This window comes from Schistocerca nitens, chromosome 4 (assembly GCF_023898315.1).
Source record: "Schistocerca nitens isolate TAMUIC-IGC-003100 chromosome 4, iqSchNite1.1, whole genome shotgun sequence".
In the NCBI taxonomy this organism is placed as follows: Eukaryota; Metazoa; Arthropoda; class Insecta; order Orthoptera; family Acrididae; genus Schistocerca; species Schistocerca nitens.
The window spans coordinates 322136740-322280918 of record NC_064617.1 but is presented as its reverse complement, the minus strand read 5'-3'; the positions used below and the strand labels follow the sequence as shown (position 1 = coordinate 322280918).

The following is a 144179-nucleotide window of genomic DNA, read 5'->3' as shown; positions in this document are numbered from 1 at the left end:
CATATAAGAGGCTACACAGGTAGCTGACAGTTGTGGGGTAAACGTAGTGGTTTTTTTAGATTGGGCAGTTCTCCATCCAATCCATATAATGACAGCTGTAGGAAACACATTTGTATCAGTGTAACATGAAAAGAAATGTCTCCCACAGGTGAGAGTATTAAAATACTAGTAGTTAACTGCCAAAGCATTTGCAACAAATTTCCAGAGTTTGAAGAGCTTCTGAAATTTATAGCAGTGAGATTTTTGGGGAAAATTTAATTGTATATGAAATGGATATACTAATGGGAAATGGAGGCGGTGTTTTTGTCACAGTAGACAAGAAACTCAACTCGACAGAGACAGAAATTAAAACTACGTGTGAGATTGTTTGGGCAGGACTCAGTTTCATGGTGAGCATAAAATGGTAACTGGATCCTTCTATCACCCACCAGATGGATATCCTGACATAACCAAAAACTGTAGAGAGAACTGCATTTCCCCTATCATACTGTAATCATCAGTGGAGGCTTTAAACATCCAACAATCACTTGGGAAAATTACAGTCTTGTTAGTGGTGGGCATAAGACATCCTGTGAAACATTATTAAACATCTTCTTTGAAAACTACCTAGAACAGATAGTTCTAATGTCAAAAAGTAGACCTGGCCTCCTTGAGGATGTCCACTTTGAAACTGGTATCAGTGATCATGATGGGTTGTGGCAACAATGATTACCAAAGAACAAAGGAAACCTTAAACAAGCAGAAAGAGGTGTATGTTCAGCAACCTAGATTTAAAAAAAATCAGTAGCCTTTCTAAGGTGTTTTTTCTTTTCTTTACAAAAATAAAAAAATGTATACAAGTGTGAGTTAGAAATTCCTAACCACCGCATCTTACATATTTCAGTATCAGAAATTCTTCTACGTAACAGAAGAAGTTGTCAAGGAGGAACTGTCTCAGTTTGTTATCAAATTTAACTTTGCTGTCTCTCAGTTATTTTATATCACTGGGCAAGTTATCAAAACTTTTTGATGCAGCATTGTGCACCCCCCTTTTGTGCTAAAGAAAATCTTAATGTGTAGTTGGGTATTGTAATTATGTAACTCATTGGTCGCTTTGTACCGTAGAGGATTATTTACAATGAACTTCATGAGGGATTAAATATACTGTGAAGCAGCAGTCAGAATGTCCAATTCCTTAAACAGATGTCTACAAGATGATTGACAGTGAGCATCACATATTTTTCTTGTGGTACATTTTCGCCCAGTGAAGACTTTTTTCCTTAATAATGATTTACCCCAGAACATCATTCCATACGACGTTACAGAATGAAAATATGTCAACTTATTCATTTCTCTCCCCACAAGTTTTGCAATGATTCTAAGTGCAAATGTGGCTGAACTGAGTTGTTTTAGGATTTCCAGAACATGTTTTCTCCCATTTAAATTCTCATCAGTATGGACCCTTAATAATTTTCAAGTTTCCACCCTGTTTATTATTTCCACAACATTTTTTATCATTGGTGTAGTACCTCTAGATGTGCAGAACCAAATATATCATGTGTCTTTAAAATTGAGGGTGAAACAATCCACAGGGAACCAGTCACTAATACTTTAAAGAACTCTGTCTACCATTTCTTCTGTTTCTGTATGTATGCTTGGATTGATTATAATAATAGTGTCACCTGCAAAAAGAACTAATTCTGCATTTTGTATACTACATGGAAGATCATCTACATATACGAGTAATGGTAGTGAACTCAAGACTGAACCTTGGGGAACTCCATATGTGATTCCTCCCCAGTCAGAATTATGTCCATTGGCTATATTGTTTGAATTACTGAGTACAACTTTTGCATTCTTTTGATTAGATAAGACATTACCCATTGGTTGGCTATACTGTCATCCCATAAAACATCAATTTATCTAGGAAAATATTGTGATCCAAGCAGTCATGTTCCTCAGAGAGGTCACAGTAAATTATTGACATTGGGTTTAACAAGAGCATATTTCAGTCTCTCTGGAAAAATGTCTTGAGTTAGTGAAACCCGCACATTTCAGATAAAACTGGGCTCATTACATGGTAACAAATTTCTAGTACTCTATTCAAAACACTGTCAAAACCACATGAGCTTTCATTTTTGAGACAATGTATAATTTTCTTACTTTCAGAAGGAGTGGTTGGTGAGACATAGATATGATTGAATTTTATGATAGTTACGTTTTCAACATATTCTGTGATTTTTGCCCTGAACTGTCTGTCCCTATGTTTTCTAACTATATTTAAGAAATGATTATTAAATGGATTTGCTACTTGTGACTCATCATTTATAGCCCTTCAGTTCAGATCAATAATGATATTGACTTGTTCCGTGGGTGGTTGTTCTGTCTCTCATTTCACGACATTCCATATAGCCTCAAGTCTGCTGTCTGACTTACTGATTTCTGACATCATATGCATGTTCCTTGATTTTTTAATAACCTTTATTAGTAATTTTGAGTAGTTTATAAAATGTGCAACCACTGCAGGATCCATACTTGTTCTTGCCTCTTCCTTTCAAAACATAATCTAATCGCTCTATTGGTCCATGGTTTTTTACGTGGTTTAGTGTCCTTTCTGATTAGCTTATGCAGAGAGCTATTTTCAAATAACAATATGAATTTATCATTGAATAAATTAAAATTTATGTTAGCATTTCATAAAGGAAGCAGTTCATAATCAGAGGGACCCTCTATGATACAGTCACTGTAAAGAAACTTCAAAAGAAATATAGATTACTGCATAATAAGTGTAAAACAAAGCATAGGACTGTAGATGGAGAGATGATGAATGATACACTTTGGCCGTCAAGAGAGCACTGTGTGAAGCCGTCAGTGACAACCATACCAGAATATTGTCAAATGGTATTTCACAAAACAGAAAGAAATTCTGTTCCTATGTGTAGACTGTTAGTGGCACTAAAGTCAGTGTCCAGACCCTAGCAAATGAGACAGCACCTGAAACTGAAGTTGCAAAGCAAAAGCTGAAATGCTTAAATCTGTTTTAAAGTGTTCCTTTACAAAGGAAAACCTGGGAGAGCTGCCCGAATTTATCCTTTTATGATTTAAATAAGTATTAGTGATAGTGATATTGAAAAACAGCTGAAATTGTTAAAACTGAACAAAGCTCCATGGCCTGATGGAATCCCTATCTGTGGCTGAGTTAGCCCCTCTGCCAGCTATAATCTAATGTTGATCCCTTGATCAACAAATCGTGCCCAGTAGTTAGAAGAAAGCACAGGTAACACCCGTCTACAAGAATGGTAATAGAAGTGATGCACAAAACTTAGGTTCAATATCTTTGACATAGATTTGTTGTAGAATCTTAGAACATATTCTGAGCTCAAACATAATGAGGTGTCCTGAACAGAATGACCTTCTCAATGCCAAACAGCATGGATTCCGAAAACATCAACCATGTGAAACTCAACTTGTGCTTTTCTTACATGACATACTAAAAGCTGCGGATCGAGGCAGTCAGGCAAATACAGTATTTCTTGATTTCCAAAAAGCATTTCAATCAGTACTACACATACATTTATTGTCAAAATTTCAATTATATGGGCCATCAAGTGAAATTTATGACTGGAATGAGGACTTTTTGGTAGGGAGGACACAGCATGTTTCCTTGGATGGAGAGTCATTGTCAGATGTAGAAGTCTTCAAAATTCAGTCAGATCTTGATAAGATTTCACAGTGGTGCAGAGATTGGCAACTTGCTTTAAATGTTAAAAATTGTAAAATTGTGCGCTTCAAAAAATGAAAAAACTTAGTATCCTATGACTATAAAATGAATGAGTCATATTTGGAACTGGCCATCTCATACCATACCTGGGTGTAACACTTTGTAGGAATATGAAATGGGATGATTACATAGCTCAGTTGTGGGTAAAGCAGGTGGTAGGCTTCATTTTATTGATAGAATAATGGGGAAGTGTAATCCATCTACAAAGGAGATTGCTTGCAAATCACTGGTGTGACTCATTCTAGACTATTGTTCAAGTGTGTGGGACCCATACCAAATAGGACTAATGGGGGATATTGAATTTATATAGAGAAGTGCTACACAAATGGTCACAAATTTGTTTGATCCATGGGAGAGTGTTACAGAGATGCTGAAGATATTGAATTGGCAGATTCTTGGAGATAGATACAAATTAGATCAAGAAAGCCTACTAACAAAGTTTCAAGAATCGATTTTAAATGATGACTCTTTGAAGATACATCAACACTTCATGTACTGCTCACATAGGGATCATGAGGACAAGAATAGAATAATTACAGAACACACAAAGGCATTCAGTGAATCATTCTTATTATGCTCCATACATGAATGGAGCAGGAAGAAACCCTAATAACTGAGTACAGTGGGACATATTATCTGCCATGCACTTTGAGGTGGTTCGCAGAGTATGGGTGCAGATCTAGATGTAGTAGGGGGACAGGTATCAGAGTAGTAGGGGGTGATGAAAGATACTAATGCTGCCTCTGGGACTCTGCAGGGATGTGGAGAGGACAGAACAGGTTTGCTAGGTACAGCATTGGAGACTGTGCTGGAGGAGGGGAGAATCAGAGAAGGTAAATGACTGTGCAAGTGCAGTGGAGGGATGAAGGCATGGGTAGAGTTGTAGAGGAAGCTGCTCTGGCACTGTCATGACTGATAATGTACCAGTAGTTACAGATATCAGAGCAGCACCTTTATGTAGGGCAGAAAGAAAGTAAGTTTAAGAGAGATTAGAATTAAAATATTTTCACTCTATCTGCCGCTCTCTTTGAATATTCTTGAAACCATTTGATCCTCTTTCATTCTAAACAGATGGCCTACTTATTGAGGTCTTCTGGGTTCTTTTATCTTATTATTGTTGCTTCTTGTGATATCATGTGGATCCCTGTGTTGTGTCTTCTCTTCCAGCTTTGTGAATCATTATTATAGTATGTACCAAAGATTTTCTTGTAAACTTTGTTTTCAAATATATGTAATTGGTGTCTCCCCTTTTAGTTATACTCCTTGTTTCTGCTCCACAGGTTAGGACTAGTCTGGTGACTGCATCATAGATCTTCATTTCAGTTTTTCTGGACAGTAATTTTAGAGCCTACGAGTTTTTATATGGAGTATTAGCCTCTATTAGTTTTTCGCAGTCTCACATTCATTTCTACTTATCTCTGATTTTGTTCATCTATCTTTTTTGCCCAGAAATTTGAACTGTTCAACATGTCTGAATTTATGAGTGGTGATTATTAGATGCAACTGGTTGTCTTCTTCCTCTCTACATCTTTGAACTATAGTGTGTTGTTTTTCTGACTGTCTACTTTTAGGGCAAGCTTGGATCTTTCTTTTACTAGCTCCACAAATAATTATCTAATCTCTGTTTCACTTTTTTCAATAAATGCTACATCATCTGCATACACTAAAACGTTATCTTTCTTTCCTTCGAGGATCCCAGCAGGTATTAGTCTCTTCACCATTGTCTCTGAGGCTACATTAAAGAGAAGAGGAAACAGAGCAACTCTCTAGTCTTGGTTCAGTTTTATGTATACGAGGGTTACCCAGAAAGTAAAGCACCGCATTTTTTTTTCTCAGATGAAAACAATGCTACTATTGTGAAACATTATGTATGTAGTATTTGAAGTCTCCTGAGTGAGTGTGCCAAGTTTCTGTCACTTCCAACAGATAGATTTGCTGCAGCACAATTTCATAATGGCATCTGTAGGTGATATATGTTACAAGCAATGTGCTGTCTTTGAATTTCTCACAGCAGAAAAAGAAACTGGGGGGAATATTCACTAAGTCCATTGTCACAGTCCACAGGTTTTGCTTGTGAATGGGTTCATAAGCTTTCATAAAATCAATGAACTTTTTTTTACATACCTTTCCATTTATTGTTTTGATTACAATTATATTGTTGGTAGTGGATCTATTTCTATGAAAGCCATTCTGATACTCGCCATTACATTTTTGCATATGATTTCAAGTGATTTAGCAATCAACAGTGTAGACTAATGATATTCGCCTATAGTTTCTGTAGTCTTCCCTTTCTCCTTTTTTATGTGTTGGGACTATTAATGATTCTTTCCATTGTGTTGCTAGGGTCTAAGTTTACCAGATTACCTGAATCAGGTGAAACAAACATCTATGCAGTGCTTCCCATCCATATTTTAGTATCTCAGCTGGAATTCCATCAGTCCTATTTGCCTTGCCATTTTCAGTTGTTTAATATTTCCTAGCACTCTTCATATGTTGGTTCTAAAGTTTGCTCATTATTAAGGCTGCTGCTGGAATTTGTAATTGGTGATTCTGGATCAGATCAGATCAGTTCACTAGACCATCAAAATATTTCTTGCTTGATGATAAAATTTTGCATTTGTTCAATAATCATATTGCCATTTTTATCCTTCATCACCTGCAATTTGTAATTAAAACCTCTTTTAATTTTGTCAACTAAACTATAAATTTTCAGAACATTGTAATTTTGATGATATTTGTGAACAGACTCAGTCTGTTGTTTTAGGTATTGTTTCTTTTTCATAGTTTACTTTATCAGACTGATTTTGTGACCACTAATAAGTAAGTTCTATTTCAGGCTTCTTTTTTGCTTGTACCATTTCATGCATAATTTCATAATCTTGTCTTCAGCTTCTTCACATTATTCACCAAACTACTTCTTTCTGCCTTTTTTCACTCTCTGTAGTTTATTACTTGTAGCTGCGAGGATGACTTCTTTTATTCTATTCGAGCAATAATTACTAGTCATTTCATTGTTTTCTCTCATGCAACTTAGATCTTCAAACTGCTTTGAAACTTCAACATTGTTTTTTTGTATTTATTCTCTTCCTATTACATTTACCAGATCAAATTTGGTCATGTTTCCAGGGTCACATTTAATCTGGAACTACTTATTTGCACTGATAAATTGTCATACTCAGTTGACATAATCTTGTTCTCTGAATATCATGTGGCCGTTTGTACAGATTTAGTGTTACAAGATTTAAGTTAGCATCTCACTTTTGTAGAACAGAAATAGGGGAGTTACCACAATCATCACACATTGTCATGTTTATGAACAAAGGTATTAACCTTTCTTAAAGCAGCATCTAAAACCATCTGGTACAAAGGACAAATTTCAGAGCAAATCCCTTTTGTAACCATATGCTAAGCATCTAAAGGAAATTTTAATCTGTTCATAAACCAATGAAGCTCTATTGGCTGATTTGTCAGGAAAAAAAATATTGGTTGCTGGTGATTTTAATACAGAGTCACTTAATGATTCTGCTAGTAAGAATTTATTACAATCTGTAATATTATCATTAACTTACTTCCCACTGGAAAGTTTCGTACAGGAGTACAGTAGTTAGCAGTTCCCAAACTGCCATTGATTGTATCCTTATAGGGAAGTCTAATATATAAAAAAAATTCATATTACAAAATCAATAGTATCCAAGATCAGACCTGCAGTTAGTAATGTTAAATGTTGATAGTGATCTGGATACTCAATCTGAATTCTGATTGTCAACCAATCTGTCACAAACTGATTATTTTAGAAAACTGCTTGGACACAAAAAGGAGTGATGTATACAGTGTTTTGACATCAATGAAAATTACAACACATATGTTAATAAAGTCCTCACCATATTTGGAAATATTTCCTCCAGAAAAATAGCTCAGATTGGACCATAGGCTACAAAAGTGCCATTGATTACTGAGGAAATAAAGGTACTGTGTAGGAGAATAAAGAAACTGTATCTCTGTCAGAAACTTCTGATTTTAGTACAAGTTTTCAGATTTGCGCCTAAGTTTTCATTTTCTCTTTATCAATAATTTTAATAGCTTCCCTAGTCATCTTTGTCAGGTGTTAAGTGCATATTCCATTGCTTGATATGAGAGTAGTCTGAAAAGTTTCCAACCTAACAAAGAAACAAGACATTATTTATTCAAATTTATTTTCATTTCTCAACATAATTTCCTTGTAAGTCTATAATCATCTCCCAGACATGCTCCCACTTCTTTAACCCATCTTGTAGTCAGTGTCTTTCTCTGGAAAATAGTTGTTTACAAAGGTGATGGCCTCTTCATTCAATGAAAATTACTGTCCTCTGAGCTCAACTTTTAGCTGACAGAACATAAAAAGTAATTTGAGGGGAAGATCTGATACGGAGCATGATCAAGCAGCTGAAACTGCAGACTGTGGATTTTCTCCAAGGCAACTGCTAAGGTCTAAGACAGCACACAGTGGACAATTGTGGCACCCAGTGTGTGGTCAGCTTTCTCAACCCTAGATTTACAATCAGTATGTGACAAAAATGTTCTTTAGATATGCTTATAGCCTTTGCTATCTCTCTCACTTTAATTCAACAGATCTCTAACACCATTCAGTGAACTTAAGCAATGTTTCTGCATCATTGGTTGCAGTTTTCAGCCGACCTGAACATTTATTGTCACCCTAGTCAGTACGGTCCCCTTTAAATTCAGCTGCCCAAAATTTCGCAGCAGTAAGTGATGGTGCAGATTCCCCATAAACAGCATGCAATTCATGTTCAATGCTCAGTAGTCGATTTTGCCCATTTTCACACAAACATATGCGTTTACTCGCTAAAATTACTGTCAAAGAACTACTGTATGTCCAACATGGCTGAAATTTTGATGCGTGCCTTACTGGGCATGCCCTAACAAATACCCCAACTTTTATTGACAATTGCTGTCATCTCTACGCTGAGGTCAGAAACTTTTCAAGACTGCTTCGTAGTTGGACCCCAACTTTGAAAGGTACTTGCTGTGTCTCACCCTAGTGATGGTTTCTTAGTGCCATTAAACATAATGCTTACAACAATCATGGGATTCAGGTCTCAGTTCATTTAAATCACATCAGCAAAGGTAAATTCATTCTCTCTCTCTCTCTCTCTCTCTCTCTCTCTCTCTCTCTCTCTCTCTCTCTCTCAAGTACCCCAACTGGAGTACAAGTGTGTAAGCATTACCAACAGACACATCCAGTTGTGCAGGGAAGCATTTTATTGTGATCCATCGATCACCTTGAACGAAAGTGTGTGCATGTTCCATCATTGTAGAAGTCACAGCTGCATGCAGCACCCTGGAAAACGGGAGATCGGACAGGTTTGGGTAACTTTGTTTTGATGATGAAAGACATCTTGCCCAACAACTCAACATGCTTTCGTTCCCTGTCGAGTCTTCATAGCTACTCTGTGAGGCTATGTACAGTGCCGTGACCTATTGGAACTTCATGAAATTACAGGGGTTAAAGTGGGAATATCCCACAATGTCCCACTACCAAGTCCCCATTTTTCAACTGAAATTGGCCGAGAAAAAAAAGTGTCGCATTATTTATTGAATGCACCTTGTACATTTGATTTCTAGTCTCATCGATTTATTATTTGTATATGTATTATAATGAAGAACTCCTTCAATATTGAGGCCTATATGGTCGCTGGTGGCAACAGCAGATATCTCTTTTATTTTGCAAATATTTTTTAGTTTTGTTCTGAATCAGCAGATCATATCTATGTGTCTTATATGTTGTGGGAATTTATTATATAATTTGATGGCATCATAAAATAAACTCTGCTGGGTTATCATTTTATTTTGTCTGTCCAGATGCAAATTACAGCTGTTTCTAGTTTCATAATTAGTTTGGATTTTTCCTTTTCACTCTCCAAAAAATTATGCCATAACTAATGATAGAACAAATATAAGCAAAATATACTGACTTGAAATATTACATACTGAAATATTACATACTGAAATAATAATTTGGAGAGCATAGCATGCTGTAGATATTCTGATACTAATTGTAAGTGTTTTCACATGCTCTTACAACTTTGACAGTCAACATACATTCCAAGAAATTTTGTGCCTAACACCTTTTACGCATCAGAATAATTTCTAATGATGGAAGGTGTGACTTACTAATTCACATCTTTATATTATAACAACAACTACTTTTCAATGGTCCACATGTAGCCATATTTACATAAGAATGTGGAATGTGAATGCAGTCTCACAAATCATCCATGGAACCAACTAACTAACTAAGAGATATCTGCCCAGTATATGTATAAACTATGACGACAAGCAGATAAGAGTTTGACATTGTTGCATTCTTGAGATGACAGTATGACAATAAAATCAGATTGGAGGAACATAGCGCAGAACCAGTGAAACATGGACTACATCTCCATTTACACTGCAAATGTTCTCAGTTATCATTTTCATCCCCCAGTGTCATATAGGGTCTATTTTTGGGTAACTCATCAATCCATAATGAAGTTTACTGTGTCAATATGTGAGTAATAAAAATTATTTGGGATTTAAATTCAAAACATACCACAGAGGTCTGTTCAAGGAACTGGGAACACTAGCTACTGCTTCCCAGTAAATTTATATTTTACCAAAATTTGTCAAAAGTACAAAGGGCAACCAAAACAAGCAGAAAAATTTACATGTTCAGTAGACTTGTAGGAACATGAAGCTTGGGGCATAGGCATATATAAGAATTGTTCCTCCAGTTTAAAAGTATAGATGACCAAGCACTGGATGCATATACACCTAGCAGAACAGTTTATGATGGGAGGGACCTTAATGGCCTACTGATAGAGAAATGCCAAATGAAACGTGTTGGGTTTTCAAAAGGGAAATGTATGACCCCTCCAATATCACCATGGGAGAATCCTACTGAAAGACATCTCACAAAACCCAAAGGTGTTCTGGTCATATGTAAAAGCTATTAGTGGCACCAAAGTTAGTAATCAGATGCTCATAACAACATGTGACATAGCAAAGATGGACTCTCTCTCCATCTGTTATACTTCTGTACCTCTTAAATTACTAAATTTTGTTGTTATTATTATTATGCACTTTTCAAAACAATCATCTATGTATTATATATGTACCATATACATAAATATTTCAAGTCAGTAGTTAGGGGAATTTATTTTCCACATTATTATTTTGAATGTGTTGATTACATCATCAAACACAGTTTTCATGAAAACTCTGTCAGTTAAAAAATACAGCTAATTGAAGTTAATACTATTGTTCATCATGTGCAATATCTAGTGGACTAGTCAATGTACGGGGCATGTTTTTTAAGTAAGTGAGGTTTTGAAATTAAAAAAAGACGTGCTAAGATATCTCAATAATTTTATTTTTAAATGAAATCCTGTACCTCAATCTACGCACTGATACCATTACAGACTGATTCTTCCTTGTGTACTGAGTGTTTAAGATGCCTCCGATAATTGAGAGTCCCGCAGACTGTGAAGTATGGGCTGTTACATGATTTCTTAGTGCTAAAGGCCTAAAAGCGATCGATATTCATCGTGAGATCTCTGCAGTTTACAGAGAAAACATTATGAGTAATAGAATGGTTGAAAGCAGGTGAGAGCATTTAAAGATGGCCACACAAATGTGCATGATGAACAACGGAGTGGGCGTCCTTCGGTTGTTAAGGCCGGTATTACACTATCAAATTTCTTTGTCCAATATCATTGTCAAAGATATTTGATAGTGTAATAGGGACTTTGTCAAATGTCGTCCAATATTTGATCAAATCTAGGGCCTCGCTGTATATTTGATCAAAGAAACCGCTTGTCTTCTGTTCACTGCAATGGGACATGTTACCACATGGAGCGCTAGCATCGCTGCAGCGTTCTGTCGTCTGTAGTGTTTTTTATAACCATTACCGGTAAATACAATTGGTGTGTGCCGACAACTACAAAATTAATATAGATGTCTGAAGCTGATGAGGTGCTTTACAACGTGAGGCACCCTGAATACAAAAATAGATTAAGAAGATTGGAGACCTAACCTAACACAACCCTCTCCTGTAGCAAGGAATCGGAGTGTTACATTGAGCCTGTCTTCTGAAGATGCAGCAGTTCTTAAGTGAATATTGTGCTTTGTGATATGAGGATACACTTCATTGAGCACATACAGAAATGTATGCTCATCCATTCTTAAGTAATTGATGTACGACTTGACGTCTTCCACTGTAAGCTCACGTAACAAGTTTTGTTCAATGTTTTTATCGTGTCGTCGTAAAACCCACGGCTTCACCCATATAAGATTAGTTTTTCGTTCCATACATCCGTGCTGAGGAGATCCTCGGGGATGTGGAACATGTCGATTTTTTAAGCTGAAATAACAATACTAATAGAATGAATAAATACAATACATCATTTGTTTCTATTAAAAATTTCGCCAATGGAGTAGGAGTTGGCCAGTAGTAAGTGTTTCAGGCTCCTTTTAAACTGATCTTTATTTCTAACTAAATTTTTTATGTTTCCTGGCAAATTATTGAAGATGAGTGTTCCTGAGTAGTGGACCCCTTTTTTAACTATAGTAAGTGCTTTTAAGTCCTTGTGCAGATCATTTTTGTTCCTGGTATTGTATGTATGAACTGAGTTGTTTGTTGGAAAAAGAGATATATTATTTACGACAAATTTCATTAAGAAGTAAATATACTGAGAGGCAGTAGTTAGTATACCCAGTTCTTTGAAGAGGTTTCTGCAGGACGTCCGTGAATTTACTCCACAAATAATACGTATTACACGCTTTTGGACTCTGAAAACTTTTGTTTGACTTCAAGATTTACCCCAAAATATTATCCCATATGACATATGGAATGAAAGGAGGCAAAGTATGCAAGCTTTTCCATTTTTATGTTGCCTATGTCTGCTAAAAGTTGTAATCCCAGGACTTTTAAGACTGTCACCCTCGTATGTATGGTTCCATTTTTTCCCCCACTTCTTTTCCGCATGTGCACACAATGCAATTGGAGTACGTACAACTGTTGCGGTTAATAACAAGTTGGCAGCCATCTTGAACTTTGACGAAAAATTTGATGACAGTGTAATACCCAACGCACATCTTTGATCAAATCTTTGACAAAGAAATTTGATAGTGTAATACCGGCCTAATGAAAGTTTGATGCAGGAAGTGGACAATAAGGTGAGAGAAAACAGACGCTTTTCGATTTCCTCCTTGCGGGATGACTTTCCTAATGTTTCTCGTAGTGTTTTGTATGGCATTGTGACTGAGCACTTGAATTACCGAAAATTGTGTGCACGCTGGGTACCGAAAATGTTGACGGATGTGGACAAAACCAAACGTTTAGATCAGGGCCGCACAAGGTACATGCACCGGTGCATCGCACAGTGCAGAGTGCAGAAGACGACTGCACTATGTTGACGACGGTGCAGACCCCCCACTCCACGGCTTTGCGCAACAGCGCTGCCTCTCACTTCCTTAGCTTGTGTCGCTCGCGCCGCCTGTCTCGACCTGTTTCAAAGCTTTTACCCTGTTGTCTTCGTCATTGCCAAATACTAATGTACACTAGGTGGAGAGCTTAGTTTGGTGTACCAGTACAAAAAAGATTTATATAATAACTGTAATGGTATCCATTTTAAATTTGGTTTCAACACAAATGTATCTTCCTATGTGCTCTTTATTTTATTTGCAATTATGCTTCTAACATCTGGAACAAGAGATTGGCTGACAGCAATTCTGAGAGAATTTTTTAAATTACAATTAGAAATACTCCCACGCAATCTAGTTTTTGTACAAGACAAAACAGAAAAAAATCCTTTCACATACACAAGTGGAACCAAACATAGAAATAATCTTCGCTGCTTCTCTGTGTAACTTGGGAAATTCTTCCTTCAGCAAATTCTGGTAGAATTGGAGCAAACCTTTTGTATTGTAAAACACATCCTTTCGGTGAACATCGCTTTGCAAATGAATTAGTTCGAAATGTAAATCTGAAGGCGCACTTTCAATATCCATCGAAAAAGGTTTCACAAAAACATAGAGAATTGGCCGCAGGTAGGTAATTTCCTGGAACAATAACAAAGCCAATGTTAATAAATGAAAGTAATGTAAGCCGTTGTTTCGAAGTACTAAAATGCGATAGATTTTAATAAACATGTAATGTGTACTATTGGTTTTAATGTAATGTTACACTTGCATATGTAACACAATCTCCTTTATTTAGCTGTATATCATATACTGGCACATTACCTGGAATCGGATTGTTGCACCTCGACGTATTTTTCAAAGCGCGCTCCTTCCTGCACAGATGCTGCCAAACAAAAACGTAGTACCGTTGTGATTAGAGCGGTTATAAAAATCAGGCGGTTTTAATAAAGGTACAATTTATATCTCGCTTACCTAGTTCAGGAAAGTGTTGCGTATTTTTCTCTGAAAGGTTGTTTTTGAGGAGCTTCTGTTTATACCGGAAAGCGTTTATTTTGCTGATCATATCGTTGATGAGGTTGTTTTCTTTTTGGACTTTTAGACTTAAATCATTTCGGAGAGCAATAATGTCTGCTAAAAATCCTCAATCAGCTACCCATTCAGGGTCATGAAAAAGTGGCTCCGGACGTCCTTTGCTCTCCAAAACCTGAGCCACAGTGTGGTGTAGTCGAAAAATTCGGGAAATCACTTTCCCTTTGCTCAGTCAGCGCACCTCAGCGTGGTAGGGAATATCTGGATACTCCTCTTCAAAGGAAATCAAAAATTCTTTGAATTGACGATGAGTGAGTCCATGAGAACGAATGTAGTTCACGATACGCACCACTACCTTCACCACATCTTGAAGACCGATAACTTTGGCACAAAGAGCATCTTGGTGTGCAAAACAATGAACAGAAGGTAAATTCGGCATGTTACGTTTTTTCCGCAGTAGGCCAATAGACCCTTTTGCTTTACCGCACATTGCTGGTGCCCCGTCTGTGGTTACGGAAAACAGCTTTTCCAAAGGGAGTCCTATTCCTTCAGCTGCCATTTCAACAGCTGCTAAAATATCCGCCCTTGTAACAATGTCCTTCAACGAAATCATATCCAGGAGCTCTTCCATTACATGTAGGTCGCCGTCCACGCCACGCAAAAATATTGCTAACTGAGCCGTGTCGTTTATATCCTTGGATTCATCAAGTGCGATGGAGTACACTAGGAAGTTTTCAATTTTGGCTGCCAGTTGTTCATGGAAATTCTCAGTAATGTCGTCGATTCTCCGATGTATTGTCATTCTGGAAAGTGGTATTCTGCTGTACACAGGAGCTAATGTGGGATTCATTGTCTCTACTTCGTCCAACATAATGTTTTTTATTAATGGCCCGTCCATAAATGGCCTCCCAGCTCTTGCTAAACGTATAGCAACTATGTAACTAGCTCTGAGAGTCCTTTCGCAACACCCCTCATCTTCTTCACACTAAGATAGAGAAAAAAAGATATGTTAGAAATAATTTATGCGAAAACGAAAACTAAGGAATCCAAACAAATGTTATTTCGTTTCGCATGACCTTTAACCAAAACATACATGCTAAAGTACTTGCAACAAACCTCGTTTGTAGATACAGAATTCTCTTCTGCAAGAGTTTGCAACTTCCGTAATTCTTCCTCTCTGGCATCCCCTGTTATATCACTATACTTTTCTGAATGCAGTTTGCTGTAGTGCCTTTCAGTAGACGATTTTCTGACACACGTAATTAGTGTACCGCAGATTAGACATTTGGCTTTATCGTCACAACGCACAAAAAAGTAGGAAAGTTCCCATTCCGGTTTAAATTGACTTTCGGCAATTTTCCCTTTTTTTGGAGCAGATAATTCCATTATTCCGGTAATTGTCTTGCGTTTACGTATTCCAATGTTGACTAAGCCGTCTGGCAGCGTATTCGGCAGCGCACAGCGTCGGCCTCACCTAGCAAGCCGAGTTGAGGCGAAGTATGCCGAGTTGAACCAATGCACTGTGCAGGCTCTCGCTGCACCTCGCTTTGCACGCGTGCGATTTTCCGTGTTTGTGCGGCCCTGGTTTAGATAGTGCATTGACTTTCCTTGATCGGTACCACAACGACGGTGATGATTTCTTAAGCCAAATTGTTACAGGCGATGAAACATGGGTGGCCTACGTCACACCAGAATCAAAGCAACAGTCCATGGAAGTTGAGCAAGGACATAGTTTTGCTGCAAGACAATGCCCGTCTGCATGTGGCAAATCAGACCAAAGATCTCATCACATCTTTTCGATGGTTAACTCTAGATAAGGACTCCCCAACGTGGTCCGCGGGCCCCTTAGGGGTCCGCCGGCTCTTTCTAGGGGGTCCGCGGCCACCTTACACCAAATCGTGTAAAGTAATGAGTAAAATTATTGAATAAAAATGTGAAAATCAAATTCATCATTTTTGTGTGTGTGTGTGAAAAACGTGTACTTTTACGTCAGCTCGTATTCCCAAGCAGCCTTTGCGGTTCCTAAGTGAGAACGCATACACATTTTAGTGCCAGAGAATGCGGCTTCTCTGATCAACTCTTTCGCAACAATAAGGGGGTCGTTTGTGCGCCAGCTCACGGCGCCAGATGCACTGAAACCTTTTACGCATGCGCGGAGCGAGCTTTGTCGACCAATCACAGCGCTCGCTAGCACGTGTGCAGCCCCAGGCATCATTAAATGTTAAAACTTGCTTTGTCAGTGCGCTACCTATTTCATAAGTCGATTTTTGACCAGTTTGTTATTTCTAACATGGATCGGTGGGTGAAGTTTCTCCATCGCCTTCACAACAAGGGAAGTTTCCAGTTGAAATGAATGAGGAGGGAGGACCACCAAAGGAAGATCAATCACAAGAAGCTCCACAGCCGGATTTATTATGTGAAAAGGCTGCAAGTACTCCATTGATTGCAATATCCTGTGGAAGTGGAGTAACCAAGAAGCCTAAGTACAACGAAAGCTATTTAGAAATGGGCTTTATGGAGACAAAGGAGGGTAAAGCTCAGAGTGTAATTTCTGTGCGAGTCCTTCCGAACAGTTCAATGGTTCCAGTTAAATTGCGCTGTCACTTTCAAGGTACTCACCCGGATTTCCAGACTAAAGACATCGATTTTTTCAAAAGAAAGACTGCTGAACTAGCTGCTTCTCATCATTGCATGAAAACTCATGCAAATACAATTAACGAAAATTCCTTCTTCCTTGGTTAGTTATTGAGTCGCAAAAACAGGCCAAGTCCATACCATTGCAGAAAATTTCATAAAGCCGTGTGTTAATGACATTGCTTCTTGCATGCTAGACAAAAAGGCAGTAAAGTTTGTATCTTCGGTGCCATTATCAAACAATACTGTCAAGAGATGCATTGTTGACATGACAAATGTGAAAGACACTCTTGTTTCTTGCATCCAACACAATTCATTTTCTCTGCAGATAGATGAATCCACTGATGTTGCAGGCTTACCCATTTTATTGGCTTTTGTCCATTATGAATATTCTGGATGTTTTGAGGAGGACCTCTTATTGTGCAGACCACACAACAGGTGCTGAAATATTCCGTCTGTTGGATGATTTTTTAAGGACTAACGAAGTTTCATGGTCTAATTGCATAGATGTGTGCACAGATGGTGCAAAAGCTATGATGAGTCCTACAGTCGGAGCAATAACGAAAATAAAAGAAAACGCCAAGAATTGCAGCAGTAGTCATTGTGCTCTCCACAGATACGCTTTAGCTATGAAACAAATGCCTGTTTCATTCAAGAAAGCTGTAGACAAATCCATTCAAATCATTAACTACATAAAATCAAGGCCGTTGAAGTCAAGACTTTTCACAATACTGCGTGAAGATATGGGAAGTCTTCATAGTTCCCTGCTTCTCCACACACAAGTGAGGGGGCTCTCACGTGGGGATGCACTCTCTCGGTTGAACAAATTAAGATTGGAAGTCTTAGCTTTCTTTTGGAGCATTAGCCAAATTAGCAGACCTTATTAATGACGAAAATTTGCAGTGTATACTTACCTATTTGTCAGATATTTTCTCCAAAATGAACGAAATGAATATTTCACTCCAAGGGCAAAGTGAAACAAAGGTCACTGCTATTGGCAGAGTTCGAGCATTCAAGAGGAAAATCAATTTTTGGGCAGAGAGTGTCGAGGAGGGGGAGGTCGAGTTTTTTTCCTCTTCTCAAGGAGTTTTTGAAAAACAAAACATTGGCTCTTGGGAAGAATTTGTTTCATAAAATCCTGGAACATCTCCGAAGCTTGATGTCATTGTTGGAGCATTATTTCCCAATAGCTGAAGATGAGAAGCTGCAGAAATACGAATGGGTGGTCAACCCATACACTGTATCCAAAAAGCCGAACATTCTGTCATCAAATGAATATGAGTTGTTGATAGAAATTGCCACAGACCTTACCTTGAAATCAAGTTTTGACATTGACGGTTACTCACACTTTTGGATCCGTTTACATAACAAGAAATACTACCCCCTTGTTGAAAAGGCAAAACGTGTACTTCTTCCGTTTGCCACAACATACATGTGTGAATCTGGATTCTCGATCTATGCTGCCCACAAAACTATGTACTGAAGCTGTCTAGATGTGGAACCAGACATCAGTCTCCAGTTGTCAAGAATTGAACCCAACTTCTCAAAATTGTGTCAGCAGAAGCACTCTCAACCATCACATTAGGATTCCATAAGTATTCCTACAGACTCATCTATAGTAAAGAAGAAAGCATTTTTCTTCGTAGATGCTCAGTGAACGTACCTGAACTATAACTCTGTAGTAATTTTGTTTCTGTCTTCCATCATTTACAAAATAATTATTAACTGAATTCTGTTGGCATTGATATTTTTGTTACGAAAATTAAAATGATCTCTGAAGCTAATTTCATTTCTTTATAATATATTCCGTCCTCTCAGTTAAAAATATGGCCTGCCTATACATCAATTACAATTACTTGCTATTACTCTGACACTATAGTGTGGCAACTGGCTGCGAGCATAAACAAATGAGGGCTTTTCACGTTCCACCTTGTAAAAGGTAAACCTCCTCTGCCAGAATTGTTTCCTTTGATAAAGAAAGTCTTACGTTCTGTGCAATGATTTGTCTTCTTATATTGAAATAAGAGAGTCTGTTTGTTTTCCTAATTTGTTTACAGTGGAGGCTGACTGCCACGATGTAGTGTCCAAGTAGTAGTTGAAGTTGTCAGCTGTGGCAGTTGTTGCCACGCTTCCTGCCAGTTTCCAGCTACCAACTGACAGTACACTGTTGCAACACCGCCTGCTAGCTGCCGGCTATGGACTGACAGCTGCCATTCAGCAGATACGCAAAGACGTAAAAGTAACTAGACTTTCCGAGCTGTTTACATGGGCACGAAAATCGACTGTGGAACTGGAAAAAGGCTTTATAAAAGCAGATTTCCAGAATCGATTTTGAAGTGTTTACCTGACCAATCAAAAGCGGAACTGGGGCATCGGCTTACGAAATCAGGTTCTGGAAACACATGTAAAATGGGTGAATGTATTCCCACACATTGCACAACAGATGTCACAATAGTCCTTTAAAGGCAATTTCTTGGCCTCTTTTCTTTCTTGATGTGTTTGTACCCCAAATCATGGGTCTGCCTCTTTTCTTCACAGCCACGAGGAATGACTGCGCAGTCTAAGGTGCCATGTCGTCGTGGATTGAGTGGCCGCTCCCGCCAGAGGTTCGAGAACTCCCTCGGGCATGTGGCTGTGTTGTCCTTAGTGGAAGTTAAACTTAGGTTAATAGTGTGTAAGACTAGGGACCGATGACCTCAGCAGTGAAGTCCCATAGACCTTACATACATTTGAACATTTTTCTTCGGATTTCACGAAAAACCACACACACACACACACACACGACTGTTCCGAAATATGCATGCTACTTACACAACAGAAGCCAAACAGTGGAAGTGAACAGACCACAAGCGGCAGCTTGTCAACAGTGAACAGTTTGGACGTGACATTGATTGCTCTTGGAGGAAGGCAGCCCCAACGTGTGAAATGTCAATTACCAAGTAATTTTAATCAGGCTATAGTGTGTTGAACAAAGGGAGTAAATCCACTAGTAAGTGTCTGGATACAGTGGGAATTCAAATTGGATCACTAATTTCATGTTGTCTTCATTTATCTCTAAACCAAAGACTATTGATACTTCGGGGGGGGGGGGTCATTGGGAACATGGCACTTTCGTTAAGAAGCTTTCAGTTCCCATGGGTTTCGCTCTGAAATTTAAAGTTACTGTGTTATTGACTGACTAGGGGTCCGCCATGGAATTTCGACTGAAGAAGGGGTCCGCCAGCTGAAAAGGTTGAGAAGCCCTGCTCTAGATCATCCTCTGTACAGCCTCAATCTTGCGCCCAGTGACTACCATCTGTTCCTGCACTTGAAGAAATACCTGGGTGGTCAGCGCCTTCAAGATGATGACGAAGTCAAAACAGTGGTGATGCAGTGGTTAACAAGTCAGGCAGCAGACTTTTATGAGGAGGGTATTCAAAAACTGGTGCAACATTATGACGAGTGCCTCAATATTGACGGAAATTATGTAGAAAAGTAGCTTAAGGTGATTAAGGTACAGGCTTTCATGTAAAAATAAAATTATTGAGATAAATTAGCATGTCTTTTTTTAATTTCAAAACGATACTTACTTAAAAAACACACTTCGTATTTGGATGAAGTAACATGGAGTGGTAGTGTTCAGTCCAAAGACTGATTTGATGCAAGTCCCCACGCTGATCTTGTCCTGTGCAAACCACCTCATCTCCAAATAATTAGTACAGCTTTCAACCTTCTGAATCTGCTTAATGTATTCATCTCTTGGTCTCACTCCACAATTTTTCCCCCCACACTTCCCTCCAGTATTAAATTGGTGATTGCTTGAAACCTAATCTAATCTAATCTCAGAATATGTCCTACAAATCTATCCTTTCTTCTAGTCAGGTTGTGACACAATTCTTTTTCTCCCCAGTTCTATTCAGTACCTGCTCATTAGTTAGGTGGCCTACCCATCTCATCTTCAGCATTCTTCTGTAGCACCATATAAAAGTTTCTATTCTCTTCTTGTCTGAACTATTTATTGTCCATGTTTCACTTCCATATAGGCTACACACCACACAAATACTTTGAGGAAAAACTTCTTAACACTTAAATCTATATTCTACATTAATAAATTTCTCTTCTTCAGAAGTGCTTTTCTTGACATTGCCAGTCCATAATATATATCCTCTCCACTTTTGCCATCATCAGTTATCTTACTACCCAAATAACAAAACTCACTCGCAACCTAACTCTACAAATGCTATTAACGTATGTTCGCTTTTCCTTAACTTACCTTGTAAGATATGTCATAGGGTCAGCATCACCTAACGTGTTCCTAGGTTTTGATCAGCTTCTACCATTTTTCCATTGTTCTATAAATGATTCATGTCAATACTCTGGAAAAGTGACTTATTAAACTGATAGTTCGGTAACATTCGCACCTGTCAGCACCTGCTTTCTTTGGAACGGAATTATTAAATTTTTGTCATGGTCTGAGGTTATTTCGCATGTCTCACACATCTTGCACACCAGATGGAGGAATTTTGTCATGGCTGGCTCCCCCATGGCTATCAGTAGTTCTAACAGAATGTCATCTACTCCAGGGGCCTTTTTCGACTATGTCTTTCAGTGCTTGCAACATCCCATTATAAAGGATAACTGTCCAACTCTTCAATAAATTAACAGAAACTAATTAACCCATGAAATAATGAATACTAAAACTCCATTCTATAATTTTTATGGCATATTTTGTTTATGTGTATGTTAGATCTGACTTTTGCAAGTGTACTTTATTTGCCATATTTTTATGAACAAAATGACACACCTCATTAGTTGATTAAGCCACTAATCAAGATTCTGCATAATTTATGGTAATGTTGAATAAATTTAAAGATAGCTGCCATACTTGTAGTTAGCATATTCCAAACATGGATGCAAAAAATAGTTCTATAAACTTTCTCAAATTTCATACCCAGGGCATATTCCATAGCACACATTACTGTCTTAGTCCAATCAGGATTAGTACTGATCAGTTCTGTCGCAGGTTAGTTAATTAGTTGTACGTTAACAGTGGCACTCAATAGGGCAATCTTATTTACGTAAAAAAGAGTTGACAGCAACACACCTATCGTGTGAGCTCACTCTATGCAATGCAAGAATGGTTCAACACTATGCTGAGGTGCTACCACAGCAATGCAACAATATAAAGGTGTATGTTTTTCATCTGATGGTTGTTGCATATATCTACTGGCCATTAAAATTGCTACACCAAGAAGAAATGCAGATGATAAACGGGTATTCATTGGACAAATATATTATATTAGAACTGACATGTGAATACATTTTCACGCAATTTGGATGCATAGATCCTGAGAAATCAGTACCCAGAACCACCAATTCTGGCCATAATAACAGCCTTGATATGCCTGGGCATTCAGTCAAACAGAACTTGGATGGCGTGTACAGGTACAGCTGCCCATGCAGCTTCAACATGATACCACAGTTCATCAAGAGTAGTGAGTGGCGTATTGTGATGAGCCAGTTGCTCGGCCACCATTGACCAGACGTTTTCAATTGGTGAGAGATCTGGAGAATGTGCTGGCCAGGGCAGCAGTCAAACATTTTCTGTATCCAGAAGGGCCCGTATAGGACCTGCAACATTCGGCCATGCATTATCCTGCTGAAATGTAGGGTTTTGCAGGGATCAAATGAAGGATACAGCCATGGGTTGTAACACATCTGAAACGTAACATCCATTGTTCAAAGTGCCGTCAATGTGAACAAGAGGTGACCAAGACGTGTAACCAATGACACCCCATACCATCACGATGGGTGATATGCCAGTATGGCGATGACGAATACACGGTTCCAATGTGCGTTCACCGCGATGTCGCCAAACACGGATGCTACCATCATGATGCTGTAAACAGAACCTGGATTCATCCGAAAATATTACGTTTTTCCATTCATGCACCCAGGTTCATCGTTGAGTACACCATCGCAGGCGCTCCTGTCTGTGGTGCAGCGTCAAGGATAACTGCAGCCATGGTCTCCGAGCTGATAGTCCATGCTGCTCCAAACGTCGTCGAACTGTTCATGCAGATGATTGTTGTCTTGAAAACATCCCCATCTGTTGACTCAGGGATCCAGACGTGGCTGCACGATCCGTAACAGCCATGCGGATAAGATGCCTGTCATCTCGACTGCTAGTGATACAAGGCCGTTGGGATCCAGCACGGCGTTCCGTATTACCCTCCTGAACCCACCGATTCTATATTCTGCTAACAGCCATTGGATCTCCACCAACGCGAGCAGCAACGTCGCGATATGATAAACCGCAATCGCGATAGGCTACAATCCGACCATTATCAAAGTTGGAAACATGATTTTCTCCTCCTTACACGAGGAATCACAACAACGTTTCACAAGGCAATGCTGGTAAACTGTTGTTTGTGTATGAGAAATCGGTTGGAAACTTTCCTCATGTCAGCACGTTGTAGGTGTCACCACCAGTGCCAACATTGTGTTTGTTGTTGTTGTGGTCTTCAGTCCTGAGACTGGTTTGTTGCAGCTCTCCATGCTACTCTATCATGTGCAAGCTTCTTCATCTCCCAGTACCTACTACAACCTACATCCTTCTGAATCTGCTTAGTGTATTCATCTCTTGGTCTCCCTCTACGATTTTTACCCTCCACGCTGCCCTCCAGTGCTAAATTTGTGATCCCTTGATGCCTCAAAACATGTCCTACCAACCGATCCCCTCTTCTAGTCAAGTTGTGCCACAAACTTCTCTTCTCCCCAATCCTATTCAATACCTCATCATTAGTTATGTGATCTACCCACCTTATCTTCAGCATTCTTCTGTAGCACCAGATTCTTCTATTCTCTTCTTGTACAAACTAGTTATCGTCCATGTTTCACTTCCATACATGGCTACACTCCATACAAATACTATCAGAAACGAATTCCTGACACTTAAATCTATACTCGATGTTAACAAATTTCTCTTCTTCAGAAACGATTTCCTTGCCATTGCCAGTCTACATTTTGTATCCTCTCTACTTCGACCATCATCAGTTATTTTACTCCCTAAATAGCAAAACTCCTTTACTACTTTAAGTGTCTCATTTCCTAATCTAATTCCCTCAGCATCACCCGATTTAATTTGACTACATTCCATTATCCTCGTTTTGCTTTTGTTGATGTTCATCTTATATCCTTCTTTCAAGACACTGTCCATTCCGTTCAACTGCTCTTCCAAGTCCTTTGCTGTCTCTGACAGAATTACAATGTCATCGGCGAACCTCAATGTTTTTACTTCTTCTCCATGAATTTTAATACCTACTCCGAATTTTTCTTTTGTTTCCTTTACTGCTTGCTCAATATACAGACTGAATAACATCGGGGAGAGGCTACAACCCTGTCTCACTCCCTTCACAACCGCTGCTTCCCTTTCATGTCCCTCGGCTCTTATAACTGCCATCTGGTTTCTGTACAAATTGTAAATAGCCTTTCGCACCCTGTATTTTACCCCTGCCACCTTCGGAATTTGAAAGAGAGTATTCCAGTTAACATTGTCAAAAGCTTTCTCTAAGTCTACAAATGCTAGAAACGTAGGTTTGCCTTTTCTTAATCTTTCTTCTAAGATAAGTCGTAAGGTTAGTATTGCCTCACGTGTTCCAACATTTCTACGGAATCCAAACTGATCTTCCCCGAGGTCCGCTTCTACCAGTTTTTCCATTCGTCTGTAAAGAATTCGCGTTAGTATTTTGCAGCTGTGACTTATTAAACTGATGGTTCGGTAATTTTCACATCTGTCAACACCTGCTTTCATTGGGATTGGAATTATTATATTCTTCTTGAAGTCTGAGGGTATTTCGCCTGTCTCATACATCTTGCTCACCAGATGGTAGAGTTTTGTCATGACTGGCTCTCCCAAGGCCATCAGTAGTTCTAATGGAATGTTGTCTACCCCCGGGTCCTTATTTCGACTCAGGTCTTTCAGTGCTCTGTCAAACTCTTCACGCAGTATCTTATCTCCCATTTCGTCTTCATCTACATCCTCTTCCATTTCCATAATATTGTCCTCAAGTACATCGCCCTTGTATAAACCCTCTATATACTCCTTCCACCTTTCTGCCTTCCCTTCTTTGCTTAGAACTGGGTTGCCATCTGAGCTCTTGATATTCATACAAGTGGTTCTCTTCTCTCCAAAGGTCTCTTTAATTTTCCTTTAGGTAGTATCTATCTTACCCCTAGTGAGACAGGCCTCTACATCCTTACATTTGTCCTCTAGCCATCCCTGCTTAGCCATTTTGCACTTCCTGTCGATCTCATTTTTGAGACGTTTGTATTCCTTTTTGCCTGCTTCATTTACTGCATTTTTATATTTTCTCCTTTCATCAGTTAAATTCAATATTTCTTCTGTTACCCAAGGATTTCTATTAGCCCTCGTCTTTTTACCTACTTGATCCTCTGCTGCCTTCACTACTTCATCCCTCAGAGCTACCCATTCTTCTTCTACTGTATTTCTTTCCCCCATTCCTGTCAATTGTTCCTTTATGCTCTCCCTGAAACTCTCTACAACCTCTGGTTCTTTCAGTTTATCCAGGTCCCATCTCCTGAAATTCCCACCTTTTTGCAGTTTCTTCAGTTTCAATCTGCAGTTCATAACCAATAGATTGTGGTCAGATTCCACATCTGCCCCTGGAAATGTCTTACAATTTCAAACCTGGTTCCTAAATCTCTGTCTTACCATAATCTATCTGATACCTTTTAGTATCTCCAGGACTCTTCCAGGTATACAACCTTCTTTTATGATTCTTGAACCAAGTGTTAGCTATGATTAAGTTATGCTCTGTGCAAAATTCTACAAGGTGGCTTCCTCTTTCATTTCTTCCCCCCAATCCATATTCACCTACTATGTTTCCTTCTCTCCCTTTTCCTACTGACGAATTCCAGTCACCCATGACTATTAAATTTTCGTCTCCCTTCACTACCTGAATAATTTCTTTTATCTCGTCATACATTTCATCAATTTCATCATCATCTGCAGAGCTAGTTGGCATATAAACTTGTACTACTGTAGTAGGCATGGGCTTTGTGTCTATCTTGGCCACAATAATGCGTTCACTATGCTGTTTGTAGTAGCTAACCCACACTCCTATTTTTTTATTCAGTATTAAACCTACTCCTGCATTACCCCTATTTGATTTTGTATTTATAATCCTGTAATCACCTGACCAAAAGTCTTGTTCCTCCTGCCACCGAACTTCACTAATTCCCACTATATCTAACTTTAACCTATCCATTTCCCTTTTTAAATTTTCTAACCCACCTGCCCGATTAAGGGATCTGACATTCCACGCTCCGATCCGTAGAATGCCAGTTTTCTTTCTCCTGATAATGACGTCCTCTTGAGTAGTCCCCGCCCGGAGATCCGAATGGGGAACTATTTTACCTCCGGAATATTTTACCCAAGAGGACGCCATCATCATTTAATCATACAGTAAAGCTGCATGTCCTCGGGAAAAATTATGGCTGTAGTTTCCCCTTGCTTTCAGCCGTTCAACATTGTGTGAATGCTCTGAAAAGCTAATCATTTGCATATCACAGCATCTTCTTCCTGTCGGTTAAATTTCGCGTCTGTAGCACGTCATCTTCGTGGTGTAGCAATTTTAATGGCCAGTAGTGTATTTTGTGTTGCATATTTTGGTGATTGCGAGTTGTTGTCCTTGTCTTTAGTCTGGACACTGGTTTGATGCAGCTCTCCATACTATTCTATCCTGTGCAGGCCTCTTCATGTCTGCATAACTAACACAACTTACATCCATTTGGCCCTATTTACTATATCTATATCTACATATATACTCCGCTAGTCACCAAGCAGTATGTGGCAGAGGGCACAATTTCCACCAAAGTCATATATCCCCCCTCCCCTTCTGTTCCACTCGCAGATCGCGTGAGGGAAAAAGGACTGTCTGAACGCCTCAGTGTGAGCTCTAATTTCTCTTATCTTTGAATGGTGATCATTGCGCAATTTAAAAGTTGGTGGTAATAATGTATGCTCTACATCAGCAGTGAAGATCGGATTTCCGAATTTAGTGAGCAGCCCCTTCCATTTAAAGCGCCGTCTATCTGCAAGTGTGTCCCACTTCAAACTTTCTATGAGCTTTTTAATGCTCTTGCGATGGCCAAATGTACCAGTCACGAATCTTGCCGCTTTTCTTTGGACCTTCTCAATCTCTTGAATCAGAACCAAGTGGTAAGGGTCCCACACAGACGAACAATACTCTAAGACTGGATGAACTAACCTATTGTAAGCTATTTCCCTTGTTGAAGGACTGCATCGCTTCAGGATTCTACCAATAAACCGCAATCTAGAGTCTGCCTTACCTGTTACTTGTGTAATTTGATCATTCCGTTTGAGATCATTTCGAATAGTCACACCCAAATACTCGAAGGATGATGCTTTTGTCTCCTCCCGCAGTTCTTACTGCCACACTTCCCTCTGTTACCAAACTGACTATTGCATGATGCCTGATGATGTGTCTTCTCAAATGATCTCCTCTGTTTAGTCACATTGTCTAAAATTTCTCTTTCCCCAGTTCCATTCAGTGCTCATCACTGGTTATTCAATCAACTCATCTAAACTTCAGCATTTTTCTGTAGCACCATATTTCAATTGCTTAAATTCTTTTCTTATCTGTGCTGTTTATTGCCCAAATTTTGCTCCCGTGCTTGGCAACATGCCAGAAAAAATAACTTCAGATAAGACTTCCTCACATTAAATTATATTTAATGTTCAGAAATTTCCCTTAATCCAATGTATTTTACTTACTATTGCCAGTCTGTATTTTATATAGTCGGTACTTCAACCATTCTGTTGTTTTGTTACCCAAATACCTAAACTCTTCTACTACCTTTAGGGTCCCATTTCCTAATACAATTCCCTCAGTGACATCTGACTGTTATTGATGTCCATCATATAACCTCCTTTCAAGACAGTATCCATTCCTTCCATCTCTTTGCCATCTTGGAGACAATCATATCATCAGCAAATTGTGAAGTTTTTATTTTTTCCTTAACTTGAATTCCCTTTTCAGATGTCTCCTTGGTTTCTTTTCTGCTTACTCAATGTAAAGATTAAATAATAACTAGCCTCTAATCCTTTCTCCTTCCCTTCTCAACTACCATTTCTCTTTCATGACCTTCAACTCTGTGCAAGTTGTGTATCTTATCCCTGCTATGCTCGTAATATCAAAGGGTAATATCAACACCATAAAAACTTTTTCTTAATCTACCTAGATGCTATGAATGTAGGTTTGCCTTTATTTATCCTGTCTTCTCATGTAAGTCATATTTATCCGTGGCTTTGTTTTCTTCCTCAATCCAAAGGAAAAAGAAGGAATGTCAAATGTGTCTTTTGTAATGTTTTTATTTTCTTTTCATGAACACTATATGATTTGTCTTTATCCAGGTACTGTCAAAACAAAATTAGGTTTTGCTACCTGATAATTAGCATCTTTTGTGGAAGAACACTCAGATAAAATAACCAAGTCTTCAAAGTATCTTTGCAATGTGCCATGAGCAGAAGACAAACAATAAAATAAAGATTAAGGAGTGACAAAGGAACAAAATCCACCGTAACAGTATCAACCTGTGTGACAAGCATAGATGTTGGATGCTTAACTTCCAATGTTAACAGAAGACGCCAATGACAGCACTAAGCATCAAAATATTCTTTCTTAGGATCCTTGATGGCAACTTCCCGTTTCGTGCTGCTCCGGTGAAGGCCCAAGCAAAAGTACCATACGAAATACACTCAGGACTGTTTTCACATTTCGTTCCATGACGTCCAGTTTGAATCGAGCCCATACATTAACATTATAGCTTTTAACGTACTTCTTTAAATGTACTTTTGTACATGAAGTAGAAAGATGTTCTTTCATTGGTCAACAGGCAGCCAAGGTCTAAAGCCGGGTACACATACGCAAAGGAAGTGTCGTTTCAGCTAGTGGCATACTGAAGTTTCATCAGTGAACTCCCAGTTTTTAGTTTTAAGAGTCACAAGTTTTGCCATGTCACAAAAATTTCAACTTAATACTTTAGGTCTGTTTGAGTAGTTGCCAGCAGGCTCTTGCGCATGCGCAGAGCTGAATTCGCGTATGAGCAGTGACTTCTCCTGCTTCTGGATACTTGAAGCGTGGCTGTTTGCCATATGAGCAGTAGCAGCAAGTAGCCAGAAGCTACCCGGAAAAAATTTTCTGGCGTGCCCAAGCTGCCAGATTCACGCATGTGCAGAGCAAGATGAGTTAATGATATCTGTGGCTGCGGGCCATCAAGTCAATTAATATATATTCTCATAATCATGAAAGACTAAAATAAGTTAGCAGTTTCAGTTTTCTGATTTTATATTATTTCCACGTTATTAGCAATCAACCATTAATGTCTTAATAAAGCTATTTCCGTCAGTTTTGTAGAGAAATTTAGTTCTATTAATTTTTTCGGCTGTGGAAGTTAGTTTATTTGAAACGAAGTTTTTCATTCTGTACTATTGGTTACTTTCAACTTCGTTCAATTTCAAGTGCAAATTTGTATTTTCTAGGACGAATAACATTGTACCATAATAAAGAACCAATCATGAGAATACAGTACTGGACCTCCAACAAAATTGTTATTCCGAAAACCACATACAAAAGCTGAATATAAGGTACGTCAGAGTGCATCTGGACATAGAAATATGCAATTAGAGCGGAATGATGCGTCTTAGTATGATTTATGAAATTCGATGCTACTGGGAGTAGTCTCTGATGTCGTGTTTCTCTTATGACACTGTAACATCTCTTAATGCAATATAAGTACGAACATACGAAAACACTGACTTGAAGCTGACTAAGCAGGCAAATTTGGTCAGTAGTTTTGAACTAAATATTTTGTTTCAAATATACTGACAGCTGTAGTAGAATTTTACAAACCTGCCTTCCGACAAACACAGTGTTTTTCGATCACAAGTCTAGGCCTGAAGCTATTTCTCAATTTGTGTTTACATCTTAAATTTATAGAATGCCATTTTATGCTAAATTGTAGACAGGTGGCATACCATGTTTTATCGTTTTTAACTCCCCGTATCGCTTTATATTTATTCCTAGAGTAGAATGTAAACTGTTAGTTGTACAATTTCTTTGCCTCACAGACAACCTTGTTAATTTTAACACATTTTGAAAATAGTCATGAAATTTATTGTCACTTATTCTAGTGTAAGCTGCACAAGGATCTTCTCTTTTTTTCTTAAATTTGTATTCCTTCTTACTAGTTTTTTTCAGAGCTGTGTAGATGTAAACGTGATTGCAAATGTTACATAACAATATTGCAGAGTACGAATTGCAAAGAAATCTGTCAAAAATAAAATCAATATCTGTAACTAAAATAGCGACTTGTATGTTTTGTAAGACCAGGCATTGTGTACATTGTGGACTATACACAGGAAACAGCTACCCAGTGTGATGTGGTAGCTGTTAAACTAAAAATTGGTTATTCGAAACGCCTATATTAATGTACACAATAAGATTTTAAAATCTTGGAAGAATGGCTTGTCTGCTGGTGATATTTACATGCCAGCTATTTGTTAGTTTGCCATTGCAGACAGCATTTTTGACTCCGAGTGTGATTTCTTTTACAGATTTTTTTTTCCTGATTTATCCCTGAGTGAGCTCTATTTTCGGATATAACTTTTGACTTTCATCTTCCTTGTATTTAAATCTTGTCACAGCTCTAAGACCATAAACTGCACTATAACATTCATACCTGCCCCATACCGAAAGCTGCACAACTACGTAAAATTTGTGGCGTCTTGTGTGAACCGTAGCTTACGATGCCATGACCATAAGCCATAAGCTGTGTCGCCACATTAGCTGCGCATGTGAACCCGGTTTAACATTATGCCTTTTTTAATGTCGAGCTGGCAATAATTACCGTTCTCTATGTCTCTTCTTCTTATTCAGTGTAGAGTATGACAATGAAGGGAACAGCATTCCTTTAAGCAAGTAGTACATCACATAATCAAAAGAAAAACGTTAAGGAATAACAACTATGACAAAGTTTGCCACAATGCAAACCTAAAGGGGGTTTCACACACATCAAAAATGATGCCACAGCTTGTGTCATACTGCAGTTGCTTCTGTGAACTCCCAGCTTTTAGTGGCGCAACCTAAGAGACGTAACTTTTGACATACCACAAACTTGGTTGTACTTTGTTGCGCCACTTCCCTTCTACCACTGCTCCCTTATGGCAGTATTTCGAAACACGAGCATTGTTTTGCAGTTATTGTGAAGTAAGAGTACATCCACACAATGCCTCTTTCATTGTGTGCAGTTGCATGGGAATAAAAGGGCATGCACAAAAATTCCGAGAAAGAGCGCATGTACACATGGGCATTCTTGAGTTCACACGTTGCTTCATTGTGCAAGCAGTCTGCTCTTAATACCCTTCTCTGCTTAGGAGCTTGTGTTACATATATTGTGGCGAAAAGGCGACAAAAAAATAAAACGCAAAAGTGACTGTAGGTAAGGAAGTATATAAACAACAGAAGTATGAGAAATACAAAGTGATGGCAATGTTTTGTCACAATGAAGTTTTAGATTTTCTGCTTGGGAAACTGTAGCGATAAGGCTGGCTAGTGTGAGATAGTAACTACATACTCATTTCACTTATTTTATCCTCATTTCACAGCAAAGTATTTCAATTCCATCAAATCTGTTACTTGTAACGCGGAATAATTGTAATTTGCTGTTTGTTTCTTCTATACCTCTTTTCACTGTAGGAAATGCCTAAGTTTGTGATTATTAGAATATTTTGTTCCTATACAATACTACAGTTTCAATTTATTAATATCTATAAGTACTGATCTCATGTATAATGTCTCAGTCCCTGTGTGGTTCTCTTTTATATCGAACCAACAGAACAGGAGTAATTAAAAGTAAAAGTGATAATTCCTGAAACTGAGAAATGATTAAGGTAAGTTCTTTATCGTTATGTGAAGGTTAATGTACTTTCAATGTGTCATATGTATTTAATCATAAAAGATGTAGATTAACATCCCTAGCCTCGATAAATTTGGGAATTTCATAGATGCTGAAATCCGCTAGAATGGAAGTTGTGTTTTTCGGTTTCGTATTTTTTTGCATCGTCGGTGTGGTTCATTTCTATTTTTAGTAGTTTGTTAAGGAGCTACACATACCCCATCACTTCTTTTGTTCAGATGTCAGGCTCAACAGTTGTTGTGGTTTTAGGCCATCATAGCATGAATATTCGTCCACAGTTTTCATATATGTAACTTTTCATGAATTTTTGGCTTCTTCTTAGTTTTCCTACTTCGAAACTTACGATATCTTATTCTTTGCAGAAGTGTGATCGGAGACTTTCTATATAATAGATGACACCCAGAGCAACACATCTCGGATTTTTATTCGAATAATCTTCAGAAGCAGCACTCCACACGACTTTTTTCTTTGTCTTTGTCATCTATAAACTTAAGTCTGCTTCCTTTGGAGTCAACAGACATTATTGCACATAAATTGGTTTACAACATAACCTCAACATAGTTCAAATCACATCCAGCTGCCTGCAATCCATAGTACAGCGCCTGTAGTGGTATCGAGATGAATTAAAAAAGGGTAAACATTGCAGGTTGCATTCCTTCTAGCTTCTGTACATTGTAGTTTTTTGTAGTTTGTTTTTCTTTTAATTTTTTTATCTCAGTTTCCTGAATGTGCTATGTAATTATTTTGGCTATAATCATAATAAAATAATTTAAACACAGCTATAGCACATTGCAATACAGCAGTGACAAACCTGTTAATGAGGAATATTTGTAGTCCAATTTAGGTGCAACAATTGTATTTAGCCTCAGTTATTTAAACTACAATCACTACTCCTATGATGTTTTCTTGAGCAGCAACTGTCAGGCGCAAATGTCAAAGATAGACTTGCAAACTGACACACTCATATTGATTTCTATCAGCATATACATGCTCCAGGACGTTTTGTGGATCATAATAATTAGACGCAACACTCAAAACACGCTTTTAGTCTAAATAACTGTCACAAGCTAAATAAAAATTGTAGCAGCTAAATTGGATTACAGATATTCCTGAATAATGCCGTTCTCTGACGTCTTACAAGGTGTGGTGTCAATGGAGAAAAAAATCTGTTATCAAGAGAATAATTGACAGTTAAAGAGGTTCAATTAAGAAATTTTTATCACAGTGTTAATTAATGAAGAACTCTAAAATTCATTACAACTATGTTTCAGGACTGTAATTTCTGAATAATTGCCCACAAAACTTGGACTACTGACCACTAATTTCTTAAAAAAATGTTCCTACATCTTACAATTGGAAATAATACAACACAAAAGAGCTGACATTAATATTAAGTACCAAAAATAGGAAACCTGGATAAAAACAGTAAAATGAAAACAAAACTTACTTTTTATTTCTCAAGCACACAATAAAATTTTCACTATTAACAACAGTTTCACCTGATTCGCTACTGATATTAGCAATCCCACAAGGAACTCAGGCCACATGTTTTGGAAACACACCCCTGTTTAGCCTGTGCCTTGTTTTATTCATAAAATCTTCTTCGCAAAAATGGTCTTCACATACTAAATAAGTAGCACAGTTCACATTAGGTGATAGTCTACAAACACGTTTCCACTTCAGAAGCTACTCTTGAGGTTGGTTTCCAAAACTGTAGAAATGCTCAAATTGTTCAAATGTGTGTATATTCCTAAGTGACCAAACTGCTGAGGTCATCAATCCGTAGACTTACACACTACTTAAAGTAACTTAAACTAACTTATGGCAAGAACAACACATACACCCATGCCCGAGGTAGGACTCGAACCTCCTGCGGGAGGGGCCGCGCAGTCTGTGACATGGCGCCCCAAACTGCACCGCTACTCCATGTGGCGTAGAAATGCTTTTTCCTAACTTTCTCCACTGAACCCATGTGATATCCAGATGAACAGCCAGGGAATTTACATGAGTATTTCAATGTCAGCTTGTTGTGTTGAATATTCTGAAAAAAAAACATAAAATTCCTCATTAAAAAATACTACTGTTGACATATCAAAGTAATTGGAATAAACAAATGAAAACCACGTAGCTTAATTCATGATAGAAGAGAATACATTTCATTTATAGGCTACAAGATTATTTACTAAGAATTAAATGTCTTACCTTAGGATTAATTGCGGACATTTTTTCAGCAGGAAAGCTCTTCAATTCCACAGTGATCTTTATGAAATTTAAAGTAAAAAACCTGTTTATAATAAGGTCAGTAATATGTAAATATGAAATAAATACAAATTCGACTGTAACTGCAGACTTCAGTAGAGAACAAGACGATAGAATATCAACAAGCGCCATTGGACAGCTCTCATTGGTCAATTCCAGCTTCGTTTGATACCTAGTGCCTTTAGTGGTCTGGAGGAACTACATGGCTTGTTGCCTCTTCTCCCATATAGCTTTCACCCCATGAACTGTCATCTCCTAAAAAGCTGAAGCTACGGTAACAATGCACTTTACATACCACCTCCATTTCCAGGAAATAACACGTGCTCAGATCCACATGTGTAGTCGTGCATTTGGAAATTAATCGCCATACGCAAAATTGAACATAAAAACGGCATCATATGGACATACCTTAATTGCTACTATACGCCATTCGATTTCAGTGTGCGTTCATTTTACTACTGAAAATAGTGATCGACAGGTACACTTTCACAGCTTCTGGAACTACAAGAACAGCGACTGTGTACGTGTGGAGAGGAGGAACAGCAATATTTGCAAACACATTCCACAATCATAAAAGATTTTTGCCTGAATAAATAAAGGAACTCAATGCATGTAACCAAAAAAAGCAAGTCATATAAACTTTGTGCTTTGTGAGACCAAGCATTGTATGAATTGTCGATTATATGCACGAAATAGCTCCAACTGTGTCGTGACAGCTGTTAAACTAAAAATTAGTTACTCGAAATGCCTATATCAATTAATGCAATAAGATTCTAAAATCTTGAAAGAGTGGCGTGTCTGCAGATGATATTTACATGCCAGTAATTGGTTAGTTTGCCATTGCAGACAGCATTTGTGTCTCTGAGTGTAAATTCCTTGTGGTCCCTGATTGATCCCTGTACGAAATCGATTTACAGATCCAACGTTTGGGTTTCGTCTTCCTTGTATGTAACTCTTGCAAATCCTCTAGTGCCATAATCTGCACTGTTGCCGATATGATTCCAACTGACACCATATTGAAAGCTGTGCAACTAAGTAGAATCTGTGGCAGCCTGTGTGGACGCTAGCTCATGATGCCACTACAGAAAGCCACAAACTGTGACGCTACGTCAATTGCATGTGTGGACCAGGCTGAAACATAACTGCCAACATTTGGGACTTGTGATTATAATTTTAGCCTGTAACTGTTATGTAAATGTTGCATTCTCATTTTCACCAGATGTGTTCACTGAATAAAATCGGAATGAGTTGCAGACTTGCACTACAGGCTTAATATAAGCACAGAAAATTTAACCCGAAGTTACAGCACTCACCAAAGGTTGTATACAGGGAAAAACGATTTCTTTATAGTACACTTCACCGAATCTTAGTTAGAACTTTTATTTAGACACCAAATGCGAATTAAAGTTGTTTGTTTGAATTACAACTTTATTTTCTCATTTCGGGAAATTTTGAATGTTTTAGAGCTACTGAAGTTCCCATTACATCTTTACAATGAGAAACAATTGCGTCAAAGAGAGTCACAAGTAATTTCTATCACCTAAATTGTTGATAAAAAGTAGAGAGTATTACCCTTCATTTGCAATCGCATGTAATGATTTCTTGGTTACTATGACACATAATTCAGCTTCTTCTGTCAGTATTACATAGTCTACAGAGCTGGAATATTTACTTCTGTCCTCTGCATTCGAAAATGCGAGTGACGAAGGCATTTTCCTCATACCATCAATCAGTATTAGTAGACATAGTTCGAAATGCAGTATGGTATTTCCGATTAAAAACCGTAGGCCTACTCAGGATCATCCATAATCTTTGTAAGTACAGTAGTTCAGGCTAGGTGATGCCATCGTCAAAATATATTTCGTAACAATTTAAGCAGTTTGGAAGGAAAAATATCGTGCAATTGCCCAGATAGTTTGAACCTCGCTCTTGTTCCCACACTTCCAAATTTCCATTTCTGTGTTGCACAGAATATAGTGAAAATATGAGCCAATGCTTCTCCAATAAATAAGCTTTTCTTAAATCAACAGTCTGCCGGCTGGTTTGATGTGGCCTGCCATGGATTCCTCTCCTGTGTCAAACTTTTCATCTCAGATTAGCCCTTGCAAACTAAAACCTCAGTTACTTGCCGCACCTTTTCCGAATTCTGACTTACCCTACAGTTTTTACCATATTCAGTTCCCTCTAGTACCATGGAAGTTATTCCTTGATGTTTTAACAGGTGTCGTACCGTCCTGTCCCTTTTTCTTGCCAGTGTTTTTCAAATACTCCTTTCCTCACAGATTCGGCAGAGAACCTCATCATTCCTTACCTTGCCCACCCAACTAATTTTCGACATCAGTCAGTATGCTATTTGGCTTTCGTCTGTTCTTTATTGGTTCTATTTTCTGCATTTTGATGTCACAATGCTATACACTAAAGGCTTTTATTGTTCAGAAACTTAACTCAGTTTGCATGTTAGATACTCATTTTGGGTTAAAAACAGTTCTGAGCTTGCAAATGTGATCATGGATATACCTGTACCAAATAATGTGACATCACAATCCTTGGATGTAAAAAACCTCTACAGTAATGTTACAAAAAAGAAACTATTGAAATTATTAGATGTAACCTGCTATCCCACAACAAGTTCAGTACTGTAGAGTGTACAGAACTACCTGAATTTCTAGTTTTTGTTTTAGCTTACTTTTTTTTTACTTTCAGTGACAAAATATCAAAGAGATAGGCTTGGGGTGGATAATAACTAGCTGGGACTAATTTCCACAACTAAAAGAAAAAACGATTTATTATAAAGGGTATGTTGACGAAATTTTATTACTGATAGAGGGTGACACCAGTGAGGTTAACACATCTTCCTGAGCAATAGGCAGCAAGCAGTCAAAAATAACTTTTACTGCAGAAGTTGAAAAAGAGAACTCCATTAACTACCTTGCCCTTAGTATTAAGCCATGCAGGGTAGCCACACGATCTGAGGCGCATTGTCATGACCCATGCGGCTCCCGCCATCGAAGGTTTGAGTCCTCCCTCTGCCATGGGTGTGTATGTTGTCGGTATCATAAATTAGTTTAAGTTATATTAAGTACTGTGTAGGCTTAGGGACCGATGACCTCAACAATTTGGTCTCATAAGACCTTAACACAAATTTCTAAAAATTTCCTTACTGTTAAGGAAGTTGTCACAAACGTACATTTTTCGTTTTAAGAAAACCTACATGTACAGATAGTTTCATCAATGCCCATTCCTGCTGTCCTCCACGATATAAAGAAGCATTTTCCCCCTCAATAATTCACTGGCTCCTTCATCTATCTTTGACCCAAATAAAATACGTAAAGAACTCATCATTTTTAAGCAAACTGCAATAGCTAATGCCTTTTCTGTAAATGATGTCACGCACCCTTACAGAGGCTAAAGAAACGTGTAATAAACAGTAGGCAGACGCACACTCACCCAGAAAATAGAACCAATAAAGAACAGACGAAAGCCAAATAGAAAAATGTTTCAGAAATCTAATATTAGCTCTGGCCTTCAAGTTAATAACACCCAAAAACTGTGAGTAAAACATAAACTGAAAAGGGTGTATGACAAATTTGAATGCTCTAGAGCATACAGGATTGATTGAAATAACGGTGATAACTGTGATGAATGTTATATTGGCCAAACTGACCTCTTTTTTAACGTAAGGACCTCTCTTTTAACGTAAGGTTTATGGAGCATTCACAGCCACGCAACGAAACTGCTTTGGGACTGTGTTTGTCAGATACTGGCCATTCCATAGGAAGCATGGAGAATAAGAGGAGTATCCTCCACAGGGTGCATAAAGGTCATGCTGTCAACTTGTTAGAAGAGCTTGAAATTTATAAAGCGAAAACAAAACCAACAAAAGTGATCAATGGGCAGAGCGATTTTGTACCCAGTGCCTGCTTTGCTTAGTTTGACAATGTTCTACTTTAATCACTGAATGCCTATCTTCTACATATCTTGCCTATGTCTTTCCTAGGATAGAGTGATTTATACATTTACTTTGTTTTCTTAAACCCTCGTATTTTCGTGTATCTTCTCTGTTTATGTAACACATTTCGTTAACCAGATAACCTTTTTAATGGACTGGTATTTTGTTTTATCATTCTTTTCATGGAACAGCGTGTCACAGGGATGAGGGTCCTTATGAAAGTCGTGTTCCTCAAAGCACTTCTCGCCTATGCAGCGAGATGGCGGTAACATAACCAGAGGGCGCTGATTGTTTACTACAGTCTGTTTTCATTCATTTGGCTTCTTTCGCTATTTGTTTTATCATTTTTATCGTATACTTTGTAGTCTGTAAGCTTGTTCTTTATTACGACATTATATTTTCATCTAAAATTCGACACAAGAGCATATCAGAATTGTAGCCACTTAAGTATTTCCTTTTTAACAAACTACCTTTTGTCATGTTTTAATTTATTTTTTATAACTAAGGACTATATTGATTGCCTTTTTATTTTATATTGTACAATTATATCATTGAAGAATATGCTTTCGTCTCCGTTAGTGACATCTGGCGATCCTGCAACACAAATATTTTATGGCTATTGTATTGCAGTTTGTTTTGATCAGTAGTGCTCTTAAGAAGATGACTCTAGCATATAGCATATTTTATATATGTTTGATGATGGCCGGCCGAAGTGGCCATGCGGTTAAAGGCGCTGCAGTCTGGAACCGCAAGACCGCTACGGTCGCAGGTTCGAATCCTGCCTCGGGCATGGATGTTTGTGATGTCCTTAGGTTAGTTAGGTTTAACTAGTTCTAAGTTCTAGGGGACTAATGACCTCAGCAGTTCAGTCCCATAGTGCTCAGAGCCATTTGAACCATTTGAACCATTTGATGATGGTGGTGCTGATTTTGTCTTTATCATTTGATGATGGCACTAGGGCTCCATTATTTTAAACATGTTTTAAAATAGGTATACCTCATCAGATTTCAAGCATATAATTTTCACATTCATGTCAGTAATACTTCTCATCACTGCCTTTTTATTGTTTTAATCTGTAGACAATCCACTAGTTGTATTTGTGTTTTTATCGTGTTTTGCTGCATATCTGAAGATGGACACTGCTGACGAAAACAGGTGTCTGACGACCTACAAGTTTGTGATCATAGTCATGAAATAAAGAAACTTATTCTATCTCCAGATTTATCACTTAATAATTGTTCCCGAAACATGTAATTATACTTTTGTGGGATTATCTGTGTCTAGCTTTGAGGATCTGCCAATACGGATTTTTAAATTTTACAACTCAAACAAACCTGTGTCCATTCTTGTCATCCTTCTTTGTATACATTCCAAGTCCCATATAATTGAACAATATCTAAGATGGGGCGCCCAAGTGATTTGTAAGCAATCTGCTTTGAGACTGACTCAGTTTTCCCAGTATTATACCAAAGAAATGAAGTCTGCAAGCTGCCTAACCTACATCTGAACCTATATGATCATTCTTTTACATATAACTATACATTGTTACACCCACACATTCATGTGAGTTGACAGATTCTAATTGTGTCTTGTTAGTGCTGGACTCATAAGATACTACGTAAGATACTACGTTTCTTCATTTTGTGAAGTATGCAATTTTGCATTTCTCAATATTTAAAAGAAGTTGCCAATTTCTGCACCATTGTGAAATCTTATTACTATGTGAAGCGTTTTTTGGCAAATACATTAGAGGTAATAATACAATTTGTGAAAAAATCTGAGGATTACTATTAATATTGTCTGTGACAGGTGATTAATTACCAATATGAACAACACAGGTGTTAACGCTCTTCCTTGGGGTACAATTGAAGTTACTTCTAATTCTGTCGATGACTCTACACCCAAGAACACGTGCTCTGTGTTCTCTATTGTGGAATCCTAATCCCACTAATAAATTTTGTTTGATACTCCATGTAATTGTTCTTTCGGTAATAAACATTGTGTTGTATCAAGTTAAATGCTTTTTGAAGATAATTCTATATTTATCTGGTTTCCTTGATCCACAATGGTAGGATGCCATGAGAGGACAGTGTAAGGGGCAAGTTGAGTTTCAAATGGTTGATGTTTTATGTATCCATGTTGGTTGGCATGGTAAAGGTCTTTCTGTTTGAGATACCTCATTGTGTTTGAGATCAGAATATGTTCTGGGATTCAAAAATGGATGAATTTGCTTCATTGTTCATCTCGCATGTTGTACTACTATTTCTGCTCATTTAATGCTTCTTTAAGCATATCCTTCTGTAAATAACATTTTACATGTTGTATGATGATTTAAACGATACCCATTTTGCATTTAAATCATGCAATGTTGTTCTGCAAACACAGCTTGCGATTAACTTAAAAATGACGTCTCTTCTGTTTGGCATCAATCTGAATAACCTAACTACACGAACACGGTCCTCAGTTTGTGAGATGCTAATAATACAAAAATGATAACAGAGTTCATTGTTGTAAGTATATTAGTTTGTCAGATAACTGCATATCAAATATTACCATCTGCTATGTAAATGAAATGACGCTAGCTACAGACATTCTATATGTTACTACTTGTTGAGTAATCACTTCACTGTATTCTTACTTCCACGTTTCCGAAATAAACTGACCATTAGTTATTTGAATAAATTAGTACAGCACTCCAATTCACGTGTATTTCAAATAGTTTGGTGCCATCATGCAAGTGTGACTAAGGAAAATCCATTTCAATTCACAGCAGGACTCCTTTGGTTGTCATCTGCAGCATCCTCACAGCACAGTGCTACATCAACGATATTCTATGCAACGTTTTGTTGCCCTTAATGGCAAGCCATCCTTGGCTTACATTTTAGCTAGATAAGGCCCACCCACACACAGCGAGAGTTCTGTTGCTTGCCTTCATGCTCACCAAACCCTATCCTGGCAAGCAAGGTAGCTGGATCTCTCCCCTATTGAGAGCGTTTGGAGCATTGTGGGCAGGGCTCTCCAATCGTCTCGGGATTTTGGTGCACTAACGCTTCAAGTTGAACAATTTGGCACGATATCACTCAAGAGGACATCCAACTACTCTACCAATCAATACCAAGACGAATAGTTGCTTGCATAAGGGCCAGAGGTAGATCAATGCGTTATTGACTTCCTCAATGTGTGAAGCGCTTGCTCTTGAGTAAATCATCCAATTTTTCTGAAATCGTAATCATTTGTTAGTCTGTCCATGTACGCCATATCTATCGATTTCTGTTCCATTCGGACAATTTCTTAGTAGGGCGTCGGCTTTTTTTTGTCTTAGTGTATTTTATCAGTACTAACGTCCTCAAAGGTTGATTGCATGATAGTGAAAAGATGTGAATTCATATGAACAATGAAGCAAATACAGCTACACGATATAACACATTTATCCTCAATTCAGGCATGTCTTCGCATCATGGGCAGAGGAGGAGGTAACTGTCGATCAAGTTTCCATATATCTGTCAGTGTCAAAACCAGGTGAAGGACCTCAGTCATTTCTGGAGTGATGGAAATCAAGAACTTTTACCGTCGCAAGTGGCATAAGAAGTTTTCTGTACATTTACTTCTAGTGCCTCTAGCGAGAGGGTATTTAGTAGAACTGGACATGTCATTACCTACAAACATAATGGAAAATGTGAATTATCTGGTTCCTGTGCATCAGAATACCATTGCAAGTTTCAGATGCATTTCCATAACATACTATTTTCATTATCATAAATCTTTAACTTTTTAATTGTGTGTTATAAGAATAAATGTCATTATAGAGAAGAAGACTATTTCATTATTTACTTAAAACAAAAAAGTTGTGTTCCTTCGTTAATTTAGATTCTAATTTTAACCAATGTATTAGCAGTCAACAGATAATTTAGTGGATCTGTCATACAACTTTGATGTCATGCAGATATTCTTGCACATACCTAAGAGTAGTGGTACCTAAACTTTTTCGACCTGTGATGCACTTCCACCAAAACCTGATATGTGCAAATCCCCACCCCATAAAAAACGTACTTACTCTAACATACAAGTAACTGAATTACAAACAAATGATTTAATAGCCCTAATATTTTTATGAGGTTTGTGTTTAAGTTGTATCACATCAAAAGGGGTGATGAAGGCCTTTGCACAATGGGTAGCTCTAGTATCCAATATTAAAGTGTATTATACGTTTCCATTAATCTACAAGTTTTCATTATGGAATTAACTGCCTAAATCGTCTCTTGGGATTCGGTGAGAAGGATCCGCTTATTTTAGATTATGCACAACTTTAGTCAGGAGCCACAGAAGTTAAATTCAGACTAAGATTGCTTTAAGCAAGAAATTGTTTCGGTATTTATTTTTTATATAAAAGTAAGACGAAAAGCCTTTTTACACAAATATGTTCATGAGACAGGAAATAAAACTGATACTGCTTTATTTAATAGCATTGTGAATTACGCACTTAAGCTTAACAAGATACTTACCCACGACAAAGGTTTAAAATGATTCTGAAACTTAAAGTCCCTAGAACTTTGCAGAAACTGCTCATTTTAATTTACAATCGATATGGATTCGAAAATTAAGCTCACTTCCAAGAGATTACGAATCAAAATTATTACACAGAGCTGGGAAATAGTCTCTGAGGGTTTCTCAAAGCCCTTCAACCATTCTTTAATTATGTTCTTAACATTTTCATCTGAAAGAAGGTGAATTTCTACTCAGATATTGTGAAGGGTATTGAAGGTCTCAATTTGATTGGAGTATAAACAGATTTACTAAAGTTTAAGATTTTTAATGAACAACTTGATATGGTCCTACACAGTGAAAGGGCTTGTGTTTGGTCCCTGAAGCAAAGAATTTAAACTGTTGACCTTTAAGAAAATGTGTGACAAATAAGCAATAGTCTGAAGCCAGACTTTGCCTTGCAGATGGTGTAGCTGATGAGAAAAGATAAATTTCATAGAATATGAGAACAATTCTCCCATGAGGTAACCCTCTAACTTCTGTGTACAGTAATAAAAACTTAAAAATATTTGCCATTTTGTTATACTGTACTGCAAAATTAGATAATTAGTAGGATAACCTTTAATAAAATTAACTATTTTCACTATATTACACTGCATTATCAGTTACAAGCAATTGAGGGTCTTGAAGGAATCATCTTGCTCCCAATGTTAGAGCCTTTAGTTAACCTAGTTACTGGAGGTGAAATACTGTATCATTAAGTAATGTAGTACATAACAAACTGCTTGCAAATGGACCACTGAGATTTCGTTTTGTGTGACGATCGAGTTAATTCCTGGATGGCACAGAAATATTTTGCTAAACTCACTCGATATTTTTTTCGAATTTCCCTTGAATAATATGAGCCATTTTCATTTTAACTGTGACACCGAGTTATCTATTTATGGGTCTGGGTCCAGGTTGATCGTTCCACATGTAAATACAGCTAATCTCTTCATTTACATTGTGGTTTATCTGTGTTAGTCACCACTGGGGCAATATGGGGCAGATGAATGCTGCTAGCTCTGAGGTAATGCTATTGCACTGTTAAGTAAATGCTGCATTTGGTCTCAGGTCCAATATAATGGAGGAGAGTTTTTTCTGTGACAGAGCTTCCAGTTGCCAGATCGAAAATCAATAAGGGAATGTTAAGAAAACTTTTCCATTGTTCACTACTTTCGGTCCTCTACATTGTAAGGACAGGAAACCTAAGATACTGCACATTTGACAATGCTGTTCCCTGCTTCTGCTAACATAATTTTTTACTTTTGTGAATACATAATTTTGTTTATGAAATTGTGGCAATGAATGATTTCTCAACTTGGTTCCTTTTTGCATCTATGCAAACTGCCATATTACTATACCACTTGAGTATGGAACTGGTTATCAAGTGAATACACTCTCTTTCGAAGTCCAAAGTGCGTCATATTTTACTAGGTTTATTTTCCATTTTAGATATTCTCATGTTACAGGTATTTATCCATGATTAACACAGACTTCTGTCATAAGGTTATCATGGTAAGTTGTAATTCACTTGTGTTAGTACAGTGCATACTTTAATTGCGATTTTCCATTAATTCATCTAACATGACAAATGAGAGAGGAATTAATCATCAACAATGTATTGTCTAACATTATCTAGAACAGTTTGACAATGCTCAGGTAGTTCATCGATTCCAAGCCTGCAGAAATCTTTTTGTTCAGCATTAAGGATTTCATCCTGTCAGGTTTAATGTGCGTTTCCGCCTGGAAAGGTATTTTCTTGGAGTTGTTCGATAAGAAACAGGAAAGGTAAATATTTGGAGGAACAAGTTCAGCTGAATAATTGCATGAGGGATCACTCCCCAGTCAAACTTCTGGATAGTTTTGTTTGTGAAATATGTAGAGTGCATTTTCGTGTAGTAGCGACAACTGATGCAGTTTTGTTGATCATTTTTCATATACTGTGACTCAAAGGTGTCTCTGCTGTTGGTAATATGCCAACTGTGTTGGAAACACCCCTGCAGAGGGGAGCGGGGTTTGTAGTGCACAACACCCATTTTGTGCCACTAGCAAAATAATCTTTGATTACCCAACCTGTGCATCTAGACTAGTGGACGAAAATGTTGCAATGTATCACATATGTCAGTTATCTAGATTTCATGAGTGTGGAAAATCATTCATGACAGAACGATCTTGCTTGAAACAAGAAAATCATTTACTGATGTGACTAGTCTGATAATATGCACCCCAACACATGACACAAATGTTTCTACCTGCTATCACTGACTGCACCCCTTCATTAAATTTTATGCTAACAATGCGAGAGCATAAACTGACTGCACCCCTTCATTAAATTTTATGCTAACAATGCGAGAGCATAAACAAGCCAAAGTGCCATTATCACCTACGCAGACAGCATGTGACGTTAATCCTCTGAGCCTCAGTGATTTCTGCCTGAAACCACCATTTTTTTAAGTGCCATTGCCTTTCGCATGACACCACCCATGTTGTTGCAAGACAGAGACTTTTGGTGGTACACTGAGATACTTCTATGAATATAATGTGTTGTAGAAGTCAAAGCGTTTAAAACAATAGTCAGTGCAGAGATTGAGCTATGTGACTGGAGAAGATTCTGACATGTTTTTTTTTTATTTTTTTATTGTAGCCATATTGATGAGATCATTGACTGTGAAAGTACATCTAAGTTATTGTAATGTAAATTTAAGTTTGTATTACAGATTTTATGTTATCAAAATGAAACCATTGGGACAGTACGTTGTCGTGGTAAAAATTCATTAAATTTTAGGTCCATTTTTGCTTGTTATTTAAGACTGTAATTTGTCTTAGACTTTATGAGTTCATAGAAGTTTTGAGATGTGGGATTTTGTGTAGGAAAAGGGTGAATTTGCATTCAAATAGATATCACAAGAAAGGATGGTCAGTTGAAAACTGTATGTCCCAGTGGTTCCAAAGTGAAACCATCTCCTTAATACAACTGACTGTTTGTCAGTTTCATGCGAAAAATTTTAAATTTATATTCTAATGTGCACTCAACTCCATACAACAATTAATTGTTTTCTTTTGCAAATTTCTTCTTGTATTTATTTCTTACTATGGTCATAAAGGTTGGGACTCAAAAGGTTAAGTGGCTGGGTGGCAAGAGGTTGGTGGAAATTTATTAAAAATTGGTGAAAATTCTGGAGTATAAACTGTTTTGATCTTGATTATGACACGAGCTGTTTTGTGGAAAGTTTTATTATTAGTGGTGGTTAAAAAGCGAAGCAAGTTATCTTTCAGGTTTCATCAATCTGATACACTAAGCAGACAGCTGAAAAGAATGAATGGACTCAAATTCACTACACTGTATCTTCATTGCACAAAGTTTACCACTAGACCACTAACAGATACAGCACTACTCAGCTCAGGCGGAAGGCAACACTTCCTGCAGACGCCTCCATACAGCATTGGATAGTCCAAGTGGGTGGACTTAGAAATCTGACGGGCCTCCAGTTTTATTGGCAACTTAAGTGGACAACACCGACTTAGTCTCTCAGGTGGCCAGCCAGCGGCCTTGTTTTATGTCTAAGACTGTACATATCTATCCAGTGTATTCTTTTAAACTCGAACCACAGATATCCTAGATATTCCCGCCCAGTGGGAAATGTTTTGAATTCTTCTTTGAGGACTGACATGAATTTCCCTTTATATACCTTACCAAATACATAAATCCTTCTACTTATTTTAGCTAATCTTTGTACTTTTGCAATTATTGTTGCTTCAGCTGCCTCATGGTCACTGATAACACTTCCAATACCATCACCCTCAAACACATCAGGTCTGCTTCTCTCCACTAGGTCTAACATATTTTCGTTGAGACATTGCTGAACAGTCTCAACTAGATGGTTTGTAGAGGAGGGATTTAGTAATGTTTAGCAGGCTGTCTTGTCGCGCCCACCAGTCAAAAACTGTAATTATCTGCGTCAATCGCTGGATGATTAAAACCCTCCTGCAATGATGACAGTATGATTGGGGAACATGTGAACTAACAAGCTGAGGTTTTCTCCAAAAGTTTTGGTTACATGTCGTGGTTAGTCTGGTGGTTGGCTAAATGATCCAATTGTAAGTTCTTGTCCACTCTTGATATTAAGTCTTGTCCGAACAGTCTCGCATGCAGCTTCAGTTTCTCTCATGGTGGATTTGCATTTCTTGTCTACTATGACAAATACACCACCTTCATTTCCCACATGCCTATCCTTTCAGTATTCACTCAACGTCGGCTCTGTCTCTGCAACTGTTTGTGCACATCACATCTGCAAAGACAAATTTGATTCCGGTTTCTACTATCGAAAGTAAGTGTTCTGGGCAGGATCGGCTATGAGGATGTCAAGCTGCATCATGCTCGAAGACCCAGAGCATAGTAATCTTCTGGTGATACTTTGGTGAGGGCGGAGATGATGGTTGGATATATGTTCTACTCTCAGGGTGGCGATAAAGTGTGGGCTGCCCCTGCCACTCAGATGCTTAAGCAGCAGACAGTAGTTCGTGTACCGTTAGAGGCAGAGACGTCTGCGTCGTCGGCATAGCTTGGAACATCTCAGGCTCGACGTTACGTAACTGCCCAATTGTTTGACGATGAAGAGCTGTTTCTTGCATTCTTAAATACTGCTGCTTCCAGGTGATTTCATGATAATGGTGGTGTTAGTGTGTCACTTCGAATAGTCTACAATGGGGCGACGACCTAGTTGTCGTATTCAGGCTGTGATACTCCATGCAGGTTGGCCTGCATTGGCAGATGTGGCTGTCATCACAGATGCATAGCGGAGCTGCTGACCACACCATCCACTGCTGACTACAGCCGCATTTGGCAATGGCCGGATTTCGTCTTGGTGTCTTCCTTCATCCGTTTGTTTGTTCGTCCTCCAACGCTGCAATCCATCATTCCAATTTTCCTCCTATCGCTTCATCTCCTTCCTTCCACTTTTGTATCTATAATGCAGATGTCAGTTCCTCCTGCTTCCCCTATTTCCTTCGTTACTTCTTCATTCTTAAGTCTCCCAATCAACTTCACCTTAAGCATTCTTCTCGATAGCCTATTTCAAAACTTCCTAAATATCTTCCTTCTTTCTGATTAGCTCTCCATGATTCACTACTATGTAACACTATACTCTAGACATAACAATTAACGGGTGTTTTCCTCAGCTCCATAGGAATTCTGTAAGATATTAGTAACTGCTTCAACTTTACAAATGCTCTTTTTCTCATAGATCTCCTCCTTCTTATTTCTTCTGTACAGCTTCCATTCCATGTTACTGAATTTTGCTTATTTCTATCTTATTTCTATGTAAGAATATGTTAATTGGAGTTCCCTTCTTACTTATTCTAGTCAATTTTCTCTTTATTATATTTATCTTCATTCTGTACTCCGTGCGTCCTCTTGCAATACTTTGCAATATCTTCCATATCTCCTGTTCTGATTCCGCCAGCACTGCTTGTTCATCTGTACATTTTATGGTCTTTAGCCTTCCTCCCCCAGTTACAATGTCTTGTACACCAAGTGAGATGGGGCAGTGGTTAGCACACTGGACTCACATTTGGTAGGTTAATGGTTGAAACCCGCATTTGGACATCCACATTTAAGTTTTCCATGATTTTCCCAAAATGTTCCAGGCAAATGATGGGATGGTTCCTTTGAAAGGGCAAGGACGATTTCCTTCCCCACCCTTGACACAATCCGAATTCGTGCTCCGTCATTAATGACCTTGGTGTCGATAGGACGTCAGACCCAATCTTCCTTCCTTCAATGTCTCTTGGAGCCTCTATGTTCTTTCTTACCTATCAGTTCTTCTCCATATACACTGAAGCGCCAAAGAAACTGGTATAGGTATGGGTTTTCAAAGACAGAGATAAGTAAACAGCCAAAATACGGCCCTGCAGTCAGCAGCGTCTATACAATACAACAAGCCTCTGGCACAGTTGTCAGATTGGTTACTGCTGGTACAATGGCAGGTTATCAAGATTTAAGAGTCTGAACGTGGTGTTATAGTCAGAGTACGAGCGATGGAACACAGCATCTCCGAGGTAGCGATGATGTAGGGATTTTCCCATATCACCATTTCATGAGTGTACCGTGAATATCAGAAATCCAGTAAAACATCAAATCTCCGTCATCGCTGCGGCCGGAAAAATATCCTGCAAGAACAGGATCAAGAACGACTGAAGAGAATCGTTCAACGCGACAAAGTGCAACCCTTCCGCAAATTGCTGCAGATTTCAATGTTGAGCCATCAACAAGTGGCAGCGTGCGAACCATTCAACAAAAAATCAGCAATATGGGCTTTTGGAGCCGAAGGTCCACTCATGTACCCTTGAAGACTGCACAACACAAAGCTTTATGCCTTGCTTGGGTCTGTCAACATCGACATTAGACTGTTGATGACTGGAAACACGTTGCCTGGTCAGGCGAGTCTGGTTTGAAATTGTATTCAGTGGATGGACATGCATAGGCATGGAGACAGCCTCATGAATCAATGGAACCTGCATGTCAGCAGTGGACTGTTCAAGCTGGTGCACACTCTGTAATGGTTGTGAGGCGTGTTCAGTTGGAGTGATATGGGACGCCTGATACGTCTAGACAGGTGTCATGTATGTAAGCACCCTGCATGAACACCTGCATCCATTGAAGTCCATTGTGCATTCTGACGAACTTGGGCAATTCCAGCAGGACAATGCGGCACCCCGCAAGTCCAGAATTGCTACGGAGTGGCTTCAGGAACATTCTTCTGAATTTAAACACTTCAGCTTGAGAGGTGACATGAGCCCCCTCTCATATTTCTATATTACGATTTTCCTCTCTAATTGCATGCGGTGAAAAGATGCTATTCCTTCACATGCGGACTTCCCACGCAGCGTCTCTCGTCACCCGGGTGGTCTGGTGACAGGCGGGGTCTGCTGATCTTGAAAGGGTAAGCTGACGGGTGTGAGGGATTCGAGTGAATGCTTTCCAGACGCCGACATTGTAGAAAAGTCGCGGAGACACGCTCGCAGCGGCCTGAAGTAGCGGCTGGGCTAGAAGTTCCGTAACTTCGCAAAAACTTAGCGAAAACACTTTATGGCGGGCTATCAGCGAGGCGTGGGAATGACTTGTGTACCCAGGCAGTTGTGGCGGGCAAATTCCCGCGCTTTTTGCAAAATCGTAACTGTGATTGGCTTGCTCAGGGCATAGCTCCGTGACGTAGCAAAATCAGCGCAGAAATTGGCGCCAAGAATCTCCATTGGTGGAATGGTAGTGCTCCGGCAATAGAGTGAAATTTTCCGCCGGTTTTCGAGTTGCTGATTGGAACGGTTAACCACAGCCACTGTCGTGGGGGAGGGAATGTTCTGTGTTCGGTTTGTATGGGTGCTGTTGTGGGGTAGTTGGCTCTCGCCTTTCGGTCAGAGTAGGTTACAAGACTGAGCTCTCGCTGGTCTCGACAGCCTGACTTCCGTTGGCTGTCTAATATACTTTTATTTAATTGTAACTGTTTGACGAAGTTGCTGAAGTTTCGGCTTCAACGTAACTTTCGGAGTACAGTTGGCAATTGAGAGTTCTGCGTACAAGCGGCCTATGTTGTCTGTCTTGAGCAGTTTTGGCTAAAGTTGACTGTATCGGAGCTACAGTGTGACTTCGCTTGTTAAAATCAATCACTGTACTGTCAGTGATTGTGTGGCGAGCCTTCTTCGTCTCCCTCAGAGGCCCATTTGTATTGCTAGGAAGTCTTTAGTCTGGAACAACCAAACCAGGATAATTTGTTTTGGGCTATACTCGCGACATTATCATCACCACGACGGGACGTCGAAGCAACCAGCCATCGCCTCCGGTACGCCAGATCGTCTTCTGGCAGTTAAAAGGACAGTTTGGTAATGTATGTCCGCAGCACCGGCAGATAGGGATTTTCCTAGGTGATAAACAGAGCTCAGCAGAGCGCGCCTGTTCGTCTTTTTCTAACTTTGTTCTGTCTTGGGTAGCAGCAATTAATGTTGGGTTGGCTGTGTGTTTTCTCTTAAGATTTGAGTTGCAAGGAATTGGCTCCACATACCACTTCGTCATAAATGTCACAATCCAGTTTAGGGACAACTTCACCTTCACAGCATTTATTTGAGTATCCAATTTGAGCCAATTTGATGTATTGTAAATGTTTCATGTATTTTGTTTATTATTTTGAGTTTAGTCATAATAAATCATATTGTTATTTTGGACAGAACTTTCATTCTGTTAATCGGCAGAGCAACCCTTTCATTTCTCACTACGTTACTGAAACTTTCCTTTATTTAATTAATGTCTATCAAACTAAATTATTGCAGGTGCCAAACTCTTTTCTACTCCACTTGCAGGGTCGATTACAGTCGGTTCGCGTTCCTTTTTAATCCATGTGCAACAGCAAAAGTCGGAGTTAGAATAGGAGGGGCTTAGAGCATCATTTATATATGAAGATTCTCGAAGAATTTAGTGTTAAATACACTGCTAGCCCCGGCACCTCGCAAGCTGACCACCAAGCTCCTGAGATATGAACATTATTGGTAGGATCTTATTTTCATCCACCCACAGTCAAATGACAAAGTTATCATAATTTTGTAGAAAATATTCTACATTATCTGCTAGCAGCTGCACCTTTGTTGTGTGACAAAACACATACTTCATGCACGATGGAGCACCTTCTCATTTTAGTGTTAATTTCTGTCGGCTTCCAAATAACAAATTCGGTGACAGATGGATAGGTAGAGATGGACTAGTTGACTGGCCTTCACACCCTCCTGACCTAAACCCACTCGACTTTTATTTGTCCGGGCATTTGAAAGCTCTTGTGTATGGAACCCCAGTAAAAGATGTTCAGAGTCGCTGTGCCTGTAGAATGGAATACCGTAAAACCATGGACAATACTCAAGGGATACATCAGTGCATCGAAGATTCACTATGAAAGCGAGTACATGCATGTCTCAACGTCCATGGAGGGCATATTGAACATCTCCTGTGAGAAAGAGTAGCATGTAGTATGCTGGTGCATTCTGATCTTTTGTGTTACCAATGATCAATGAGTAGGAGAAAATGGAAACAACGCATTTCCAGATCCATGTTCATATAACGTAATATCTTTGTCTGTTGTGAGGAATGTGTCCTGTACAGTTTACTTTTGTTACACCCTATATGTCGAATGCTGCATGTCCTCTTAGTTGCTACTACCAGCTGCAGTTACTACAACCCAGAAAAATGGAAACCTGCTGATACGGTGGCAGCAACAGCAGAAGCAGCAGAATGTTCAATCAGCAGCCGGAGGCCACTGCATGGGGGAAATGCTGGGATTTTCTCTGTGTTCCATCTAGTGTTCAAAACTCAAGAAATAAGCCATTGTAACTATACTTGGTCCCTCTTCAGCTGCACAACACATGCTGAGCAGAGAATCCTAGTCCTTGCTAAACCAACCTAGAGATACCATTAGAATTAGCTTCAGAAATGTATTCTCTCCATGGACGTAGGTGCAGCGCAAATCTGGTGTTGTAGGTTTGAACAAAATTGCTCAAATCGTGGGCGCAAATCACTTCTGCACAGACAAATCGTAGCAAATTGACTGGAAACCACTAGCAATGTGGCATGTGAAAATTTTGTAAATCAGTTGTATATTTACTACTTATTGTCTTTTTGTCCACAATGAATTCTGAAAGTCTGTAAAACTTTGTCAGAAGACTTGTGGCTGAGAACTAAAATTTCTTGGATACTCAGAAACAAAGTAAAATATACCTAATTGGTCACGTCTGTGGTTTATTATTCTCTTTCTCTCACTCTCTCTTTGGGTTGTTTTGGGGGAGGAGACCAGACAGCAAGGTCATCAGTCTCATCGGATTAGGAAAGGAAGTCGGCCATGTCCTTTCGAAGGATCCATCCTGGCATTTGCCTGGAGCAATTTAAAGAAATCATGGAAAACCTAAATCAGGATGGCTGGACATGGGATTGAATCGTCATCCTCCCGAATGCCAGTCCAGTGTGCTAGCAACTGCGCCACCTCGCTCGGTCTCTCTCTCTGTCTCATTGGTCTGTCTCTTACTGCATCTCAGACTGTAAGCATCTCTTGCTTTTGTTCATAAGAACTTTCGAAATAAAAATTAGAAATTTTGATTTAGTCAGTGTTTTATTTGTTGACATGAGGTTACTACGTTTCACTAATGACACATACAGTTTGTTATATTTCAATGTCAATTAAGTTTTAACGAGACAGTTTGGTGACACGTTGATATGCACATAATTTGCACACTATTATGTGCAGATTTGCATGAGAAAAAGTCGAACCTTGCAGTTCAGATTAGTTCAACGAAGTCTGATTTACATCTGATTAATGTGATGCAAATAATTTTTTTCAATATATTTCATACAAGCATGGTCTGCTGTAACTAAACTCATCTGCTTGCCAACAACATTTGGAGTTTGGCGACCATCCACACAGGTAACCCAAATAATTTAAATCGATAAGTAGGCTTAGGCTCAAGCAATTAGGCTTCAGAAAAATGCAACATCAGCATTTCAGTCCAAATTCCAAATTATTATCCAACCGTATTAGCATATGTTACACTCCTAAGAGTCGTCAGGCCAATTTTTCCTGGTGTTTTGGCAGAGATTTGAAATTTCGTTTTTGTAACACATAGTTGGAGTTAGTCCAAACAAATCCTGCTAATCATGCATTTCAAGCGACGCCCAGCGTCGATGGTAAGGTCTGGTTTATCTCCAGTTACAAACTAAATGACTGATAAAGTGGAATTTTATGTCACCACTCGAAAGAGCAGTCCTAAATTAGTCTGCTGCTATATTCATTTTATTGATATGTATTAACAGGGACAGTAAAAGATGAGGAATAACAAAAACTTAAACAGTGAGCACTGCCCTGGTCTGACTTCTAGCACAGTACAGAAGTGCTGCTTATTCGCTGCTGGCGTATTGATCATTCTTCGTGTTTTATTGTTCCAGTTAATACATATCAACAATACAAATAACCTACTAGACTAATTTAGGATCACCCATTCTAAGGTGCACGAAAAATTCTGATTTAAAAAGTTATTTTGTTTGTAATTGGAAACATACCGACACTTTCCATCGATGCCAGGCATCATATCAAAGATGTGAAGAGCAGGATTTTTTCGGGCTGACTTCAGCTACTCACTGCAGAAACTAAATGGCAAATATCTGCCGAAACACCAGAGAAAATGCGCCTGACGACCCGTAGCAGAGGCACCAGGTATATATATGGATCTCCAAAGACACTAACATCCAAACAAAAAGATCTTAACCTGTCACAAATGATATCAGTCTGTTGGATTATTGGCTTATTTTAATTCATGAATCATTTCCTCAGAGCATTGTATATAACTCTGCAAATATCAGGTATTACTTCGCTTAATACTTGCTTGGACTCTGAAGTCGAAAATTCTAAGTCTTTATAATATCTTTCCAGGAATTGTTATTTACCTGTGAACCATTCAGGTTGTGAAACTGATTTCCTTAAACAAGTATTTTGTTGTATTATGCAAGATTTACTATTGTCCAGAGACATTTCTGCGAGTCATTTGGTTTTTTTCTCTAAATTAACTTTGCCAGAAAAGTAGCGTATATAGGTTATAGTAGTATTTCCTCCAGTGATCTCTGTACTATCTGGATGTTGAACTCCAACCTGTGAGCTCAATTTCTTTTCCTTACATCAGATCTAGGTTTGGTTAGAACAGTAATCCCATCACATTATAGTTCCAGTTTGCTCTGAGAACAGTATTGCTCAAGAACAATGTTACTGCAAGTGAAAAGAGTAGTGTAAATGACATTAAAAACGTAAGTTCTTTCAGTGTTCATGAATTCATGCAGAATAAGAAATAAAGTGATAAGTTCACTTATGACAATGAGATACCAGTTATTCTGAGGCTCTTGTTTCAACACCATTCAGTGAATATCAGGAGAATGTTATTCATTATGTATCAGGATATGTTGTGAAAAAGATTATGCAAATGTTAAGAACGCTGAGTGTAAAGAACTTATTTTTTAAGAGACTGCTTAGGAAGAATCGTTTTGCAAAGAAGTCAAAGAAATTAAACAGCACAATTCTAGCACATTGGATCACCAATCACAGCTATCAATTATAAATTTTCACCAATCACCAGAAATTTTATATCCACCAAGTTGTATCTCAGTCCTAGGTAATTGCATTGATGAATTAAAGTCACCCAACCCAGTTGACATAATCTGCCTCTCTGAACACTGTGTGACCACTGGTATAGGAACTAGGCCTAAGCACAATGAGAAACTCAGACAGGAGAGTACTGCAAATGTTAGAATAAGGAAAGGTTCTCATAAAAGTATAATTAAAAATAATGTAAGTATATTTCATCAAAATATTGGGAGTTTAAAGAATAAAGTAGATGAGCTTCTGGTTTGTTTAGAAGATTTAGAAGCTGAGAATGAAATAGATATACTATGCCTGTCTGAGCATCACATTATTCCTGATATGGATAAGGTAAATGTAAGTGGATATAAGCTCTCTGAATATGTAATGAGAGAAAATATGGAGAAAGGAGGAGTTGCCATATATGTCAAAAGTTATCATTGTGCAAAAAGTATAGAAACAAAAAAGTTTTGTGTAGAGAAACATATAGAAGCATGTGCCTGTGAGCTTAAATTAAATAAAGGCACATTTATAATTGTAACTGTATATAGGTCCCCATCAGGAAATTTTCATCTATTTCTGAAAAATTTGGACTCCTTGTTGTGCTATCTGTCAGACAGGGGGAAGCAAATTATTATTTGTGGGGACTTCAATGTAGATTCTCTGAAAGAGGGTAATAGGAAAAATGACCTTGAAGTATTACTCAGTTCTTTCAATTTGACACCCGTTATTGATTTTCCTACTCGGGTGGTAAAGGATAGCAGCTCACTGATAGATAACTTCTTTATAGACCAAGATAAGTTTAACCAGATAAATGCTCAGCCTGTTGAGAATGGTCATTCTGATTATGGTGCACAGCTAGTTACAATATATGACATAGCTCCATTCAGCAATACTAAACAGTCCTCCAAAGTAGTACGTTCAGTCAACGATTTAACAATTGCAAATTTCAGGGAAAGCCTACAGCAGTTAGACTGGGATGAGGTGTACCGTGAACCTGATGCCAATTTAAAATATAATTTATTTCATGACATTTTTGTAAATGCATTTGAAAACTGCTTCCCCAAGAAAATAGTTAAATATACTCGTAAGAAACCTTGTAACAAACCATGGCTTACTAAGGGTATAAAAATATCTTGTAACCGGAAAAGGGAAATGTATCAGACAGCAAGAAAGAGTAGTGACCCAGAAACTATAAAAAATTATAAAAACTACTGTGTTATATTAAGAAAAGTTATTAAAAAATCCAGGAGTATGTGTATCATGTCTGAAATCAGCAACTCTGATAATAAAATTAAAACAATTTGGAATATTATTAAAAGAGAAACAGGTCAACCAAGAGCAGAGGAAGACAGTATTACCATCAAATTGAATGAAAACTTTACGAACAAAAAGTCAGAAGTTGAAAATATTTTTAATAATCATTTTCTAAATGTTGTGGATATAATAGGATCCAGGTGTTCATTAGAAGATGCTAGGCTGTTAATGGAAGAGGCCATACCTATGCAATTTGATACAATTGAAATCTCACCCACTTCTCCCTCTGAAATTAGGAAAATAGTAAACTTGCTTAAAAGCAAAAACTCACATGGAATTGATGGCATTTCCAGCAAAATACTAAAAGCTTGTTCTCAACAGATAAGTAAGATTCTCAGCCACCTGTGTAATAGCTCTCTGGAACAGGGCATTTTCCCTGATAGACTGAAATATGCTATTGTTATACCTTTGCATAAAAAGGGGGATAGATCTGATGTCAACAATTACCATCCAATCTCCCTTCTAACAGCTTTATCCAAAAATTTTGAGAAAGTAAGGTATTCAAGAGTAGTTTCACATATCTGTAAAAATGAAGTACTAACAAAATGTCAGTTTGGTTTCCAGAAAGATTTTTCAACAGAAAATGCCATATATGCTTTCACCAGTCAAATTTTGAATGATATGAATAACCGAACACCACCCATTGGGATTTTTTGTGATCTCTCAAAGGCTTTTGATTGTGTAAATCATGAAATTCTGCTAGACAAGCTCAAGTATCGTGGCATGAGTGGGACAGTGCACAAATGGTTTAATTCGTACCTAACTGGAAGAGTGCAGAAAGTAGAAATAAGTAGTTCTCGTAACATGCAAAGATCAGCACATTCCTCAAACTGGGGAACTATCATGAATGGGGTTCCACAAGGGTCAGTCTTGGGTCCATTGTTGTTCTTATTATATATTAATGACTTGCCATTCTATATTCATGAAGAGGCAAAGTTAGTTCTCTTTGCTGATGATACAAGTATAGTAATCACACCTGACAAACAAGAATTAACTGATGAAATTGTCAATACTGTCTTTCAGAAAATTACTAAGTGGTTCCTTGTAAACAGACTCTCACTGAATTTTGATAAGACACAGTACATACAGTTCCGTACAGTGAATGGTATGACGCCATTAATAAATATAGACCTTAATCAGAAGCATATAGCTAAGGTAGAATATTGCAAATTTTTAGGTGTGTCCATTGATGAGAGATTAAATTGGAAGAAACACATTGATGATCTGCTGAAACGTTTGAGTTCAGCTACTTATGCAATAAGGGTCATTGCAAAATTTGGTGATAAACATCTTAGTAAATTAGCTTACTACGCCTATTTTCACTCATTGCTTTCATATGGCATCATATTTTGGGGTAATTCATCACTGAGGAATAAAGTATTTATTGCACAAAAGCGTGTAATCAGAATAATAGCTGGAGTCCACCCAAGATCATCCTGCAGACATTTATTTAAGGATCTAGGGATATTCACAGTAGCTTCTCAGTATATATACTCTCTTATGAAATTTGTTATTAACAACCAAACCCAATTCAAAAGTAATAGCAGTGTGCATAACTACAATACTAGGAGAAAGGATGATCTTCACTATTCAAGATTAAATCTAACTTTGGCACAGAAAGGGGTGAATTATACTGGCACTAAAGTCTTTGGTCACTTACCAAATAGTATCAAAAGTCTGACAGATAACCAACAAGTATTTAAGAAGAAATTAAAAGAATTTCTGAATGACAACTCCTTCTACTCCATAGAGGAATTTTTAGATATAAATTAAGAAAAAAAACAAAAAATATTTAAAAAAATTGAAAAATAAAAATAAAAAATAAAGAAAAACAAAAAAACACAATAAAATAAAGTTGTTATATTAACTTAAGTATGTTGTTAAATTAATCTAATTATGTCATGTATTGGAAAATTCGACTCATTCCACATCATTACGAAATATCGTATTCATGATCCATGGAACTAGTATTAATCTAATCTAATCTAATCTAATCTAACAGAAGTATTAAGTTGCTTAAATTTCCCTGGGGCTATAGATACTGTGGTAATGAATAGCTCAGCAGGCAGTTCTCCTGAATGGGAATGGACGTCCCTAAAAAGGGTAATCGCAAAAGTTGGAAAGAAGAAAATAGATACAAAGACAGTCTCTGTGAAGAAACGATAGGTAGCAGAAAAAATACGTCACTTGATTGAAAAAAGAACAAAAGTACAAAAATGTTCAGAGAAATTCAGGTATACAAAAATAAGTCACATAGGAATACAATAAATAGGAAGCGCCTTTGAGAAATATCTGCATAGAAAATATGAAGAAATCGCAAAAGAAATTGAACATTTACCTTCTCCATTGTTATCTTTTTTATCTCACTCTCTCAATCTGTGTTACAGCTTGCCAGTGGCGTATGTGCCAAGGCACCTCATATACATGCTGCTTACCTACTTGGTTCAATGCTTTGAAGGATTAATTGAAAGGGGACCGGCCCGAAGTTAGAATCAGATTGATTAGCTGAATATTACATTAATATTTCGCAATGGATAATGCAGGCGAGGGCTCAAGCAACCAAGTGGGCAAATAATTAATTTCAATGCTCCCGACATGATCTATATTCTCTATCCTGGTTAATTTTCATTCCCACCAGGTTATCATGACTTAAATTTAGTACCAACATTGCTCTCTACACAGGATGGGGATGTTATGATCAGTCACAGAATGTATGAAATTAAATACACATGACGTTATTTTATTTACCCAGAAACTTTACATGTGTTTTAAGCATTCCTTTTACTCGCTACCTAAGCGATCTCATAATTGCAATTAACAAAGCAAACACGAATAAAAAATGGCTCTGAGCCCTATGGGACTTAACTTCTGAGGTCATCAGTCCCCTAGAACTTAGAACTACTTAAACTTAACTAATCCAAGGACATCACACACATCCATGCCCGAGGCAGAATTCGAACCTGCCACCATATCGGTCGCGCGGTTCCAGACTGTTGCGCCTAGAACCGCTCGGCCACCCCGACCGTCAAACACGTATAAATTCTGTCTTGTTTAGCACTGAAGGTTCCCATATTATCAGAAATCTATTCAACACTCTCTCGCACTGAATGTGCTTATACTATCTGGTTTATTTTTAATATTGTGCACAGGAAAAGGGGAGAGATCTACGTTGCTGTATATGTACTCCATCTATATGGATAGTGATTGAAATTGGAACCCCATATTGTTAGTTGGACCAAATGGTTATGAATTAATAATCGTGCTTCGGTTATTCAATGGTCAATCTCTTCCCAGCACCATTCCCTTAGTCAAAATTATAGCAAAGATTTTTGGCGGAAAAACAGGAGAACAAAGGAGACACAAACATCTCCTGTATACAAAAAAAAAACTTTCTTGAAAATAAAACATCCTATAAAATTTGGCACATGTAAATTAACTGTTTACATCTCACTCAAGCATCCTCAACTTAACTATTTTCAAGAACAAACTGGTAGCTCGCTGGCAGTGCAATTCAACACCTCGAGGGTGATCGACACCAATGGCAAATTTTTTTGTACTCACCCCACTTTTCGTTCTTGTTTTCAATCTATGCAATTATTCACACACACAACCTATTACTTACCAGTTAGTTAGGACATGGAGCATCATCTGGGCTGCTGCTTGCAAATGGGGGTTAGTTATGAATCATGAGATCTGTGCACAAAATTTATGAATTTGCTAAAAAAAATTACGTCACACGCCTAGAACCTTAAATAATTCACATAAAACACACGCATATCCTAGCAGGGTTTCATACGGAACAATGACTAAATTTCTCATCAATAGTTATGACTACATGTAAAGCTAACTAGGCAGACTGAGGCTCCATGTTATTATAGCAAGACCAGTAAGAAATTTAAAATTGCAAAACACTACTGCTAAAAGTGGAACTACATGATTTTGTTCAGTTGTTGATGCTCTAGTGCGCTGAAAGCCCGAACTGATTGCATTAGTACAAATGGATAACTTGAGCCTCCCATGAATGGCCATAACGACATGCTAACTACTTCCATCCTGAAAAAGAGCGAATTAATAACAATATAATAAATCCCACAGAGAATTTGGCGGCAAAGACGATCACCCTCGATTCCGTCCACTCAGTTCAACAGCTTCCTCCAGAGTGACTCAGTCATGGCAGCCATCTCTGGCCGTTCTCTTCCGCCCTGGATGGGATGGGAACCTGTTACCAACCTCGAACTACCTCTGGCAAACAGGTGCATCATCGCTGCCTTTACCCCAAATTTAAGTTGGCACTAACCAAGCGACAGAGTAACCACACCTCTGCCTTGCCAGTACTTGCAGACGAACTCTTAATACAAACTCAAAGTTAATTAACCCAAGGCAACGAAGAGAGGTTAAGGAAAGGAAGTGCATTTATGTAATTACGAATTATATAAGTAGGTAGTCAGTTTCTTCACTCGAGGTGTAACACTTCCTAAATTTGGAAAAAATGATGAAAGTTTCTCAATCATCCATATCATTCAATATAATATGAAGGAATAAGCTAATTGTAAAGAGATGGAACAAGCTGTTCCCTCTCAAAATGATTGTTGAAAGGACTATCTCAGCAAACAGAAAAGTCAAAACAGCCTTCGGCAAACTTAAAAGCGAGGGTGGTAACATTAAGAAGGCAACGAGAATTCCACTGTTAATTGCAGAGGAGAGATTGGGTAGATGTGAAGCAGCCTCTGTGAGGGGTCAGACTTGTCTGATGATGTGGTAGAAGAAGAAACAGGAGTCGAATAATAGAGATAAGGAATCCAGTGTTAGAATTAGAATTTGAAAGGGCTTTGGAAGACTTAAGTTTATATAAGGCAGTAGGGGTAGATAACGTTCCACCAGAATTTCTAATATCATTGGTGGAAGTGGCAACAAAACGACTATTCACGTTGGTGTGTAGAGTATATGAGACTGGCGATATACATTTGATTTCCAGAAAAGGTCATCCATACAATTCTGAAAACTGAAAGACCCGACAAGTGTGGGAATTACCGAAAAATCAGCTTAACAGCTTATGCATCCAAGTTGCTGACAAAACTAATATACAGAAGAATGGAAAAGAAACTTGGGGATGTGTTAGATGAGGATCGATTTGGCTTTAGGAAAGATAAGAGCACCAGAGAGGCAATTATGTCATTGCAGTTGGTAATGCAAGCAAGACTGAAGAAAAATAAGATATGTTCAGAGGATTTGTCGACCAGGAAAAAGTGTTCGACAACGTCAAATGGTGTAAGATGTTAGAAATTCTGAGAAAAATAAGGGTGAGATGTAGGGAAAGATGGGTTCAAAATGGCTCTGAGCACTATGGGACTCAACTGCTGAGGTCATAAGTCCCCTAGAACTTAGAACTACTTAAACCTAACTAACCTAAGGACAACACACACATCCATGCCCGAGGGGAAAGATGGGTAATATACAATATGTACCAGAGCCCATGGGGACAATAAGATTGGAAGACCTAGTACGAAGTGCTCTGATTAAAAAAAAGGTGTATGAGAGGGCTATAGTGTTTCGCCACTGCTGTTCAATCTATACTTCGAAGAAGCAATCCCAGAAATGAAAGAAAGGTTCAAGACTGTAATTAAAATTCAAGGCAGAAGGATATCAATGATACAATTTATTGATGACATTGCTATCCAGGAGTGCAAGTGAAGAAGAATTACAAGAAATGCTGAATGGAATGCAAAATCTAATGAGTACAGAATATAGATTGTGAGTACATTGAAGAAAGACGAAAGTAATGAGAAGTAGTGGGGAATGAGAACAATGAGAAATTAAACATTGGGGTTGCTGACCACGATGTAGATGAAATTAAGGAATTCTTCCATCTAGCCAGCAAAATAACCCATTAACAGATGGAGCACGGAGGACATAAAAAGCAGACTAGCACCAGCAAAAAGGTCATTCCTGACAAAGATAAGTTTACTGGTATTACACATAGGCCTTAATTTAAGGAAGAAATTTCTGAGAATATACGCTTGGATCACAGTATTGTGTAGTAGTGAAACTTGGTCTGTGGGAAAACCGGAAAAGAAGAGAATCGAAGCATTTGAAATGTGGTGCTACAGAAGATCTTGATACTAGGTGGCTGATAAGGCAAGGAACGATGAGGTTCTGCAGATAATCAGCAAGGAAAGAGAAGGGATAGGATGGTAAGACATCTGTTAAGACATCATGGAACAACTTCTATATTACTAGAGGGAGCTGAAGGAGGTAAAACCCATGGAGGAAGGCAGAGATTGGGGTACATCCAGCAAATAATTGCAAGTGCCACTCTGAGATGGAAAGGTAGGCACAGGAGAGGAATTCGTAACAGGCTGCATCAAACCAGCCAAAAGTTTGATCACTCAAAAACGAAAGTTAAGGGAGAATGTTGTCAATTGCAGTCATGTGTGTGAGCCAGGTGCATCCATTCCCTGACAAATATCTGAGTGTAATTTACCACGTCAGAACGCCAGTCCGTTGCGCTTTTTCCCCCCTAGATGTAAGACTTTCTATTATTGGCGTTTCACACAGTTCAGATTTATAGTTAGCATAATGGAATGCCGAAACTGGTTGTTGTCAAAATAAAATAACATCTCAGTTGCCCAGCTCTTGGAAAATTTCGTTGATGTTGACAATTACTCCTCATAAAGGGTTACTGTTAAAAATTTTAGTCACACCAAGGCATGCATACAAGAACAACAACAAAACCGAGGTTACTTAAAGAATAATACGCCCATACATAAAGTGTGTGCTTGTTGCTGTCTCTGTATAGGGGTTTTATCATATTAAAATTTGCTGCCCTAGAGTGTAGAGACCTACATAAGCAATACAACAAGGTGAATGAATAATATTTGCTGGAGATAGATTTCCTACAGTGGAATATGGTAGCAGTCCACATGACTAAGAGACCAGAAACTGTACATTTCTGAAACTGGAGGGTGTTTAAATGGAAAATCGTGTAGTTTTAGGAATTCGTCTAAAAGCATGCAGACTATTGGGGCAGCTGCATGGTAGGACTGGTGTGGAAGAGAGACCTCAAAGTGTGGTATTTGTTTCAATAAGTAAACGCTCCTGTTATGTCCCACAACACGCAGTAATTGTTTAAACATTTAAAAGTCTCGTATTTGTCGTAATCTACGTGTGTCTTTGGATGTTTATCTTCATAATCAATTGTATTTGATTAGTTGGGTAGCTTTAAAAAGTAGATTAAGGCGTTGCTTGCCTCGTTTCCTACTTATTTACGGACTGATCTGTGGTTAAGCCTCAGGTCTAGATTAGGTTTTGATCTGTCAGTCTGAGTTACAAAATTAATAATAACAATCTTCAGCAGTCTTTTTTTTAAATATGTCACAGATTACAATGCTATAGTTTTTTCGTCATAAGAACAAACCAGATGTACACAAACACGATGATTGATCAATAGCCATACATTGATTTTGTATTAGATATCTTGTTACTAAATTATGGTAAATTAAACTTTAAGATATTCTAATGTATTAACAGCCATCAGCGTTTATTTCTGGATCATTCTTTGGCGATGTAGTTTTATTTCAAAATCGTGTACTGTTCCAGTACCTCTATTGTCGTTCTTAGATTGGTGCTTTGTTGATAGGTGTGCCTGACACTGCTTCCAGCTCTGTAGTGAAACATGCGCAAAGTGGCAAGAAATAGATTGTTCTCTAAGCTTTTGGCAAGTTTACAGAAAAAAATCGCCGTCGAAGTTTTCCAAAGACTTTAATTACTAAATTTAAGGCATTTTTGAACCAATGCACAAAGCTTCTTCCATGACACTACTAAACAGCATATCATAAAAGAAGATGTGAAAATATGGCACTTAGGTAGCTTCATGGATCCTATTGTTGATCAACTCATAATCAACCAGTGGCTTCAATATTCAACTATACAGTGAAATCTTTGGAATACGCTTTTGAGTCACACATAGCTCATACAAAAAAAATGCCCTTTGCTTAAGTTCAGAAGTTTCATTACTCTTGTTTCTAATTACAATACTATGCTACCTAAAAATGGGAGCATGCTATGCTTTCTGTCTGATCCAATAAGCAGCGAGTGGTAATGCTAAATATGGTTTAATTCTGTTTAAAAATTAACTGACATTCTAAACTATATTGTTTCTCTTCTCGTCTCTTTTTACATCGTAACTGCAATTGCTCACACCACAGCAGGTTAGTTGGCCCAACTGCGTGGCTTGTGCTAGCCAAGTTAAATGAGCCAGTATAGCTGTTGTCCTGTATTATCGCTCAGTCGATAAAGCGCAATGGCGACTCGTATAGGGCTGCCCACTTCACCCACACCAGCTTGCTATGAGACACACAAGGCCAGTCAGTTATGGGCTCTTCGGAGAGCGCCATCGACTTCAGGTGTGATCCTATCTCCAGCAGATATCTAAGTGTCACTACAGCATCATGACTTGACAAAGACGAGCTGCCGTGGGAACCCACATAGCTGCATGCCACTGTATCAGTCCATCTGTTGTGGCAGCAGGTGGGGAAGATCGCTGGTGCGAGGAATGTAGGGTTGATTGCACCGTGTGCTGGTGGTGGACTGGGCTGCTGGGCTGGCTGCATGCACAATGTTGTAGACTTAATTCACTGGCAGGTGTGGGTTGCACTGTGCTCCACTGTGCCAGGGACCACTACAGGTGGGCAAGCTTTGCAATGCTACACACCCATTAATGAAGATGTTTCCTCCTACCCAGCAGGCACTCCTGTTATTTCCTTGTTTTTAACTTTCTCATAGCTTTCGTAATGTCAATGACTGGTTTTTCGTAAAAAAATTATTTCAGTGGCGAAATTCGTATCGTTTTTTGGGGTGGCAATTTTTTCGTGATAAAACTTTGTCCGGTCGGTTTTCATTGGTGAAATTCATATCGTTAAAGCTTCAGCTTTCGAGTGTAGTGTTCACATCGTAATTGTTTGTATTTCGTAATCATAATCATTCTCTATCACATTTGTAGTTCAAATTTTTCTGATGTGGAACTTTGTGATCTTTTTTCATACATTTTCTCATATTGTACCACTTCAGACAATTTTCGATGATCTTGTGACTGGTTGTTAAACTCTTTTGTTAAACCCTTCATCATTCTTTTTTTGTTTAAATTTCGTATACAATCTGCTATAACAGTGACTGTCTTGATCTTGACCTTCACCTTTGGAGGAGTGAGAGGGGGTGATATTGGTCTTGGGAAGAGTATGGGAGATGTCTCAATTAAAGTGCGCCATCTCTACCTCTGTTCCAATACTAATGAACTAATGGGTTTCATTACTGTTGATGATATTAACTGCAGTGAACAGAAAGATGAAGGAAGCTCAGCAAATATGGGCATTATTCAGATAAATCTCTGTCTGTATAATTATTCGAATAAGCACATCATGCAAGCAGATTTATTTGTGAGTAAATCATTTTTAACATACATAATGAATAAGATCGAATGCCGCTGAATTTTCTCTGTTTAATTCCTGTATTCCTATGAATAGTGTTTGATCCCTTGTCTCACTACAGTTTCTATTTGATAAATAACTTATTAATGGATTGAAAATAAATGTCCCTTGGTGACACAGTGCATAAACAAGCGGAAAGTGTTGTATTCAATCTCCCACTGGTTCTATGACTTCTTCTGTTACTTACCGATTCTTTCATCTGAAACCAAGAAAATTGCCAAGTCAAGCTGAAACATGTTATGGAGTGCATTTTGAAGAGTAAGTTTTACAAGTCAGTTAGTCAGTTCAGAGGTGGGAGGAAGCAAAGACACCACCATGCCTAGTGAAACACTTTAGAGTTCAAACCATTCTACAGGTTGAGCTTCAGGAGGAGATTGCTAACACTATCAGATGTGGGTGTCTCATTGATATAATTAAAACAATTGTTTTGTGTTTGTAATGGTACCAAATGAGTAAACAAACGTTTTTTTAGCGCTCTGGATGTCCACCGTCATATGAATGTGTTTTAGAATTACCTTTGAATAAGATTTCCATTAGAATATGTAATAGTTTTTCTGTCCAACACGCATCTAAGCACTTACAAGAAGTACTGAGACTCAAAATTTTCAGAAGAGATGCTGGGTATGAGTACATAAAAGAGGCCATAATATTGTAGCACATTGGCAACTTTTTTTATTGATAAAATGCCAACAGACGATTGGATGTCAGTTTTCGTCTTTCTGAACTAACTTTAATTACTGCAGCAATGTATTACCCAAGATTTAGAAACAAATAATTCACTTGTTTTGCTGTCCATTACCAGGGGATACTTACAACAAACAGCAGACATACAATAGCCAAAAAAGGTCAAAGAAACTGGTACACGAGTTTGAAGTGATGTTATGACACAAAAAGAAAATCTTACCTTGAATGTAATTTGGGAAGTGTAGCTAACTTGGAATCATGACGAATTTTCCAAAAAATATAGCAGAAAATATGATTTCTCCGTTTTTGCTGAAGAAAGTGTAGAATTGTTATTATGAAATAAATGTGAATTCAGGAGATATAATGCATTACTGCTAAAGCTAGAAAGGGTGCTTGATTCACTTTGTAGGAAGTATCAAAAATCAATTATGTGGTAACTTCAATATAAATTTTGTCTGTAATGGAGCAAGAAAAAGAATGTTGGTAGATCTCCTTAATTCATATGATCTGATGCACATTGTGTTTTTTCCAACTAGAGTGCAGGGGAACAGTATCACAGCCATAGACAATATTTTATTCATTCTTCATTATTAGATGGACATTCTGTTAGTAAAAGGGTGAATGGCCTTTCAGACCATGATGCACAAATTTGAACACAAAAAGGCTTTTCCACTCAAACAAATGTCACATATAATTACACACTATGTAGGAAAGTTAATCCAACTGCCATAGAGAGTTTTTTGAACCTAGTCAAGGAACAAGAGTGGCAGGATGTTTATAGTGCCAATAACATAGATGATAAGTATAATGTTTTGCTTAAGACGTATCTCGTGCTGACTAATGGGATAAGGATATCATGTAGAACAAAACAGGAATTATATAAGAATGTTAGAAGTAGTCACAATCAAGCTACAGTATCCCATTACAAACAGTATTGTAAGGGGCTTAAAAATGTTATTAGGAAGGCAAAGATTTTGTGGTATGCAAATAGAATAGCTAATTCACAGGATAAAATTAAAACTATATGGTCAGTTGTGAAGGAAGTGTCTGGTCAGCAGCACAAGGTCAACGATATAGTAAAAACGATGTAGTAAAAATATTTCTGTTAAAGATAAATCAGATATATGTAAAGTATTTAACAATCATTTTCTGAGCATTGCTGGTGAATTAAATAAAAATTTACTTCCTACAGAGAATCATGTAACATTCTTTGCAAATGTCTCTCCGAGATTGATGTCTGAAATACTCCTTTGTGATACAGACAAGAGGGAGAATGAGTCAATAATTAAATCACTGAAGACTAACGTCTTTCATGGTTATGATTGATTGCCTAGCAGAATATTATAGTACTGTGTTCCACATGTTAGCCCTGATTTAGCCATTTTGTAATTTTTCCTTTAGGAATGGTCAGTTTCCTGAATGATTAAAGTACACAGTAGTAAAGCCACTTTATAAAAAGGGAGAAAGGGATAATGTAAATAATTTTAGACCTGTTCCTATGCCATCAGTGTTTGCTAAAGTTATTGTAAAGGCTGTGTATGTAAGGATAACTGATCATTTTATATCACACGATTTGCTATCAAGTGTACGGTTTGGCATTAGAAGTTGTTTAACAACTGAAAATGGTATAATCTCTTTACTCTGTGAGGTATTGGATGGGTTAAAGAAAAGGTTTCGAACGCCAGGCAGGTTTTTGACTTAACTAAGGCATTCGATTGTGTTGATCATAAAATATTGCTCCAGAAGTTGGACCATTATGGAATACCGGGAGTAGCTCACAACTGGTTCACCTGTTACTTTAGTAACAGACAGCAAAAGTTCGTTATTCACAGTGTTGAGAATAGCTGTGATCTGAGGTCTGAATGGGGTAAGGTCAAGTGTGGCGAGGGGGAGGGGTGCCCCAGGGATGAGTGTTGGGACCACTCCTGTTCCTAAATTATATAAATGTATGCCCTCTAGTATTACGAGTAACACTAACATCTTTCTGTTTGCTGATGACTCTAGCTTGGAAGTAAAGGATGTTGTGTGTAACATTGGCTCGGTTTCAAATAGTGCAGCCCATGGCTTGTAGAAATTAAACTAACGCTAAATCACAGTAAGACTCAGTTTTTACAGTTTCTAACACAGAATTCAACAAAACCTGACATTTAAATTTAACAGAATGTGCATATGATTAGTGAAACTGAACAGTTCAGATTTCTAGGTGTTCCGATAGATAGTAAATTGTGGATAGTCGCCACTCATACTTAAGACTTAAGTACATGATTAATGTGAACATTTTACAATTTTGTGTGCTACTTAACTATCTGAGAGAAATGACGAAATTTGCGGCGCCAATGAGGAGACTTTAACTCAAAATTGCTGAAGACAGTGCACCCCAGTGAAGATTTCTTTTCATCAAAGCTAACTTCAGCATATCCCATATGGCTCCTTTCTTCAAAAATCTAAATCAGATAAAATTATCGTTAATTATTTTCTTATCAATATGGGAAATCTATATTGTAATATTATTGCTAATAATTTCAACACACATTTGAAAAATTGCTCCATTAATAAATACAAACATAATTTTTAAGTTGAATATTGCATCAAACCACTTAGGAGATGAAGAAGTAAACTCATCTTTCGAAAGTACACTTATCCAGTCTTATTTTGCAGTTAATTTTGCATAGACATGGCGTTTTGTTGTTCTAATTCCTCATGAACTGTCGAAGTTTCTGCACTTAAAAATGCGATGTATCCTGCCAAGTGTTTTAAAGCATTAAGAGTAAATCACCGAGATCACATTCTAAAACAAGTCTTCTTCATTCAGAATATTGTGACATGATGTGTTGGCTACTTTTTTGCACAACCAACTAGAAATAAAATTCTCGAATTCTCCCACAGTTTCTCCTACAAAATTTTGATCTCTCTTCTCTGCAGTGGAAGCACAAAGGGTCAAAGGCATATATGTGACCCTGCCAGTCAGTAATAATAGGTGAATTCTATTTTTCACCTTGCATTGTGTGGGATTATTATAAAATGCACCAAGACCAGGTTTGCAGAAAAGAATTTTAAGGACGATCTTGATTCAGTCTGGCAGTTAGGGTGTAGGTGGCACCAGAATTTTTCATATCTGTGAAAAGTGAATTCACTGATGTAACAAATCCATTTCGAAATGGGAGGGGACTGTTTCTTTTTCCTGTATGAAAATTCGATTAAATTTTGAAAAACCTCTTCAGGAAATTTTCTTGTCTTCTGCAGTTGAAACAATAACCACTTCTAAGAGATGCTTTCTGATCTTGAGTTCAACACATGAAAAACGTTGTTTAACAATTCGATGAAGCTTCTTTTGCAGTATTTATGAAGGATATATCACACAGTGATTCTATCGTCAATAAAATGATTTCTTATATTTTAGAAAATGCAGTACATCATAAAAAGCCAATATTTTTCTTGTATTGTCCACAGCGTTCGAAAAATACGTCTTAGTTGTAAATACACCAACTTTTTAGCCTTAATTAAACTTAGCACTTTCTTTAAAATCCTTGGTTGACACTTAAACTGGTTGTCCATTTTTGGAATGTTGGATGACATCGTGAAGTATAGTTTTTTTCCTCTTTAGGTGAGCTTATGCTTTTGAAGATAAAGCTCTCAAAGTAAGAGCATCTGCAATGTCGTCTGGACTCTACTTTACATTTCTTTTACTACATCTGCCAACGAATTAATCCTTGAGTGAAACACTGAGACATTATAGACTTAGATCAGATGTGCACTCAAATGAAACCAGCGACAGGAACTTACTGAACATTCCTTGGACTCTTTTAAGTAAGGTCCAAAATAATACCGAGCTAGATGGCGCGGTGATTAGCACACTGGACTCGCATTTGGGAGGATGACGGTTCAAACCCAGGTCCAGCCATCCTGAGGTCTTCTGTGATTTTCCTAAATCACTTCAGGCAAATGCTGGGATGTTTCCTTTGAAAGGTCACAGTTGGCTTCCTTCCTCATGCTTCCCTAATCCAATGGGACTGGTGACCACGCTGTTTGGTCCATTCCCCATAATCAACCAGCCAACCAACCAAAATAATTTTCTACGTGTTGGAAAATTATTTTTCAACATTTTATCACTTGAAAAAGGGGCATTACATGAAAATGAATTTAAAATAGTAGTAGAGACATAGTTGAAAGAGACAGCATTTTATAACATGAATGAATTTAATCTAATGAAACAAGATGATCTTTAATTATAAACATGATTGTAACAAAGAATGTTGTAGCTTAGAGCATACAACATAATTTGTGATTTGTGTAATCTGTGTAACAGAAATTATATTATGAGTACAATATAATATGTGTATGTAATAATATTTATATATATTTACCATTTGTATATTTGTGTGCAGACTGATGATCATGCATAGAACACAATTTTTTTTTACAGGCAAGTCAATCAATTCAATTGAATAACCTTATTACTTACTCTGTCCATCTTCTATAAAGAAGCTGCGATTTTTTGCTCCAGTAAAATTGTTGCTCTCTTCACAATAGCCAACTCTTCCTCAAAGTCCTTAATTTCTTGCTGATTGCTTATAACGACCAAATCAGAAGGAATTTCTGTTTTAACTGACTCGCCTAGTTTTGTTTTCTTGGGAAAGAAGACTTACAATATTTTGAGAGCCCCCTTCTGTACGTCTAGGTATTTTTTGGGATGGAGTTACATCTGACTCCAGCAACTTCCTTCTAGGTAAATCCAACAATTCATTTTGCATGTCCCGTTTGTAATCCTGTGGACGAAAATGTTCAAAATGTATCCTTCTGTTCTTAATATTGATCTTGTCCTCTCGTTTATAACAAGACAACCATTCAAGTTGCAATTCAAAATCTTTTAGAAACCAGTGGTAATGAATGCCCTCGGTTCTAGGCTCAAGGTTAATGTACTTAGCAGACGCACAGTACGATGCGTTTTTGCTTATTTCACTCTGAAAATAATGCGAACAATTGAGAAGATTATAAAAAAAAGAAAATATTGTTTCTTACCGGGATATGCAACAGGTCACGATTTTTACACAAGCAGGCGAGAACACAGCGCTACGAACAACAGCGCGAAATAACTTTTTTTTGTGTGCCTCAGCAATATGCCACTAGCTGTGAAGTCAAAACGCGTGTGTGGATCCGGCTCCAGATTTCTTTATTGCGATTCGAATATTCGATAGTTCAAAGGTCCTACTCACATTTTGTCACAATAATCTCTACGTCACGAGTTCATTGCTTTGTTGTGATTGAATAGTAGAGGTGGGCAAAACGGTTATTCTGGAGTAACCGTTATCACAGTTCCAGTTATTCTTTGATAACCATTATCGTTAACCGTTATTAATAACTGTCAAGTTATTTTTCGCTAGCGAATACCGAATACTCCGACAGTTAAATAACGACATAGTTGGAATCCATCAGTTTAGTTATCAGTATAACCGCGAGTAGTGTGAAATAGCAGGAATGTCATATGAATCGTGTCATAACCTTAGCTTATTAACTCCGGGTACATTTTAGTTGATGTTAGAACGATTATTAGTGTTTCATATTATATGTTTGTAGGTTATCGGTCGCTATTAGAAATATTATCTTCGCAACTGTGACAGAAAGTACGCGGAACTTCGCCAAAGCAATGTTTAAGTAAAATGTTAACAACGTGCGTTTTTAAGTATGAAGTAATATGTAAACTGAGTACTGTAGGTTAAATTCGAAGCTTAATGTCTTGTGCTGCTCACATAATAGAATAAAGTGTACAGCCTTGTTATACAACAAAAAATATATGTAATGTGACAGATTCGTTTACTCCTGTGCTGTAAAAGCTAGTCCTATTGGGGAAAGTGTGAGTACGCTAATCCAAGTTTTATGTCAGATTTGGAAACTGCTCGATTTCTCCAGCGACAGCATGTTTATAAGATATGAAGACATGCAGATCGAAAAGGTTGACAGTGTTACATTTCTGGGACTACAACTCGATAATAAATTCAGTTGGGAAGGCCATACCACATTTTTTTCATTCTATTATTTCATAAAGGAATATATTCTGTGGTAACTTATCAAACGTAGCAAAAGCTTTTCGCATGTAAAAGCGTGTAATAAAAATAGTTTGTGGTATCAATTCAAGAACATCATATAGGAACCTGTTCAAGGAACTTTGTATTCTAACCACTGCTTCCTAGTATATTTATTCCTTAATGAAATTTGTTACAAGTATTTCCAACCAATAGCTTAATACATAATATCAGTACTAGAAATGGGAACAGCAATCTACATAAAGACCTAAAATTACTTACCTTGGTCCAAACGGGGTCCAATATTCAGGAACATGCATTTTCAATAAACTGCCAGCAAGTCAGCAACCATTAAAAACTTGGTTTCAGATAAGGCACAGTTTACAGTGTGTTTGAAAGACTATTTGATACAGAAGTGTCTGATTCCACCCGTCATCAATGTGCCGGAAATGGCTATTTTAAGTGTGTCTATGATGTCACTACATACACATGGCAACAAACACGAAGATACAAATAAATAATACAATAACATTTCCCACGAAAAATAGTGATTCTCCAACAGAAAAAGTTTCCTACTCAATGGTCTGAAGATGACCACAGTAGTGGTCGAAACCGGTCACCTTGTTAAATAAATCGTGATCAAGACTGTTTTTAATAGTAATTAAAAAATACAATCAAACCAATGGAACAACTGCGGGAAGTTGGGGGTTTTAGGGTGAGGACAAGCTATTAAAAAAACACACCATGATCCCAAAACACAAAATGAAGAACAAAAAGGAAAAAATACAGCATTCTGCTACACCAACAAAAATCTGCAGGAATCGGACACTTCCCTTGAACAATATAGGTCAACTATAGGTGACCATACCAAAATACCAATACCCACAACTAAAAGTACGAAAATTGGAATTGGACATTTCCCGTGACCTACATAGGTCAACCTCAGATGACGATACTAAAACATCAACACACACAACTATGAAAATGGGAATCGGTCATTTCCGGTGACCTATATAGGTCCACCACAGCTACTGATGCCAAAAAACCAACACCTACAACTGTGAAAAATAAAACCACAATCCCAAAAGTCCACAAATCAATCATCCCTACATAAATTAAATCACATTCAATACTTCATAAATACACAAAACATCACAGCTAGAAAAAAAAAATTAAATACCACCAGCAAATTCCGGCACTGCAACCTAGATCGACAGCCCCCCCCCCTTCCCCCCCCCCCCCACACACACAAAAACCAACTCATAAACACCGTGCCGTAATGACATTCACACACCACAACACCTTTACGTCGAAGCAGACGGTTGGAATCAGACGCTTCCATTGACCCCTCCTTCTACTCTGTAGATGAATGAGTATCGTAACACAGACTGATAGACCAGCTTAGATAAAAATTCTGCTATATTTCAGTTTTGACAGCACTTGGTTGCAACAGTCAAGATCGGGTATTCTGTGTACGATAAATTTATTAAAAGTATGTAACTGTGTTTTATTCTGTCAGTGTACCAATTCTGTAAATATTAGCAGTTACTGTGATATATTCACATATTTTGACAATATCCTGACAAATGATGAGGATAATAATTATTATATTCCACTGTATTATGTTATACTTTCTGACATGTTATTTGTCATTCGCGATGGCCAGCGGCTATTTCCGAAGAAGTACGTAAATATTTGTTCGCTCCAGTAACTATCGTCTCTGTAATATCACCGGGGTCTAAGACTGGAGTCACTGTATCAGGAACACAGACACACAGTTATTCCGTTACCAACTTCCAGGTTACTTGTAATCCGATAACTGCCAGAGAGCGAGAACTGTGAGCCAATAGCGATAACTGCCAGAGGAAAATACCGATCTCTGACAGTTATTTCCATAGTCGCTCGAATTCCTTATGGTACCTCTCTTTATACAACCCGTCCAAGCTAAATTGACATATGAGGCGGTGGCTTAAGGGAACGACCGTACTTGTTAATGCCTGTACTGCAGCTCCTATCAGCCACCGCTCGGACATTAACCTTATTTAATTGTTTGTGCTAAAAGTAACGAAGGCGCACGATATAGTACACAGTTCTTATCAACAGATGGCGCGCAGTCTCACAGTTATTCCCATGGCCTATAGAACGCCTCCCAAATGGTCTACCCTCTCCTTAGTTCCTAGGCAGATCTCCAATGAGTTGACGGGAAAGCGTAGTACGATCTTCGGTCAACAGACATTAGACAGTTATTGAAATAACTGCCTGTATCAGAGGAACGGTTATCGCAGTAACCGTTACTTTTCAGTAACCGGTTATTTCTATCAGTTACGTTATTTTTTGCCACATAATGTTCGAAATGTATCCTTCTGTTCTTAATATTGATCTTGTCCTCTCGTTTACAACAAGACAACCATTCAAGTTGCAATTCAAAATCTTTTAGAAACCAGTGGTAATGAATGCCCTCGGTTCTAGGCTCAAAGTTAATGCACTTAGCAGACGCACAGTACGATGCGTTTTTGCTTATTTCACTCTGAAAATAATGCGAACAATTGAGAAGATTATAAAAAAAAGAAAATATTGTTTCTTACCGGGATATGCAACAGGTCACGATTTTTACACAAGCAGGCGAGAACACAGCGCTACGAATAACAGCGCGAAATAACTTTTTTTTGTGTACCTCAGCAATATGCCACTAGCTGTGAAGTCAAAACGCGTGTGTGGATCCGGCTCCAGATTTCTTTATTGCGATTCGAATATTCGATAGTTCAAAGGTCCTACTCACATTTTGTCACAATAATCTCTACGTCACGAGTTCATTGCTTTGTTGTGATTGAATAGTAGCCGTGCATCAGCTGTTATCGGCGGACGGCGTGGTCGAATTCGAAAATCTAAGTAAATATACTCATGTGATGTGGCGCGTTTCTGAATGGTAGAAGTAGAACTGAGTACAATTTCATGAAGATTTAAGCCGTAAATAACGAAAAGTTTTAACTACATCTTCGTGTCATGGATGTCCAAGATTATGTATACAAGTTAAATACAGGACGAGAGTTTCCCATGGTTGGATGTAAGAATAAAACGTAACTGACTGTAAGGAGTGACGTTGATTTATAATACCTGCTACCAGTTCTTTGTTCTATTTCAGTTGGGACGTATAAAATAAAGGGAAAAAATCTAATATACAGCGTAATTGATGCTGCACTCAAAGCTGGATACAAATCTATCGGTAAGATGTTAAAAAACTTTCGAATAATATACTGATTGTATTGTACAGTAAAGTTGTTGGCACTTATGCAGTTTAGCAGGTACGGAAAAAATTTTTCATTTTTTTTTTTTTCAAAATTTGATCGATTATAGTCAAATGTGATACGCTGATTACGAATACGATATTTATTTTCGCCCCAGTCAATTATTTACATCAAAAAAATTGTTTTAAGAACTTTAACTTTTGTCGCTTAATCTAAACGCAACTTTTCTAAGTCCAACATGGCAAAAAAATGAAATATCGAAATTTCGAAAACCTAATACATGGTTTGATGTACTCTTGTTTAAAGAACATGTATACGTAATATGAAGCAATTTGATGAACATATTGATCTGTAGCGTAGCCCACTTGAGGTTAGGTTGGGAGTTTTTTTTTTTTTGGAATGCGGCCGCGGCAGTGGCCGCCTATGATTCGAAAATATTGATTTGACACTAATGAAGCCTGTGGGGGGATGGGGGGGGGGCACTGCAGACTCCCCCCACCGCATAACGACACATGATGATGAGTCAGATCAGATTTTGAAAAAAAATGAAAAATTTTTTCCGTACCTGCTAAACTGCATAAGTGCCAAGTTGTTAACAGGAAGTACGCAAGCATCGAGACCAAAAAAGTGGTGGCCCAAAACTATTCTGAGCACAACAGGATTTTATTTATTTATTTTGTTAAATGGATCAAAACGTAAGGCACAGAACAGTTCAGAAATTGGGGAAAAGAGGAATGGTTTGCCACTGTTTCAGCTTAATTTACATTGGCTAAGTTTGTGGTTTACGTTTAGATGTTTAGTGACAACTCTTATCAACTGTCCCAGTTGAGAAAATATTATTAATGCGTTTTGTCTTGGAGGACACTGGTGACTGCAAGTAAGTTTATCATATGATTTACACCAGTCAACAACAATCCATCTGAAGTGTGTGTGCCTACCTGCAGACTGACTTTCAGAAATGAGTTTCACACCTGTGTGACAGAAATATGTGGCAAGTGCAAGAGATGCTGCAGCTGATTGAAGAAAATGTCTAGGCTGCATCAAACATTTTTCTACAATAAATTAAATTACTTTTCCCTAACGTTATTAGATAAACAGCCTGATGTCAATAAAGCTAATGACATAATTATTGAAATTTAGGTATATGCATCATAAATGGGATGTAGCCTGCTTGAGAGACTAAGGCACTCCCTCGGAAGAATGGAAAACCGAATGTCAGAATATTCTTATTGGTGTCTGTAATGCTTAGAGCTATCAAAGCAAGGCAATGATGTGGAGAATATATAAGTCGAGGGCATGAGTCTATCACATCTCATAGAAGGTGGTCATTGCACAATAATTCACTGTAGCTGGAATAAAAAGTTTAAATTGATTGTATCTTCTTACTTGCAAATTAGCTAATTCATTAAACTTGTAAAAAAAATATCTCCGTTTCCTTTATTTATTCTGAATTAGTTGAGTTCATTGTGTTATGTAGATCATATTCACAGTAAATACTATGATGAGCAATTTGTCAATTGAGCAAAAATTGTTCACATTTATTAAAAATATACAGGGTGTCTTAAGAGTGTGGTTAAGTACAAGATATGAATCTTTTTTTGTCTGCCTGGGAGTATAACGTGAATTAATAAGGCTAAGAATGTTATGTATCATAGTACTGCAGCCACATATGAACTTTTGCTTTTGAGGGCCTTGATGTTCATTATTTCCAGTAGCATGAGAGAAAAGTTTTAATGCCATTAAGTTTTCTCTGTGTTGCTTCTTCAGCTTGTTTTACATCTTGCTTTATTTGCATCAGTATTCTTGCCTGTTGTTAAAAAGTATTTATTAAAAATGATCTGTTTCACTTGGACCATGTCTTATTATGCTGGTATTCTTTTTAATAGAAATAATATTGTCTCCCATGACTTCTTTCCCTTTCTCTGCTTTAAGAATTCCATATTGATTTAAATTTATTGTTTTAGCTATTTATTTCAGACATGTGTACTAGTGTGTTTAGTTCTTAATTTTTCTTACTGTGATGTAGTATTATATAAAATCAAACTACCTGATCATTTCTCATTCTGGCTGTTTTGTAGGTGCCATTTTTTCATTCTGAAAGGCTATAATACCTTTAAGGATTTCATTCAGGTCTCCTTTGTAGCTGTATTAGGGAACCAAAATTGTATCTTCCTGAGCTCAGCATCTCACTCATCATGAGGAGATGCTGACTCAGCATTTTCAGGAACACTGAAGGTAGATTTGTGGTAGCTGCTTCATGTGTGGTGGTACGTGTGCAGTGAGTGTTGATAGGCAATGAACAGCATCTAATAGTTTCTAGTCGTATCAAACTAAATTGTTCCAAGTACATAAAAATATAACAAAATTGTGTGGTATGTATGAACTCAATGAGGTAGTGCATTTGTTAAGACACGGGCCTTGTATTTTGGAAGATGGAGGCTCATTCTCTATTATGTGGCCATCCTGTTGTATTTTATTCTAAATCGCTTCATGAATATGTAGTAATAGTTACTTGAACAAGCCCAAGGCTGTCCATCTGTCTTAGACATGTGTTTATACCTTTATGTGTCTGTTTATATTACTTATGGCTTTTCTCAGATTAAACTGAAAAATGCTATTCATTATCAAATGATCCTTTTGCAAGTAAAGTACTGTGCTTTGTTAAAGCACCCCGGATGAATAAAATTTGTTTTATTTCGTGACCAGTTTCAGACATTGCTGTTTATCTAGTAACACAAGACCTAAGCTGTACAAAAACAGGAACACACAATCACTGTACACTGTAGGATACAGAATGGTGAACAGCTCAAAATAAAAAAAAAAGTACACTTACATCCATATACGTACAAGATTTATGTAAAAGTAATGAGTCCTAAAGTTTTTGGATGCTACTGTATGTCCCAGTGTACTCACTCCAGATAGCTTCAGTGGAGGGATTCGCCGCCTTCAAAATGCACCTGGCATTATGTTGCCCATGAGCTTCTGTATGGTTAGTATCATAATTTTAGTGTATCCCAGTATGTAGGCTCAGGTGAATCTCGGAACACAACATTCTACTGAACAGTGTTACGCCATCAAATTCTGTGTGAGGCTTAGCAGATTATTTATGGAGACATTGACCATGATGCAGAAAGTGTTTGCAACTGAAAACTTACGAAAAGCTGTTGTTTTGAGATGCCACATGTGCTTTGAAGATGATAGGGAGAGTGTAGAAAATGAACCCTGAGCAGAAAGCTCAACCATGAGGACATTGTGCGATTGTGTGAGTGATGGATGTGAGGGACAGACTGTCACTTCATAGACTTGCAGAGAAGACTGAAGAGTAGGGTCAACTGAGAGCAGGATGTTGCATCATGACCAACTGCACTGCTTTGTGGTCAATTACTATCTTCTTGAAACAGCATCACAGTGCTTGCCCAACCCCTCCAGTCATGAGGGACACTGGTGGAGTTTTATCTGTTTGCTTGAGTGAATACAACCCTCAAAGAATAACATAATGAGGCTTTAGCTCAGGTCAAACTGATTTTGATACACTGCTTGAAGTACATTCCGGAAAATGACTTCCAAGATACAAACATCTCAAGAAACCTGACTTCCATTGTGCTTTCCAAGTGTGGGAAATACGTTGGTAGAAGTGTGTTGACAACTAAGTGCCCAATTTTGAAGAATTTTAATTGTTTGTAGTGATATTTTCAATACATTTTATCCAGAATGTGGATTCCTTACTTTTATACAAACCCTATATACAGGGTGTTACAAAAAGGTACGGCCAAACTTTTAGGAAGCATTCCTCACACACAAATAAAATAAAGATGTTATGTGGACATGTGTCCAGAAACGCTTAATTTCCATGTTAGAGCTCATTTTAGTTTCGTCCACCTACGCTCAGTGGAGCACGTTATGATTACATACGGGATACTCTACCTGTCTTGCTAGAACATGTGCCTTTACAAGTACGACACAACATGTTTCATGCACGATGGAGCTACTGCACATTTCGGTCGAAGTGTTCATACGCTTCTCAACAACAGATTCGGTGACCGATGGATCGGTAGAGGCGGACCAATTCCACGGCCTCCACGCTCTCCTAACCTCAACCCTCTTGACTTTCATTTATGGGGGCATTTGAAAGCTCTTGTCTACGCAACCCCGGTACCAAATGTAGAGACTCTTCGTGCTCGTATTGTGGACGGCTGTGATACAATACGCCATTCTCCAGGGCTGCATCAGCGCATCAGGGATTTCATGCGACGGAGGGTGGATGCATGTATCCTCGCTAACGGAGGACATTTTGAACATTTCCTGTAACAAAGTGTTTGAAGTCACGCTGGTACATTCTGTTGCTGTGTGTTTCCATTTCATGATTAATGTGATTTGAAGAGAAGTAATAAAATGAGCTCTAACATGGAAAGTAAGCGTTTCCGGACACATGTCCACATAACATATTTTCTTTGTTTGTGTGTGAGGAATGTTTCCTGAAAGTTTGGCCATACCTTTTTGTAACACCCTGTATTAAACTCATTATCTAAGAATCTCATGTTTATTCTACTAATTGTTAAATTCACTTTTTGTGTTGTCTGAAGTGTATAGTGAATGTGTAATTTTGTTTGTATAACATAGGTCTCACGTCTCTTGAAGAAAAGTAACGCCTGGAACCAGTAATGGAATAAATAAAAAAAAAAAAAAAAAAAAAGAGAGCCTTATGCAACTTTGGTGATGTAAATTACTTATTGTTTAGGACAGATCTTTGTGTGCACTGATGTAACATATTCATTAGCAACAAAAAACCTCCAAGAATCCATGGAATGAAATAAACAAAGAACTAAATGAGGTAATGTGTTTGTTAAGACACTGGCCTCAAGTTCATGAGGATAGGTGTTTGTTTTGTCTGTCCAGACAGATATTAAACAAGAAGGAAAACACTCCTCTTCCAATTTTGTACTGTTGAACTTACATCACCTTCAATAAAAGAAGAGCATCAACAAGAAATATTAGGCTGGTACATAAGCTTGTAGCATTTTTGTTTTGCTTATTGGTATCCTGGTTGCTATGATTGTATTTATCAGTTTTCATTTTTTATTTTTAGTTCACAGTTGCTATCTGAGTTTGCATTTTGTCATTTGGGGATAGTGAGTGGAGGTGTGGATGCTAGAAAATGGAGTGCCAAATGAGGAAATCAGAACATTGCTGACATATCATTCTGATTGAGTCCCACAGAGGGGTGACATCTGTGGACACAGCCAGAAACACTTATACCATGCATGGGGATAAAGCCATTGGACAGAGCACAGCAAGAAAATGGTTTTGTTGTTTTAAGGAGGTTTGGTTCAGTGTTAGTGAATCTCCATGTTCAGGGAGACATTCAGGATTTGATAAGGATTGTTTAAATGCATTAATCCGCAGTGATTCATCTCAGTGTACTTAAGAACTGGTGTAAATGTGAACAACTGTGATCATTTCACCATCGTGCGGCATTTGCTTGCAATGGGGAAAGTTAAAAAATCAGGTGTGTGGGTACCTCATGCTCTAACATAAAATCACAAGAATCTGTGGGGTCCCATATGTGCATCTCTGTTTGCTCGTCATCAATTGGCTCATGAACAACACTGACCATTCCTGTCCTGTATCATTTCTGGTAGTGATAAATGATGTCTTTATGCTAACATAAAGAAAAGAAAGGAATGTGTGAACCCAAACAAAATCAACAACTGCCCCATACAAAGCACTGCATGCATCCACAAAGGATAATGTTCTGCATATGGCAGATCAGTGACGATGTGGTGTACTTTGAATCGCTTTCCCAAATAGTAACCATCACTGCTGACATTTATTGCCAACAATTAAGACACCTTGCAGAGAGAATCCAAGAACCACAACCAGGAAAATTGTATGAGGTGATGCTACTCCATGATAACGCCGACCTGCGTTCTGCCAGATTGACAAAAAAACACTTTACTGGAGTTAAATTGGAAGGTCATTCCACACCCACCTTATTGACCTGATCTTGGATCACCTTTTCTGCTTTCTATCGAACAACCTTCAAGGAACTTCCTTTCCTGATGAAAATGCACTCTGAACATGAGTTCTTCACCTCAAAACCATATGATTTCTTCAGTTGCAGAATCAAAAAGCTACTCCAGTTTTGGCAGACTGTTGTAAATAGTAAAGGAAAATGTATTATTGATGACTAAAGTGTGTTATGTGTATCTGTCATGTTTATTAAGCTTGTGGATAAACACTACAAATCATACAATGTAGGCTGTCACGGCCGGTGTTGTCTTCAGCTGAAACTTCTGGGCTGAGTAGTCGCACAACCTCAGATGATGTCTCCCGCAGATGGAGACAAAACATTAGGTGGAAGTTTTATACATCAACCACAGCCTCTCTCAACTCAGAAGTTTCAGCTGAAGAAACACTACAAACGTGTGCGCCAATCCAGTAATAAACACCATAGAAAACCACAGTACTTTGATGTTAAATTGGAAAAGCAGTACAGCAGACCTGCTACTATGAGTAGGTCCAGTTATTCTTACCACGACAATAACTGACCATTCAGTTCTGAGTTTTCTGCAGTTTTCCTATATTGATTCAGACAAATATTCTAAATCAAACCAACATTTGATGTGACCACTGCCTATGTGTTTTATTTTCATAAAAAACAGAATAATGACAGCCATAATGAGGACTCTCTCACAAACAGTGCAAGTGTGTTATTTGCACATGCATGTATACAGTTGAGTTAATCCTTGTAAAACTAGCTGTATAATATGAATTTATAAATTACTGGCGGTGGAAGGCATTTGTTACCCTTGAATAAATGACAGGGATGCTGTGGCATCAAACAAAAATAGCTTTAACTAAATATCTGATCTGCATCTACTAAACATAATTGTTTTGAAATCAGAGGAAAGCTTCTCATTACAGTTAATACCAGAGCTGTTATTTAACTGCCGTTCTCATGCAGCCAAATAATTTCTGACATAGTGCACTGTTACTGGAACCAAAAGCAAGTGTTATTTGAATCTTTTTAATTATTTTCTACCATGCAGCAGTTAATGCTGTTTTAAATCAGGAGAAGATTAGCTGAACTTCATTCTTTTCCAAGTGGTAATTTAACCTTTTCTTTTTTTATGGACTACAAACCACCATCCAACATGCTTTCCTGAACAGAATTAAACAAGAATTTTCTTTACAGCCTCCTCTACATCTTATAATGATTAAGTGACTGAAAAACTTGATTGGCTGCTCACTCAAACTCTACCATTTTGTAGTTCAAGGAGGTAAAAAGGGCGCACTAAGAAGTAGGAAATTGTGTTCGTATTTAATTGAAAACCTTGTTAATTCACTTTATAATACAAGAACAGAATTGGCCTTCCGTATCTGCACTTTTTGCACTGGCAAAACCACTCCAAACCCTAGCTAATTGCAGTGCAGACAGCATAATAAATAAATCCTTTGTTGAGTTATTTTCATCACATTTGGAAAGAAAAAAAGAGGAGAAAGAAAAGGGAATCCCACTTCTTCTGTTGGCTGAGTCTAAACTGGATTCCACTTAAAGAGAAATAATCATTGTACTTTAAATCCAGTGCCAACCTGTCCTAAGCAAAACAGCAATGTTATTTCTAGTTGTAATTTCTGTCTCTCTGTGGATCATTGGGAACCTATCGTGAATTTCCCACACTCTAAAAATGATCTTGCTCCTCTATAATATTAATTGGCAGCGGTTTAATGTTATCAGCCTTTGCTTTTGTGCATACGTGGGCAGTTAAATCAACATTCCAAGCACTGCTTGCATCACTGCCAAAGTTTGTATGCCCTGGCTGTTAGCTACTGGCTCACATATGGCTCTGCCCAACAACCATAAGTGTATACTACAGCCAGTATGCTGCAGTTACTGCTATTGCTTTTCTTCTGCAAACATAATTAATATTTTTTAAGTACACAAATTCAAAGATATAACTTCAGCTCCTGAGATCGACAGATTCTCATTGTAGGACTATCTGCAAAACTACTGCCACTACATGGTAGGTCTACATTCATCTTCATGGGGGTAAAACTCGTAAAAGATCATGACACTGCCAGTTTCAACTTCGTAATATATAATATTAACTGTAACATTATGAATTTTGCCACAGAACCAGGAGAACTGTTAATCAAATCTATTGCGTGCAGAGAAGGAACAATGTTGAAAGCAGTGGACGGTAATTGATGGACACCGTAGGCAATGATATCATTGAGTATTTACTGCATCAGATTCACAATATTTTACCATTACTTTCTCATTTGTTTTGTGTTGGGAATAGAAAGTTATCTCATCTATACTGTGCAAGCCAGTTAACAGTGTGTGGTAGACGGTGATTTGTGTACCACTGTCACTTCTCCCATTTTCTGTTCCAGTGTGAATGGGTCATGGGAAAAATGATTGCTGGTAAGCCTCTTTGTGTGCTCAATCTCTCTAATTTTTACCTTTGAGGTTTTGTTGCAAGGTACACATAGTTGGAAGAAATGTACTAGATGACTAGTCTAGGAATGTGTGCTGTCAGAACTTTACAGTAAACCACACTGTGAAGTAGAATACCTCTCTTGCAGCACCTGCTACTGAAGTTGGCTGAGCACCTCCATGACACTTTCATACATACTAAATGAGCCTGTAATGAAACACAATGCTCTTCTCTATTTCCTCTTCTCAATTCTATCTGGTTTGGATCCCATTGGTCAAATGAAGGTTTTGTAAGCTACCTCCTTTGTGGTTAGACTAATACTCCTGAAGATTCTTTCAATAAATCTCAGTCTGACATCTGCCATGCCTGCAGTTAGTTTTATGTAGTTGTTACAGTATAAATTGCTTTGTACACACACTTCTAGATATTTTATGGGTATGACTGTCTCCAGTGATCTGCATTTTGTAATGCTACAGTAATGAGTATTTCTGCTTATTTATGTACAATATGTTACATTTGCTTACTTTGAAGATCTGTTGCCAATTCCTGCATCAAGCATTGATCCTCTGCAGATCTTTCTGCATTTTGCTACAGCTTTCTAGCAATGTGACTTCTCTGTATACAACAGCATCCTCTGTGAAAAGCCTTTTCAAACTTCTGGCATTATCCACTAGGTCATTTACATATATTTTGAAAAGTAACAGTCAAATAACACTTTCTGATGTTACAAGGGTGGTTTGAAAAGTTCTTGGAATGGAATAGAAAAAAACTGAAACTTTTTTAATTTTTCAATGCAGTCTCCTTGTAGATTAATTCGCTTGGTCCAACGATGTTCCAGTGCCGTGATCCCATCTCAAAAATGAGTTTCCTCCAGGCCTGCAAAATAGTTGTCAATTCCATCTATCAATTCTTCATTTGAAGTGAATCTTCATCCACCAAGAAAATGTTCAGTTTTGGGAAGAGATGGGAGTCTGATGAAGCCATATCAGGTGATTAAGGCAGGTGTGGCAACAATTCATACCGTTGTTCGTATAATTTTGCCATGGTGATGCCACATGTGTGCGGGCACGAATTGTCTTGGTGGAAGATAACTTTCTTTCTTGCTAAACCTGGCCTTTTTTCATGTATCTTTTGTTGCAATTTCTCCAGGAGGTTAACATAATATTCTCCACTAATTATTTACCCACTGGGGAAGTAATTTACAAACAGAATCCCCTTCGCATTCCAGAACACTGATGCCATGACCTTTCGTGCCGAAGGAATTGTCTTTGCTTTCTTTGGTGTCAGAGAACCAGTGTGTTTCCACTGCTTTGACTGTTGTTTTGTCTCTGAGGTATAGTAGTGCACCCAAGTTTCACCTGTGGTCACAAACTGGCACAAAAAATCATGTTTGTTTCTCCTAAAATAGGCCAAACCTTGTTCCGATATGTCAATTCTCTTGCGTTTTTGATCCATCGTCAAGAGTCATGGCACCCATTTTGCAGATAATTTTTTCATTTCTGATTCTTCAGTTAAAATGTGATATACCTTTTCATATGACATCTGGCAAGCATGGGCAATTTTACACACTTTCTGTTGATGATCCTCCGTGACAATTTTGTCCACTTTTTGCAGTGATTTTTGGAATAGTGACACATCTTCACCAACAACTGTGTGGATCATCATCTGAGCTCTCCTGAACAAATTCAAATTCATTTGTCCACTTGGCAACAGTTGAATATGAAGGAGCAGAGTCCCCCAGTGTATTCTGGAAATCAGCATGAATTTCCTTTGCTTTTGTACCTTTCTTTACAAAGTACTTAATCGCTGCTCGAATATTGATTTTTTCCCATCTTCACAAATCACTAAGTGGGAACAACAGAACCACATCACTGCCACAGCTCTCTTGCAAGAGCACTGATGTGGCATGTGTTTACAGGTAACAGTCCAATGAATATCACATGACCTCTCATGGTGATTCCGAGAACTTTTCAAACCACCCTTGTACATTTACATCTGAAGATTTCTTTGTGTTGAACATTATATGTTGTGTTCTGTCCGATAGAAACTCTTCAATTCTCTTACACAGTTCGTCTGATGTTCCATACACCCATATTTTGTTCGTTTGGTGACATGCAGAACTGTACAAAATGCTTTCCGGAAGGCAAGGAGTGTGGCATGAACCTCGATACTGGTATCTACTGCTTTCTGGGTCTTGAGGATGAAGAGGCCAAGTTAGGTTGATCGTTGTCTTCAGAACCCATGTTGATTCATGCAGTGTTCTTCTGTTTTCAGAAATGTCATAATATGCAAGCATAAAACTTGTTCCAAAACTGTGCAACAGACTGATATCAGAGATAAAGGCCTAAAGTTTTGTGCATATTTTTGACAACTCTTCTTGGAAATGGGAATGACCTGTGCTCTTTACTAATCAATAGGAACGCTTTGCTCCTCCAGTGACCTAGGGTACACTGCTGCCAGAAGAGGAGCAAAGTCTTTCGCATACTCTATGTATACATAGAAAGTTATTGATATCTCATCAGGTGCAGTGGCCTTCCCTCTGTTGAGTGATTTCAGTTGCTTTTCTCTTTCACGGTCATGTATTTTGATGTGTAATTTTGACATCTGTATGACGATTTAGAGAAGGAACTACAGTGAATCCTGCTCAGTGAAACTGTTTGGAGAAAAAGATGTTTAATATTTTGATCTTCTCTGTGTCAACTGCTGTTTCAATGCATTATGGTCAGTGAAGTTGATAGATAGAATTTTACTTTGAAAAATGTTGAATGCTTCATGTGTGGCTGTCCTTGTGCTGATTTTGGCTTTGTTCAGTTTTGTGTTTATGTGTGAGTGATTGGCTGTGCTTAAATTTACAGTGAAGCTCTCTTTGCTTTCATAGCAGCTTTCTAACATGACTGTCAAACCATGGCTGGTCTTTCCCAATTTTATGAAACTTCGCTTGTCACATATGTGTTTGTACTTATTGCGCGGTACTAGTCTTGAACTTTGTCCTTTGGTGCTCAACATTGTCAGTGCTGGAGACGAAAATTTCTTGTTGATTGCTCAGGTAATCTATCTGTTTCTAGTTGCTCTTGCTAAGCAAGTTGGGAAAAGGGAATTTTACTAAAAGTAGATTTCACTACACTGTACCAAAATGAAAACCATATTGCTCACTGAAACCATGAATAAAATATCATTTTTGAAGTTCATATTTCATTTAATGAGCTTGAAAACTCTCATATTGTTGTGAGTGACAGTCTGTCATGTGACAGTACTTAGTTATGGCATTCTTTCATCATCAGTTGAGCTAAAGGAAAAATTTCCAGATTCAGGGAAACTATTTTCTTCTTTCTTACTAATGTGTTGGAAAGTTCAAAAATTGATATAAACTGTAAGTATTATGTTTTCTAGAGAATGATTTTAATCTAAAAGATGAATGTAACTTCCTTGCTACATCTCATGGGGGCTGTAGATGGATTTGGGGATGTGATACAGTGAAACATGTGACTAACAGTCAAGTCCAGACATTAGACTGTAACCTGTGTATAAGACATTTATACATCTGCACAGAATATGCTAAATGAATAACAGTCCTGTTTGTACCAGTTGATGGAGTTTCAGGATTTTGCACTTTCCTTTTACTGTAAAAGCATAACTTTTTTGTGGGGGAGGGAATAGCTGAAACAAAACATCGTGTTGACATATATGCAAATTCCCAACTGTTGGCTGTTCACTCTTATCCATCTGTTCGTGAAGTGATCTTAACTGAGGTACATAGCTTTGGCAGAATGTAAGTTGGGCATTAGAAAGAAAATTATTGTGAAGAAGAGGCCAAGATAAACAAATAAAGGACATGTGCCATGAAATATGAGGTCAGCAGACATTTAATTTTGATGAAAACGATATTTTGAACATTATTGCAGAACAAACAGCAAGTTTTCTTCCTGAACTAGCGATGAAAATACTAGGTACTATACTTTTGTCTTTGTATTTCAGAGACAATGTGCTTGTTTGTTGTAGTTACTTATCACTCAAAATTGCTTTCAGACCATTTATCTAAAGTGGTGTGCTGTCACTAATTTATGTTGTATTCATTGTAAATATTTATGCCCACATCAAAGGAATACTAATCACACCCGTCAGATTATTAAACTGCTATAAGTGTGGTGTATTTAGAAGTGTTGCTTCCCTTATGAGTATGTAAATTGTGCTCAGTTTCACATAGCCATCCGAGTTCAGTTCTTTAAATTCAGTTTGTCTTTAGCATTTTCAATGTAAAACAAACACATTTTTGTGACACACTTGAAAAAGGATATTTGTATACTACCTTCTGCCTATTTAATATTTTTGTATGTGTATTCTGTGGCGGTTAGGAAGTGCTCAAGGTTTATCTTGTATTGTTGTTAACAAAAATAAATGTATGTAATTAATTTAAGTGTAACATTGGGATCCTCTCCAAATGCCTTGATCAGAAGCATGGAATGGTTTCATTTTAGCGATATTTTAAAATGTGTTATCTTTATTTCAGACACTGCTGCAGTGTATGGCAATGAGGAGGACATTGGCTTAGCACTTAAAGACTTACTGCCAAAATACAACCTGAAAAGGGAAGATATATTTATCACAACCAAGTTAGGTAGATAAATGCATTTTGTTTATAAGTAACAAACAATAAATTTATTCATAAGTCCAATTTTTAAATGCCTAATTGTTATTACATGAAAGCTAACCAGAGAGCAAACTCAGTTTTTATGTAGAATGGAAAGTTAGGTTAGATTGGCATAGTGGCTCCCCAAAAAATCTTGGTTGTGGTGTCAGAATGATTTGCATTTGTTACTGATGTCATTTGCTCTGTTTTTAATACATGTCAGATGATGATTATGTGTGACTCCTGCTGTCTGATTGGTAGTGCCACGTCTTAACTTCGGCCTTTGTATTTCTTTATGAATAATTAAAACTGCAATGTAAATTCAAAGATATCATAACAGATAACAGACAAATCTCTGGGTATTTTGATGCATATTATGTACATTAGTGACAAAAAATGACACAGGTGCCACTATCATTTAACTCTTATTGAGAAAAGATACATTAAGTGACATTATTCCTTTACCAAGGTACTCAGTTGCTCATTACACATCCAGCTTTGCTTGTGAGAATTCTGTGCATTCACTCATTTGCCTGTAATAATAACTCAGAATGAGTGCTGCAATTGAACATTGTTTTATGAGTGAAATAAGTGAGGCATTATGATTATTACCAAGTAAAAAATCTCATAGTAAGTATCATTCATTGTGGATTTTATGCTGTTTGTGGCCAGAGGTGGTGGTGAGGTATTGTCAATCAATGGTTTCACAGTGTAAAAATCGAAAAACAATGTCACCACAGGTGAGATTTTGTGGAAAGCCATTATGCCCTATATAGTCATTATAAACTTACTAACTTTATTAAAAACTTTGTGAAAAAAGAAGTTGTTATTGCTTGTTCTCTTGGAAAAATGGCCTGTGTTCAGATCACTGACACTTACAACTAACTTCCAGATGCTGTCACTGGCTGGCTGCAATTCCAGATGGCAGAATAAAATGAGCTAGTATCAATACTAGATATGAAATGCATCTGCACATGTGACTTACAAGGCTGTGGCTCATTCATTAACATTCCTAGTTGGTGGCAATGCTTACAATGAAAATCTGTTTGGTTTGGCTGCTTTTAAATTGTTTGGATTCTTTATCAATGAAGAAGTGCATTTGGTTTCTGATCAAGTTCCATATTAACAGATAGATGCTCTCTTTACTAAATTTTGCTCTCTATTTTTCCCAAGGCTGGATTGTGTAACAGAATTTCAGGCTCATATTATGATGAAACAGTCTGCTCACCCCCAATTTTTCAAGACCTGCCTGGTACCGTAACTTTACAGGATCAGGTCAAAGCAGAATTAGATTGCCTTCAATCCCCTGATGTTATTTGACCTGTTTCTTCCAGTAAATATTATCAGCACCACTGGTTATAGTCAAAAAACCTACCAGTAAATTACGCCTCCTTTGCCGCACAATGACAAGCTGTTAACAAAATTATAATTATCGGGTGACCATTATTTTTCAAAGATTGACTTGTCAGAGGTATATTTACAACTGCTGCTCAACAAGGAATCTAAATGCCTTGTTGTTATTAATACCCCGTTTTGGTGTTGCAAGTGCACCAGCTATTTTTTTTCAGTGCTTTTTAAAACACCTTATTGGATCAATTCCAAGCTGCATCAACTATTTAGATGTAATAGTAGCATCTGGTACCTCTACAGAATATTTGCAGAACATTCATGCTCCATTTTCTATTTTACAGTCTGTAGGGTTACAGTGAAATTTGGACAAGACACAGGGTTTTTCAACCACCCATCATTTACTTGGGTTTTGAAGTGTCACATGTTGGCTTTAAAACATTGCACCAGCATATTGATGCTATTGCCGTGTTGCCACACCTCACGTCCATCAAGAAATTACAGGCATTTTTAGGCAAAATTGCATACTACCACAAATTCATACCAGATGCTGCTATCGTGACATGACCACTCCATGCGTTATTGTGTGAATGTATTCCTCCCCACTGGTCCCTGGCTTGTGACTAGGCATTCTTGTTGTTGAAATCTAAGCTGCAGTCAGCCCCTTGTTTGGTCACTTCTTAGCTGAGCCAGCACCTGCGTTAGCAATAGTGCATCTCAGTTTGGTGTTGGCACTGTCCTTGCTAAGAAGTATGCAGGTGGTTCTGAGCACCTTATTGCATATGCCTCTAAATCCTTAAATTTGGCACAACAGCATTATTCTCAGATAGTGAAACGGGATTTGACAGTCATCTGCGCTCTAAAAAAAAGTCATGTTTTTCTATATGGGTCTAAGTTTCACCAGTCATACCTCAGAAACCATTGATGTCTCTTTTTAACCCTCCAGTGTTCCTGCCAGACAAAGCTGCACATTGCGTACTGTTGTTGCTCTTTTCTTGTCACAGTACAATTATGAGATACACTGTTGACCTACAGTGCAACATGCACATGCGTTTGCCAATTGGTTCAGAGACATAGTTTGATGAAAAGGAATTACTTTGTTTTCATTTAGATGTGGGAGCTCAAAATGTTGTTGATGGGTTTCCTACTACTAGCATTAGAATTGCAGCCCAGATCCTGTTTTAAGTAATGTTTCTTTTGTGCAGCATGGCTGGCCAGACAAACCTCTGGGCCGTGCCTCTGATCCTTTGAGAAATTATTATGCATTACAAAATAGTCTTCCTGTTTGGGACAGAGTGCTATTGTAAGCTACAGAGGACACCACTCCTTGGGTTTTAGTCCCATCCACCCTCCTGCCTGATGTTATGGTTTTATTGCAAGTGGGCCACTGGGGTATGTCACATACGAAAGCATGCATGCAGACATGTTTTTTGGCCAGGTATTGATGGGGAAATAACATGAGCTGTTGCAGCCTACCGACAGTGTGCATCTATCAGGTGGCTCCCTGTGCTTCTTTGTCACTGTGACCAGATCCACATCAGCCTTGGAAACGAATTCATATTGATTTTGCGAGATCTTTTTTGAATTTCTACTTGCTTGTTGTAATTGATGCTTATTCTTAAGTTTCTGTATGTGGTGCGTTGTCTGTTTATTTCTGCAGCAGCAACAATTTCCGCTTTGTCAAAAAATTTTGCACTGGAAGGTCTTCTGTATACAAAAGTTACCAACAACGGCCTCCAGTTCATATCTTGGGAATTTGAAGATTTTTGTAAAAATAGGTAGTGTTTGCCATGCCACAGCTCCTCCTTTCCACCCCCAATAAAAAGGAGAAGCAGAATAAGTAGTGTGAACATTTAGGACTCAGATGAAAATATATGTTTTGGATATGTCACCAGAAGTAGCTGTTGACCAGTTTCTCAGTTATTATGGGTTCACCCATGTTGGCAATATGAGTATGGCAGAGTTGTTGCACAGTTGTCAGCCCCCAACTCTGCTACATCTGCTTGGGCAGGCCAACGCCAGACCATCCACTGGCATTGGTGTGAAATGCTTCCAGCCTGGCACAGCTATTTTGGCTCACAGGTTTTGCTGCAGCCGAAATGGGTGCTGGTGGTAATCGAGAGTACCAGTGGCCGATACCTGTGTGTTACCTGCAGGGTTGAGAGGAGGGTGTCATGACATGTTGATCATCTATGACCTTACATAGGCGGCTGCTTACTGGGTACACGACCACTGCCACCTCATCCTTCATCTGTCCAGCTGTCTCCTACATCATAGCCAGTGCCCATTCCTTCTTCGCTGCTACTGCTGATGATTTTACAACTGTCTCCTCTGCTGTGGGTGCCCTCTCCAGCTGTTGGGGACCCCAGCTCTCGTGCTGTCACAGCTGAGGCCTCTGTTGCTACTACCTGTTCTGCCACCTTCACTGAAACTTCCTTGTCTGGGGTTGGAATTGGACATGAAAATGGACACTGCATCAGTGTCAGCTGTCGTACCACATGGCTGCTCACAGGGGGCAGGCATTACACCTGTCCACACCCACACCACTTCATGTGTGTGCTGCTTCATAGTTTGCGTGTGAAGTTTGTACTTGATTCGGTCACCCGGCCTGCTAATGCGACAGTAGTTGCTTGCGCATCCTGCCAGCTGCACCCCCTGTGGAGCAAATGAATACGTAAGTCGGAGCACAGGCCTCCACCAGCCATTTGTGTACTGCTGATTGTATTATACCTTGTCTTCCATGTATGTGTACTGTTCAAACAATAATTTTCTGTGTTCTTGGGTTCAAACATTTTTGATGACAAATATGGTATTCAGCTCCGTGCATTCCACCTCATCCACCAGTCCTTTGAGTTTAATTTCAATGGAGGCAGTCCTCAAATCTCTTCTCAAGCAACTGCAGGCACTGACAGTTGCTATTTCCAGTTTAATGATTTCATCTGTCTAGTTCAACATAAGAGGAATTGCTGTCTGGCACATATGGATAAAATGGCCACAGCAGAACATGGGTACCAAGAGGGTAGTCATGAAATAAAATTCAGTGAGACGAGTGTCGTATTGAAAACATCACACTGTCATGCGTGCGTATACACAGAAGCTGTTGAGTTTTGTAAACATCATAATAATTCTAACAGAAAAATTAGATAAAATATGGATGTCGTCTTTGCACTGGCAGAATGATAATCAATTACTTTCAATTGAGAATGTTGGCACTACCAGAGATAGTCTCATAGTCAGCATTATTTGGTGGGCTGTGGTGCCCTCTATAATGCCTATATATTCTGTGCTCCCTTGAGTTCTGATTGCTATTTGTCACTTCACCTCTGAGGGTGTCTCCCGCAGCCAGAGTTGAAACATTAAGGGAAAGTTTTACATATCAACCACGGCCTTCAGCCCAGAAATTTTAAGTGAAGTGTGTACCAAACACCTCTCGTGCCAAGACTCCTAACACAAAATAAAATAAAAGTGTATTTTACACACAAAGAAAATATTTGACAAAGACTTATTTGAGTTAGCATAAAGTAATACTTACTACAGACAAGATTTTTATGCACTTGTTACAATAGTTTTAAATTATGAAAATTAAGTTTGTAAAATGAAATAAGTATCGTGAGACATTCTTCTGTGTTGTAATTAAAAAAAGTAAGTAAGAAATTTACTAATAGCTGGTTTTTGGATGCAACAGCAACAACAGAAGTGCTTTAACTAATATATTTGAAGGAACAAATATGTCGCAGAATCACGGTTTGGTATGAGGGTCATCCTGACGCTGAGTTCCTATTTGGGCAAGGAACAAAGGGTAAAATGTTTCTTCTTAGAGCCAAATCAGCAGCCATTCAAACATCTGTCTTATTGTAGCTACATTAATTCCATAAATTATCTGGGAGTACGCATTAGGAGTGATTTAAAATGGAATGATCATATAAAGTTGATTGTCGGTAAAGCAGATGCCAGACTGAGATTCATTGGAAGAATCCTAAGGAAATGCAATCTGAAAACAAAGGAAGTAGGTTACAGTACACTTGTTTGCCAACTGCTTGAATACTGCTTAGCAGTGTGGGATCCGTACCAGATAGGGTTGATAGAAGAGATAGAGAAGATCCAACGGAGAGCAGCGCACTTCGTTACAGAATCATTTAGTAATCGCAAAAGCGTTACGGAGATGATAGATAAACTCCAGTGGAAGACTCTGCAGGAGAGACGCTCAGTAGCTCGGTACGGGCTTTTGTTGAAGTTTCGAGAACATACCTTCACCGAGGAGTCAAGTAGTATATTGCTCCCTCCTATGTATATCTTGCGAAGAGACCATGAGGATAAAATCAGAGAGATTAGAGCCCACACAGAGGCATACCGACACAATTTCTTTCTTTCTCGTCCTTCCTTCCGTGTTTTATTCCTTCTTATGATTACTATTTTAACTTTAGTTATTTAATTTCCCTACCCACCAGTTACCCACTATGTACCCTAATCCTACACCACATTATTTACATTCATTCCGGAAACATGCATTCACCGTAGCCAAACTGCAATCCCACATATTTTTCCTCCGGTCCTGCTTAACCTTTGGAATTACCCCTAAAGGACTGACCCTAAAAGTTCCCATCTCTCGGTGCAATTCCTCCTTCCACCAGTCTCTCCTGGACTCCCAGAACCTTCAATCCTTAGCCCTTACCCAACTTGTCCTGAATCTCTACACTACTTCATGTAACCACCACTCCCAACAGCTCCTATCTCTCTTCAAAGTCCTCCACCTCTCAAACCCTTGCTTGGAGAACACACTCAGGAACATCATCCTAGAAGCCAGCTGCAAACTTGAGTTCCATGCCACACATCACCTGAAAAAACTATCCACAGTGCTAGTGCAACACCTAAGAAGTGGGGTCCCTCTCCCTATCCCTCACAAACACCAACCACAACAGAACGTTCAACAAACCCCCCTCACAGCCAACAAACCTAGCCTAGCCACCCTACTCAATCTCCCCATCCCAGCACATACCCCACACAGACCAAATCTCAACTATAACCACAGTCAAATACCACATATCACCAGTCCCAATTCAGTTCTAAACCTCTCATTCAGATCCCTCTCTCCTCCAGAGACATCTGTTCTATCAAAAGGCTTAATCTGTAGCCCCACGCCTAAATTCAACCACACTACCCTGGTTAAAGATCTCCTCTCATTCACCCGGAACCTCAACTGGAAATATCACTTCACTACCCAAACACAGCCCCCAATTACTAGACCCAGTGTTGAACCTTGTCTAGAACAGTTCCGACCGCCTTCTCAAAGGGATCCTCCTCCCCTCCCCCAAAACCATCCCTTGCAGACATTTCAGGAATTCCTCACATCCAGTGTTGCCTCCCAGTCCTTCTTGAAGAACATCCCGACAACCCCCATCATCACCCCAGCTGAATCCCGTGCCATTAAGGAGCTGAAAACAGACAGCTCTATTGTCATCCTCCCGGCGGATAAAGGCTCCACAACTGTGGTACTTGACCGTGTGGAGTATGTGGCAGAAGGACTGCGTCAACTCTCCGACACCTCAACCTACAAAGCTGTTACCCAGGATCCCATTCCCCCCATCCAGACTGAGCTGCAGGAAATCCTAAAAATCCAAGGTCCCTCACAAGGCCTCACAACGGCTTCCATAGACTTACTCACTCCGCCAGAGCCACGTACCCCTACCTTCTACCTATTACCCAAAATCCACAAAGAGAACCATCCTGGCCATCCCATTGTAGCAGGCTTCAAAGCCCCAACAGAATGTATCTCAGCTCTGGTAGACCAACACCTCCAACCTATCTCCTGCAGATTCCCATCCTACATCAAAGACACAAACCACTTCCTAGAACGCCTCAAATACATTCCCACTCCTCTCCCACCTGAAACCTTTCTTGTCACCATAGATGCTACATCCCTTTACACAAACATCCCACATACCCATGGTCTCTCTGCCCTTGAGCACTACATCTCCCAACGCCCACCCAAAGATCTTCCAAAAACCTCGTTCCTTATCACACTTACCAACTTCATTCTCACCCACAATTACTTCACTTTTGAAGGCCAGACCTACAAACAAATCAGGGGAATGGCCATGGGAACCAGGATGGCTCCGGCCTATGCCTACCTCTTCATGGGCCACATGGAGGAGGCTTTCCTGAAGACCCAACAGCTGCTTCCCCTGGCCTGGTATAGGTTTATAGATGACATCTTTGTGGTCTGGACTCATGGTGAAGAAACACTCCTTAATTTCCTCCATAACCTCAACTCCTTTTCGAATCTGAATTTCACCTGGTCCTTCCCCAAAACCCAAGCCCCCTTCCTGGATGTTGACCTTCATCTTGTTGAAGCTCACATCCTCACCTCTGCCCATATCAAACCCACAAACAAACAACAGTACCTACACTTTGATAGCTGCCATCCATTCCACATCAAACGCTCCCTTCCCTACAGCCTAGGTATTCATGGCAAACGCATCTGCTCCAGTGACGAATCCCTCAACAATTACACAAATAACCTGACCAGTGCTTTCCTCTCCCGCAACTATCCTACAGACCTTGTCCACAAACAGATCTCCTGAGCAACACATTCCTCCCCGTCCAACAACAATGTTTATACCCCCAGACCACACAGAAGCATCCCCCTTGTCACCCAATATTATCCTGGCCTCGAATACATCAACAAATTACTCCGCCAGGGATATGACTTTCTCAAGTCAACCCCTGAAATGAGATCATCCCTTGACAAAATTCTCCCCACAGCACCCAGAGTTGCCTTTCGTCGCCCCCCTAACCTCCGTAACATCCTTGTTAAACCCTACAATATTCCCAGACTACCTTCTCTACCCAGCGGTTCCTACCCCTGTAACCGACCCCACTGCAAAACCTGCCCCATGCATCCCCCCACAACCACCTACTCCAGCCCCACTACTGGTAAAACATACACAATTCAAGGCAGGGCCACGTGTGAAACTACACATGTCATTTATCAGCTGACATGCCTGCACTGCACAGCCTTTTCATCGGTATGACAACAACTAAACTGGCTGAGCACATGAACGGACACAGACGAACTGTCCGCCTAGGAGATGTCCAATACCCAGTAGTGGAGCATGCCCTCCAGCATAATTCTAGGGACCTAGGAACCTGCTACACCGTATGTGCCACTTGGCTTCTCCCACCCAACACCAGTCCCTCTGAACTGCGGAGATGGGAACTTGCACTCCAACACATCCTTTCATCCCGCCATCCCCCTGGACTGAACCTGTGTTAAACAACCTCACTCCCATTTACTCTTCAGTCTTCTCCTCTTTCCCTTTCCTCTTTAGCCATTCACGCGTCTTTTCATCCTACATAGTTGTGTTTATCTTTATACTATATACCTCTTTACTTCTGTATGCATCCTCTTTGGTTTGAAGCAGGCACAGTACTTACAGTAGAATATCTTTGGCTTCCCTCTGACAACCATGCCTCCATCCTTGCTACCCTCCCTGTTTTCCTTTCCCTGTTGCTTCATAACCTGGGTTGCGAGTAACTAAATCCACTTTCCCTTCTTCCCTTTCTTTCCCCTCTCTCCTCCCTGATGAAGGAACATTTATTCCGAAAGCTAGGAATGTAAATTTTCGGTTCTGTTTTTTGTGTATCTATCGGCTGTAATGAGCTGAGGTAAGTACTGGCCAGCCCCTCTATCTCTTTGTTAGTAGATGTAGATGTAGATGTCTACAGCATTAAGCAAGGTTTGACAAACTAGAGTTGCATGCCCAGGCACATTGTACGGATTGATTAATTCATTTTTCAAAATATTTTAATTGGGCTGAAATTAATGCTCAGCCAATGGCATTATTTGTATGTGAACTATTTGGATTTTATGTGCAAAACATGCAAAAAAAAACACATTTTTTATCGGTGGATTTTGAAGTGAGCACTTCCTGTACCTAAAACTTGTATGACTCAGTTCAAATTTTGCATGAAGATAAATAATAAGTTCAAATTTTGCATGAACATAAATAATTGATAAATTGAAAATGATTTTTTTTTCATCCAATAATCCTTACCTGTTAACGAGATATGGGGGTTTAAAATCGAGCAAAATGTAGCATGTAAATTGTGTTCTTATGTGAATTGAATGTACAGAAATGGTTTGAAGTGTATCAGATAAATAAAAAAATCCATTCTTATGATAATATTGAAAGCTAGCTTTCAAAAATTTAGCTTCATTTGGATTTTACATGTAAAAAAACACTTTTTTGTGAGTTTTTTATGCTTGCTGGATTTTACGGGCAAAACTATGTTTTCTGGAATGTTTATGAAGCATGTTGCTTCTATACTTTAAACTTGTACCAATCAGTTCAAACTTTGCATGGAGACAGACAAAAAAGGATAAAATTAAAACTATTTTTTTTTATCATATAACCTTTACCCATTGTTGAGATATGCTGGTTTAGAGTCAAGCTAAATGTAGTTCATGCCACTTCTGTGTTTAAGCCTTGTGCAAATCGGTTCAAATTTTGCAAGAATGTAGACAAATACATGTAATTAATGGTTGTCCTTTTGTTTTGTGAAAGTTTTATCCATTGTCACAATATAAGCACCATGGTTTGAAAGACAAGAAAAAAACCTACACCAGACCAGAAGTCACCCAAGCCAACAAAAATATAAATCAGTTGCCAAGCTGTGGCAATCTAATGTCACAATTTTGGTGAGTAAAAGTTGGGTACCAGAATGAAAAATGGTCTTATCATAGCACAAAAAAAGGGGGGGGGGAGGCAACTAGCTTTTCGACTTATTTAGCAGCTTCAAAGGCAATGACATACGAGATCTGTTCAAAAAATTCTTGAGCGTTAGTAATTTCACACCAGTGGTATGTTGGAGCGAAACGCAGCTGGCATCCTTGCAACGCCTCTGTTTAACGTGTAACTGCCGGTAGTTTCATTTTTGTATGTCCTTTACCTATTGTTCAGTTCTCTATTGAGTAGAATACTGTGTCACATAGTTTGCGAATTTTGAGATGGCAAAATTAGAGGTGCAATGTGCCTGCATTAAATTTTGTGTGAAACTAAAGAAAGCCTTTACACAGACACATCGTATGATACAGAAAGCCTACAGTGATCAGTGCTTAACCCATACTCAGTGTTATGAATGGTTCACATGGTTTAAAAATAGCCGGGCATAAGTTAAAGATGGCTGTCGCTCAGTACGCCTTTCGACATCTACTGCTGGCACTCGTGTCTGGAACATCAATGAAATCGTGCATGCCAATCAAAGACTGACTGTCCGAGAGATTGCAGAAGAATGTAACATTTCAATTGGATCATGTATTGAAATCCTTAGACAGCATCTTATAAGGCATCATGTTGCTGCCAAGTTTGTCCCATGGCTCACGAGTCAAGACCAGAAAAACTGTCACCTCCAAAACTGCGAAGAACTCTCATTCCGTCCAGTAATCTCCTGACCTATGGTACTGGGCGACTTTTCCATAACTTTCCTCCTTTTCCTAAACCTTACCAGTCCTTTTCCTTCATCCTTCTTCCTATCCCTTCAACCCTTCCACCAGAAGAACGAGCCACTGGCTACAAAAGTTTGCACATTTCCTTAGCTTTCATAAGTTTTTTCTCTTGTTGCTTCTTGGTGAGTCATTTCCTTATCTATCCAACTATATTATGTTGTTCTTGTGGTCTTCAGTCCTGAGACTGGTTTGATGCAACTCTCCATGGTACTCTATCCTGTGCAAGCTGCTTCGTCTCCCAGTTCGTACTGCAGCCTACATCCTTCTGAATCTGCTTAGTGTATTCATCTCATGGTCTCCCTCTACGATTTTTACCCTCCACGCTGCCCCCTAATACTAAATTGGTGATCCCTTGATGCCACAGAACTTGTCCTACTATCCGATCCCTTTTTCTAGTCAAGTTGTGCCACAAACTCCTCTTCTCCCCAATTATATTCAATACCTCCTCATTAGTTATATGATCTACCCATCTAATCTTCAGCATTCTTCTGAAGCACCACATTTCAAAAGCTTCTATTCTCTTCTTGTCCAAACTATTTATCATCCATGTTTCACTTCCATACATGGCTACACTATATTATATTTTCAAAAATTGATTATTTTCTTTTATGTAATCATTATTTATCAAATCCCTAACTCCAAAGTACTGAATGATTTGTCTGAATTTTACATATGAGAATGATAACGTCCGATACTGCACTGTGATTTAAAATAGAGAGACCGCTACCCATTGAAAGAAACTCCTGTACCTTATATAGTAAGACAACATTTTTTTGTTCACTTTTAAAAATCAGTGGGTGACCGATCAGTCATACTTCCACTCTTGCTGAGCAACATCTTCAACCAATTGTGTGAAACCTAGCCTCCCACATCAAAGATACCTATCCACTTCCTGCACCAACTTTCCACCATTCCCACCACTTTACCTCCTGGATCTCTGCTTGTCAGTGTTGATGCCAGCTCCCTACATACCGACCTTCATGCCCATGGTCTTGCTGCTTTCTAATACCACATCTCACAGTGTCCATAAGACTCCAAATCAACCACCTCATTCCTTATTCATCTTGCCATCTATATCCTGACCCACAGCTACTTTTCCTGGAAAGGTTTAAAAACAAAACATTGGCACACCTTTGGGCACCTGCATGTGTGAATCTGCTTATGGGCCATCTAGAGGAAACCTTCCTGGCCTCCCAAAACTCCCAGCCCCTAGTCTGGTTCAGGTTCATTGATGAAATCTTCTTGATCTGGTCTCAGGGCCAAGACAGCCTATCCACATTCCTTCACAAACTCGACAACTTTTCTCCCATCCACATCACTAGATCTTCCTCTACCCAGTGCACTACCTTCCTGAATGTTGACCTCCACCTCTCTGATGGCTCCATCCACACCTCTGTCCACATTAAACCCACTAACCACCAACAGTACCTGTATTTCAACAGCTATCATCCATTCCACACCAAAAATTCCCTCCTATACAACCCAGCCACCTGTGGACAATGTATCTGGAGTGATAAGAACTCATTTGCCTAGTATGCTGAAGGCCTCACAAAGGCCTTCACAGACAGGCATTACATCCCCTGCCTCCAAGCCCAGTCCACAGACAGATTTCCTGTGCCAATACCTCACACGCGTCCAATCCTCCCACTTCTCCCAAGAATCAACAATAAAGGACTGCCCCCCTTGTGCCCACTGTCACCCTGGACTGGAACAACTCAAGCATATCCTTCACCAGTGCCTTGATTATCTCTTATCCTGACATGAAATGAGGAACATCCTCCCCAAGGTCCTACCCACCCCTCCTAAAGTAGTGTTCCGTTGGCCACCCAATCTACACAACATCTTAGTCCATTCCTGTACCACTCCCATTCCAAACCCCTTGCCACAGGGATTATATCTCTGTGGCAGACCAAGGTACAAGACCTGCCCAATTCACCCACCCAGCACCTCCTACTCCAGTCTTGTCACATGCCTACCCTACCTCATCAGAGACTGGGCAAACCTGTGAAAGCAGCCATGTCACATACCAACTCCACTGCAAAAACTGCACAGCTTTTTATGTTAGTATGACTGCCAACTGGCTGTCCACCAGGATAAATGGCCACCACCAAATTGATGGCAAGAACAGAGTTGACAACCTGGTGACACAACATGCAGCTGAGCACAACATGCACAATTTTAGTGGCTTCTTCACAACTCAAGCCATCTGGATCCTTCTCACCACCACCAGTTTCTCTGAACTACACAAACGGGAGTTATCCTCACAACACATCCTCTTCTTCTCTAATCATCCTGGCCTTAGTCTCAGGTAACCCACTGTCCTTGCATCCTCCAACCAGGAGTTCCCCCTTCTATCCTGTCACCCTTTCCCAGTTCATTTCCCCACATCACTTTCAGTGTGTGCCAGTTTTCACCAGCTGCTACAACTGTGCCAGCCTATATACCTACCACACCTCCCTCCTGCATTCCTAGCTGGGAAACTGACTGCATCCCCACCCCTTGTCCCTCTCCCTGCCTCCCTCTACCCACCCCTCTTGACACTACCCCTACCAAACCAGTCCACCTGCTGGCAAATAGCATTGGCACTGTTAATTAAGCTGGCACCATATAGAGGCATAGGTGTGTGTGTGTGTGTGTGTGTGTGTGTGTGTGTGTGTGTGTGTGTGTGTGTTTTTTACACTAGCTCATCAACAATTCAAGGCTTCTGATTTTCAGTGAGCAGTCTCCTTCAATGCAAAATTATTTACATTCTATAGGAACTTTCCTACAACATTTATTAGAAGTGAATTTTGTATGTGTGGGTTTCAAAACCATAATTTGTTTTAAGATACTAATGAATGTGTATGCAACATGTTGATGATTGATTTTATAAATATCTGTTTTGCCTCTGCAAGTATTTTAGTTACTGTCATATTGTTATATCAATAGATGGATGCCAATGACCTTGGTGTTTAGCAACCCAAATCACATCCATTTATCCAAGCAGAGAACTGAGGATTAAAATATCATGGTTGGGGAATTGGTTAGTGCCTTTGAAAGTGAAGAGTAATCTGCAAGTAATAGGTGTTAGTTTTCAACAGCAGAGATCCTTTCACTGGTGTGCAGTAATAGCCACACTGAGGCATATCATGTGTTAGACTTATTGATCTTTGGAGGCTTATTGAAAGTGTGTTTATAGGAGTGATGTGGGGACAGAGGTTTTGAAAATAGCATAGGGTTCTGAGAAGGGACTGGAGGTTGTGATGAATTTGTGACATATAGTCACTGCAGCAGGGCTTGTATGTCAGTGTGTCTGACAGCCGGCACCAAGCAAAGATGCGCAATGCTAGAGACACTGGACTCACATTCCCAGTTTGAAAACTCAATCAGTTCATTTAGATTTAGGTTTTCCATAACTGAAGCAAGTGCCAAGACTTTGTCTTCAAAAAAGACACAGCTGATTTTCTTTCCCATCCTTGTTCAATCTGAGCTCTTGCTCTTTCTCTAATGACCTCATGTTCCACGATACATTAAATCCTAATGTTGCTTTCTTCTGACAGCCCTCTGTCATTTAATAACTGTCTCATTAGTAAGGACGAAGGTTCAATCCCGCGTCCGGCCATCCTGATTTAGGTTTTCCGTGATTTCCCTAAATCACTCCAGGCAAATGCCGGGATGGTTCCTCTGAAAGGGCACGGCCGACTTCCTTCCCTGTCCTTCCCTAATCCGACGAGACCGATGACCACGCTGTCTGGTCTCCTTCCCCAAACCAACCAACCATCATTAGTAAGGGATGTAGGGAAAGAAGGTGAGTCTAGGCTGGAGGTAAGGTATTCTTGAAATTGTCTCAGGATATGGTGACATACAAATGTTTCTGTAGTATGAACTGGATAAAAAAGTAGGTCTGTGATAAATTCAGTAAAATTAAATGTAGTGCGAGGCCTCTGGAGAGGACTGATTTTATATATATGAGACTGAAGCCATTTCAGGATAGATTGATAAGTCATATGTATGGAACTGTTTAGGTTGTGTGATGGAAGGGGTTCTTACAGTGGCCATGAGAGGTGGATGAGAAGATTGTATAGAGGCTGTTGTGGTGATAGTGGACAGTTGCATCCCAATGCCAGAGAACTGTGTGTAGCTGAGAAGAATGTGCACAGTAGGAATGTGGTTGCTAGTTGGGTGAAGTGGTCTGTGCACTGTTCTAAAAACATTTTGATTATTTGGACTATATGAAAATTGTAACTGTGACCAACATGAAGAGATTCAAGTAATATAAATATTTAAATTGTCTCTGCACTGTTTCTGCCTAAATAATGTTGGTGAAATCCTCCATTTGCATACATGATATCAGTAATTACTGCATCAATAATACTAGTACTGCACATGTAGCTGCTGACTTTTTTCTTCATTATGATACTTATTTCATTTCATTCATTTAAAAGATCCTGGTAGCTGAGTGGCCAATGCGACGGAATGTCATACCTAACGGCCCGGGTTCGATTCCCGGCTGGGTGGGAGATTTTCTCTGCTCAGGGTCTGGGTGTTGTGTTGTCCTTATCATCATTGACACGCAAGTCGCCAAAGTGGCGTCAACTTGGAAGACTTGCACCAGGCGAATGGTCTACCCGATGGGAGGCCCTAGCCACACGGCATTTTCCCAGTTAAAACTTCGCCAGTGGTTGCGTATTTTCATCTGCTTCTTCCTTTTAATGTGGATTTGAATTCTGCATTCATGTTTCACTTGAATTTTCTCCTTTCTTGAGCAGCGATTAGAAAATAAAAAAAAACTGTGAGGCCACAACTGGTGAACAGTGACACACGGCAAGGCTGACAGTCAAGTCCACCGATACAGCAATGTTTTTTGGAAGGCCAATAATGCAGTTCACGGGCAGGCATGGGACAGAAGAGATAAAGGGAAAAAACTCTGTCTCTGCTCCGCACCTCACGCCTCACAGGCATTCTTCTTACGTGCCTACTGTATAAGGTTAGATGGTATGTGGCGTAGGACAATTAGGTTGGTAAGGGTTAAGGACTGACTAGATTGTGGTTGGGATGCAGCTGAAAAAGGATATTTTGATGACTAGGTCATTTGGAGGAGGAGGTGGATGAGATCCGATGGATTAGGCAGCGTAATAGATTAGTATCTGAGACTGTTTTTTCTTGCAAGCGATAAGAAAACATTTTTGCATTTGTGATGATGGAAGGCCAATCCACATTATTATAGATACTCCATTTCTGATTGCTTCCAATGTTTTATTGGAAAAAAATATTTACCACACAATTCCCTTAATTTTGGAAGTATCATGTAAATGCATCTGGGGTAGCTTAGTAAACCTCTGACTTTATAAGTGTGTATACTCTTCATGTAAGCCATATTCTGCCATTTTAAAGTAATAACTTTCTTTTGGCAATTAAGATGTACTTTTAATTTTCTGTTTTGTACTTGAATAACTGTTTGTAGTAATAGAAAATTTGCATTTTAAACCAAATTTAGCTCCATCTGATTTTGGCCGTGAAAGAGCTGTGAAAGCTGTTGAGAAGTCTCTTAAGAACTTGGGTGTAGATTATATTGATCTGTACTTGATTCACTGGCCTGGTGTGTCAAGTGTTCCAGTAGACAGTGGTGTCCATCGTAAGGAGCGTTTTGAAACCTGGGAAACACTGACAAACTTGTACCACACTGGTTGCCTCCGTGCCATTGGAGTGTCTAATTACACTGTGCGGCATCTTGCAGAGCTGCTTGACAAGGACAACATTGTGAAGCCTGCTGTTAATCAGGTCAGATGATCAGTCAGTTTGTAACAAAAAGGCTGTTTCCTCATTGAAGCAGCAGTAAAATAATGCTACAGAATGGAGACTTACATTCAAAAAATTTCTTTAGTTAGCACCAATAGTTCACTTCATTTTAATGTCATTGTATTTTGTGTGTTTGGGTATTAGTTATGTAATGCCAATCAGAAATACGAAAAGGAGTTTGTACATTTATTTTTTTATCTGTAAACATTATAAGCACCATTTTGTAATCATCTCCTGATTGGTTTGCCTCAGTGTACTTGACATGATATTAACATGAAATATTGTCATAATATATATATATATATATATATATATATATATATATATATATATATATATATATATATATATATATATATATATATAGATGTATTCCATGACTTACCAAACGGGAAAGTGCTGGTAGATAGACACAATAAAAAAAACACACAAACACACACACAAAATTTCAAGCTTTTGCAACCAACGGTTGCTTCGTCAGGAAAGAGGGAAGGAGAGGGAAAGACGAAAGGATGTGGGTTTTAAGGGAGAGGGTAAGGAGTCATTCCAATCCCGGGAGTGGAAAGAGTTACCTTAGGGGGAAAAAAGGACGGGTATACACTCGCACACACACATATCCATCCACACATATACAGACACAAGCAGACATATTTAAAGACAAAGAGTTTGGGCAGAGATGTCAGTCGAGGCGGAAGTGCAGAGGCAAAGATGTTGTTGAATGACAGGTGAGGTATGAGTGGCGGCAACTTGAAATTAGAGGAGGTTGAGGCCTGGTGGATAATGGGAAGAGAGGATATATTGAAGGGCAAGTTCCCATCTCCAGAGTTCTGATAGGTTGGTGTTGGTGGGAAGTATTCAGATAACCCGGACGGTGTAACACTGTGCCAAGATGTGCTGGCCGTGCACCAAGGCATGTTTAGCTACAGGGTGATCCTCATTGCCGACAATTACTGTCTGACTGTGTCCATTCACGCGAATGGCAGTTTGTTGCTGGTCATTCCCACATAGAAAGCATCACAGTGTAGGCAGGCCAGTTGGTAAATCATGTGGGTGCTTTCACACGTGGCTCTGCCTTTGATCGTGTACACCTTCCGGACTGGAGTAGGTGGTGGTGGGAGGGTGCATGGGACAGGTTTTACACCGGGGGCGGTTACAAGGTGTGGCGTTTGCTGTGTTATTTAACTGTGGTATTTAACTAATTTGTAAATGAAAATGATAATACTATTTTATTGCACTGAGTAATTACTGCATAATTTTTCTCCTGGCTTAAGATTTGGTCAAGTTGCTAAAGAACTCCAAGTTAACGTCGTGTTAAAGTGTTGTCTGTAAGTTGTGTAAGTGTCACTAAATCACAGTTCATACAACAGATTCTATACAATTATGGATTATGATGGAAGCAGTTATCTTCAGCAAAATGATCATTAAAACCACCGAATATCAGCCGCGCACAACACTGACGTATGTTACCTGAAACAGTATTCTTCGCAACTCGTGCGTAATTAATTTCGGCTCCATACATCAGCTAGAAAAGTTTGCTATAACAATCGTGCTATGAGCACTATTTTTAAAGAACCAATGTGATTCGAATTATTTTCATTAAAATGAGTTCGGAACCACCGGTGCACATTTATTTTTACACATTTGTATTACATTCGGCATTTATGTCTGCAGAGTTGCGTAATTTGATTTTGCCGCTGAGATAATTGTTAAGATGGCGGCAGACAATTGTTAGAGCCTTTCTATTGTTAGACCAAATAAGTATGTATTTGAAATGATTATTAAACTCTATAAACTATACTTTTATATTGTGCTCTATTTAGACCTCATCAAGCAAACATTTGATTTGTTCCTAAGGAAAACACAGACAAAAATGCGATACAAATCGCTATCATCAATGGCTGCGCTCATTGCAGCGGAAAGAAATAATTAACACAGATAATGCTTACTGAGAGAGGAATTAGTTACAAATAATTAATCACTCATATTTATAATAATAATGAACTATTTTCAAGTAATAATTAACAAATAATTACAATTTCTTAACAGACCTCAGTTTGATATGCGTCCGCAACTTACAAAAGCCAACCAACAAAAGGTAAAAACAAAGGAAGACAAATGCAGATCATAAAAGGAAATTACAATTATCATTGTCTTTGTATGATACACATCGATATGTCCAATTACATCATAGAATATTATATAAATAATTAATATTTATAAGTTTTCACTGTTTTTTCATACGTCGAATAGATAATGTTTATAACTGTTAGAGGCATAATTTCCTCTCGTCACACTGTAGCACAAAATTTATCACGTAGATGTTACAAAGGGTAGGAGCCGGGGGTAGGGAAGGTGGTTTGGGGATTTCATAGGGATGAACCAAGAGGTTACGAAGGTTAGGTGGACGGCGGAAAGACACTCTTGGTGGAGTGGGGAGGATTTCATGAAGGATGGATCTCATTTCAGGGCAGGATTTGAGGAAGTTGTATCCCTGCTGGAGAGCCACATTCAGAGTCTGATCCAGTCCCGGGAAGTATCCTGTCACAAGTGGGGCACTTTTGGGGTTCTTCTGTGAGAGGCTCTGGGTTTGAGGGGATGAGGAAGTGGCTCTGGTTATTTGCTTCTGTACCAGGTCGGGAGGGTAGTTGCGGGATGCGAAAGCTGTTTTCAGGTTGTTGGTGTAATGGTTCAGGGATTCCGGACTGGAGCAGATTCGTTTGCCACAAAGGCCTAGGCTGTAGGGAAGGGACCATTTGATATGGAATGGGTGGCAGCTGTCATAATGGAGGTACTGTTGCTTGTTGGTGGGTTTGATGTGGACGGATGTGTGAAGCTGGCCATTGGACAGGTGGAGGTCAACGTCAAGGAAAGTGGCATGGGATTTGGAGTAGGACCAGGTGAATCTGATGGAACCAAAGGAGTTGAGGTTGGAGAGGAAATTCTGGAGTTCTTCTTTACTGTGAGTCCAGATCATGAAGATGTCATCAATAAATCTGTACCAAACTTTGGGTTGGCAGGCCTGGGTAACCAAGAAGGCTTCCTGTAAGCGACCCATAAATAGGTTGGCATACAAGGGAGCCATCCTGGTACCCATGGCTGCTCCCTTTAATTGTTGGTATGTCTGGCCTTCAAAAGTGAAGAAGTTGTGAGTCAGGATGAAGCTGGCTAAGATAATGAGGAAAGAAGTTTTAGGTAGGGTGGCAGGTGATCGGCGTGAAAGGAAGTGCTCCATTGCAGCGAGGCCCTGGACGTGTGGGATATTTGTGTATAGGGAAGTGGCATCAATGGTTACAAGGATGGTTTCCGGGGGTAACAGATTGGACAAGGATTCCAGGCATTCGAGAAAGTGGTTGGTGTCTTTGATGAAGGATGGGAGACTGCATGTAATGGGTTGAAGGTGTTGATCTACGTAGGCAGAGATACGTTCTGTGGGGGCTTGGTAACCTGCTACAATGGGGCGGCCGGGATGTTTGGGTTTGTGAATTTTAGGAAGTAGGTAGAAAGTAGAAGTGCGAGGTGTCGGTGGGGTCAGGAGATTGATGGAGTCAGGTGAAAGGTTTTGTAGGGGGCCTAAGGGTCTGAGGATTCCTTGAAGCTCCGCCTGGACATCAGGAATGGGATTACCTTGGCAAACTTTGTATGTAATGTTGTCTGAAAGCTGACGCAGTCCCTCAGCAACATACTCCTGACGATCAAGTACCACGGTCGTGGAACCCTTGTCAGCCGGAAGAATGATGATGGATCGGTCAGCTTTCAGATCACGGATAGCCTGGGCTTCGGTTGTGGTGATGTTGGGAGTAGGATTAAGGTTTTTCAAGAAAGATTGAGAGGCAAGGCTGGAAGTGAGAAATTCCTGGAAGGTTTGGAGAGGGTGATTTTGAGGAAGAGGAGGTGGGTCCCGCTGTGATACAGGACGGAACTGTTCCAGGCAGGGCTCAATTTGGATAGTGTCTTGGGGAGTTGGATCATTATGAGTAGGATCAGGATTATTTTTCTTTGTGGCAAAGTGATATTTCCAGCAGAGACTATGAGTGTAGGACAGTAAATCTTTGACAAGGGCAGTTTGGTTGAATCTGGGAGTGGGGCTGAAGGTGAGGCCTTTGGATAGGACAGAGGTTTCGGATTGGGAGAGAAGTTTGGAGGAAAGGTTAACTACTGAATTGGGGTGTTGTGGTTCCAGATTGTGTTGACTAGAGTTTTGAGATGTTGGGGGGGAGTGGAGCTGGAAGTGGGAGATTGAGTAGATGGGAGAGACTGGGTCTGTGTGCAATGAGAGGAGGTTGAGGTTTGTTGGAAAGGTTGTGGAGGGTGAGTGAGTTGCCTTTCCGGAGGTGGGAAACCAGGAGATTGGATAGTTTTTTGAGGTGGAGGGTGGCATGCTGTTCTAATTTGCGGTTGGCCTGTAGGAGGATGCTCTGAATAGCTGGTGTGGATGTGGGAGAGGAAAGATTGAGGACTTTGATTAGGGATAGGAGTTGACGGGTGTGTTCATTGGCTGAGTCGATGTGTAGGTGAAGGATTAGGCGGGTGAGGGCTATGGATTGTGCAGTTTGGAACTGGTATAGGGACTGACGGAAAGAAGGATTACAGCCAGAGATGGGAACTTAAAGTGTGAGGCCTTTGGGGGTAATGGCAAATGTCAGACAAGCCTGAGTAAATAAAATATGGGAGCGTAATCTGGCTAGGGTGAAGGCATGTTTGCGGAGGGAATGTAAATAAAATTTAATGGGGTCGTTGTAGGGATGTTGTGAGGGTGACATGGTATTAGAATGTGGAAAGGGTAACATGAGGCTAAAGTGAAAATAAAAATATATGGGGAGAGATAAAGGTGTGAAAAAGTCGAAAAAGTGTTGGTTTGAGATGAGCTATGTTGATCCTGTGCTGAACTTAGGTTGGTGAACAACGATGTGTACAGAGGTTAGGTAGTTGTGTTGCCTCCAAAACACGTTAAAGGGTGGAGAAATTGAGGAAAATTTCGAAAAAACTGCTTGTAAATGTATTCAAAGGACTGGTTATGTGCTGGCAGATTATGAAAATGAGGCTAACAATTGTCTGACGAAGAAATAATAACGTTTAAACCTGTGGGAAGCTGCTAAAAATGATCGGTTATGTGGGAAAAAACGGGAATGGAAATAAAACGAAAGTTGTTGGAAATAGCTGAAATGGTTGTTTAATGGGTGAAGGGAACTGAAGCTGTGAAATAGTATTCACGAGGTTACACGAAATGTTTGTAAACTGGGAACAGTGGATTTCATAATCTGCCAGCACATAACCAGTCTCTTTGATGTTGTTAAAATTTTTGCCAGATTTTTATATGGTAACAAGCAATATGTTTCATATATGAATTACCGAGCGATGTGGCGCAGTGGTTAGCACACTGGACTCGCATTCGGGAGGACGACAGTTCAATCCTGTCTTCGGCCATCCTGATTTAGGTTTTCCGTGATTTCCCTAAATCGCTTCAGGCAAATGCCGGGATGGTTCCTTTGAAAGGGCACGGCCGATTTCCTTCCCCATCCTTCCCTCACCCGAGCTTGCGCTCCGTCTCTAATGACCTCGTTGTCGACGGGACGTTAAACACTAACCACCACCACCATATATGAATTACATTCTTCACAGGCCTCATTGTCTCTCTTAGCTTGTGTCAAGTAAGGATTCATTACCACCACTTCAGCTGTTTATTTAGTCATCCATAAGGTGTCAGTCACATAAAATACTTTGTGTGTCACTTTAGATGCTCTAATTATGCCCTGTATCTTCTTCATATTGAGTAGAACTGTGCAGGTATACATATATTTCCAGAGAGTGATTGCTTCAGTCTGGGTGACAGTTTCATAGGCTCACATCTGTACTGGTTTAGAAGATGACAACACCAATTTGTCTAATTTTGTAAACAGCATATGACATTACATTGTCAGACAAAAGAAACTGTTGTAGGTTCATAATTGCTTGTATTGTCACTAACAATTAATTTCAATATATTTTCTTGCAATTGCTGTGAGGAACGTTTTATCATTTCAGGAGATGTGTAGAATATGATGTTGACTGTATAAAGTTACAGAGTGTCATTTTTTCCCCAACATATCTGATGATGTATGATACTTTTTAGGTTGAGCTTCATCCATATTTTCGACAAGAACAACTGAGAACTGCATGTGAAAAAGCTGGCATTCTCGTCCAGGCATACTGCTCTTTAGGTGGATCAGCAGGAGCAAACCATTTGCTGAATGACTCCACTGTGGTTGAAGTAGCACAGCGTCTTGGTAGGACACCAGCACAAGTATTATTGCGCTGGGCACTGCAGCTCAATGCAGGTGGGCAAGCATCATAAACACTCCATAGTATTATGTATTAATTTCACGTGAAGTGTTGGATTTCATAGAAAAACTTGGACGCATAACTCAATGGATATAAATTTTGAAAACTGAAACGGGCCCCATTATATGACTTTCCAATCCTTGTGATACTGAGCTGCACACTGTTCATAATTAAAGTAAATAATTATCCCATGCAGGCGTTAATGTGCCTGGCCACCAAAGAGCTCAACATTAACTATCAAAGTGGTGTGCATGTAGTTAGGAAGTTATGAAGAGACAAATAGGCTAACTCAAAGAGAGTGCCATATTTGCTCTTACAGTCAATGTTCCAAAGCTACTTGAGAACATAGCAGCAGATTTCTTCCACTACAAAATTAGGCCTTACCTATCAAATCTAATGTTCTGCATCAAGTGTCAGTTCTTCAGGTACACCACCATGGAGTGTGCAAAGGCCTGCTGACCTGTGCAGTTCCAATGACCATTCGATGTACTGCTCCACCCACTTCTGCCAAATGCTTTGACAAGCATCCTTTTGAAACTGAGACTGTTAAGCCTTCACTGAAGAGAAAAAGACTCTGTAAATCAATATTATCCAACTACTCATACTCTGAGGCAAATCAGGCATTTAAGGTCACTCGGCCACATACTTGTGTGGAGTTATTCACTCCTGCAGTGAAGCTGCCTGTACCAAACATCAGTGTTAGCAACCAGGCAATGCCAGCATGTATTGAAGACTGCTGTTGGCCATCAGATAATGACAAGTACTGAAAACACTTAAATCTAGATTATTTTTTTTTTTTTTTTAAAGAGGAGCAGGAGTGGAAAGCTGTCTTGTAATGATTTGAAATGGCCCACCACACTTTCCTCTTTTGTGCTAATTACACTCATAACCTGCAATTATTTGTTGTATAGATTTCAGTCTCTGTCCTCCCTTACAGGTGTAGGATTCAGGGATCTGGATGTGGTTAAAGAGTGAGCGCAGACTCACCAGAAGACCTGACAAATTTATTTGATGATGAAACAATTTACACAAGGCACAGCCGGCTGCAGTGGCCGTGCGGTTCTGGTGCTGCAGTCCGGAACCGCGGGACTGCTACCGTCGCAGGTTCGAATCCTGCCTCGGGCATGGGTGTGTGTGATGTCCTTAGGTTAGTTAGGTTTCAGTAGTTCTAAGTTCTAGGGGACTTATGACCTAAGATGTTGAGTCCCATAGTGCTCAGAGCCATTTGAACACAAGGCACACACTGGAAACCTGAACATATTTGATCTTTTAAGTCAAACACTCATACTACATTTATATAAGGTCACACTGACAGGTTAAGTGGCAATGCTTGGTTTATATCAAAATACTCAGACAGTAGTTGAGGAACACCAAGGCTTTGCCACATAAGTTGATTTTAACATTCAACAACACTCCTAACAGGTCGTCCTGGTAATTTTGACACAGATGGAATAAAAACAGTTAAGTTTTAGAGCTCTAATACAGGAAAACAATAATGTTACAACTTATACAAGTACCTTAAAAACAATTACAAATCGTTTAAGATAAAGAACTGGGCATGCAACTTTTGCATTGCTTAATTGCATGAAGAAATTTAGCAATGATTAATCAGTTGTTATATGGCCCCTTTTGCCAGATAGCATATCTTCAATGTGTACCAACTCAGGCAGTTTAAAGCATATGCTTTTTATGACAAAATGCTGCGTGGATGGTGCAATAGTTCGATACATTTAAATCACCCAAAGCACACACAAGTTACTGTTGACACTTCCTTAGAATTTTAAATGAAATTACATATCAATGATGGGTCACAGGAACACCCATGAGGGCTTCTAAATTCACTTTTTGTTGACGCAATTCAGTTATTATAACGTCGTCAGAAAATTTTATCATTGATATCCATGCACCATGATTTTTAATCCCACTCTTGAACCATTCCATTTCTCTGTCATTCCTTCCTTAGTGTGTGGATTGAACTGTAGGAGTGAAAGACTACATCCCTGTTTTACATTCTTTTTAATCTGAGTACTTCGTTCTTGGTCTTCGACTCCTACTGTTCCCTATTGATTCTTGTACACATTGTATATTACCTGTCTTTCTCTATAATTTACCCCTATTTTTCTCAGACTTTCAAACATCTTGCACCATTTTACACTGTTGAATTCTTTTTCCAGGTCAACAAATCATATGAACATTTCTTGATTTTTCTGTAGTCTTGCTTCCATTATCAGCCGCAATGTGAGAACTGCCTATCTGGTGTCTTTACCTCCCCTTTTGTGCATTATCGTTGTCCACAACTTGGAAGCTCGAGTTGTTAAGCTGAATGTGCGATAATTCTCACACTTGTCAGCTCTTGCTATCTACAGAATTGTGTGGATGATGTTTTTCCGAAAGTCTGATGATATATTTCGAGTCTCATACATTCTGCTAAGCAACATGGACAGCTGTTTTGTTGCCACTTTCCCCAATGATATTAGAAATTCTGATGGAATGTTGTCTTTCCCTTCTGCCTTACTTGCTCTTTGGTTGCCCAAAGCCCTTTTAAATTCTGATTTTAATATTGGATCCCTGACCTTTCGACTCCTGTTTCTTCTTCTATCATGTCATCAGAAAAGTCCTTCTCCTCATAGAGGCCTTCACGTAGCTACTCCTAAAGCAGAAAATCTACTGTCCTTCCAAATCAACACCCTCCACTGCCCAGCGCAACCAGTGTGTGTTCCGGTTGCTAGCGAACTGACCACCTCTGTCCGACCAAGCCCCACACGTTTCTTTCATGCTTGAGCTAGTGTCTCCAGACTGCCCATCCAGAAGTAGCTGTTTGCCCACCCTTACCCATCTGTGCCTTTGGATCCACACTGGAACTGGAAAAGCATGCAATAATGGAACATTACTAAGTCATGAATATTTTTTGAGATACTGAAACTTTTAAAACAGGGAAAACCCTTATGGTGTGGCTCCAGTAGAGGCATTTTAAAGTATCTGAAGCCAGTGTGGTAAGTGGCTACATCTTAAAAAGAAGAAGAATAACCATAGCAGAAAGAGAACTTTGGCATTGTGACCAGGTAGCAGGTCTTCATGGTGTGATAAGCATATCATACAATACAGAACACATTAGGTACCCCACGCACCTGCATATAGTATCATACTGTTGTTCATACTGCATTCATCAATGCATGGAATGACTAAAGGATATTTATTTATTTGTATGACTCACATTCAGTTTAAAAATACAGGTATATAACATTAGTGTATGTATATAACAAGAATACAGAAATACAAAACTATATATAAAACTAACTAAATGTCAGTACCTAAGTTCCTAATCCGAGTTGTATCATCAGCTTTTATGAGGTTGTTCCAGCTCCCCTGGTGGGAACTCAAGGGGCATTCATCTCTAATGCGCTGTCTGGTTTAGAACCCCACAGTCACAAACTGGAGACTCTGTAACACCCCATTGTAAAGAGAATCTGCACATTGTCATGCCCAGTGTGAGCTTTGTTCAATTTGACCCATAGTTTCCTGCCAAGTCTGTGCCAGCAGTATAACAGTTATTCTTTTAGAATCACTCACAGTCTTCATGATTTTCAGTAAGTTGATGGTTCTGATCTCACAGGTCTCTCGCCTCGATATTACTGCCATCTAGATGTTCTGGTTGCAGCAATAGTGGGTTTCTTGAACAGTCTATTTTGTAGTAGACTTGGTATGTCTTCCTGTATGGGTGACTCCATGTGCTCCTGCAGCTTGCAGTCTTCTGTAAGCAAGGCCTCACTTCTATGGATTGTGGGTGGATAGATGTTGATTAGCAGAGGAAGCCAATAAATCAGTGTTGGTTGGATTGTCCCAGTTATTAACCGCATAGTATGGTTCAACTGGACATAAATCAAGTTGGCATGACAGCTGTTTAGCTGTACTGGGGCACAGTACTTGGCTGTTGAGAAGACCAGTGGATGATGTGCGCAAGGTATCTGTTGAAGCTCCCCATGTCATTCCACACAATTGTTGAATAATATTGATATGAGTTTTTATCTTGGCAGTGGTATTTTCAAGATATTTTCTGTGTGAAAGGTTATGGTCAAGGGTGACACCAAGGTACTTAGAGTACTTGTTATGGCAAAGAGAGTTTCTATGAAGTTTCACTCTGAGCTCTACGGTGGCTTGTTTGTTGTTCAGATGGAATGTAAGTACTTCAGTTTTACTTGTGCAGGGTTTGTTTTACAAACAAAAGTGATATCATCAGTGTAGCAGAATTTTGTTAACCTGGTATAGAGAAGCTTGGAGATATATGGGTTGAGTAATAGGGAGGGGGGGGGGGTCTCATGTTTTCTCCCACGTAAATGCGGAAATATCTATTGTTTATCATGGTGGTGATGAGAGTTACAGTTTTTTGGCAGCCAATCATGTTTAATAACTTGTATATCATCCCTTCTCTCCAGACTGTGTCATATGCCATGGTTAGGTCTATGAATGCAACACATCTTCACATTTTCTTGGAAACCAGCCTTTGTGGAAGCTGTTAGGGCCAGTACCTGGTTGCAGCAACTTCTCTGTGGCCTGAAACCTGCTTGCTCAGCTGGGATATGTTCCAGAATGAAGCCTTTAATTCTATTATAAATGACCCTCTCCAAGAGTTTATAAGTACAGCTCAAAAGGGAAATTGGTCTGAAACTTTGAGGGCTGTCAGCTGGTTTACCTGGTTTCAAAATTGCCGCTGTTTTTGTTCTCTTTATCTCATTAGGCAGTGATCCATTATCTAGGCTGTTGGAGAAGAAGCGGACTAGCCTTTTTTTACCACCATTACCCATGCTTACCAGAAATTCCATGTGTATATTAACCAGGACCAGGTGCTTTACCATGTTTAGTTTGTTTCAAGGCCTCATCCAATTCAGTCAGTGTAAATGGTGAAGAGAAATCAGATTTGTTTGGGTACTGAGCTTTTAGGGAGGTGAGTTCTCATTTTATTTTGGAAGTATGTTGTTTCACTGGATGATGTAGGTGCTTCAACTATATATGGCTACTGATTTGGTTATCTGAAATTCAACTCCTGACCAGTTTATTGCAGGCTCCACCAAGCTTATGCAGAAGGCTCCTTGCCTTTCTACTTGAATGTTTGAAGCTTATGTTTTCTACCGTCTCACACCATTGTACTCTTCTAGCAGTGTCAAGCCTTTGGAGGAGGCTGTTTGCAGTATGTCTGTCGCCAGTTTCACTATATTGTTCATAAAATTGTTCGCATGTTCATTCCACCCTGGTATACAGGGTGTTACAAAAAGGTACAGCCAAACTTTCAGGAAACATTCCTAACACACAAATAAATAAATGTTGTTATGTGGACATGTGTCCGGAAACGCTTAATTTCCATGGTAGAGCTCATTTTAGCCGCCAGTTGGCCCAATTGAAGGAAGGTAATGTTGACTTCAGTGCTTGTGTTGACATGCGACTTATTGCTCTACAGTACTAGTATCAAGCACATCAGTACGTAGTATCAACAGGTTAGTGTTCATCACGAACGTGGTTTTGCAGTCAGTGCAATGTTTACAAATGCGGAGTTGGCAGATGCCCATTTGATGTATGGATTAGCACGGAGCAATAGCCGTGGCGTGGTACGTTTGTATCGAGACAGATTTCCAGAACGGAGGTGTCCCGACAGGAAGACGTTCGAAGTAATTGATCAGCGTCTTAGGGAGCACGGAACATTCCAGCCTATAACTCGCGACTGGGGAAGACCTAGACCGACGAGGACACATAAAATGGACAAGGCAGTTCTTCGTGCAGTTGACGATAACCCTAATGTCAGCGTCAGAGAAGTTGCTGCTGTACAAGGTAACATTGACCACGTCACTGTATGGAGAGTGCTACGGGAGAACCAGTTGTTTCCGTACCATGTACAGCATGTGCAGGCACTATCAGCAGCTGATTGGCCTCCACAGGTACACTTCTGCGAATGGTTCATCCAACAATGTGTCAATCCTCATTTCGGTGCAAATGTTCTCTTTGCGGATGAGGCTTCATTCCAACGTGATCAAATTGTAAATTTTCACAATCAACATGTGTGGGCTGACGAGAATCAGCACGCAATTGTGCAATCACGTCATCAACACAGATTTTCTGTGAGCATTTGGGCAGGCATTGTTGGTGATGTCTTGATTGGGCCCCATGTTCTTCCACCTACGCTCAATGGAGCACGTTATCAAGATTTCATACGGGATACTCTACCTGTGCTGCTAGAACATGTGCCTTTACAAGTACGACACAACATGTGGTTCATGCATGATGGAGCTACTGCACATTTCGGTCGAAGTGTTCGTACGCTTCTCAACAAAAGATTCGGTGACCGATGGATTGGTAGAGGCGGACCAATTCCATGGCCTCCACGCTCTCCTAACCTCAACCCTCTTGACTTTCATTTATGGGGGCATTTGAAAGCTCTTGTCTACGCAACCCCGGTACCAAATGTAGAGAGTCTTCGTGCTCATATTGTGGACGGCTGTGATACAATACGCCATTCTCCAGGGCTGCATCAGCGCATCAGGGATTTCATGCGACGGAGGGTGGATGCATGTATCCTCGCTAACGGAGGATATTTTGAACATTTCCTGTAACAAAGTGTTTGAAGTCACGCTGGTACATTCTGTTGCTGTGTGTTTCCATTTCATGATTAATGTGATTTGAAGAGAAGTAATAAAATGAGCTCTAACATGGAAAGTAAGCGTTTCCAGACACATGTCCACATAACATATTTTCTTTCTTTGTGTGTGAGGAATGTTTCCTGAAAGTTTGGCCATAACTTTTTGTAACACCCTGTATATTCCTCTTCCTGTTCACAAGGGATAAACTTCTTAGCAGCAGTAGGAACAGCCCTGAGAAACAGAGGGCTAGTTTTTAGGTTCTGGTGGAATAGAACAGATATATTGATACAGATCATCAGGAAAACTCCATCAGTCAGCCCTGCGGAAATTCCTACCTCTTTTATGTGAGTCTTCCTTGGTTGGAGTGTGTGTTTCCTGCATTAGAGATACATCAATATTATTATCTACATGGCATTTAGATAGGTTCTTGCTTTTAGCTCGGCTAATGCTTTCTCTGTTTAAATGGCATACTTGAACACACAGAGCCCTGAAAAGGTCCATTTCTTAGGGATTTTTGATTTTGATATGTCTGCACGTTTTTAGCCAGGAAATCCAATATTTGGTCTGACTGCCATTTCGTTTTAGCTTATTTAGCGCTTCCCGGGGTGCACATGTAGTATTTCACCACGGACGCGAGCTAGTTTACACCTCTCTGAGGGTTATGAAGAAAGAATAACCTCTTAGAATTGGGGTCTTGTAGTTTACAAATGACATTTGCTTCTAGTGCAATGTTTTACAATGGAGATGTATTATTTCATGTGTTCCACATATGGATATATGTATGTAATGGTTTTTTCAATTGTATGCCGCCACAACACTTAGGACATGTAGCGTACTGCTTATGAAAGTGCTGGAAAATAACTTAAGAGTAGAAACTGGTCAATCGCGCAACAATAAAGGATAACTATACATCCTTTTAAAGATAATGTTTTTTTTTTCACAAAAATAATTTTAATGTTATATGCCAATGTTGGAGAAAATCACAGTGTTGACAGATAGGAAGATTAGAATTGTTTCATATATTTTGAAAAAAAAAGCACTACAGTTATAATTTTTGGATGTTTCGTGTCAAATGTATAAAATGTGATTAACTCTTTTATCTTGATTACCATTTAGTTGTATTGGGGAAACTCCTTTGAATGCACAGTATTTTTTTCTGATAGATATTCATGATTCCTCTTACAGATTGTTTACATACACTGGTTTGTGCTTAATTATAAAGCACCAACTTGATTATCTGTAATCTCTGTCACCTCGTCAGCAGCACATCCATTTGTTGTCCTGAAGCTGAAACTCTTAATAATTGATGTTGTCTGCTCAAGAAAAATGTACAGGATACTACAATTTAGATTGCACTTTTTCACACATTTTATTAGCCTCAAAGTTGTGCTGTCTAAACTGTGACGAGTTTTCCTCATCCTTGAAATTACTGTTGCTTACTGTCAGGTCAGTACCACACAGTTCAGTCAAAATATCCATTAATTTATGTTACAGAAATCACTTGGAAGTTTTTAGACATCGATGTTACTGATTTTTCATTAGTACAGGTGCATGCACTTCACGAATGAACTGTGCCAACATGTAACATGAGCAAATATCACTATCATAGGTATTACATACTTGACAGTTTGCTCACAACTGGGTGCAGACTGACTGACTTTGAGTGACATCCGACTATTTAAAAACTGATGTATTAACAGAGTTGTTTTGGACATTATACAATCATTAAAAGTGACTAGGTAAAACTTTGCTGTTTAGGATGTGGTATAAGTAATGACAGTTTTTTGTTTGTTTACAAAACATTTGGTAAACATGGAATCACTTTATGAATTTACATTGGTAATTATGTACTTAAGAGTACAGGTGCAGTATTGAAAATTATTTCACATAATGATAAATTATTCAAAATATTAATTATATAATTAGTGAGGGATGACCTCTGATTTGGAAAAAAAAAAAATAGAGCAACAAAAGTGCAGTGTCAAAGTTCATAATATAACAAGCACAAAGGCAAAATCAGCCATAAAAGTCATCACACATGGAATAGTTCCAACTTGCTGTGTCACACAGTGATGCTGAAATTTCCTTGTTACATATGTCTGATGTAGATATTTTCCTTAACTTTTGTTTTGTAATCATGAAAGTCCACCAGTCCACAGAGTTTATAAAAAAAATTGCTAATTTTTGTACATTGTCTTTAAATATAACACCAGCAGGAAAGACTGAGTTTTAATTATTTTTTTCCTTCTTTTTTTCCAGCTGTGATTCCAAAATCTGTGAACCCAGATCGCATTGCATCTAATATAGCTCTAAACTTTGAGCTTCTACCGAAAGATGTGGAGTTATTGAACAGTTTAAAAACTGTGAAAAAGTTTGCATGGGATCCTGAAATAGTTGCTTAATATTTTTGCGCTACACCAAACTGGAAACATTTGTTTTTCATGTTCTTTAATTATGGCTGCTACATTTGATCAAGATTTCTGCAACAAAATTGCAGAACTTTGTTATAGTAAATATGACACTCTTCCAAAGAATGGAAAACCAAATGATAGACAGTGGACTCTACTTGCAGCAATTGTCAAAGTAAATGGTTGGGGTATAGATCCAGTATTTGAAGTGATTTCAGCTGGAACTGGATCAAAATGTGTAGGGCAGTCAAAAATGTCTTCTACAAGACTGAATGACTGCCATGCAGAAGTGATGGCACGACGAGGATTTCTTCGTTACTTATATTATCAAGTCTTTCAACAGCTGCATACGGGTAAATCAGCCCTCTTTAGTGGCACTGATCATGAAGGTCGCTGCATCATGAAAGATGATATTACATTCCATTTTTTCACCAGCCATGTTCCTTGTGGTGATGCTTCAATATTTCCAAAATTTGATGATTATTCAGATGGCACATGCACCCTACCAATTAATATTTCATTTTCACATGCATTAAAGGTAGTATCCAAGGTGCAGGATGCCAATGCAAATAAACATTTATCTAAAAATACAGTAAGCAAAGAAGCAGAAAATGTATTCCAGACTAATGATGGAGTTGAGTCTGATGTGAGTCAAGCCAGTTGCTCCCATAACCGTTTACCAACTGGGAAAGGACCATTTGTTAAGCAGTTAAATACTGATTCAGAAGTTCAACTGGCAAGAACAGTAAGGCTCCAAGAAATTACAGTCCACTGTGGAAATGAAGTAAAATTTACAGTGACCAAGCCAAGTGAGCTCCATTCTGTGTCACCCCACACTCATACAAATTCAACTGATGAAAACTGTAAGCGCTCTGGGCTGAAACGTGCATCTGAGCACGAAGAAAATCTTAGCCCATTGTCAAAAAAACCAGCTTTCTCCGATGTTTACAGAACAGGTTCAAAGTGCCTCCCAGGGGAAAAATTACAAGATCCTAAACTTCCTGGAGCAAACTATCATGTAACAGGAGTACTTCGAGGGAAGCCAGGTCGCGGAGAGCGCAGTCTATCATTATCCTGTAGTGATAAATTAGCAAGGTGGGCAGCAGTGGGTTTGCAGGGTGCTTTATTGTCTTTGCTTTTGCATGCACCTATTTACTATAAGACACTCAACGTAGGTGGCAGCAGCCCATACTCATATGATGCACTTCATCGAGCAGTTGTGGGAAGAACAACTGGCATAGTTGGCCTAAAACCACCATATGGAATGTCATCACCTATATTTCTACATTCTACATTGCCTTTCTCAGATGCCCGTCAACCAGGAAAATTGCCTTGTGCTGAAAGCATAGTGTGGAGTGCAGTACCTGATAGGTGAGAACATCCATCAAGTATTTAACTTCTGTTTCTATTAATAATTCTAATGACATCTTCCTTATCTTAAAAAATTGTTTTCATGTATTATGAATTTGAGAGCATTGAAAAAAGAAAAACCATTATTTGGAAACATGGGTATCCTGTTTTTAGTCAATGTTATGGTTGCACCCGTATTGTTTAAAGACTCGGTGACATTTTCCATACAAAGGAGCAGTGCTTTCTTGTCACAGTTAGCTTTCCATATCAACCTACAATAATGTACATAATGTTACATTTTGTCTTGGAATGAATAGAGAGTTGTCTGAAGGGAACCAGATTGCAATCCTTGGCATAAAAAATGTGACAGATGCAAATTTTGCTACTTAATGCTTAAATATCATGGCTCTTGGTTTATTACCAAGTGGGAAATTCTATGCATGTCAGTAGGTGCATTTATACTCTCGTACTGCTATAATGAAATTGATCCACTTTATTTGCATAAATACAAGACACCACAATACACATATATTTAAGTTAGATACCACAAAAGTCTGTCCAAAGAGCTCACAGACAAAGACTTGGTCTCAATTTCACTTTCTACCTCAACTTTTGCAGCTCATTGTTCCCACAACAATATAAAATAGTTGCTCAGTTACAGCAAATCTAGTATGCATGGCTGTCATGTTGTCTATTTCCACAGATAAGTCTGCATTTATACAGTGAAAATTTATTGAATGTTATGCATTCCGTCCTATTAATACTACTATTAAGGAAATTCCAGGATGAAAACTCTTAAAATGAAGAAAGGCAGCCACTCACCTCTGGCAGATTGATGTACATTGTGTAACACATCTAAAGCATGACTTTTTTAGTTAGCACTTTCTCCTAGTGTAAGTACACACTCTCGTTCATAGCCATGGGTGAGTGCACCTGTGCATGTGTGTGCATGCTTAAACTAGAAACAAACATTCCATGGCAGTTGTCTAACATAATTTTTGTAGAGGTATATTTAGTTTTAACAATGTGGAAGCCAACAGTAGGAATGAAGGTAAAATATACAACTTTTGTGTTCCTCCAAGTTACTACCTCAAGAGCATGTTTTCTTTTCAAACCTGTAGTAACACTGTTCACGTTACGTCGCACTTCACTTAGCGTAGACCGGGACGGTGTCCTAGGCATGCCCGATGTTAACTCTGGGCACGGCTCGTGCTGCTGGAGTTGTTGTTGTTCTTGTTGTTACGCCGGCAGAGGTCGCGTCCGAATTCTCGCGTGCCCTCTGGTGGACGGGACTCTACTTGCGGCAACTACCGTCCGTGACGCGCCGTGCCAATGTGCGCCTCCCGCGATCTTTCTGTTGGCTACTACACTCCTCCTACTTCGGGGGGTGAAGCCACTGTGATCCACTGCGTCGGAAGGTGGAGCTTCGGGCAGGAGCAATGACCTCCACATCCATTGGATGGCCGGAGTCGAGGGGATCTGCCAACCCTCGAGCCGGAACCTTCGAATACGGCTGGAAGTGACCCACACGAAGAGGCCCCCGTCGTCCCACAACCAGAACCCGGGACAGAACGGGCGACAAGCTGTCGAACTCCGGATCCTGTTCCACCTCGGGAGGGGCAAGACCCAGTGGCGGGGACGAAGGGGAAGGGACGACCACAGGTGAACTAGCCCCCTGAGAAACCGGGCCTGCTAGGGGGGCCGGCTCTCGCTGGGGCATCTCGAATGATGGCGATGCCGGTGCTGGAGCTACTGGAGACTGCCAAGGGTGAGAACCATCGCAGTGCGGCAGAGTCACAGCGGGGAGAGGAGGTAACATCCCCTGTGAAACCAATACAGGTGCCGGCAATGGGGAAGCTGGTGTCCGAGAGGTCGGAGGGTGGGTGCCCGAACGTGGACGTAGCTGATTTTGGTGACGACGTACCACCCGATCCCCCGCCTGCAAGGTATAGAGCCGGCGGCCATTTCGGTGCAGGACCACCGCCGGTATCCAACGTGGATTGCGACCAAACCCACGGGCCCAGACCGACATACCCAGTGGAAAGCCAGGTACTCCGTTTTGTGAAGACTGGCGAGGACCAGGCCGGAGGAGGTGCAGCAGAGTCCTAGGTTGACGCCCATGGAGGAGCTCTGCGGGGCTGCGTTCTCCCATTGGTGTGGTCCGGTATGCCGTCAAGAAAAACGTCAATGCTTCCTCTGCAGGAAATTCGTGCACATACTTTTTCATCTGCGTCTTAAATGTGCGCACCATGCGCTCGGCTTCCCCATTCGATTGTGGATGGAAGGGGGGAGAGCAAACGTGCCGAATACCGAAGCACCTACAAAAATCCTGGAAGGTCTGCGAAATAAAATGCGGTCCATTGTCCGAGACCAGGGTGACTGGCAGACCTTCCACAGAAAAGATTTTTGCCAGTGCCTGGATTGCAACTTCTGAAGTGGTTGAGGAGCAGTGAACCACATATGGGAATCGGGAATAAGCATCAATGACAATGAGCCAAAAGCCATTGAGAAACGGGCCCGCAAAATCGATGTGAACACGTTCCCATGCTTGGGTTGCCGGCGGCCATGAAGAGAACGCTGCCCTGGGAGATGCTTGTTGGCTCACACACTGGGAACAGGCGGCCACCAAGTGCTCAATTTCTCTGTCAATACCGGGCCAGTACACATGTCTGCGAGCCAAGGTTTTAGTACGGGAAACACCCCAGTGCCCCGCATGTAATAACGTGAGGACCTCCCTTCGTAAACTTGCAGGAACAACCACGCGAGGAGCTGTATCATCGGTATCCAGAAGGAGAACTCCTTCCAAGACCGAGAGGCGGTCTCGTAGAAGAAAATAATTACGAAGAGGGTCTGAGGCCTGGCCCGGAGGGCGGGATGACCAACCCTGCTGAATGAGGCAAACTACTTGCCGGAGAACCGGGTCAGCCGCCGTTTCCCTGGCGACTCGAGAACTACTGATCGGGAAGCCATCAACCGCTTGGCGGGACGCCACATCCAAATGAAAACACATAATCTCCTCTCGATCAAACGTAGGATCCGGGCCCACCGGAAGACGGGAAAGAGCGTCGGCGTTGGCATGCTGTCCTGTAGGGCGAAAATGAATGTCATAATGGTACTTAGAGAGGAACAAGGCCCAGCGCTGTAGTCTGTGGGCCGCCCTATCCGGAATCTGAGAGGCGGGGCCAAATAACGATATTAACGGCTTATGGTCAGTGATTAACTGAAACTTCGTGCCATACAAGAAAGGGTGAAACTTGGTAACAGTGTAGACAATGGCCAAAGCCTCTTTTTCCACCTGGGAGTAATGGGCCTGCGCGGGACTAAGCGTTTTCGACGCAAACGCCAGTGCTTGCTTGGAACCATCTGCGTTGCGATGGGCCAGGACCGCCCCCACCCCATACTGCGAAGCATCTGTAGCCAGGACCAACGGCTTATGGGGATCAAAAGTAGCCAAACAAGGGGCTGACGTGAGGAGGCCCTTCAACGAGGTGAACGCTCGCTCACATGCAGGCGACCAATTAAAAGGAACACCCTTGTGCAGAAGGCAGTACAGGGGGTGGGCTATAGTGGAAGCTCTGGGAATGAACCGGTGGTAATAGGCTATCTTGCCTAAAAAAGCTTGTAACTCTTTCAGCGAAGTGGGCCGAGGAAGGTTGACGATACCTTGGACCAAACTTCCTAGTGGCTGGATGCCATGCCGAGATATGGTGTAGCCCACATACTCAATGGACGGTTGGAAGAAGGTTGACTTATGCAGGTTGCAACGCAAGCCCACAGACCTGAATTTGAGAAAGAGGGTGCGAAGGTTGTGCAAGTGTTCCTTCGTGCTGCGGCCTGTGACAATTATGTCATCCAGGTAATTAATACAATGAGGGATTGTCGACATGACATGCTCAAGATAACGCTGGAATATCGCCGGGGCACTGGATATTCCAAAGGCCAACCGCTGGTATTGGTAAAGGCCAAACGGGGTGTTGATGACCGCCAGGCGCTTGGAGTCCTCATCAAGTGGTATCTGATGATAAGCCTCCGACAGATCGATTTTTGAAAAATATTGGCCTCCCGCCACGGCGGAGAACAATTCATCAGCACGACAATTGGGAATTAATGGTGGCCTTGAAATCGCCACAAAGACTTAATTTTCCCGAGGGCTTCTTGACAATAACGAGGGGCGAAGCCCATTCACTGGAAGAAACAGAAAGAACGACCCCTAGGGCTGTCAGCCGGTCTAGCTCTTCCTTTACCTGAGGGCGGAGAGCCAAGGGGATCTGCCTCGCGCATAGAAAACGCGGGCGAGCCGACGCCTTTAACGTTAAGTGAGCTTCAAAATCGGAAACACGCCCCAGGCCCTCCTCAAAAATATCTGGAAAGTCTGAGATCAAAGATTCCAATGAGTGATAGGGAACGTCTGCGGAGACCAACTGTATGGTGTCAGCGATAGAAAAACCGAAAGCTTGAAAGGCATCCAGGCCAAAAAGGTTAGCGGAGCTCGCATCACTGACAACAATAAAAGTAATAGGCCGAGTGACTGATTTGTAAGTCACGTCGGTAGTGAATTGACCCAGTAGGGGAATGAACTGTTTACCATAACCGCGTAGACGCCGGTAAACCGGCGCCAACGGGGGCGATCCAAGGTCGGAATAAGTTTGTGCATTCAACAACAAAACTGCCGCGCGCGAATCTACTTGCAGTTGTAACCGGCGTGACCGAACCGACACCTCGATAAAGAGTTTGCGTGCCGATGCGTCGGGAGCCTGGCCCGATGAAACTTCCTGAATGTCAATGTCCATGTCCTCTGTACTTGCTTCCTTCGATTCTTTTGAGGCTGAGCGGCAAACTTTAGCAATGTGACCCTTTTTATTACATTTGCAACAAACGGCCCAACGCTGGGGGCACTCTGACCGATCATGATGTATATAGCACGACGCACAGGACGGCAACAGGGGCCGGCGGCCGGAAGTCTGTTTACGCACCGTGCGGGAGCGGCCGTAACGGCCGGATTGTACCGCTCACACGTCGTCCACCCCAGACACAGTGGACGCGGCCGCGCCGCCCTGAACCTCCGCGACGTCGCACCATGCTTCCAGCTGTTGACCTGCTGCGTGAGAGACTTCATACGATTGAGCAATGGACAGGACTTCCTCGAGGGAAGGGTCTTCTAACTGCAGGGCTCGTTGCCGGACCTCCCTATCAGGGGCCGAACGAACAATGACGTCGCATACCATAACGTGGGCATACGACTCTCGCGACTGCTCCGTGACAAAATGACACTTGCGACTAAGACCGTGCAGGGTAGCAGCCCACGTCCGGTAAGACTGATGGGGCTGCTTCTTGCATTGATAGAACTCGACCCTATACCGCCACAACATGCGTGCGGCGGCGATAATATGAAGACAGCAATGAACACAATGCGTCAAAAGACAAGGACGATGGTTCCTGCAACGGCGCTAGCTGCCGCAAAACTTGATACAGCGAGGGAGATATCCAAGACAAGAAGAGAGCACGACATACCTCCGCATTGGCAACATGAAACGCCTGGAAATGCTGCCGAAGGCGATGTTCATATGCGTCCCAATCCTCTGCCGTCTCGTCATACGGGGGAAAGGGAGGAGGGAACTGCGCCGGAGCAGACGGCGTGGAGAGCAACGCCGGAAGCACTTGTTTCATGGTGGCCATGAGCTCCGTCTGCTGCGCCACCAAAACCCGCACCAAATCCTCCATGCCGTGGAGAAGCTGCGAAACCGGAACGACGACGCAACACGCGAAAGAACGACCCTACTCGTCGCCAATTGTGTAGTAACACTGTTCACGTTACGTCGCACTTCACTTAGCGTAGACCGGGACGGTGTCCTAGGCATGCCCTATGTTAACTCTGGGCACGGCCCGTGCTGCCGGAGTTGTTGTTGTTCTTGTTGTTATGCCGGCAGAGGTCGCGTTCGAATTCTCGCGTGCCCTCTGGTGGACGGGACTCTACTTGCGGCAACTACCGTCCGTGACGCGCCGTGCCAATGTGCGCCTCCCGCGATCTTTCTGTTGGCTACTACAAAACCTTACAAATATTTTGATGATACTTCACACACTGGTTTACATTGTAACAATTTTACTTTGAGAGAGAATAACCTGATATGTATAAAACATTGAGTTAGTCTTAGTGGTTGTATGTAAACTAATTGTTCTCATAGAAATTTGAATACAGTAATTTTTATTTCAGTTCAGTTTCCAGTAGATAATTATTTAATACTTGTTTAAGGAAACAAGAAAATGAAGTCAAAATTAAAATACCTGTGTGGTAAAGAACTGAGCAAAACCGTTTCTGAAAAATTTATTTAAAACAAGACCTTTAGACTATGGATGGGAAAGTAGCCCTTGCTTTGAGAAACTTGAAAACTTCTCAAAGCTTTTCTCACAAACATAAATGTGCTTGTGATATTACCATTCTGTGTCACTCTGATTACTCTGGCTGTCTTATGAACTACAAAAAGCTTAGACTCTTGCAGAACAGACAAACAGACTGTTTTATCAGTGGAGGTGTGGCCTTTTCAAAGCAAATAGCATAAATGCAATCCAGTAGGTCCTCATTGACAAATGACAAATAGGTTTGACAGGCTGGCTCTTACAGCTTAGTGTGGACTAGAATTCTCTACTGAGGGAGGATGTTGGGCAGTTGAAGGAGGCTCAATTATTGTTACAATACTTATTTATGGAGGTTTAGTTACAATCGTTACTGGTCACCACAGAGAATATGAAGGCATCTCTCCAGATGAGACGGCCTTTGGCTGCTAATTGCGCAATCCGCTACTGGGCGGCTGGTGCTGTGCCGACAGGGTCTTGTGTTTCCTGGCCATAGTGAGTGTGGCTGGCAGTGACAGCCACAGGGACATTGGGCTGTGTCACGCTCCTGGGCTCAGAGCATAGTGGTCTTCTGTTGGGCCCCAACAGGTGCAGAGATGGTTGGATCCTGGCGTGGTACTCTCAGGAGGTGACAAAGTGCAGAGCAGCCCCTGGTGCCCAGAGGTGGCAGGCAGCATTTCAGGTACCAGCTGTGGCAGAAATGTCAGCATCATTGTTGCAGCACAGAGTAGCACAGGCTCAACATCACATCACTGCTCAGCAGTTCAACAATGACGGTCTGGTTTGAGCGTCCTTAAATATTGCTTCACCATGCCACCTTTTGTTGTATTTCATGGTTAGTGTGCCGGCCGAACTGCATAAAATGTGTTGGTGACCTGGTTGTTGTGTCTGGGTTGCAGTACTCCTGCAGGCTGCATTATGTTTCGGTCGCAAGTGTCATCTGTGACCACCATAGCATTTCAATGTCACTGACCACATAGCCCCTTCACCAGCTGCATCCTACTTGGTGGTCCCTTGGTTTCATCATTAGGCTCTTCGGGTGGTTCCCAGACTTGTTTTTAACTTTATCCCTTTACATGAGGAAAATTCAGTCATTTAATTCAAAGTATTTCATTACTTTGGCTCAAGAAGAAGAGAGCTGTTCTAAGTTCAGTTATTATAGTGTTTGGGAGCAGTGAATACAAAATCATGGGCTGAAGAATATAGCACATATGTCCCATAAAATGAAGTTCGGTATCACATTTATTCCCTGTACATTAGTTTCAAAATCAAAAGTACAGTGGGCATGATTTGCCAGTTAAAGAAACAAGAAATATTCCAAGGCAGTCGGGCATCAGCTAGTAGCCCTCCTTTGTATGTATGATGAAGAATGACAGTATGTTACTCATTGTCTGTGGTATGAACCTTTTCAGATATAAGTATGGTACCTGTGCATTAGATTTGTTTTCTTTGCGTTAGCCTAATGTAGTTACTTCCTTCTCTACCTCTGCTCTTACATACTGTAAGAATATTTGAACAATTACATATTTCAGCTTTGAAACTTTTTAGGATATGAATCACCATATTAACAAGACTGTACATTGCAGAATGTACCTCCTGTAATATTTACTTTACATATGACATGACATTATTAAAATGAAACTTTAAGCAGCCATTCATTGTAGAAGCACAACAAGTGTGCAAATACTTAGGTGTTTATTTTTAGTCACTGTGGTCAACTTCTAGTGTGACCTTTAAAAAATAGTGTTATGGCATGAAGGCAAATAGACGATGGTTGCATGGACCTGAATTACTGTGACAGTATCAACAAACAGAGAACAACTTACTAAGTGTCATTGTAAACAGGTGCTTTCTTTTTTCTGTGCAAGTAGTTTTTGGGGGCATTTATTAATTTGTTATATCATTTTCAATGTCTCCACTGTCCATATCTTGCCCCGACTTCCAGAAGTGGCTTCATCATATATATTTCATTTTCAACATGATTGCTTTTAGGGCAGGATCCAAAGAGTGTCCACAAATTTTGTAACATACATAGATCTAGTTGCTTCTTTGGACTTACAGTTGTGGAATCATAGATATTTACAGTGGCAACTGTAATTGAATCAAAGGGACATTCGCTTTAGTAGCAAATAGATAAATTGAAGTAGGAACAAATGGGGTAAGTCTAAATTAGTGTACTAAGATATTATTAAGACAAGTTTAGTAATAAAGTAGTATATGATGTCTCATTATTGTATAAATATTTTTAAAATTCCCTTTTTGTTTTATCTACATAGGCCTCTGGAAGTTGCAGTAAATGGAATTAAAAAGGGTACAACAAAGAAATCAGAAAATCTGCATTCTACTTGCTGCTTGATGATATGTAAGAAAGAACTGTTACGCCAGTTTATGCATTGCACGCATGTTATAAATGGTGTTGACATTTCCAACATGACTTACGCTCAAACCAAAGGAATGGCAGAACATTACAGAGCAGCATGGAACATTGTACAGAAAACATGTTTTCCTGCATGGCCAAGGAAACCTATAGAGCTGTCATCATTCACCGCTGGAGAATAAAATTGTGTTACTGAGTACTACAATTGAATAACCTGTTATCCCTCTGTGTTCTGTAGGTATGACTAACTACTTTAGAGACTGGTCGGCATTAACTGTATAACGACTGAATATGAGGATGTTATTGATTGGCGGCTCCATGGAGTGTCCTGTGCACCACGACCAGATAATGGATATACTTAGAAGGAGAGACGGCATTGGTCGTATTTTTTTGTTTTATTAACCACAAAATCGATTTTCGGTCACTAGTGTATATGAGGATGTTGTTGTGATCTTCGGTCCAAAGACTGGTTTGCTGCAGCTCTCCATGTTAGTCTTCCTGTGCAAGGCTTTTCATTTCCGAGTAACTTCTGCAACCTACATCCACTGTGATCCTGCCTATATCTCTATCTGCAATTTTTATCTCCCCAGCACTTCCCTATGTTACCAAACTCGCTATTCCTTGATGTTTCACAATTTGTCCTATGAATCAATCCCTTCTTTTAGTCAAGTTGTGCTGTATATTTCTTTTCTTTCCAGTTTGATTCAGTATCTCCTCATTAGTTAATTCAACCTACCTGTCTGACTTCAGCATTCTTCTATAGCACCAAGCATTTATTCTCTTTGTGTGAACTGCTTATCGTCGATGTTTTACTTCCCTACAAGTCTACACTTCAGAAAATATTTCCTAACACTTGTATTTATATTAGATGTACACAAATCCCTATTTTTCAGAAATGCTTTTCATGCTGTCGTCGATTTGCATCCTATATTCTCTGTACTTTGACCACCACTTAATTTACTGCCCAAGTAGCTAAACTCTTCTACTGGTTTTAATATCTCATTTCCTAATGTAATTCCCTCAACATTGCCTTATTAAATTTGACTACATTGCATTACTTGTGTTAATGCCCTCTTTTCATGACACTATCCATTCTGTTCCACTGCTCTTTCAAGTCCTGTGCTGCCCCTGACAGAATTACAGTGTCATCAGCAAACCTCGAATTTTTTCTCTCTTCTCCCTAACCTGTCATTCCATTTCCAAAATTTTCCTTGATTACCTGTACTGCTTGCTTACTGTACAAGTTGAAAAACTTTGAGGGTAGGCTACAACACTCTCTCATACCCTTCTCAACTACTGCTCCCCTTCTATACCCTATGACTCTCTAAACTAATCTGGTTCCTATACAAGTTGTAAATAACCCATCACTTCCTTTATTTTACACCTGCAGCTTTGAAAAAATTGAGTGTAGGTCAGTCAACATTGTCAAAAGCTTCCTCTAAAGCTACAAATGCAGGTTTGCCTGTCTTCCAAGATAAGACATAGACTCAGCACTGCCTCACATGTTCCTACATTCCTCAAGGTTAGCTTCTATTACCTGGCCTTGATGTTACTGTAGTTAGCCTCCTGTGGCCATTGTCAGAAGCACACAGCAAATTTACTGTAAACAAGTACAGTGATGACTAAGGGAAACACATCGCATTTTGAATGACTGACAGTTGTTCGTATACCATCATACGGTTCAGCATCTCCTCGTGAAATAGTACGATAAAAATTCTCACCAAGCCAACCGAAGTGCCCCCACTCCCAGGTGCAATAATATTATGGTTGACTAATACCACTTTTTCCTTCTTCTGTAAATAATTGTCAATATTTTGCATCCATGACTTATTAATCTGATGGTACAGCTGTGAGCACCTGCCTTCTTTGAAACTAATACATTTTTCCTAAAGACTGAGGGTATTGCCCCTGTCTCATGAATCTTGCACACCAGATGAAATCATTTTGTCATGGATCTCAGTAATTCTGAGGGGATGCCCTCACTCCAGGGTCCATCTTTCAGTGCTCTGTCAAATTCTTTTCACAGTATCACATCTCTGATCTCATCTTCAGCTAGTTCCTCTTCTCTTTCTCTGACATTGTCCTCAAGTTTTTCTCTTATATAGACAGTATGTATATTCCTTCCACCTTCCCCTTATTTTCTTAGTACTGCCTTGCATCGAACTTTATATTCATACAGCTGCTTCTTTTCTCTCCTAAAATTTCTTTAATTTCTTGATAGGCAGCATCTGTCTTTCCACTAGTTGTGCACTTTTGTTCTCTAGCCTTCCCTGTTTAGCCTCTCTGCATCTTCTGTTAATTTTTCATTTTTATATTTTCTCTTTTTATCAGTTAAATCCAATATGTCCTGTACTATCCAAGGATTCCTACTACGCCTTGTCTTTTTATGTGTGGTCCTCTGTGCCTTCAGTATTTCATTTCTCAAAGCTACCCATTCATCATCTGTTGTATTCCTTTCCCCCCCATTTCATTCCAACATTGCCTTGCTCCCTCTGAAACTTTCCACAACCTCTGGTTCTTTCAACTTATCCAGGTCCCATCTTGAATTCCTTCTTTTTGTAATTTTTTTCAGTTTTACTCTGCAGTGTATAACCAACAAATGATGGTCAGAGCCCACATCTCGCCCTGGAAATGTTTAAAATCTAGTTTCAATATCTCTGTGTTACTACTGTGTAACTTGAGGATATTTGGCTAGATTCACTCAAGAATGAATTGAGCTTCCCAGATCATAAGAAAATGAAAATTGTCTCAGTTTTATTTAAACTTCTGGCAGGCTCTAAGAAGCTAGTTTGTTTAGTTAATGCTTTCCTGCAGTTTTTTGTTGTTGTGGTCTTCAGTCCTGAGACTGGTTTGATGCAGCTCTCCATGCTACTCTATCCTGTGCAAACTTCTTCATCTCCCAGTACCTACTGCAGCCTATATCCTTCTGAATCTGCTTAGTGTATTCATCTCTTGGTCTCCCTCTACGATTTTTACCCTCCACGCTGCCCTCCAATATTAAATTGGTGATCCCTTGATGTCTCAGAATATGTCCTACCAACTGATCCCTTCTTTAGTCAAGTTGTGCCACAAACTTCTCTTCTCCCCAATCCTATTCAATACCTCCTCATTAGTTAGTTCCTGCAGTAGGCTCCTTATAATGTTATACTGAATCGCACTTTAGTCATTGTGATTTTATCCCTTTCTTTGTTTGTCCACATGAGTTGTAGCAGTAATTAAGAGAGAGAACTTTTAAGTGGGATGAGTGTGGTTCAGATAACCAGCCATTTATCTTATCAAGGTTTTTATTTTTTTTTTTTTTTAATAAACTCTTCGGAACTACACTAGTATGGATCTGATTTCCTTCCTGGATCCAGTGTTCGTAGGATGTTAACGATCTTCCATTGTTAGATGTAAACTTTTATTCCTCATAGTCAGATAGTAGGTAATTTAATGTCACGACTGCTATATGACTTAATCTTTGGCATCTATGTATATCTTGTGAACACACATAATAAATATACTGTTTCTCATTTGATTGATTATTGCAAACATTGTACAATACCATCCTTGATATTTAATATGATCTGATAAAATCATGCGAAAGCAGGTACAAAAAACTGCCATTATCTAAATTTGCAAAGTACTGGCATTTCTCTCAACACAAGGCATGCAGTATTAATAAAATACTGTGAAGTTTTTAAAATGGCTCAAATAATGTACAGAGAAATATAAATAGATATTGAGTTTATAATGGGTGATGATTCCACTCCTTCAATTGTAGAAATGATGAAAGGTACAAAGAAGTAATTCTGATTGGATATTGACAAAATTATTTAATGTGATAGACAAAAATCTACTCACCAAGTGTTGGCAGAACTCAAAAGACTGTTGTAATTGGCAAGCTTTCAGAGCCAGTGGATCCTTCTTGATGTAGAAGGGTTGAAGGGGAAGGGAGAAGGGTGAAGGAAAGGGACTGGAGAGGTCTATGAAAAGGGGTAGATTTCGGCAAAGTCACCCAGAACTGCAGGTCAGGAGAGACCTACCGCACGGAATGAGAAGGAAAGACTGATTCTTGGGGACTGTATTGGTCAAGATTCAAAACCTGAGAGCTTAAAGCTGGAAGACAGGTAATAAGCAAGACAGAGATTACTGCTAAAACATTGTGCGTGAGTTAATAAGAGTGAAAAACTGAATGCGTTGTATGTAACAGAGGTGGGAGGGGACCAGTGAAAAATAGATGGGAAAGACATTGAAAATTGTAGAAAATGAAAACAGAGTGAAGCAAATAGTAGTTACTGTGAAGACATGCTAGGACAGAAGAAATTAACATAAATGAAGGCCAGGAGGGTGACGAGAACCAAGGATAGGTTGTACTGAAGAATGAAATTACTGAACTGCGCCTGTTGTTCGTCAACTTCGAAGAGCTTGCAGTAGCTGAATTTTGTATGGTTTCATGAGTAAACGTTGACGCAACACACACCAGATGGACATTTGGGGGCATGTTGAGCTGCATGGCGAATGGATTTATGCGGACTCCTTGTGAAAGTATGGCGGATGCATTCAACATCTGTGTCAGACACTTGGGGATGGTCCAGCGACTTGCCTTTACACAAACAACCTGTTCCTCAGATTTGTTCATGCCATTGTCTAATGCTCTGAGCTGTAGGAGGATCCCCACCGTACTTAGTATGAAAGTCACACTGAACATTTATTACTGACACATACTGCGCAAAACATAGTACACAAAATGCTTTCTGTTGTCCCAACATCTTTTTTACTGAAACTGGAGTGGGTGCACACTGCTGCTACCTAGTAGGAACCATGTAAAACTCAAGAGTTTGCTCATTCCAACAGTACATTGTTCACGCACATATCTCAAATAACATAATAGTTATGATATTTTTAAATAGGATGATTCTTTTTTATACACGCTGTATATTAATGGTACGCTATGGAATCACTAGCAGATGGCAATATACTGTTTTGCTGTAATACAGGCAAACTTTAAAAAGTCTGAAAGCAGACCTGAAAAATCTGTGCCAAAAGACTGATAATGTACAACTTTATTAATGAAAAGAAAATAGTACAAATTAACAGTGAAGACATAGCACCATTTCCAGTTTTGTATTTACAACTGTTGAAAACAGTGATCAGTAAAAGTAATAAACAAGGTTCAAATGGCCCTGAGTACTTTTGATAAACTAAAAAGGACTTTCAAAACCAAGAGTTTGATGTCAGTAATGTCTAATGGCTGATGACTGGTACTAACTGCAAAAAATGTAGCATGCTGTGCACAGTACGACCAACAAGAACTACACCTCACAAATACCGCATAGACTGTTCCATATCCAACATGCTATGCTGCATCAGTTTTGCCACCAGGCCATTAAATGTGTATCCACTTTTACTTGGTTTACAGTATTACAATAAGCAACTACCAAGCACTCTGCAAATACAGGATACTTTATACCAATATTAGTCAGTTCTTGTCTTATTCATTTTAGTTAACATGATGTAACAAGTTGTTGAGCCTATAATGTAGTAGCAACCGTGTTTAATTTTTAGCTGTATCCACAGATGTGTCCAGCAGATGCCAGTACAATTCCTAATAACAACACAATTAATTCTTTGATGGTCAAGTAGTTTATGTTGCAAGTACAAAATGGTCATTTGCTAAATCCTACAGTTATTAATAGTCGTGATGAATGAGATTTTCACTCTGCAATGGAGTGTGTGCTGATATGAAACTTCCTGACAGATTAAAACTGTGTGCCGGACCGAGGCTCGAACTCTGGGCCTTTGCCTTTTGTGGGCAAGTGCTCTACCATCTGAGCTATCCACAACTCACGACCCTTCCCCACGCCTTCAATTCTGCCATTACCTCATCTCCTACCTTCCAAACTTCACAGAATCTCTTCTGCAAACCTTGTAGAACTAGCACTCCTGGAAGAAAGGATATTGGCGGACACAGGGCTTAGCCACAGCCTGGGGGATGTTTCCAGAATGAGATTTTCACTCTGCAGCAGTTATGATGTGCTTCTTGCTAATACATGACTGTGCTAACCAAAGGATGTTGCACTGGCCTGTGATTGATTTTATTCTTCTTACTAGCTGAAAATGACCTGGCTCACTTGGTCTTTATTTTCATTTCTATTTTTGTGAACAGTCAAAATCACTCATGATCATCATAAAAATGAACATTTCTTTTAAGAAAAATTAGTATTTCATACTCTTGAGTACTCTTAAATCCCCTTTAGTATTCAGCAATACCCTAATTTGAAATAAAGTACTCTGGTCTCACTTATTTCTTTACTGAAAACTGACAACTTCCCAAAACATTCATAAATTGAAAATCATAAACAACATTCTGAAATCATGTAGAATACATTGGAGTATTTTAGAAACCACAAAAACAACCTTTAACATTCAAGAATACTTGTAAAAGCTTTAAGCAAGATATTCTGATGACAACCACACTATGATGCAGCCACTTGGAACACTCGTGTCTCCACAACTGCTATAGTGCACAACAGGGGAACCAAAGGCAGCACCAGATACAAATAGTAGTGACTGGCAGCTGGTGGGTTTGGAGCTGTTGTAAACTTCTCTCACAAACATCGTTGTTGTTGCTGTTGTGGTCTTCAGTCCAGAGACAGGTTTGATGCAGCTCTCCAAGCTACTCTATCCTGTGCAAGCACAAACATTAATATATAAGTTTTGTAATATGTTAGCAGATCCTTTGCACCTCCATTTCCTGTGATCCACTGCTTCCTTCGTAGTGCTGCTGTATCTGCTGTCATCCATCACATCACCCAGGACCTGAAATCTCTCCCACACTTACCTCCTTTCCCCTTTCCACATAACCCTCCATGGCTGTTCTTATAAGCCCCTCCCATCTTAGTATACACCCAATCAGTTTCTTTTCCTTCTTTTTTAGAATTAGTAATAGTGTTTTACCCTCTCTTTCTTTTCAGCTCCTCTTCATTTTTCACTCTATCCATCTAACTCACTACTCCATCCTCCACCATGTCCACATCTTGAAAGCCTCCAGCCTTGCTCAATCTTTCTTCTTCAGTGTCCACATTTCAGCACCACACTTGAGGACAGTCCATACAAAACATTATATTAGTCTCTTCTTCAAATTCTTTGTACACACACACACACACACACACACACACACACACACACACTGCTGAACAAAGGTTTGGAATACTATTGTAGAATTTAATCTACGACACTAGAGGTATCATTGACCTAGGGACTTCATGCGTTATCCAGTTAGAACCCATAAAGAGGACAGTGTTTTCTACTGGCATGCTTTGTGACTGTTTCTCAGTCAGGTAAACATACTGCTGCTGCAGTGGCACACCACAAGCAGTCCTGTATCAAGAACCGCTTCATTCAGTTTGTGTTCAGCACCACACTAACATGCCACATAGAGGCATACAACACTTCGATAGAGTCAGGATAGTGGCTTTACTTTCAGCAGGTTATACACAGCAAGATGTTGCCGATCGGTTACACATCACTCAAGCGGTGTGTCTAAGGTGTGGAGAAAGTACAGGGAGGGAGGAAATATAAACGACACACCACACAGTGATTGTCCTCGTATGACAATAGCAAAGCGGGGTCATTTCCTCCAACTGTCAGCTCGCAAGACACCAAACATCAACTGTCAGAAATATTGGAAATGACTTCTTCTGAGCAACAGGGATTCGTATTTCAGACCAAACAGTGAGTAAAAGATTGCACCAGAGTAGTCTTCATTACAGAAGACCAATGAGAAGTTTTGCACTGAACCAACAGAACTGAAACAATCGAAGGACCTTGTCTCTTACATATCAGCGTTGGACCATTGCGGAATGGAGTAATGTTATGTTTGCTGATGAGACCAGGATTGGTTTGTGACCAGACACTAGATGTGTTAGGGTTTGGAGACGCGCTAGACGGCACCAGAAACTCTAATACGTTCAGGAAGTCCATACATTTGCAGTTGGAAGAGTAATGGTCTGGGAGCCAATAATAATTAAGACAGTGGACCCCTCTAATTCCCATCTATGGCAATTTGACTGGTCATACATACCTAAAAGAGGTTGTACAAACGATTGTAAGGCCCTACAGACATGAAGTTGGTGATAATTTCATCCTAGTCAATGACAATGCAAGACTGCACTGTACTGTAGCAGTGTCTCGGTATCTTCAATGTTGCAGCATCAGTCAAATGAACTGATAGAGTACAGTCCCTAGACGAATGCAATTGAGTATGCACAGGACCTGTGGAAGGTGGCCATTGCACAGCATCCGAACCCACCTGACAATCTTTGGGACCCAATTGAGGTGTGGGACAAACTTGATTGTCTCATCCTGAGCATGCCTTGCAGAGTGGAAGATACCATCCGTGTGTGGGGAGGACATCCTCACTACTAAAAACAGATCATCATCATCAGAGAGAGACTGTTCTGTTTTGTAATGACTTTTGTAACTAGCAAAAATCGTCGTTTTCAGAAGGAATTGTGTTTATTTTTTTTTAGTAAGGTATTTTACAAACCTCAGTGGATGTACTATAAGAAGCCATTGTAGTAAACTGTATGATATTCCACACTTCTGTTGTGGTGTGTATATAATGCCTCTCTCACCATTGCTATTCTGGTTTTGACTTCTCTGTTGCTTGTAGAGTGGATTTCTATCCTCAATACTAGGTATTTAAAGTTTTTCACAATACCATTGTATTTGTTTGATTTAGTGAAAGAAAACTCTGCTTTGTCTTCACTTTGTTTTATACTTATTCTTTTACAATACTTGCTTATGAACTACATTTGTTATATTATTTGGTGTGTGTGTTTTGTTTCCTACACCCGAGCAAGCTCCTTACAACTGACCATAAGAAAAAGCACATTTCTTTTAAATTAATACCACAATACCTTCATTTGGCCTTGTGCCTTATTTAGTGTGATACAAAATGCTAATCTTACTGGCAATTGCACATTGTATTATTTTTTGCTTGCTTCGTTTATTTTGTTGGATAACTGTTTCACCCATTCTTATTTCACCAGATAATCTTTGTGAATCTAAATTTCACAAAAAAGAACTGGTGATTCCATTTTTAATCTAAACCATATGATTGCATTGAATTGATGGGAAATTAACTCATGCATTTAACCATTAAATCTATTGATTCATGTATTCTTTCCTTGCCTGGAATGTTGTTCAGAATTTTAAATTCTACATTTCTTACTGCTAAAATGGCTCTTTAAAATAACCAACATATATTTATGTTACTTTGAACAATATTTGGGTAAACATTATCTATTACTTCATGTAGATTGTTGACAGAGTTACGTAAATCATTTGTCACTTCAATTTCACCAATTACACCATCAGAGATTTTCAACAAAATGTCTCTCTTCTACTTCATCGATATTTGTTCTCAGTTATACCTTCTTCACTTGAGGCTGAAGAAATGATTAACATTTGAAGTTTTGATTTCATCTGCAGAAGTCTATTTTGGAAAATCTCCAGAAACTGTAAATAATCCATCTACCATTAACTACTTTACACTGTTTTAAAAGTTGACCTCATACAGGTGCTCTAAATACATTAAAGACTGGAAATTGTTGTTCTGCAATATTTAATGGCTGTTCTTGTATACTGTTTAGTTCAGTGGAAGTCAACATGGTCCCTACGGCCCACTAGTGGGCTTCTAGATTTCACAGTGGACAATAGATGGTAGGGGCTTCAGAAACATTTCCACTGGGTTTTCGTAAAATTTTGACAAAGTATTTTGTGACTAATTGCAACATTACAGAAAGGACAGGTGCTACTCACCTTATAGCAGAGATGCTGAGTCGCAGATAGGCATAACAGACTCAAACAAAGCTTTCAGCAAAGAAGCCATCAGAATTACATGCGCGCGCACCAGCACCCACACACACAAACACACACACATACACAGACAGACATACACAGACAGACAGACAGAGAGAGAGAGAGAGAGAGAGAGAGAGAGAGAGAGAGATCTGATTATTATTGAGGGAATAAATTCTCTTTCTCATCCTACTGGATACTTCATCTGAATCAGCAGAGTTGCTTGGACAATCAAATATTTAATTGATGATTCATTTATCATTATGTTTTTATTTCTTGTTAGAAGTGGAATAAATGGGTGTTTACGTGAGTGGTGTGTGTGTGTGTGGGGTGGGGGGGGGGTTAATTCTGATTAATGCCTGTTTGGGCAAAAGCTATGTTTGACAGTCTTTTTGTTGTGCCCATTTGCAACTCAGCATCTCTGCTATATCAAGGTGTATAAGTGGACAAGGGAAAAAAATCCTCGATCTTTCCCAGATTTCCTGATTAAAAATACATTTTTTCCATTGTAAGTGACAGTGAAACTTCTCAATCCTTTGAATGGTAAAGGTTTTATACACAGGTGCAGAATGTCCCACCCCTTTTGGAAACAAAACCCAGTATTAAAAAAAGTTTTGGGAAGATCTTTGACGTGCAGCAACATGCACACTGCATTTTACAAATGTATAAACACACAGTCCACCAAACACAGCGCATTAGTTTCCGAAGTACTGAAATCGAGATAGCAATGCTTTTTTGTTAGCCAATGAGAGCTGATATTCAGAGTGTAGGATGTGTGATGTAGTCGGCCCCTAGCAACATCACTGTTAAGTAACAGTTAACATTAATATACACAGAGTCCAGCTACAAGAAAAGCTAAGCTTTCACATATAATATTGATCTTTTTCTTGCATGTGTTAACCTTGGAAATATATCAAATATAAATGTGACAGTAAAATTTTAAATAATGATATGAGCATCTGGTCTCATGGGTTCAAAATTTTGCTAACTGGCTGCTCCTCAAAGTATTAAGTTCTGAATGAGAGTCAAATGCTCTGTGATGTAAGAAATTCATCACACACGTAATGTACTTCGTCTTGTGTAAAAGTTAATTTACTTTGAAAGTACCATTTCTCAAACCACCATTCATAATATTTTCCCAAGATATGTTAGAAATTTAAACAGTTGTGAAGTCATGGTCATCGAAAGCAGTTTGTCATTACGAAGTATTGCATAACCTTCCTCCTAAACCCTTTGACACATTTTGCTGTAGGTAGAAGTTTGTTTGCTCACTGTGTTTTGTTGCTGTAAAGGAGCATTTTCTTTGCAACCTAAGTTTTATTTTGGTGTTTTTCTCTCATTTATGTTTTATTGCTGCATATTGTTTTGCAGTAGCAGGCTAAAATAAAATTCTTTGTTAGATTATCAGTTCTTACAAATAAAAATTTAACTGAAAACTAAAACAATGAAAAATTTCAGAGTTTTTCCCATATGTACTGGGTCATATACACCCTGATGGTGAGTAACAACTATCCTTTTCATAATATTGTCATTATTCCATTCTGGACTTTCCATTGTTTGGTAACATTATTATTATTACCGTCTTTCCTTTCTCAAACGTTATGTCTGGCTAAAAATAGAAAGTGACGCGGACCTTGATCAAGCGTGACTTCCTTTTAACTTTACGGTATATGTTACATTGCATTTAGAAACGTTTGGCTAACTGAACATGTATCAATAATTACAGATTTCTGTAGTTGTATATATATATGTTTGGATGTAGCTGTATTGCGTTGATGTACTGGTTGATATTGTGTGGTATGTCTCCTGTAGTTGATAGTATAATTGGTATAATGTCAACTTTATCCTGATGCCACATGTCCTTGACTTCCTCAGCCAGTTGGGAGTATTTTTCAATGTTTTCTTCTTTATATTTGTTGTATTGGGTATGGATATTTCGATTAGTTGTGTTAATTTCTTCCTTTTATTGGTATGATGTCAGGTTTGTTATGTGTTGTTGTTTTATCTGTTATAATGGTTCTGTTCCAGTATAATTTGTATTCATCATTCTCCAGTACATTTTGTGGTGCATTCTTGTATGTGGGAACGTATTGTTTTATTAGTTTATGTTGTATGGCAAGTTGCTGATGTATTATTTTCACTACATTGTCATGTTTTCTGGTGTATTCTGTATTTGCTAGTATTGTACATCCGTTTGTGATGTGATGTACTGTTTCTATTTGTTGTTTGCAAAGTCTGCATTTATCTGTTGTGGTATTGGGATCTTTAATAATATGCTTGCTGTAATATCTGGTGTTTATTGTTTGATCCTGTATTGAAATTATGAATCCTTCCGTCTCACTGTATATACTGCCTTTTCTTAGCCATGTGTTAGATGCGTCTTGATCGATGTGTGGCTGTGTTAGATGATACGGGTGCTTGCCATGCAGTGTTTTCTTTTTCCAATTTACTTTCTTTGTATCTGTTGATGTTATGTGATCTAAAGGGTTGTAGAAGTGTTTATGAAATTGCAATGGTGTAGCCGATGTATTTATACGAGTGATTGCTTTGTGTATTTTGCTAGTTTCTGCTCGTTCTATAAAGAATTTTCTTAAATTGTCTACCTGTCCATAATGTCGATAAATCCCCTTCCTTTCTGCTTAATGTGAATCTTTCTGTTGCTGAATGTATGTGATGTATCCTATATTTGTGGCATTGTGATCGTGTAAGTGTATTGAGGGCTTCTAGGTCTTTGTTACTCCATTTCACTACTCCAAATGAGTAGGTCAATATTGGTATTGTTTCTTGCTGTCAATTCTGTTCACAGTATTTTTGTTAGTCTTTGTCTATATTTTTCTTTTAGTTCTTCTTTAATATTTGTATTATCTATTCCTATTTTGCCTGTATCCTAGATATTTATAGGCATCTGTTTTTTCCATCACTTCTATGCAGTCGCTGTGGTTATCCAATAAGTATTCTTGTTTAGTGTGTTTTCCCTTGGCTATGCTATTTTTCTTACATTTCTCTGTTCCGAAAGCCATATTTATATCATTGCTGAATACTTCTGTTATCTTTAATAATTGGTTGAGTTGATGTGTTGCTGCCAGTAGTTTTAGCAAATGTGTGATTTTGTGTTGGTATGTTCCAGTAATATTATATCCATAATTTGTATTATTTAGCATGTTGGATAGTGGGTTCAGAGCAAGGCAGAACCAGAAAGGACTTAATTAGTCTCCTTGGTATATTCCACGCTTAAGCTGTATTGGCTGTGATGTGATATTTGAATTTGTTTGGATATTAAGTGTGGTTTTCCAGTTTTTAATGACTATGTTTAGGAACTGTATCAATTTAGGATCTGCTTTGTATATTTCCAATATCTGTAGTAACCTTGAGTGGGGTACACAATCAAAAGCTTTTTGGTAATCACTGTATGCGTAGTATAGCGACCTTTGTTTAGTTTTAGCTTGATATGTCACCTCTGCATCTATTATCAATTGCTCTTTACATACTCGTGCTCCTTTGCAGCAGCCTTTTTGTTCTTCATTTATAATTTTTTTCTGTGTTGTAGGTCATTAATTTCTGTGTAATGACTGAAGTTAATATTTTGTATATTGTTGGTAGGCATGTTATGGGCGATAATTTGCTGTATCTGCTTGATCTTTAGGTTTCAGGTAAGTTATTCCTTGTGTAAGTGTATCAGGGACTGTGTATGGGT

At 39.3% G+C, this 144179-nt stretch overlaps 1 protein-coding gene across 3 annotated transcripts; it reads left to right on the top strand.

The window, feature by feature from the left end:
- Positions 1 to 75009: 75009 nt before the first annotated feature.
- Positions 75010 to 134136, top strand: LOC126251522 (uncharacterized oxidoreductase MSMEG_2408/MSMEI_2347-like). Of its 3 annotated transcripts, none has more exons than XM_049952005.1 (6): positions 75010 to 75330; positions 75409 to 75489; positions 88460 to 88567; positions 104908 to 105191; positions 111319 to 111523; positions 119339 to 119435. In XM_049952005.1, the coding sequence occupies exons 1-6, from the start codon at positions 75270 to 75272 to the stop codon at positions 119365 to 119367; spliced, it is 768 nt and encodes a 255-aa protein (XP_049807962.1). In that variant the 5' UTR covers positions 75010 to 75269; the 3' UTR covers positions 119368 to 119435. The 3 variants fall into 3 exon arrangements, with proteins under 3 accessions (XP_049807962.1, XP_049807961.1, XP_049807960.1); XM_049952004.1 differs by lacking the exon at positions 119339 to 119435 and adding an exon at positions 120413 to 120698 and having other exon boundaries at positions 75011 to 75330; XM_049952003.1 differs by lacking the exons at positions 75010 to 75330; positions 75409 to 75489; positions 88460 to 88567; ... (1 more) ...; positions 111319 to 111523; positions 119339 to 119435 and adding exons at positions 119474 to 119599; positions 120413 to 121932; positions 130539 to 134136.
- The last annotated feature ends 10043 nt before the right edge of the window (positions 134137 to 144179 follow it).

Bases quoted from the DNA above. Each gene is read 5' to 3' on its own strand.
- LOC126251522 (XM_049952003.1), top strand. From the start codon at position 120,608: ATGGCTGCTACATTTGATCAAGATTTCTGCAACAAAATTGCAGAACTT. The intron at 121,933-130,538 runs GTGAGAACATCC...TTATCTACATAG, and splicing joins TGGAGTGCAGTACCTGATAG to GCCTCTGGAAGTTGCAGTAA.